The sequence below is a fragment of the Salvelinus alpinus genome, chromosome 9 (genome assembly GCF_045679555.1).
Source record: "Salvelinus alpinus chromosome 9, SLU_Salpinus.1, whole genome shotgun sequence".
Lineage (NCBI taxonomy): Eukaryota > Metazoa > Chordata > Actinopteri > Salmoniformes > Salmonidae > Salvelinus > Salvelinus alpinus.
This window is the reverse complement of record NC_092094.1, coordinates 67,241,557-67,385,735: the sequence shown is the minus strand read 5'-3', so window position 1 is coordinate 67,385,735 and position 144,179 is coordinate 67,241,557. Positions and strand designations below refer to the sequence as shown.

The following is a 144,179-nucleotide window of genomic DNA, read 5'->3' as shown; positions in this document are numbered from 1 at the left end:
CATTCCCCTGGCGCTCTCATTTATTGACTTCTGCAACCGTAAAAGCTTTGGGTTCATGCATGTTAACATCAGAAGCCTCCTCCCTAAGTTTGCTTTATTCACTGCTTTAGCACATTCCGCCAACCCTGATGACCTAGCCATGTCTGAATCGTGGCTTAGGAAGGCCACCAAAAATTCTGAAATTTCCATCCCCAATTACAACATTTTCCATCAAGAGAGAACTGCAATCTACTGTAGAGATAACCTGCATAGTTCTGTCATACTGTCCAGGTCTATGCCCAAAATGTTTGAGCTTCTACTTTTAAAGATCCATCTCTCCATAAATAAGTGCCTCACTGTTGCCGCTTGTTATAGACCCCCTTCAGCTCCCAGCTGTGCCCTGGACACCATATGTAAATTGATTGTCGCCCATCTATCGTCAGAGTTCGTACTGCTAGGTGACCTAAATTGGGATATGCTTAACACCCCGGCTGTCCAACAATCTAAGGTAGATGCACTCAATCTCACACAAATTATCACGGAACCGACCAGGTACAACCCCAAATCCGTAAACATGGGCACCCTCATAGATATCTTCCTTACCAACTTGCCCTCTAAATACACCTCTGCTGTTTTCAACCAGTATCTCAGCGATCACTGCCTCATTGCCTCCGTCTGTTATGGGTCCGTGGTCAAACGACCACCCTTCATCACTGTCAAATGCTCCATGAAACACTTCTGCGAGCAGGCCTTTCTAATTGACCTGGCCCGGATATCCTGGAAGGATATTGACCTCATCACATCAGTAGAGGATGCCTGGTTGTTCTTTAAAAGTGCTTTCCTCACCATCTTAAATAAGAATGTCCCTTTCAAAAAATGTAGAACTAAGAACAGATATAGCCATTGGTTCACTCCAGACTTGACTGCCCTTGACCAGCACAAAAACACGCTGTGGCGTACTGCACTAGCATCGAATAGTCCCTGCGATATGCAACTTTTCAGGGAAGTCAGGAACCAATACACACAGTCAGTTAGTAAAGCAAAGGCTAGCTTTTAAACAGAAATCGGCATCCCGCAGCACTAATTACAAAATCTTTTGGGACACTGTAAAGTCCATTGAGAATAAGAGTACCTTCTCCCAGCTGCCCACTGCACTGAGACAACACAATAATCGAGAATCTCAATAAGCATTTCTCTACGGCTGGCCATGCTTTCCACCTGGCTACCCCAAAGCCGGCCAACAGCTCTGCACCCCCCACAGCAACTGCCCTCCCCCCCCCCCCCTCCCCCCACTCTCAGCTGCAAAATCTGGATCCCTACAAATCAGCTGGGCTAGACAATCTGGACCCGCTCTTCCTAAAATGATCCGCAGCCATTGCTGCAACCCATATTACTAGTCTGTTCAACCTCTCTTTCGTATCATCTGAGATTCCTAAAGATTGGAAAGCGGCCGCGGTCATCCCACTCTTCAAAGGGGGAGACACTTTAGACCCAAACTGTTAGAGACCTATATCCATCCTGTATCAATGGCAGGCGATGCTGAATTATTTGACACAATTCTCAATAATATATGCAAAAGACAATCATCAACACAATAAAAACTACAACTTTATAATACATATATTATGGAAAACCGTCAGAGCTAAGGGTAAGACAGAAGTGGTCAAACAGGGAAATGGTTCCAATAATTTTTCCACCATTCGTTTTTCCCATAGGGGATGTTTACCTTCGGGGTGATGTTTTGATAATCATGTAAATCTCTCGGACACAGTGACTTTTATCAATGTATTCGGCTCTATTTACTCTCAGATTCGATAATACTAATTAGCATCTAAGTAGACATCATGCAGACTACAAATCTCTGCAAGCTCCTGCACTTAATCTCTTGCTGACACCTTTGCTAACAGGTATTGTGTCAATTTAAAACTTGCACAAGACAGTTCACATAATTGTCCATTTAAAGAAATGTTGCCAATTTATTCATTACTACATTTAGCTAATATGTAGTTAAATCAGAGATTCTTACCTTTGCCTCGTTTCGGCAGTCTTGTTTTTTTTTTTTTTTAATTACCTTTATTTAACTAGGCAAGTCAGTTAAGAACAAATTCTTATTTTCAATGACGGTGACGGTGGGTTAATTGCCTTGTTCAGAGGCAGAACGACAGATTTTTACCTTGTCAGCTCTAACCACTAGGCTACCTGCCACCACAGATCATCATGGCATTTCTAGTTCTTCATGATAGCTTCATGATTGTTTCAACAAGTAATGTATTTTTTTCTCAAAAAGGTAGGGGTCAAAATTATTGACGCCCCTAAAGATTCTTATAAATAAAGTAGTCAAAAGTTTAGTATTTGGTCCATTATTCCTAGCACGCAATAATCTCGGTTATCCAAGAGTAAAATTCTCCTCTAAAAGTTGATTTACTGTTTGACTTCTGGGGGCAACCTGGTCTCATTTTTGCCAATAGGTTACGAATTCTAGTTAGGTGACTAACTTTAGCTAGCTAGCTAACGTTAGCTAGTTTAGAGGTTAGGGTAATGGGTTAGGGTTAAGTTTAGGAATTAGATTAATTAACGGCTTAATGTTAGGGGAAAGGTTAGCTGAAACGGTTAAGGTTAGGCTTGGTGGAAGTGTTAGCTAATATGCTAAGTTGTTGCAAAATAGCTAAAACGTAATAAGTAGTTGAAAAAGCTGTCCTTTGGGTTGCGAGACGTTCGTGTTATACGCCCACCCCGACCAACCACCCTACTTTCATTTTTGCCTTAAAGCATCCGAGCGAGCGAAACAGCGCCCCTCTGTCTCCATATGTGTAGACCATGTAGCTGATGCTGTCTGGACCGAAAGAGTGTGACATGTCATACTAATTCTGTCTAGACAGCATCAGATACATGCACTAAATATAGAGGAGTACTGTTTCGCTCGCTCTGATGTTTTCTCCTGTGATAGTTAACCAGAGAGGAAGAGGTGAAGCGAGAGGGCTCAATCAACAAAATCGGTCCAGAATAAACCCAATGCGTTTCTATGGGAATAACATGCAGACCGAAGCTTGTTTCCTGCCTTCCCGCCTTTGGGACGAAGACTCCCATTGTTAGGGCATATCGTCATAACATACAGATCTCTGGTTTCAGCCTCTTGTGATTTGGAAAGGAAAGTTGGCGTGGTGCACAGTGCACTGTTAGGATGCTGGATTGCCCAAAAGTAAATTGATGTTTTGCCAGAATTATATAATTACTCCTGTCTCAATGAAAGAAATAAAAGTAACAATTAAAGAGCAGCAGTAAAATGACAATAGCGAGGCTATATACAGGGGGTACCGGTACAGAGTCAATGTGCGGGGGGGGCACCGATTGGTCGAGGTAATTGAGGTAATATGTGACTGACCAGCTCAAATCGGTCTTATGTAGCAACATTTAAATATATATTTTTTTTTACATTGGATAAAAGTAGAGACTCAGAGCTACAAAATTGTATAAAATACAGTGCATTTTTTCAGGAAGAATGGGAAAGTAATTCTGCTTTGAAAGTTGAACTTGAAATTCACTTTTGAGAAAAGGCCCTTTGAAAGTTTTGGTACCTACTGGAGAGCTCTCCTTTGTCTACACCCATTCAGCATTGTTCATTAAGCCAGCCCACTCATCTCTTTAAGGATGTGAGGTCATGTGCCAAACTGTGAGTCATGTAGTAAAGATTAAGACTAAAAGTGGTAGTAGCCTACAATAAGAAACAATTCCAGGTAAACAGAAAGTGTCCAGATAAAAATGTGTTATAAATATTAGATGACACTTACCCAGACACACTTGTCTAAATTGATGGGTAATGTGAAAGAAATGCTTTAACCCCCAGCCACATCCAGTGGTGGAAAAAGTACTACATTTTCATACTTGAGTAAAAGTATAAATCCTTTTCAATTCCTTATATTAAAACTTCTTGTCAATAGGGGGGCGCTGTTTTCACTTTGGAAAAAATCGTAACCAAATGAAACGGCCTCGTACTCTTTTCTAGATCATACAATATACATAGTATTATTACTATTGGATAGAAAACACTCTCAAGTTTCTAAAACTGTTTGAATTATATCTGTGAGTAAAACAGAACTCATTTTGCAGCAAACTTCCATACAGGAAGTGAAAAATCTGAAAACGAGGCTCTGTTTCAGGGCCTGCCTATTCAACTGGCTTTTATTTATCGATATGCATGCACTTCATACGCCTTCCACTAGATGTCAACAGGCAGTGGAAGGTGGAATGGGGTGTCTAGCTTGATCTGAGGCTGAACAAGAGCTTTTGGAGAGACAGGTCCGGAATATTCTTTGTTTTAGAAGGCGCGCGGCGGAGCTCGACACTGTCTTCTGAAAAGCGTTCGGTTTACACGGCGAATATCTCCGGCTCTGATTTTATTTGATACATATGATAATAACATCATAAAGTAGGTTTTTTCAAACAAGTTTTATCAGTTTATTCAACGTTTATTGGGACTTTTGGAGTTTTCCGTTCTTTGCGTCAAGAGAGGATGGGAATGTTAGCAACCTTGGCTAGCATTGTGGCGCGAATTCGACAGAAGAAATGGACATTCTAAAACCAAACTATGATTTATTCTGGACCAAGGACTCCTTGTACAACATTCTGATGGAAGCTCAGCAAAAGTAAGAAAACATTTATGATGTTATTTCGTATTTCTGTGTAAAATGTTGACTCCTATTCTCCGCCGTTTTGGTGAGCGCTGTCTCACAATAACGCAAGCTGTATGTTATGGTAAAGTTATTTTAAAAAATCTAACACAGCGGTTGCATTAAGAACCAGTGTATCTTTCATTTGCCATACAACAAGTATTTTTATGTAAAGTTTATGATGAGTTCTTTGGTCAGATTAGGTGAGTGTCCAAAATATCTCCGGAGATTCTGGTGAATCGATGCTACGTATTCACAATGTATAATCAGGATTTGTAGCTCTAAATATGTAAATTTTCGAACAAAACATAATTGTATTGTATAACATGATGTTATAAGACTGTCATTGTCAGGACCCGGTGCGAGAAACAGTCACTAAATCGGCAGAACCCAGAAGATGAGGCAGACACAGCAGTACTAGAGATGGTGGTTTAATAAAAAATAGATATCTTCCAAAATACAAAGAAATCCACAAAGTGGTAAAAACAGCAAGGGAAAAACAAACCTTAAAAGACTAATCCAAAATACAAAAGAACAAAACCAGAGAACCTCTGGAAAATCCAACAAGAGAAAAATATATGTTCACAACAAGGCTTGGGCTGGGGCTGGGTGCTAACATACAAACACTGAGCAAGGAACTGAGGAACACACAGGGATTAAATACTAACAAGGGAACGACATACAGGTGCAAACAATAATTAGAGCAAGGGAAAAACAAAAGGTACAAAAAAGGTGCAATGGGGACATCTAGTGACAAAAAAACAGAACAGTCCTGGCCAAAACCTGACAGTCATCTGATGAATTTGTTCAAGGTTAGGGATTAATTTTATCTCTATTTTGTCGGTTTTGTGCAAGCTATTTTTGCGGGGAGTAAATTGCGTTGTGTGTTTGGCTACTGTAGTGAGCTAATAGAAATATATATTGTGTTTTCGCTGTAAAACACTTAAAAAATAGGAAATATTGGCTGGATTCACAAGATGTTTATCTTTCATTTGCTGTACACCATGTATTTTTCATAAATGTTTTATGATGAGTATTTATCGTTGCTCTCTGTAATTATTTTGGCTGCTTTGGTGCTATTTGTGATTGTGGCTGCAATGTAAAACTATGATTTATACCTCAAATATGCACATTTTCGAACAAAACATAAATGTATTGTATAACATGTTATAAGACTGTCATCTGATGAAGTTGTTTCTTGGTTAGTGACTAATTTTATCTCTGGATTCACAAGATGTTTATCTTTCATTTGCTGTATTGGACTTGTGATTTCATGAAAATTATATTATATGATATCCCTGTCCCGTTAGGCTAGGCTATGCTAGTCAGCTTTTTTGATGAGGAGGATCCCGGATCCGGGATGGGTATTAAGTAAAGGCGGCAAAATGTTTGTTATTGACGGATAGCCAGGGGGATAATGTACTTAAGTATCACAAGTTAAAATATAATCATTTCAAACTCCTTATATTAATACAAACCAGACGAAACTATTTTTATATTTTTTATTTCTATTGACGGATAGCCAGGGGCAGACTCCAACACACAATTTACAAAGGAAGCATTTGTGTTTAGTGAGTCTGCCAGATCAGAGGCAGTAGGGATTACCAGGGATGTTCTCTTGATGAGTGTGTGAATTGGACAATTGTCCTGTGAAAATGTAACGAGTACTTTTGGGTGTCAAGGGAAATGTATGGAGTAAACAGTACATTATTTTCTTTACGAATGTAGTGAAGTAAAAGTTGCCAAAAATATAAATAGTAAAGTAATGTGCAGATACCACAAAAAAAACTACTTAAGTAGTTGTCACATGAATTGACGCTGGAGAGACGAAGCAGGTACGGGGAGTAAAATATTTAATAAAGACGGACATAGAACGACCAGGCATGCCGGTTGGGGAGTGGAAGTCCGACGAACCGGCAGGAGCGTGTGAGCCTGGCGAGCCGGCTGAGGCATTGAAGCCCGAGGATCCGGCTGAGGCAAGACGCCTGTCGATCCCGCTGTAGAGAGGGAGCCCGAAGATCCGGTGGAGTGTGACGTGGGGATGGGAAGCCGCCGAGCCAACCGAGGCAAGGAAACCTCTCGAGCCAGCCAGGGCGTGAAAGCCAGACGAGCTGGCTTAGGTACCCCCGGTTCCATCAGCGGCGGAATCATCCCCGACGTCACTAACAAAACAAAAAACAAACAAAAAAACTCCTGGACCGACTGGGCGAACAAAAACTGATGATCCGGCTGAGGCCCGACGTGGGATGGGCGCCATCCGAGCCAACTGGGTCAAGGAAACCTCTCGAGCCAGCTAGGGCGTGGAAGCCCGACGAGCTGGCTAGGCACCCCCGGTTCCATCGGTGGCGACCCAGAGCCGAAACCACAATACCAAACGGAACGCCAGTACTCCCTGATGCTTCGTATGTTGGCTGCTGCAGTCTGTCACATGAATTGACGCTGGAGAGATGAAGCAGGTACGGGGAGTAAAACATGTAATAAAGACGGACATAGAACGAGACAGGAACAGCGTCAGCAAACTAATATTAAAGACAAAAACAATACAATGCAGCAGCGGGGAACAGAGCTGGGGAACTGACAAATATAGGGGAGGAAATGAACAGGTGATAAGTGAGTCCGGGCGAGTCCAATAACGCTGATGCATGTGACGAGGGAAGGCAGGTGTGCATGATGGATGGCAAGAGTGCGTGATGCAGGGCAACCTAGCACTCTCAAGCGCCAAAGGGAGAGAAGAGCGGGAGCAGACGTGACAGTAGTACTTTAAAGTGTTTTTACTTCAGTACTTTACACCACTGCCCAAATGCCTTCACACCAGTACATTAGCATAATGTATATACTGTTACACATGCACTTATCACATAGTATTCCATACATAAGTTAAGGCACTGAGCACACACCCCTGAAAGGCCCCCATGTTGAGGATCAGCGTGGCGGATGTGTTGTTACCTACCCTTACCACCTGGAGGCGGCCCGTCAGGAAGTCCTTGATCCAGTTGCAGAGGGAGGTGTTTAGTCCCAGGGTCCTTACTTTAGTGATGAGCTTTGAGGGCACTATGGTATTGATTGCTTAGCTGTAGTCAATGAATAGCATTCTCACATAGGTGTTTCTTTTGTCCAGGTGTGAAAGGGCAGTGTGGAGTGCAATATAGATTGCATCATCTGTGGATCTGTTGGGGCGGTATGCAAATTGGAGTGGGTCTAGAGTTTCTGGGATAATGGTGTTGATGTGAGCCATGACCAGCCTTTCAAAGCACTTCATGTCTACATACGTGAGTGCTACGCGTCTGTAGTCATTTAGGCAGGTTACCTTAGAGTTCTTGGGCACAGGGACTATGGTGGTCTGCTTGAAAGATTTTGGTATTACAGAGTCAGAGTCTCTAATCCAAGATGGCGTAGCAGTGTAGGCGTGTTTTGTTTCGTCCTCTCGTGTACTTTTGTATTTTTCGTATTTTTTGTATATATTTAAATTTTTTAATTAAATTATACCTTCCGGTAACCTACCTCACCCAATGTGATACGGAATCGCTATTATTTTTAAACTTTTTAAACTTTGGAACACATTCAAGAACCCCCAGTAGCTAACCAGCTAATCAGCTACAAGCTATTTAGTCATTTTTAGCCGCTGCTAGCAGCTTTTACCTTCTGCACAGACACCAGCCCTGTTATTAGCCTGGATATTACTCACCAATTTACCAGCATCGGACTGTCTCTCCACAATAACGCCGGATTCCTGCCGTAATCCCTGAGCCACTACTTCTGATCCTCACAGCTAGCTTGCAGCTAGCGCCACTGCCACGAAGCTAGCACCAGTTAGCAAACAAAATTCTACAATACCTCTTTCGCCATCTGGCTTGGATTCTCTGTCAACACGGCGCCACGCCGCACCACCAAGTCTGGTCTGCCGACGAATACCCCATCCGCTGTGCCCTCAACCGGCCTCCGTCTGAGCAGACCCCCTCCGTCTGAGCAGACCACCCCCGGGCTACTAACTTTAAACGCTGCGTGCTAGCGTAGTGGCGGCTTCCCTGCTCCATCTACGGCTGCCCCCCGGACACTATGATCACTTGGCTACATAGCTGATGCCTGCTGGACTGTCCATTAATTCACGGTACTCCATTCTGTTTATTTGTGTTTTATCTGTCGGCTCTGTGTTTTAACTCATGCTCTGTGTGTAGTTAATCCGACCCTCTCTGCCTACATTTTTACATTTTTAGTCATTTAGCAGACGCTCTTATCCAGAGCGACTTACAGTAGAGTGCATACATTTTTATTACATTTTTTTACATGCTGAGACAAGGATATCCCTACCGGCCAAACCCTCCCTAACCCGGACGACGCTATGCCAATTGTGCGTCGCCCCACGGACCTCCCGGTTGCGGCCGGCTGCGACAGAGCCTGGGCGTGAACCCAGAGACTCTGGTGGCGCAGCTAGCACTGCAATGCAGTGCCCTAGACCACTGCGCCACCCGGGAGACCTAGTCTAGTCATCGCCCTAGCCTAGTCATCGCCATTTTACCTGCTGTTGCTGTGTTAGCTGACTAGCTGCTGTTATCTCACCTGTTGTTTTAGCTAGCTCTCCCAATCAAGACCTGCAATTACTTTATGCCTTACTGTATGTCTCTCAAATATCAATATGCCTTGTATACTGTTGTTCAGGCTAGTTATCATTGTTTTGGTTTGTAATGGAGCCCGTAGTTCCACTCCCCGTACCTCTGATACCTCCTTTGTCCCACCTCCCACACATGCGGTGACCTCACCCATTGAGACCAGCATGTCCAGAGATACAACCTCTCTTATCATCACCCAGTGCCTGGGCTTGCCTCCACTGTACCTGTGCCCCACCATACCCCTGTCTGCACATTATGCCCAGAATCTATTCTACCACGCCCATAAATCTGCTCCTTTCATTCCTTGTCCCCAACGCTCTAGGCGACCAGTTTTGATAGCCTTTAGCTGCACCCTCATCCTACTACTCCTCTGTTCCTCGGGTGATGTGGAGGTAAACCCAAACATATTCCAGTATGTGCTTGCAAAACAGTCCTGTAGCTTAGCATCTGCTTCATCTGACCACTTTTTATTTACCGAGTCACTAGTGCCTTCTGCTTTCATTTTTGCTTGTAGGCAGGAATCAGAAGGATATAATTATGGTCAGATTTGCCAAATGGCGTGCGAGGGAGAGCTTTGTATGCGTCTATGTGTGTGCAGTAAAGGTGCTCTTGAGTTTTTTTCCTTCTCGTTTAACATGCTGGTAGAAATGAGATAAAATGGATTTAAGTTCACCTGCATTAAAGTCCCTGGCCACAGGAGCGCCACCTCCTGGATGAGCGTTTTCCTGTTTGCTTATGGTATTGGAGTGGCCATCACAAAGCCCTGACCTCAGTCCCATAGAAAATTTGTGGGCAGAACTGGAAAAGCGTGTGCGAGCAAGGAGGCCTACAAACCTGACTCATTTACACCAGCTCTGCCAGGAGGAATGGGCCACAACCCAATTTATTGTGGGAAGCTTGTGGAAGGCTACCCAAAACGTTTGACCCAAGTTTAAAAAAATGTAAAGGCAATGCTACCAAATACTAATTGAGTGTGTACACTTCTGACCCACTGGGAATGTGATGAAAGAAATAAAAGCTGAAATAAATCATTCTCTCTTCTATTATTCTGACATTTCACATTCTTAAAATAAATTGGTGATCCTAACTGACCTAAAACAGGGAATTCTTACTTGGATTAAATGTCAGGAATTGTGAAAAACAGAGCTTACATGTATTTGGTTAAGGTGTATGTAAACTTCCGACTTCAACTGTACTTGCTTGTAGTTCGTCCACTGTATTATTGAGCGATTGTACATTGGCCAATTGTACCAATGGCAAAGGCAAATTAGCCACTCGTCGCCGGATCCTCACAAGGTACCCGATCTACGTCTGCGAAACCTCCGTCTCTTTCTCCTGGGAATGACTGGGATGACGGCCTGTTCGGGTGTCTGGAGTAAATCCCTCTCGTCCAACTCATTAAAGAAACATTCTTCATCCAATTCAAGGTCAGTAATCGCTGTCCTGATGTCCAGAAGCTCTTTTCGATCATAAGAGACGGTAGCAGCAACATTATGTACAAAATAAGTTACAAAAACTGCGTAAAAACAAACAATTGTAAGCTTCCCCAAACTTGAAACTCACAAGCTGCCTATGACCTTTACTATTACACCCATGAAACAATGGTGAACAAGCAAGTGCATGCACACAAGGGAGGTCCCATGAAAAAACTTGCCCATCTATGGAAATCAAAGGCCCATCCAACTGATTTGTTCTGGCGCCGGGCCTGGGTTGATGAGTACTAAACAAGTTGCATTGGCGCTACCGAGGTGCAACAGCTACCCACTGGGCACAGAGCTCAATTTAAAGTATATTCCACATTGGGTCAATATAATTTAATTGAATTGACGTTGAAACAACGTTGATTCAACCTATGTGTACCCTTTCCCTTCTAAATAAGAAATACGTACTTATTAAATGAACGGAGAAAAGAATAAAGACCAACATTACAGATTATTACAAATACATAATAACAGCCATAGTGATGTGGGCATTTCAACATGTTGATCATATGCACTGGAATAGAGACAGGTTGGTGATTCGATTCGATTTTTTGAGGCCACACCACTTTATCCGCATAATGACTTAAGCACGATTGATGATTCATAATGTAATGTTAAGAAGCCAAAGTAATTGGTTTCCCTACCGGTGTTCAGTCTCTGTGATCGTACAATGTTACGGAAACCACTAGTTAAACTCAGTCCATAAAAGTCACGGAAAAACCTTTCCCCTTTCCAATGCATCTTTCTTTCTCTCACTTCCTTATTTTTCTCTTGGGCCCCTCGACAGCCTGAAATTGTCTTCTTGGGGGGTAAGTAATTAGCTTTCTCATCGTCTGGCCTGTGAAACTCAACCATCTAAGAGATATCTATTCAAGTCGTTGAAAATCCAATTCGCTGGCTTCTCAGAGTAAGCCGTCACAGCATAGGTTGGTAACCTAAACTGATAAAGGAGTGATGGAATATTCAGCTCAGCCTTCCCCCTGTGGGCAGGGCTGGATTAATGTAGGTGCTCAGCGGGGCTGAAGCCCCTGTGCCCAGGCCCGTGGGGGGCCCTAGAGGAAAGCAATTATTATTATTTTTTAAGTATATATTTGTATTTATTATGAAACCTCATTAGCTGGTGCCAAGGCAGCATCTACTCTTCTTGGGGTCCAACCAAAATTAAGGCTGTAATACACTGTACATTATAATACAAATTTTAATAATTAAAACACATTTTACAACAGATTTCACAATAGATTTTGTGTGCCCTCCGGCCAAACCTCTACTACAACACACTTACCAGGTGTGTATAGTGTATGTTCTTTTTGTACCTGTGTGCTGTTCCATCGGATGTATTTAAAAAAAATCAAACCTGATTTTACTGCTTGCGTGAGTTACTTCAATCAAATTTCAATCAAATGTATTTATAAAGCCCTTCTAACATCAGCTGATGTCACAAAGTGCTGTACAGACACCCAGCCTAAAACCCCAAACAGCAAGCAATGCAGGTGTAGAAGCACGGTGGCTAGGAAAAACTCCTTAGAAAGGCCGAAACCTAGAGAGGAACCAGGCTTCTGGCTGTGCCGGGTGGACATTATAACAGAACATGGCCAAGATGTTCAAATGTTCATAGACGACCATTAGGGTCTAATAATAATAATCACAGTGGCTGTAGAGGGTGCAACCTCAGGAGTGAATGTCAGTTGGCTTTTCATAGCCGATCATTCAGAGTATCTCTACTGCTCCTGCTGTTTCTAGAGAGTTGAAAACAGCAGGTCTGGGACAGGTAGCACGTCCGGTGAACAGGTCAGGGTTCCATAGCCGCAGGCAGAACAGTTGAAACTGGAGCAGCAGCACGGCCAGGTGGACTGGGGACAGCAAGGGGTCATCAGGCCAGGTAGTCCTGAGGCATGGTCCTAGGGCTCAGGTCCTCCGAGAGAGAGAGAAAGAAAGAAAGAAAGAAAGAAAGAAAGAAAGAAAGAAAGAAAGAAAGAAAGAAAGAAAATTAGAGAGAGCATACTTAAATTCACACAGGACACCGGATAAGACAGGAGAAATACTCCAGATATAACAGACTGACCCTAGCCCCCCGACACATAAACTACTGCAGCATAAATACTTGAGGCTGAGACAGGAGGGGTCGGGAGACACTGTGGCCCCATCCGACGATACCCCCGGATGGGGCCAAACAGGCAGGATATAACCCCACCCACTTTGCCAATGCACAGCCCCCACACCACTAGAGGGATATCTTCAACCACCAACTTATCATCCTGAGAAAAGGCAGAGTATAGTCCGAGTATAGCTAGGGGAATTAATGTTAATTAGGGATAGGCGTTCCGCTAGGGGGACACCTGTTGACAACATCCGGTGAAATTGGAGGGCGCGCAATTCAAATAAATAATCGGAATATTAAACATTTATAAACATACAAGTATCTTAAATCATTTAAAAGCTTAAATTGTTAATCTAACTGCGTTGTCCGATTTACACTAGGCTTTACAACGAAAGCATACCATGCAATTGTCTGAGGACTGCGCCCCACATCAACATATTTTTCAACCAGCACAGGCTTCACAAAATCACAAATAGCGATTAAATAAATCACTTCCTTTTGAAAATCTTCCTATGTTTGCAATCCCAAGGGTCCCAGCTACAACATGAATGGTTGTTTTGTTAGATAAAATCCTTCGTTATATCCCAAAAAGTCAGTTTAGTTGGCGCCATCGATTTCAGTAATCCACTCGTTCAACATGCAGACAAAGGAGTCCAAAAAGTTACCGCTAAACTTCGTCCAAACAAGTCAAACGACATTTCAATTTATTCCTCAGGTACCCTAAAATGTAAATAAACTATAATATTTCATACGGAAAGTAGTATGTTCAATAGGAAAGTAAAATTAGTAAGCGCGCTCCCTCTTCACCGTGCACCGAAAGACTGATATTGTTCCGGTGCTCTCTTCACTAAAACTCAAAATTCTTGCTAGTTTTTCAAGAAACAAGCCTGAAACCTTGAATAAAGACTGTTGACATCTAGTGGAATCCATAGGAATTGCAATCTGGGAGCCGGAATTACATAGGAACAATAGGTTTCCATTATAAGAGCCAGGGACCTCAAAAAAAAATCTGGTTGTTTTTTCTTCAGATTTTTGCCTGCCATTGTAACGACTGTTGGTGGAAGAAGGTGAGGACCAAGGTGCAGCATGGTACGTGTCCATGATTTTTATTATAACCGAATACTAGAACAAAAATTATCAAAACGGCACAAACGAAACAGTTCTATCTGGTGTAGATACACAAAACAGAAAACAACTACCCACAAACACAGGTGGGAACAGGCTACCTAAGTATGGTTCTCAATCAGAGACAACGATAGACAGCTGCCTCTGATTGAGAACCACACACGACCAAACACAAAGAAATAGACTACATAGAACACCAGACATAGAATGCCCTCCCCAACTCACGCCCTGACCAAACCAAAATAGAGACATAAAAAAGGAACTAAGGTCAGGGCGTGACAGCCATATGAATTCTGTTATAGTCTCAGACATTATTTGAACAGTTTTCGAAACTTGAAAGTGTTTTCTATCCAATGCTACCAATTATATGCATATATGCATATGCTTCTGGGCCTGAGTAACAGGCAGTTTACTTTGGGCACGTCAGTCAGGCGGAAATTCAGGAAAATAGACCCTATCCCCTAGCTAGCTAATGTTATCACAGCCAGAGATCTTAGCAGAGAAAGTGCACAAGCTAACCTTACCTAGCTACCTAATTATGTAACGTTTGTTACTTAGTTTTCAGTCAGCCAAAACACCCTTAGTCTGTCAAAATAACGTTAGCTGTTTTCCACTTGTCAGTCACTCAGTCGAACTAAAACTAGAGTACATGCAAGTATTCTGTTGGACCTGACTCGCTGTTGGCGGGAGAATTACCCCACTGGCTGGGTCAAATATCCAAAGCACAACTTTAATAACCCAGCACCAACAACCCTACCTTGCTGTATTTACAGAAAACAACCCAACAATTGACCCAATGCCTGCAACCCATCCAAACAACCCAAAATGTTTTAGAGTAATTTCTAAAAGTCATGCGTGCAAGAAACCTTGGCCTGTCTGGTGCTCACATATTTCTCTGTCCTCAGTTTATTTGAAGGCTTCTATCTGTATTTTTGCCTTGTAACTGATTGCTTCTAGAAAGAGAGAAGGAACAACACATGATCAAGATGAGCTAGCTACTAGTTTAAAGCAATGAAAGATCTAATTGTTACAAAGAATGAATGTATGGGCGACATGTATGAGAATAATACCAGCATTTGCTTACCTTAGCAATCTTGAAGACAATACACATATTATATCACTAAAAAAAAGCATTGTCAAGGAGTGTACCACAAATATATTTCCGGGGTGTTGATGCATCCTCCTCTCAATACAGCCTCCTCTCAATACAGCCTCTATTCCAACTACGGCAGGATGATCAGACCGCTGCCGAGTAGGTGCTCAACTTCCGGACAGTAGCAGCCTCCAGTGGGTGGAATGAGCCGGCATTTCGTATGCTATTCAGAAGAGGACTGCGCGAGGAGATCCAGACAACCTCTCCTTGGATGCACTCATTGCGATAGCCATCTGCCTGGATAACCTACATCGGGAGCGTCGGTACCCTCATCACTTCTCTACCTCCCTCAGTGAACGCTCTGTATCAGAGCCTGAACCCATGGAGGTTGGGGTCACACATCCCCATGGCTGAGCGACACAGCTTGAAACAACTGGGGCTCTGTCTCTATTGTGGTCAAGGGGGCACCAGCTTCAGCAGTGTCCACGAGAGCAGAGGAACAGTCACGTGATCTTCACCTCCTGGGGCAGGTGTGAGTATCCGATCTTCATAATTTTCTGCTAAACCCTTTTAAGTGTCAATCACACTAGCTGGCTGTCCCTCATGTACTGTTTCTACAGCGCTAGTAGATTCCGGTGCCGTGGGGAACTTTACTGACCAGACCCTTGCCTCCTCTCTGAACATCACCTCATACCCACTCTCCTCTCCGTTTCCAGTCCAAGACCTTGATAATCGGCCACTAGGATACGGAACCATCACACACATCACTCACCCTTAGCGTGGAGTCCATTCATCAGGAAAACATTCCCTTTTTTATCATTAGTGAACCAGTTCACAAGATCATCTTCGGCCTCCCATAGCTCCAACGCCATAATCCCACCATCTCATGGTCAAGGATGAGAATCAGACTGGGCACCCAAATTTCGGAGGACCTGCTGATCAATAAATTATGTCTTCATAATCTAGCATGGGTAGGATGGTCATCTGAATCAGGGTTAGTTTGGCAGCCGGGGTGAAAGAGGAGCCGGAAGGTGAACGAGGTGACGTATAGATTACAGCTCCGCAGTGACTACCGTATCTCCTTTCATGTCTCCCTTCTCAGGCCCGTTGTTCTTGGTCCCCTGGCTGAGGCTGTCCCCCACGACACCCCTCTGCCTCCCCTGGAAGTCGAGGGAGGTCTCGCCTATGCTGTCAGATCCCTACTGGACTCCCGTCGTAGGGGTCAGCTCCAGTAGCTGGTGGACTGGGAGGGGCAAGGTCCAGAGGAACGGTGTTGGGCTTCGGTGGAGGACATTCTGGATCCCAACATCATCCATGATTTCCACCTTCGCCGTTCCGACCGGCCTGCTCCTCGCCCTCGAGGCCGTCCCCCTGGCCGCCGGGTACTGTCACGTCTACTCTAGCTCCCCCTCTCCGGCACTCAACGTCGCCGGTTTAATAATCACTGGCTCTGACTACCATCATTACGCACACCTGGCACCATCATTATGCGCATCTGCGCCTCATCATGAGACACAACTGGACTTCATCACTTCACTGATTACCTCCTCTATATCTGTCACTCCCTTAGTTCCATTCCCCCGGCAGTATTGGTTATGTGTTTCGTGTCCAGACGCTACTCTTGTTTTGTATCAGTCTGTTTATTGTATTATTAAACTCACCCCCTGCACTTGCTTCTCAACTCCCAGTGTCTCCGTTACTGTATTAAAAGACAGGAACGTATTCTCCTAAAAATATAAGTGTTTAGGCAAATCATTAGTTAGCTAGCTACCTATCACATTAATTGTGCAAAAATATGAAGTCGGAAGTTTAGATACACCTTAGCCAAATACATTTAAACTCTGTTTTTCACAATTCCTGACATTTAAACTTCTTGTCACTACAGGGGGTGCTGTTTCAACTTCGACATTTTGTGTCTCCAAATTAAACTGCCTCGTACTCAATTCTTGCTCGTACAAAATGCATATTATTATTACTATTGGATAGAAAACAATCTCTAGTTTCTAAAACCGTTTGAATTATGTCTGTGGGTGAACCAGAACTCTTTCTACAGCGAAAATCATGACAGGACATGCGAAGGTCTGAAAACTAGGCTCTGATCTCGGATCAGTTTAAAACTCTGTGTGTGAGTTTTAAACTGAAAACCCTATGGATCGAAATGAACTGCACCCGCCTTCCCCTGGATGTCAGTAACCAATGAGAAGTGGAATGGTGTTTCTACGTATTTGTCAGAGCTTATAAAAGGGCAAGGAACGAGGTGCGCTCCCTTTTCGACTTCCGCCATTACTCAACGCAAGACCCCAGGATAGCATTTTGAAACGCTCAGTTATCGGCCTTAGATATGTCCGTCTGTAATTTAATTCGGTATAGGTGTTAGAAACATCATAACGAAGTTATTTGAAACCGATTTATATCAGTTTATGCGAGTATATTGCTATTTTCGGAATTTTCGTAGTATTGCGTTTGAGGATTTGGACATGTGTGTGCCAGGTAGCTACTGTTAGCTGCTAGTTCCGAAGTTGAAGTGGACGTTTTACAACAAAGCAACGATTATTTTGGACAAAAGGACACCTTGCCCAAGATTCTGATGGAAGCTCGTCCAAAAGTAAGAACTATTTATGATTTTATTCCGTATTTATGTGGAAAAATGTAAACGCATTTTTCGGCCAATATTGCGGCACTAGTCTGGCTGTAACGCACACTGTATGCCTAGTAAGGTTAATTTTAAAAATCTAAATCAGCGGTAATAACCAATGCATCTTTCATTAGCTGTCCAACCTGTATTTTTTTTGTCAATCTAATCGATAAATAATCGTAAACTTAGGTGCCCTTCCAAGATGGCGCCGGCCAGGATGCATGCCATGTTTTGACTGATTTCATAGCATAACCACGATTTGTGATGCTAAATATGCACATTTTCGAACAAACTCTATATGCATTGTGTAATATGATGTTACAGGACTGTCATCTGAAGAATTCTGAGAAGGTTAGTGAAAAAATTAATATATTTTGGTGGCGATAACGTTATCGCGCTTTTTGCCTCGAATCAATGCTGGGGTGATGTTAGCTCATGTGGTATGCTAATATAACGATATATTGTGTTTTCGCTGTAAAACACTTAGAAAATCTGAAATATTGTCTGGATTCACAAGATGTTGGGCTTTCATTTGCTGTACGCTGTGTATTTTTCAGAAATGTTTTAAGATGAGTAATTAGGTAATACACGTTGCTCTCTGTAGTTATTCTAGTCGCTTTGGGTGAGTTTTGTGATAGTGGCTGCAATGGTAAACTGTGATTTATACCTGAAAAATGCACATTTTTCTAAAAAAACATATGCTATACCATAAATATGTTATCAGACTGTCATCTTATGAAGTTGTTTCTTGGTTAGTGGCTATATATATCTTTATTTAGTCGAATTAGTGATAGCTACTGATGGAGTAAAAAAATTTTGGACAAAAAAAAGTTGTGTCTTTTGCTATGGTGGTTAGCTAATAGAAATACATATTTTGTCTTCCCTGTAAAACATTTTAAAAATCAGAAATGATGGCTGGATTCACAAGATGTTGGGCTTTCATTTGCTGTATGCTGTGTATTTTTCAGAAATGTTTTAGGATGAGTATTTTGGTAATTGACGTCGGTCTCTGTAATTATTCCGGCTGCTTCCAACGCTATTTCAGATTGCAGCTGCAATGTAGAACTGTGATTTATACCTGAAATATGCACATTTTTCTAAAAAAACATATGCTATACCATAAATATGTTATCAGACTGTCATCTTATGAAGTTGTTTCTTGGTTAGTGGCTATATATATCTTTATTTAGTCGAATTAGTGATAGCTACTGATGGAGTAAAAAAATGGTGGACAAAAAAAAGTTGTGTCTTTTGCTATGGTGGTTAGCTAATAGAAATACATATTTTGTCTTCCCTGTAAAACATTTAAAAAATCGGAAATGATGGCTGGATTCACAAGATCTGTATCTTTCATTTGGTGTCTTGGACTTGTGATTTCATGAACATTTGATTATATGATATCCCTGTGGCTTTAGGCTAGGCTATGCTAGTCAGCTTTTTGATGGGGGGGATCCCGGATCCGGGTTTGTGACTCGTTAGAGGTTAATCCTAGTAAAAATTCCCTTTCTTAGGTCAGTTAGGATCACCACTTTATTTTAAGAATGTGTAATGTCAGAATAATAGAAGAGAGAATGATTTATTTCAGCTTTTATTTCTTTCCTCACATTCCCAGTGGGTCAGACGTTTACATACACTGAATTAGTATTTGGTAGCATTGCCTTTAAATTATTTAACTTGGGTCAAATGTTTCAGGTAGCCTTCCACAAGCTTCCCACAATAATTTGGGTGAATTTTGGCCATTACTCCTGACAGAGCTGGTGTAACTGAGTCAGGTTTGTAGGCCTCCTTGCTCGCACACGCTTTTCCAGTTCTGCCCACAAATCTATGGGATTGAGGTCAGGGCTTTCTGATGGCCACTCTAATACCTTGACTTTTTTGTCCTTAAGGCATTTTGCCACAACTTTGGAAGTATGTTTGGGGTCATTGTCCATTTGGAAGACCCATTTGCAATGTCTTGAGATGTCTTGAACCAATTTGTGTAAGTTTGTGGTTTTAGCAGATGCATGAGGTTACGACTGTTCAGAATGATGATATGATAAGAGGTTATGATTTAATAAGTTGACTGTTTATGGATGTGATAGGTAAGGACCTTCAGAGTTTAATTCGGGAGATGGTAACTCTTTTTAAAGAACCGCTCTCGTGGTGCCCCATATTCCTAATGAGTTAATTGTTACATGATTAATTTAAATCGGGTAACAATTAAACATGGTTGATAAGATAAATGACAGTCATCAGATTAATGAAATTAAAGTCACGACAATCCTAACATGGCTGGTGCCGACGTGGATAACAATATCCCTATATGCTCTACGATCACCAGTTTTAGCCTTAGCCAGCACCCTCTACGGATTAGCCTTTACGTCGGTAGCCCTACCCCCTGGTAAACAGTGTATTATCGTTGGATGATTATTTTTAAGTCTAATATTGCACGTAATGGAGTCGCCAAAAACTAAGGTTTTCAATTTGTCAGAGCTAATGGTGGGAGACTTCACCGTAACGGGTGGAGGAGAGACCTGAGAAGGCTCGGCCTCTGAACCGGTTGAGCGTTTCTGTTGGCTGAATGAGCGACACCAGTTGAGCATACCTACAATTTTTTTTCCCAGAAGCCTTGGGGGGAGGGGGGATTTATACTACTATCTTTACTTACTGGTGGCACAGACATTGTTTAATCCTTTCCTACACTTAAATTGCCCTTGCCTAACGATTGTATCTGAAGTTGGGTTTGCAACACAGCTATCCTCACCATAAGCGGTAGTTCTCCTGTATATTTTGAGTACAGCAACTGCAATTAGATGGCTTAGTGTTAATGTTACTACTTCGCTTTTTCGGCTGGTGGAGGTCCGGTAGAACCCTGTGCAGATAATGCGTCCGGGGTTAAAAAGTTGAGGAAAAAACTTACATGCTGGTAAATGTGTTAATTTGATTAATCGGTTATTAAAAGTAAAAACTGAAAAGTTTGGCAGGTAGCCAAGTAGCAACAAACAGCAAAGCAGCATGTAGACACGTCCGGAGGTTTTCCATTTAGATTTTTTTTTTTTTTTACTTACCGTACTATATTGAAAGCTGGTTCAGCAGCAATGTGTCTAGTGTCTTTCTTATTAAAACCTCTCTGGGATAGGAGTCCCGCCAGCGGAACACCCTTCGACAACTTCCGGTGAAATTGGATGGTGCGAATTTCAAATAAATAATCATAAAAATTATGGATATTAAACATCTTGGTAAATACAAGTGTCATATATATGTTAAAAGCTTAAATTATTTTTAATCTAACTGCATTGTCCAATTTACAATAGGCTTTACAGCGGAAGCATGCCATGCGATTGTATGAGGATTGGCGGGATCCGGCCCAGATCCAAATATTTTTCAACCAGCACAGGCTTCGTAAAATCACAAATACCGATTAAATATTCACTTACTTTTTGAAAATCTTCCTCTGATTAGGAATCCAAAGGGTCACAGCTACAACATGCTGGGCGTTTTGTTGGATAAAATCTTTCTTTATATCCCAAAAAGTCTGGCACCAACTAAACATTGATTTGAGTAATCCACTCGTTCAACATGCAGAGAAAAGAATCCAAAAAGCTACCGCTAAACTTTGTTAAAACAAGTCAAAATATGTTTCTATTCAATCCTCAGGTACCCTAAAATGTAATTAAACTATAATATTTAATACAGAAAGAAGTATGTTCAATAGGAAAGTAAAATTAGCAGGTGCGTGTCCTCTTCGTCGCGCACGCACAGACTGATTTCCAACTCTGACTCCCAGTACCAAAACTCAAAATTCTTCCTCGTTTGGGAAGAAACAAGCCTGAAACCTTGAACAAAGAATGGTGACATCTGGTGGAAGCCATAGGAATTGCAATCTGGGAGCTGGAATTAAATATGACCCATAGCTTTCCATTGTAAGAGCATTGGCTCTCCCCAAAAAATTATTCTGGTTGGTTTTTCTTTGGATTTTCTCCTACCATATTAATTGTGTTATAGTCTCATACATTATTTTAACAGTTATACAAACTTCAAAGCGTTTTCTATCCAATGGTACCAATTATATGCATATCCTGGCTTCTGGGCCTGAGTAACAGGCAGTTTACTTTGGGCACGTCAGTCAGACAGGAAGTGGAGAAAAATAGACCCTAGCCTGAAGAAGATTTATCCTGGCCATGCACAAGTAGCCTATCCATAAATGGTTTCTCAATGGTCTACTGGTGACGCTTTTGCCTACATGCTGTAGGCCTACCTGCAGTGCTCTATTTTACTGTTCTTATTACTCATTACTAGTCTGTACCTAGTCATTACTAGTCTCATTACTAGTCTGTTATTTACTAAACTGTAGGATCAATCGACAATGGACTAGGAATAGAATATTCCATGCACCCAGCCAAGTTGGAGATGATGACAATGCAAAGACTTTCAATATCCTATAGAACGAGACAAAAAGTATTAAAGCCATGGAACGTCTTGATTGGCCATTGAGTGGCTAAGCCCTTGTCACACCTACAACTTGTTTATTCATCAAAACCCAGCCCTTTCGCTCCACCGCCAGCTATTTCGCTCATAATAACAGCTGTGAAATTAGCAAAAATATTTCTGACACACCCTCAGACCTATAGTGCTACCAACAGGGTTTAGATTTACAATTTTGCTAGGTTTGTTAAAATACAGCACTTAGTATTTACCCTATTTTAACATTATTGGTTAGTGTTTTCAAATCATTATATCAGGTATGATGTTGCCATATTTGTATCATCAATTGACAGCTACTAAAACCAAATTCAGAGATTATTAGAAAGTAACCTCACAAAAATGTTTGACTCAATATTTGGCTTTAAGGGTCAATACAACCCCAAACGTGTGCTTGGTAATAAAAAAAAAAAATTGAATCCAACAAAAGTAATACCTCTCAGAAAAGTTCTGGTGGTGATGTGGTTATTACTTCCTCATCCCCCGACACATCCATTTCAATCAGGCGGCAGACTATGCTCTATTGAATTCCCAGACAGAAATAGACTGGGGATTTCTCACACACGTAATCATAATGGCACAAGAGGAAGACATCAGTGAAAGCATTATGATTAACATGACGGGAATGGGAGGGCGAAGAGAGCCCCAGATTGATGTTGCACACATCGTATTGTTCATTACCAAGATCATCAGTCAGAGAAGAGACTTAGGGCTCTATTTTAATAAACCTAACGCAATTGTAAATCTTAGCGCCGGTGGTAGAGCTATAGTTTGGGGGTGTGTCAGAAATATTTTTGCTATTTTCACTGCGGGAATAATGAGTGCAATAACTGGCGGTGGCGTGAAAGAGCTGGGTTTTGATGAATAGATAAATTATAGGTGTGACGAGCGTTTCGTTTCATGGCTTAATACTGCATGCAGTTGTCTCAAATTCTGTAGGTTATTGATGGTCTTTGGATTGTCTTAAACTCCAATTCGGCTGGGGGAACGGAATATTCTCAACCTAGTCTATTGTGGAATGGTACAGTTTATTATATTGCATAGGCTACAGTAACGAGTAATAGCAACAGTAGAAAAAAACATCCAGTGTTTGCTCAATATGTTTGGAGTCTTGACAGTCAACATTGTTGTAATTGGCTTCAACAAATATAGGCCTTTACGCATCACATTTCTCCTGAAATAAAAAATACCTAGGCTCCCGTAAATTGTATTGTATGTGTGAGGTACGTTCTCAATTAGCAAATATAGCCTAGGCCTACTGTTGATATGGCATTATAGGACTGAATAATTTGAACATGTTTGGGGGGGGGGCGCGTCTTTGGTAACAGGCACTCTTTGGAAGTGGAGATGGATACAAACCAAATGGAGTAGCCTATCCACTGCAGGTAGGATTATGTGAATTGTGAATAATCCAGAAGCATGAGGGCAAAAGCCTCATGAGTAGACCATTTGTGACCGACCGGCTCGATTCGGTCTTATGTAGCAACATTTGAAATTGTGTTTTTTTACATTGGATAAAAGTAGAGACTAGAAAATAGTATATCATACTCTACAGTTGAGGAACAATGGGAAAGGAATTCTGCTTTGTAAGTTGATACATTTGTAACCCCACTTTTGAGAAAATGGCTTTTGAATGTGTTGGACCACCTACTGGAGGGCTCTTTTTTGTCTACACCCATTCAGCATCGTTCACACCCAATTAAGCCTTAGCCCCACTCTTCTTTTTAAGGATTCACGTGAGGCCAAGTGCTATACAGAGTGAATATAGTAGTGTACTAAACAACCAAAGATTTCAAGACTAAAGGCTGGTTTATACTACGTCTATCTACATGTCTGTAGACAGTTGTCATCCAACATCAAACTGTCACAGGTCAGGTTTTCTCCCTTGAGTCTACTACCTAAGGTTGCCACTCTAGAGCACCCTTGGGTTACTTCTAGTATCCAGGTGACCATGATTGGGCATATTTTGATCACCTGCTGGATGACTATTTAGGTTCCTCTGTGGACTTTGCCAGTTGCTCAGGTCTTATGTTTTGTTTAGTGTTCTCGTGTGCCCTTGCTTTGTTGTTTTGCTATGAAGACCTCAAGTAAGTATTTTGGATTTACCCTTACCTCTGCCTGCTGTGTTTCTCTGCGCCTGGTGGTCCAAAAAATCATACCTGGTGTACTTAACACCAATAAACCCATCTGTTTAAAAATGTATTAATTATATGTCAATCTAACTAGGCAACTAAAAACAAAATCTAGCTTTTTAGCTATCTATCTAGCTAACATTAAATTGGCTGGCTAGCCAGTTCAAATAATGATCATATCATAACTGACAACGTCTTAACTTTAGCTAATTTGTATTTGGTATTACAGGAAAATAAACTCACAACACGGTCATTATTTACAAGTTAATGGTGAGCTAAGTACAAATATAGCTTATGGTTGTGAGTGTGACGAAATAAAAGCAAGGCATTTTACCGGAGAATTTTAGAATTTGGACACTATCTCATTCCCCTAAAGTTATATCCTAATTTGACTTCGGTGCAGGTCATGTTTTTCTTCACATTACCATCTCTAGTAAACAAACACTATCAAAAAAAAAAAAAAGGTTTAATGAAATGAGCCAGCTAAACAATGAACCATAATCACAATTCATAATATTAGTACCCTGCAATAATATGCTGGTAGCTAATGCTAACCAACTAGCTAGGTTCAATGTTAGCTAACATTATGCTATAACTAGGAAAGCAAATGGCTCTGAGATGCAAATAATATTACTACACAGATCATACATGTAACGTTAGCTAGCTAGCTAACTACGCTTTAACTTGCAATGAAAACAACTTTCTGACTAAATTTGAAACTTATAATATCTGAAAATGTAGCTAGCTAGACTCTCTTACCCGTATACATGGATGAACGCTTCTCCCTCTCTGTCACGGACATTTTTATTTTTTATTTTAAAAATTAACTAGGCAAGTCAGTTCTTGTCAATATGGGGGCGCTGTTTCCACTTTGGAAAAAATCGTGCACAAATTAAACAGCCTCGTACTCTATTCTAGATCGTACAATATGCATATTATTATTACTATTGGATAGAAAACACTCTCAAGTTTCTAAAACTGTTTGAATTATATCTGTGAGTAAAACAGAACTCATTTTGCAGCAAACTTCCAGACAGGAAGTGAAAAATCTGAAAACGATGCTCTGTTCCAGGGCCTGCCTATTGAATTGCCTTTTATTTATGGATATGCATGCACTGCATACGCCTTCCACTAGATGTCAACAGGCAGTGGAAGGTGGAATGGGGTGTCTAGCTTGATCTGAGGTCGAACAAGAGCTCTTGGAATGACGTGTCCAGAATTATCTTTGTCTACCTAGGCGTGGGAAGTTACCTCCATATTGTCTTATGATAAGCGTTCGGTATAAACGGCTAATATCTCCGGCTTTGTTTTTATTTGATACATATTAGAAAAACATCATAAAGTAGGTTTTTTCAACCGAGTTTCATCAGTTTATTCAACGTTTAATGGGACTTTTGGAGTTTTCCGTTCTCTGCGTCGAGAGAAATTGGGAACGTCATCAACATTGGCTAGCCTTGTGGAGCGAATTCGACAGGAGAGAAGGACATTCTAAAACCAAACAACAATTTATTCTGGACAAAGGACTCCTTGTACAATATTCTGATGGAAGCTCAGCAAAAGTAAGAACAATTTATGATGTTATTTCGTATTTCTGTGGAAAATGTTGAGTCCTATTATTTGCCCTTTTTGCGGGCGCTGTCTCGCTATAACGTAAGCTGTTTGTTATGGTAAAGTTATTTTTTAAAATCTAACACGGCGGTTGCATTAAGAACTAGTGTATCTTTCATTTGCTGTCCAACATGTATTTTTTAGTAAAGTTTATGATGAGTTCTTTGGTCAGATTAGGTGAGTGTCCAAACTAGCTCCGGACAATTTGGTGAATCGATGCTACATATTCACAATGTATAACCACGGTTTGCAGCTCTAAATATGCACATTTTCGAACAAAACATAAGTGTATTGTATAACCTGATGCTATAAGACTGTCATCTGATGAAGTTGGTCAAGGTTAGTGATTCATTTTATATCTTTTGCTGGTTTTTGCGATCGCTACCTTTTGCTGCTAATAAATGCATTTGTGTGTTTGGCTATTGTGGTAAGCTAATATAATCATATATTGTGTTTTTGCTGTAAAACACTTAAAAAATCGGAAATATTGGCTGGATTCACAAGATGTTTATCTTTCATTTGCTGTACACCATGTATTTTTCATAAATGTTTTATGATGAGTATTTATGTATTTCACATTGCTCTCTGTAATTATTCTGGCTGCTTTGGTGATATTTTTGATGGTAGTTGCAATGTAAAACTATGATTTATACCTCAAATATGCACATTTTCGAACAAAACATAAATTTATTGTATAACATGTTATAAGACTGTCATCTGATGAAGTTGTTTCTTGGTTAGTGACTAATTATATCTCTATTTGGTCGGTTTTATGATAGCTACCTATGCGGTAGAAAAATTGTGAAAATATGCGGTTGAGTCTTTTGCTATTGTGGTTAGCTAATAGAAATACATATTGTGTTTTCGCTGTAAAACATTTTAAAAATCGGAAATGATGGCTGGATTCACAAGATGTTTATCTTTCATTTGCTGTATTGGACTTGTGATTTCATGAAAATTATATTATATGATATCCCTGTCGCGTTAGGCTAGGCTATGCTAGTCAGCTTTTTTGATGAGGATGCTCCCGGATCCGGGATGGGTAGCAATGAAAGGTTTAAAACCTCTTGTCACTATAGGGGGTGCTGTTTCAACTTGGACATTTATCGTTCCCAAATTAAACTGCCTCGTACTCAATTCTTGCTCGTACAATATGCATATTATTATTACTATTGGATAGAAAACAATCTCTAGTTTCTAAAACCGTTTGAATTATGTCTGTGGGTGAAACAGAACTCTTTCTGCAGCGAAATTCATGACAGGAACTGCGAAGGTCTGAAAACGAGGCTCTGTTCTCAGATCAGTTTAAAGCTCTGTATGTATCCTATGGGTCGACATGAACTGCACCCGCCTTCCCCTGGATGTCAGTAACCAATGAGAATTGGAATGGAGTTTCTACGCAGATCTCAGACCTTATAAAGCCCCAAGGAACGAAGGGAGCTCTCTTTTTGACGTTCGTCATGACGCAAAGCAAGACCTCAGGATGGCATTTTGAAACGCTCAGTTATCGGCCTTAGATATATCCGTCTGTAATTTAATTCGATATAGGTGTTAGAAACATCATAACGAAGTTATTTTAAACCGAGTTATATCAGTTTATACGAGTATATTGTGATTTTCGGAATTTCCTTAGTATTGCGTTTTGAACATTTGGGCATGTCTGCGCCACATAGCTATTGTTAGCTGCTAGTTCCAAAGTTGAAGAGGACGTTTTACAACCGAGCAACGATTCTTTTGGACAAAGGACAACTTGCCCAAGATTCTGATGGAAGCTCGTCCAAAAGTAAGAGCTATTTATGATGTTATTCCGTATTTATGTGGAAAAATGAAAAAGGATTTGTCCGCCATTATTGCGGCACTGGTCTGGCTGTAACGCACACTGTATGTCTAGTAACGTTAATTTTAAAAATCTAACACAGCGGTTGCATTAATAACTAATGCATCTTTCATTTGCTGTCCAACCTGTATTTTTTTGTCAAGTTTACGATTATTTATCGATTAGATTAGGTGCCTCTCCAAGATGGCGCCGGCCAGAATGCATGAAATGCTGCTACTGATCACATTGTATAACCACGATTTGTGCTGCTAAATATGCACATTTTCGAACAAAACCTATATGCATTGTGTAATATGATGTTACAGGACTGTCATCTGATGAAGTATATAAAATTATATATCTTTTGCTGGATTGTTACGATCGCTAACCTTTGCTACTGGTAAACGGCTTGTGTTTCCGGCTATTGTGGTAAGCTAATATAATGCTAAATTGTGTTTTCGCTGTAAAACACTTAAAAAATCTGACATATTGGCTGGATTCACAAGATGTTGGGCTTTCATTTGCTGTACGCTGTGTATTTTTCAGAAATGATTTATGATGAGTAATTAGGTATTTGACGTTGGTCTCTGTAATTATTCTGGCTGCATCGACGCTATTTCAGATTGCAGCTGCAATGTAGAACTGTGATTTATACCTGAAATATGCACATTTTTCTAACAAAACATATGCTATACAATAAATATGTTATCAGACTGTCATTTGCTGAAGTTGTTTCTTGGTTAGTGGCTATTTATATCTTTATTTGGTCGAATTTGTGATAGCTACTGATGGAGTAAAAAACTGGTGGAGTAAAAAAAGTGGTGTCTTTTGCTAACGTGGTTAGCTAATAGATTTACATATTGTGTCTTCCCTGTAAAACATTTAAAAAAAATCAGAAACGATGGCTGGATTCACAAGATGTGTATCTTTCATCTGGTGTCTTGGACTTGTGATTTAATGATATTTAGATGCTAGTATTTACTTGTGACGCTATGCTAGGCTATGCTAGTCAGCTTTTTTACTGATGGGGGTGCTCCCGGATCCGGGTTTGGGAGGAATTAGAGGTTAACCCACTGTTCCTAGTATAGAATAAATAGGAATTTGTTCTTAACTGCCTTGTTCAGGGGCAACAGATTTTTACCTTGATTTTACCTTGTCAGCTCAGGGATTCGATCTAGCAGCCTTTCGGTTACTAGTCCAACGCTCTAACCACTAGGCTACCTGCCATGGTTGCCCTTAGATTGAAGATATAATCCAGAGACAGGTGTTTAATACAACAGCCTTCTTCTGCATGTCCTCTTTTCGACTCCATCCACATTATTTGCAATCAAATGCAATAATTTCCTTAGCTATCGTACTCTGCTTCCACTGGGCATTTCACTGATGTCAAAACTTGGTCCTCCAGAAAGTGGAGAGCATTAGCTACAGTTCTTCGGGATATAAAAAAAAAAGCTGTGTTACAAAAATGATTACCTACAGATACTGAGCAGCTCATGTTATAGATAGAAGCGTGCTACATTGAAGACCAATCTGAACTCATCTCTCGGCATGTCCAGCCCATCCATTATCTCAGCCAATCATGGCTAGTGGGAAGGTTCCTGGCTTTTTCCGTGGCTAAACCAACTAGGCTCGTAATTTAACAATTTTATTCATATTTACAGATGGCATACGAGTTTTTTATTAAGGCACATGAAAGTTCACATGTTACAGATGGGATTTTTGCCCAAAAACACATTTTGATAAAACATAAATGTTTATGTTCAAATGCCTCTGAGAAGTAGTAACATGCGACATACGCCTAGTTTCCTGAAATTAGTCATATTTAGAAAACTTTTATGGATAGGCTACTTGGATAATGCATGGCAAGGATAAGAAAAATACAAGACTAGTGTTGCAAAGAGAATGTGTATTACTGTAAACTTCTAGCTTTACTTGTAGACCACCAGAATGTTGGTATCGTTCAATGATTTAATGTAATCTATCACAAGACATCTAGTGGCCCTTTTGGGTACTTCAGATTTTTACAGGTGTCTAATGATCTCTGGCCCTCTGTGTGGCCTTAACATATGTAGAATATGTGACAATTAAATAAAAATAGAATGACAAAGCTGTAAAACATTTATACAACGGGTGGGTCTAATCCTGAATGCTGATTGGTTAAAACCGCATTCCAGCTGGTGTCTAATCCACAAGTTACCACCGGCTAAATCTATGACGGTGGAATGCCTGTTCCATCTGACTGTGCAATCCACTGTCTCATCAGCCTAGCCAGGCACTTTATAAACTTGATCTCCACTATAAAAAGCATCAAGACATTATCTTTACATTTCTTTTAGACTAACATTTCGTTTTCAACAGCGGATTTGTATAAATCTTGGTGTCTGTCTCTCCGACATTTGCAACATTGTTTCAATATTCAAATTCGATCTCCTGCTGTCCCATAGTAATGAGCGTGTTGGGAGTCAGGACGAGAGAGAAAGGCAGGCAGCGTTTCTCAGCCAGTCGAAATCATGAATCAGCTGGTATCCTTTTTATGGATATATACAAATAAATGTAAATTGAAAAAAGGTCAAAAGAAATAAAGTGCAACTAGTTTGCAGTCTTTCCAGCTTCACATTGAAGTTATTGTGTTAGCAGTGTTGTTGGCTAGCTCCTTTGAACCACAGTGTCCTGAGTGAGCACGTTATCTATGCCAGGCGAAATCACATCTCATTCGCTCAACTTAGTAAATAACATTGGTTTTTAATATGAGGGTTTATATTTATTTTCACACAATTTTATTTATTTTACTCTGTCAGTATGTATTTGCTGTCAATGTTTTGGTGTCAAACTGGTAAAAGTTGTGAAAAATGTCTGGAGTTGGAAGTGTTGATTAGATTTCTTTTTCATTAATTTGGCTATTTTCTCTTGAACCATATGGTCTATCTACTAGACATTCATGTACAATATTGACACAGATATAAAAAATGAATACTATATATGAATACATTTTAAATGTTTTTAAAGTATAAATTACAATAGATTGCCACATTTTCTGTTAATTACCAAAACTTATGAAGATTCCGGTAACTTTGGTAAACTTAGCTTTGCAACCCTACACCAGACGCATTTCTGTTGAACCAGCTTTCATTATAGTAGGGTAAGGGTAGCCTAAAAGTTTTTACCAACCTTTTTTCATTTCCTTTATTTTTTTGGGGGGGGGTTCAAATCACAGACAGTCAATAGTCTTTGTAGTCTTTGTAGCAATGCATGTGTTGGGCTTTATAGATTGTTTATTTGTATGTGGGCTTTAGCTGAGCTTATTCTTTACAGAGTCAATTATATTTATCCAGGCCTCAATTGTTCCTTGACTAACACCATTATATCTCTTTGTTGATCATTCTAATGTTGTAACTTCTGTAAGAGTAATTTAAGTTAATCAATTATTTGCCAGGACAGGATAATACAACGCAGAACAAGAGGTCAATAGGGAATTAACGATCAGTGGAAATAGTTTCAGTTCAACATCTGATTAGAATCTGTGTAGGGGTTTCAGTCCTAGACTCTAAGCTACATGTGGCACGTTCTCATTGGTTCGATTGGTCTATACATTGAGCCTGAAATGGGATACTTGTTATTTAGCCATTGGCCCAATTTTACTTCAAGGAATTCTAATTGGTCAACCACAGGCTAGGGTTGGTTTATAAATTACATCCTGTTACTTTGTTCTGTGGAGAATCACTGAGGACAGGAAATAAGGAACATCTGTCGTCTATTTCTGAGCATAACATCTTTGATTTGTTCTCTTTGAGTAAACCTATTTTTCTCCCCCTGATTTGCCTTGAGTCTGTGTTATTGAAGAATAACATCAGCTGCTAACACTTCTAATAGTAACTGTATCCACTGCCGGATTGGGAGAGAGTGGGGTGATTGCCATCTAAAATGCTGACCACACCGCCTGTGTTGCGTGCGCGAGCGTTGGAAAATAAATGTACACATACATATTGTTCAATAATTTCATCTAAAATGCTCACATTAGCCAACGAGCGTCTGCGGAGTCAGGTGCTAAAATAGAACTTGGTTCAAAGTCCCGCCTCTCCCATATCCTCATAGATTTTTAGGAGCATATACCCATGTGGGTGATTGAAAGATGAACTGAGGTCCACACTCCAGTCCAGTTGGTTGTAAAAATGCACCTTAAAGTTGGTTGCCAACTGACATATAAAGCCCACAGAAGAAGAAGACTACTGAAGAAGGAGAGATTACTAGAAACTAACTAGATTTCCCCTTTTATCTGTGGATTAATTGTCAGAGTAGAGAACACACAATTTTGTGTGACTCAAAATTCTACACAGATCCAGAAAAAAGGACCTTATCCATTTTAGATAACATAACAACCCCAATGTTTATATCCCAGGACAAATTAGGACAAATTAGCTAGCAACAGCAGCTAGCTAAATGTCCATAAATGTTTAATGCTTTTCGACCTGTCCCCAAATTAATATAGTTGGTTCAGAGTTAATTTTGATATTTCAACCTGCGTGTTCGGATCGCGTCTGGTGTGGATATACAAAATCAACATGTGCGCACACATGTGCCTGGTCTAGTCAGCATGTTTTTTAATCAAACAAAATGGGGAAAAAAAGCGATTGTTACAGGAAAATAACTTGTTTCTAAATACAAGTGTCACCTGATCATTTCACCTCTCGTTCCATGATGGGCATAGCCTACATTGAGGGTGTTTTACACACATGAAAATAATAACAGGAGCTGGCTAAAATAATGTACAATAGCCTACATATTAAAAAGGGGATGCTCCCAATAATGATGCTCCTTTAATAATAAAGCATTGGTGATTAGGATTTATTTTAAAGTAGTCTCTCTACATAGCAAATGCATTGTGCAAGGACAAAAAACAGCCTTCATTGAGAGGAGGGGAGGCTATGCTTGGTTTCTAATCACATGTAGCAAAATTGTGATTTTTTTGTGTGTGTTTCTTAATACGAGGTATACAGGCATCAAAAAGCACATCTCTCTTGTTCCATGTGCATATGGGCACTGTGCGTCAAGGCTGGATAGGCTGTGATTCTGCTTTTAAAATCCATACCATAATCAACCACAATACTGCTAAGACCAGCGTTTGGTTGGTCTTAAATATCCCCACCAGTGCTGCCTGAAAATGGCACTTTGGCACACATTGCAAGTTTTTAACGATGCACCTTAGATATTGCCGCCCCTCCCACCTTCGCTCAAGCAAGCTCATTGAACACAGAAGAGGGCTGGCTTTAACAGGTCGAAATTGCAAACTAGCGTGCGACAATTGAGCTGGCTTAACACTAGAACTTCTCTATTTGTTTTTTAGTCAGTATCACATAAACATGTCAAGTAATAATGACTTTTCATTGTCTTTGAGTTCAACTTGTTAAAAGTATTTGAGTAAAAAATGTCTTGGGCTTTACAGTGCAGGTTCAGCAAGATGTGTGGTCTAAATTATGAAAACATCATTAGCCTAAACATCATTATCAGCGCCAAGTGTGCTTGATAAACCGGAAAAATCAGCACAAAAGCAATAATGGCATTATGATAGCAGTCAAAAATAGTCAGTTATTTAAACGTTGGATACCATAGTGAATGTCTGTTTCCAGGCGTCGTGTTCTTGTTTCTTTGTAATCAAAACAGAGGTAACGCATGATCTCTCTGAAGCGATCACGTGACATGGTTTCTCCAAAGAAAACATGTCTGACCAGAAGCTCTCCATATACACGTTCTTCCCACCAAATGCTCCATAGACACACAGGATTGAAATGAACGCTTCCAACACATCAACAGACAGATTTAGGTAATTAACAGAAAATCCAAGGCAATCTATCGTATTTTAGGTAATTTACACTTGAATTACTTTGTAAAGAATTATTCATATTTAGTATACATTTGCAACCCTAGTAGGGCCTGCTCTCTCAGTGATGACATTTTGTGCTGATAATCGGCCCGTCGCATTGTCACCAGCTTGGTCTATCCAAACGGTGCCATCCCTTTCTGTCTCACCGTTTCAGTTGGTGGTGTGGTCAGTGCTTACTGTCTGGCTTTTTTGCTCTTAGGCCTCAGAGGTATAGGTTCAGGCTGAGGCTCAGAATCAGAAGAATAATCAGAGATGTCATGATTATTTTCTTCCCCGCCATCTGAGTTGTTCTTGTATCTTGTAGCAGTGCTAACGCAGCATGTGCATCCAATCGTCTTGGTCTTCCTGCCGTTTTGTAAACGATGTGCACGCTCTAATTGTGTACTCCAAGTAGGACAGAGTCGACTGATAAGACTGCTTTAATTTTGGAGACTGATATAGGGTCATTGCATTTTGAGATTATAATTAAAATGTACTGTACCAATACAATAGAATGGCCCGCCCTGTTCTTCACTCACAATTGGTGATTTCATGATTATGCATTGTTCACTTCCCTTCGCTCATCAACTCACCCATTCTCCCACTTTCTCCCCATCATACTTTACTTAATTTATTTAATCTGTTGTTATATGGGTGAAATTAGTTACGGTAAAGTTTAGGTTCAGTTTCGAGGCAATTATCTGGGTGATTATCAACTGGGCGTGGCAGCTGTCGGGAGAAGGAGGGGCAATGGAAAAGAACATAAAAGATGCCATCCTTAAAATGGTTACAACTCCAGTTCTGTTTGTGATATTAAGATTCTAACAATGGCAGTGTGTTATATAGACTTATTTAGTCAATTTAAATTCCTGAGCAGTCGAAATTATTTACTTTTTTTCAATGGTAAACGGCCTGAGTGAACCATCTTCATTTATCCACCATCTTTGGTGAACATGTGTCCATACCCCAACCTCCCACTGAACTGTCCAATCCGACATAAGCAGAGCACCCACGCAAGGCCGAGGTGGTGACTGCAGCTTCTTATTGGCTCATTTGATGCAGAAAAGACTCATGGGAACTAAATAAAAACAAGTCCGGTGAAATCTCACCATATCTAATCGCTTCCCCCGGGTATTGTTGTCTGTGAATTAAAGGGAAAGAAAGAGAGATAGAAAGAGAGAAGACCTACAAAAGCCCTTCATCTATCAAGGAATGTTTGTGTAACAAAAACGGACTGCCCCCATGAAGTGTATGGACTACAGATTTGGCACCAGCTGGATTTTAGTAGTACAGACAAGCTTGTTAGGATTTAAGAAACCTGTTGTATTATGTGTGGCAGAATATCACTAGAACTCTTTGGGTTATAATGTAGGTCTTGTGATTATTTATCCTTTTCGGGGGAATACTGTGCATGTGATACCTTGGTTGCAAAAATATGGAAATCTCCACCTCAAAAATAATTTGCAACAAGCCCTACCACCTAACTCTTGGCCAATGGGTGCATTCGTTTTATCTCCAGTGGTGGCCTGGGTAGGTGTACATTTCACTTCAGGACCAATGGCAAACATGTGCACATTTTGACCACCCGGTGCCCTGATCGAGATACAATGAATGCACCCAATGACAACTACCAGCAACCAATCAATATCATAACTTGTTTCTAATGTGGAAATTATGACACTATGATAACTTATGATTTCTGACTTCCATATGGCCTATTCCACTCATTATGATACTAATACTGCATTAAACGTATGTTTTTTTAATCATTCAATACCATGTCTCATAATCTTTCCGTTTGTCAGTTTTATTGGTAATAAACAGAGGTTCCTGTTTCATACTCTGCACCCAGTAAACCATTGTAGCTTCATTGGGATGTTAAGACTCGATATGAGAAATGGCTTAATGATTGCTTTCTAATTACTGTAAATTGCAATTGTTTGGATTTGATCTTGTCTGTAAGATCTCCTTTATCCCAAATTGCCTGCAGATGTTTTGAATAAATTCTACGGTTTATATATTTAACTGTATGATACACTTATCTGAACACACCAATAAGATCTCAGATGCTAAGTAAGGCATTATCACGATCTATGTTAAGCAAACTTGGCCAAATAGTAAATTGTTGAATATTATTATTTACTTAGTTGGTATAGTTATTACCATAGTATTTAGTATAGTTAAGTTATTACTAGCATTTTTTTGGCACTCTAGTAGACATAACATTCGGGTGTGGGTTGCAAGCATGTTGTTACAGAAGAATATGCGGTTTCATGATTACTATATGTAATATGGTTATGCACATCAGTGGAGTGTGAAAACGGCATGATGTTCAGTTCTGTAGACAACTTGCCTTACCTCAAGAAGAGATAAAAATGGTATTTCCCAGCAAACATGCAGGTAAAAATATTGCCCCCATTTGAGCTGCCCACATTGGGTTGATGCGACTTTGCTCATGGCCCCAAGGTATTGGCCCTGTGTAGACAGCCCATTTCTGGTGAGGGCAGCCCTCACTTCGCCTGAAAAAATCCCACCCTTTGGATCGGCTGCCCTTATTGGTCTTATTTGTGCCCCAATATGAGCTCATGGTATTAGCCCTACGTGTATTGCCCACCCTATACAAAGTCATCACACTAGGCCAATGGGGTCATGCTTGCCGGGTTCTTTGTCAGTTTCACATGCCCGTTGCTAGCATCTGCCATTTTCATCTCAGCAGTGCCACGATTCTGGCCAAGTTTATGCTTAACAATTTCAGAGAAATACTGCACATTGGCTTATAAAACATTTGACAAAGGTGATTTGTATAATAAAGGTGAATGTTTTCAACTAACAATCACTGTTAAACCAACTCAACGCCCAGCTGTTAGCCCACTTGCCAATGTCCCAGGGATCAAAAGTTGCATTTAATTCAAAGAAAGTCTATTGGAGGTCCAGGTTAGCAGATGGGCCCCAATCTGAATTAATAATGTGCAGTTCGCATGACAGCTCCAATAAGCCCCCTATGGTGGACGAGAGGCTTGTAGAATCATGATTGTTTCGAGTTTTTAGTTCGTTGGGGTCCTGCATGCTTTGGTCATAACTGAATCAAATGAACAAAATTAGTATAAATATTTTTTATGAGTTGAACGAGTCGAAAAGAGTTTCAATACATCATTTCAATACAATTTTGATTCCACTTTTCCATATCCAGGAATGAGATGAATATTTCTAAGAACACGGGCTGTGTCCCACAACCTTTGACCAGGGCACTTTGTAGGAAAAAGGGTACCATTTGGGATGCAGCCCATGGTACTTCTCAGTAGTCCTTTTACAGACTCCAGTGGTACCCTGGAGGGCTCAGTCTTGGATTAAGTTGCAGGCTCACTATAGAACAGCAGTACTGCACTGACCCTTTCCTTAGCCCAGGCAAAAATCCCCTGGCTGTATGCTTTAACAAGAAAACGGGACAGAATTGCATATAGAGAGTTCAGGTGTGTGTGAGAGAGCTGGAAATTGAGTGTGTGTGTCTAGGGGATGTTTAAATTGTGATCAAAAGCTCCGTGCATGCATAATGCCAGGGCAATATTTTCATTATCATGATTCTTTGCTCTCATGAAACAAGTGTAAACATTGTAGAATATTACCGGGAGAACATTCATTACTCTGTGTACTGCGAGATCAGTGCCAGTATAGGAAATTATTGCTCTGTTTGTCTTCTCAAGACAAATTAACACAGCAATCCACCCTTCTCTGGTCCCTGCTCTCTGTCTCCCCCAGAATAATGGAAAGGATTTCTTACTGTTGCAAGGTCTGATGACAATACCAAACATTTGATTCAGTGGCGAACCTCCCGGGAAAATATGTTAACTGGTAGGAGAAATGCTGCCGCAAAAGCTTTTGTGTAAGTCATGTGGCCACAGCTAGCTACAGTATCTTGCCACTCGATATTATGCGGTGTTATGCACTTATGCACAAGTTAAAGCTAACGGTAGCCTACATTCCTATTTTCCACATTGGTGCTGGTCCCAGTATTTCTATTTCTTCTAGTTCCTCTGAGTATATGTGGGGGTCCACCCTATGAACCCTCAGCCATATGTACCCTCAACCTCAGCCCTATGTCAAAATCAAATCACATCAAAATGTATTTGTCACATGCTTCGTAAACAACAGGTGCCTGACATCTGACCGCAAGGCGCTACAGAGGGTAGTGCGTATGGCCCAGTATATCACTGGAGCCAAGCTCCCTGCCATCCAGGAACTCTAAACCAGGAAAGTGTCAGAAGAAGGCCCATACAATCGTGAAAGACTCCAGCCACCCAAGTTATCGACTGTTCTCTTTACTACCGCATGGCAAGCAGTACTGATTCAACAATCTGGAACCAACAGGACCTTGAACAGCGTCTAACCCAAAGCCATAAGACTGATAAATAGTTAGTCCAGATAGCTATTGGTTAACTATTTAACTATCCGGATTGACCCTTTTTGCACAAACTATTTTGACTCATCACATACACTGCTGCTACTGTTAATTATCCCAAACTACACTACCAATCAAAAGTTTGGACACACCTACTCATTCAAGAGTTTTTCTTTATTTTTACTATTTTCTACATTGTAGAATAGTAGTGAAGACCTCAACACTATGATTAACACATATGGAATCATGTAGTAACCCAAAAGGTTTTAAACGTATCAAATAAAATTTTATTAGTCACATGTGCCGAATACAACAGGTGTAGTAGACCTTACAGTGAAATGCTTACTTACGAGCCCCTAACCAACAATGCAGTTTAAAAAAATATGGATAAGAATAAGAAATAAAAGTACCAAGTAATTTAAGAGAAGCAGTAAAATAACAATAGCGAGACTATATACAGGAGATACCGGTACAGAGTCAATGTGCGGGGCCACTGGTTATTTGAGGTAATATGTACATGTAGGAAGAGTTAGTAAAGTGACTGTGCATAGATGATAACAACAGAGAGTAGCAGCGGTGTAAAATAGGGGGAAGGGGGGGGGGGGGCAATGCAAATAGTCTGGGTAGCCATTTGATTAGATGTTCAGGAGTCTTATGGCTTGGGGGTAGAAGCTGTTAAGAAGCCTCTTGGACGTAGACTTGGCGCTCCGGTACCGCTTGCCGTGCGGTAGCAGATAGAACAGTCTATGACTAGGGTGGCTGGAGTCTTTGAAAATTTTAGGGCCTTCCTCTGACACCGCCTGGTATAGAGGTCCTGGATGGCAGGAAGCTTGGCCCCAGTGATGTACTGGGCTGTTCGCACTACCCTCTGTAATGCCTTGCGGTCGGAGGCCGAGCAGTTGCCATACCAGGCAGCGATGCATCCAGTCAGGATGCTCTCAATGGTGCAGCTGTAGAATCTTTTGAGGATCTGAGGACCCATGCCATATCTTTTCAGTCTCCTCGGGGGAAAATTGGTTTTGTCGTGCGCTCTTTATGACTGTCTTGGTGTGCTTGGACCATGTTAATTTGTTGGTGATGTGGACACCAAGGAACTTGAAGCTCTCAACCTGCTCCACTGCAGCCCCATCGATTAGAATAGGGGCATGCTCGGTCCTCTTTTTCCTGTAGTCCACAATCATCTACTTTTTCTTGATCACGTTGAGGGAGAGGTTGTTGTCCTGGCAACACACGGCCAAGTTTCTGACCTCCTCCCTATAGGCTGTCTCGTCGTTGTCGGTGATCAGGCCTACCACTGTTGTGTCATCTGCAAACTTAATGATGGTGTTGGAGTCGTTCCTGGCCATGCAATCATGAGTGAACAGGGAGTACAGGAGGGGACTGAGCACTCATCCCTAAGGGGCCCCTGTGTCGAGGATCAATATGGCGGATGTGTTGTTACCTACCCTTAGCACCTGGGTGCGGCCCCTCAGGAAGTCCAGGATCCAGTTGCAGAGGGAGGTGTTTAGTCCCAGGGTCCTTAGCTTAGTGATGAGCTTTGAGGGCACTATTGAACGCTGAGGTGTAGTCAATAAATAGCATTCTCACATAGGTGTTCCTTTTGTCCAGGTGGGAAAGGGCAGTGTGGAGTGCAATAGAGATTGCGTCATCTGTGGATCTGTTGGGGCGGTAATTCAAATTGGAGTGGGTTTAGGGTATCTGGAATAATGGTGTTGATGCCATGACCAGCCTTTCAAAGCACTTCATGGCTTCAGACGTGAGTGCTACAGGTCGGTAGTCATTTAGGCAGGTTATCTTAGTGTTCTTGGGCACAGGCACTATGGTGGTCTGCTTAAAACATGTTGGTATTACAGACTCAGACAGGGTTTGGTTGAAAATGTCAGTGAAGACACTTGCCAGTTGGTCAGCGCATGCTCGCAGTACACGTCCTGGTAATCGTCTGGCCCTGCTGCCTTGTGAATGTTGACCTGTTTTAAGGTACTCACATTGGCTGCGGAGAGCGTGATCACACAGTCTACCGGAACAGCTGATGCTCTCGTGCATGTTTCAGTGTTATTTTCATCGAAGCGAGCATAGAACTAGTTTAGTTCGTCTGGTAGGCTTGTGTCACTGGGCAGCTCTCGGCTGTGCTTCCCTTTTGTAGTCTGTAATGGTTTGCAAGCCCTGCCACATCCGACGAGCGTCAGAGCTGGTGTAGTACGATTCGATCTTCATCCGGTATTGACAGTTTGCCTGTTTGATGGTTCGTCTGAGGACATAGCAGGAAAATCTTATAAGCTTCCGGGTTACAGTCCCGTTCCTTGAAAACGGCAGCTCTACCATGTAGCTCAGTGTGGATGTTGCCTGTAATCTATGGCTTCTGGTTGGGGTATGTACATAAAGCCACTGTGGTGATGACGTTATCAATGCACTTATTGATGAAGCCAGTGACTTTTGGGGTGTACTCCTCAATGCCATCGGAGGAATCCCGGAACATATTCCAGTCTGTGCTTGCAAAACAGTCCTGTAGCTTAGCATCTGCTTCATCTGACCACTTTTTATTGTTCTAGTCACTGGTGCTTCCTGCTTTAGCTTTTGCATGTAAGCAGGAATCAGGAGGATAGAATTATGGTCAGATTTGCCAAATGGAGGGTGAGGGAGAGCTTTGTATGCATCTCTGTGTATGGAGTAAATGTGGTCCAGAGTTTTTTTCCCTCTGGTTGCACATTTAATATGCTGATAGAAATTTGGTAAAGCGATTTAAGTTTCCCTGCATTAAGTTTCCCCGGCTACTAGGCGCGCCGCCACTGGGTGAACGTTTGCTTGTTTGCTTAAGGAAAAATACAGCTCATTCAATGCTGTCTTAGTGCCAGCCTCTGACTGTGGTGGTAGCTACAAAAAACACATATGCATATGAAAAGTCTCTAGGTAGATAGTGTGGTCTACAGCTTATCATGAGATACTCTTCCTCAGGCGAGCAATAGCTCGAGACTTCCTTGGATATCTTGTACCAGCTGTTATTTACAAAAATACGTAGTCCGTCGCCCCTTGTCTTAACAGTAGCCACCCTTTGACTTCATAATAATTTTGCACACTCTTGGCATTCTCTCAACCAGCTTCACCTGGAATGCTATTCCAACAGTCTTGAAGGAGTTCCCACATATGCTGTGTTGGCTGCTTTTCCATCACTCTGTGGTCCAACTCATCCCAAACCATTTCAATTGGGTTGAGGTCGGGTGATTGTGGAGGCCAGGTCATCTGCTGAAGTACTTCATCACTCTCCTTGGTCAAATAGCCCTTACACAGCTTGGAGGTGTGTTTTGGGTCATTGTTCTGTTGAAAAACAAATGGATAGTCCCACTAAGCGCAAACCAGATGGGATGGCATATCGCTTCAGAATGCTGTGGTAGTCATGCTGGTTAAGTGTGCCTTGAATTATAAATAAATCACAGACAGTGTCACCAGCAAAGCACCCCTACACCATCACACCTCCTCCTCCATGCTTCATGGTGGGAACCAAACATGCGGAGATCAGCCGTTCAAATTAGTTCCAGTGAAGGGAAATCTTAACGCTCAGCATACAATGACATTCTACGATTCTGTGCTTCCAACTCTGTGGGGGGAAGGCCCTATGGGGAAGGCCCTTTCCTGTTTCAGCATGACAATACCCCCGTGCACAAAGCAAGGTCCATACAGAAATGGTTTGTCGAGGTCGTGTGGAAGAACTTGACTGGCCTGCACAGAGCCCTGACCTCAACCCCATCAAACACATTTGGGATGATCCTGGTTCGATCCCAGGCTGTGTCGCAGCTTTTTGAATAATTTAATCAAAGTACCCATTTGTAAACTTCTGTCACTACCACAATTTTATTTTAAAGAGCTTTAGCAAGCCCCACAACTGTACTTCTAAAGTTACCATCTAGTTCTTATATAATATTGTGTAACAACCAGAAGAGTATTGACCCTGGAACGCATTGACCCCGAACCCCCCAATATTCAACACAAACTTATAGTTTGTGGCTAGCATGTGCCACTATATCGCTATAACGGTCAGCTTAAGGCAATATACTGAGTGTACAAAACATTAGGAACTCTTTACATGACATAAACTAACCTGGTGCATCCAGGTGAAAGCTATGATCCCTTATTGATGTCTCCTGTTAAATCCACTTCAAATCCACTGAAGGGGATAAGACAGGTTAAATAAAGATTTTTAAGCCTTGAGACCATTGAGACATGGATTGTGTATGTGTGTCATTCAGAGGGTGAATAGCCAAGACAAAATAATGAAGTGCCTTTGAAAGGGGTATAGTAGTAGGTGCCAGGCGCACTGGTTTGAGTGTGTCAAGAACTGCATCGCTGCTGGGTTTTTCACGCTCAACTGTTTCCCGTGTGTATCAAGAATGGTCCACCACCTAAAGGACATCCAGCAAACATGACACAACTGTGGTAAGCATTGGAGGCAACACGGGCCAGTATCCCTGTGGAAAGCTTTCGACACCTTGTAGTCCATGCCCCGACAAATTGAGGCTGTTCTGAGGGCAAAACGGGGTGCAGCTCAATATTAGGAAGGTGTCCCTAATGTTTGGTACACTCAGTGTATGTTGCACATATTTGGATATGAGATGGTTGTTGGAGATATGATTCAAGTTATCCTGATTAAATCTATCCAATGATAATAATCCAGGACAATATATTCCATGATGTGACACGTTTGTTGAAGTGGCCAGTGTTGCTAGTTAGCAGTGAAGATTCATGTTTAGTTGCACACTGTACTGTAATAAGTTACCAATGTAATAAGGGAAACAATAATCATAGACCGGAGTTGTCTGCTGTATCTGCAATACATTAATTATTTCCTACATTTCAATTTAGCAATTGCTACAATCTCTTGCACACAAAAACGTTCACTTGTCACAGTTATAGCACTGAACACACCACAATGTTTACTTGCAAACAATTTCCCTGTGGCTAAATTGCTAGCCTTCACAACTAACATGACTGACAGTTTGTTGCCCAGCCTAAAGCATCGAGAGCTATGTTAGAAAAATGTCTTACCACGTTAATTGTTTACGCACAATATAATGTAGTTCCAGGAAAGTCATTGCATGACTCGATGAGACTTGTGAGGAAAAAACAACTCTCAAACTGTACCGGATGCAATGCAGACACAAGAATATACACCATTTGGTTATTAGGAATTCTTCATATTTTATCTTCTTTTGTAGCAAAAATGTTTAAACACATATTCATTTTTTTCTTTTTCTCTACCACCTCAGGTCAGAATCATGACTTTCTCACGTCATGTACACACTTATAGGGTTGCTGTTGATTAGCAAAATGGAAGGTGACCGCGCAAAATTGAATGTAGAATTGTAATATCTATAACAGACACAGGTTTATTCCAGATTTCTATTTGCTCCGTTATACAGCGTCACCTTCCATTGCGCCAACTAAACACAGTCCATGTTATAAAACCACAGTAAAGCACCTTCTCATTTTTACTGAACCACAAAATAAAAGTACTACTGCACAGTTTCCCTTTTACATTCTCACCCATAGTTATTGTACAAAAAATGTCAATATACGGAACAAATACACCAAGAGAAGTAACAAATAAAAAAATATGGGAAAAAAACGATATTGTAATGCAGCAGAGAGTCAAAGAGAACATTAAAAGGCATCAGAATCTGCACACGATCCTAGAGAGGACTCATCGTTATGAGTTGATCACATAGGCAGTAGTTCAGATAGAAACTCACTTTATAATTCATCACGTTCCTATGCAACTTCATACATATCCAGTCACAGTCCGTTACAATAGACTAATATTAGAGAATGAAATGAGAAAATAAACCAAACTCCAAATTAATACAATAAATTCAGACATTTGATATTTTAACTTAAACAAACCAACATGGTTCTGTGTATTCAGACAGACACTGTATAATGATTTATACATTTGTAGATGAATATCGTTCTCTTTCCCTTTTGTATTAAATACATTTTTCATAATTTGGATTATAGCAGCATGATGACATTCATTTAAATTTTTGAGGGTTCTCAATAAGTCTCTACTGTGTAACACATGACTCTAGTATCATCCTGGGGCAACTCATATCAATAGCCTATACACCAAAAGGGATTTTGATTGATAATTGTATTGAGTGATTCGCCAGAAAATTGACACCAGGAAGATTATTTTCATATGATATGCTATTTCTGAAATAATCCACTGCATTCAGACTATGCATTTCATATCATTTAGAACCTGAGGTAGAAAATGTGACTAGTTTGAAAGTCAACCTCTACATATTTTATGATCACAACACCCCTAATGAATCAACCATTGATGTGTTGAAATAAATGACCAGGGTTATCAGATAGTGTACATCTAAGATTTCCTCTATGTTTGTGCCAAAATAGAAACTAGGCTGTTATGAAATGTTGTCTTTCTGAGGGGACTGGGTAACGATATAGTATATTATTCTTGATTGACCATAATTTATAGTGTTTTGTTTCTTTCCTCATAAGGTTGAACTCTCAATGGTGACCTCTAAAATAAATAGTACAAATTATATAAACAACAAAAGGAAACATGAAAAATGCTTCATGTTGTTACACATTTGCTCTCCCATTGCTTCTACTGAAGAAGTCCCATTTTCATGCTGAGAGTCTCAAAAGCAGGGCTCGCCAACGCTGTTCCCGGAGAGCTACCGTCCTGTAGGTTTTCAATCCAACCCTAATCACCTTATTAATAATTAGCTAGTTGATAAACTGAATCAGGTTAGTTACAACTGGGGTGGGATTGAAAACCAACAGAGGGTATCTCTCCAGGAACAGGGTTGGAGAGCCCTGGTCTAAAGCATTGTGATGCACATCTACTTTGCCAGTCTCAGGAAAATCCCCCTGGCAAAGACCTCGAAAGATAAAGACACAGGATATCCACTTTGAATTCCTCGCCTTTATTTCCCCTGTTTCTCAAAGATGCTCCCACATTAATTCCCAGGGTTCGGGCATAATTCCATATACTGTATCTGCACAATTCCATAGGGGCTTTGTTCCGTAATGCATACATTTTTTCAAATGCGGTTAAGGACAGTCTTCCCTGCCAGCGAATTGAGAGCGTGGCCAACCCTGTCGATTGATTTGTACGGTCTTAGGAACAACCAACCTGGGTGTTTGTTTCAGTAGAATTACACGGACAGAAGGACAATAAATAGTATTCACATGGATGAACTTCATGCAGTACAGTGCTGTGAATGACCCATAGGTATTATTCCAAATAATTCTTCGGTCCCTTGGTTTTTTCTGTAAAGTCTGTTTCTCTTTTGACCTCATGATCCGACATAAACCCGTGCTCAAACAGTGCTCTCCATCACCCACTCTGAGCTCTCGAATGGCGCCTTTTCGCCCTCACCGTCTTCGCTGTCGTCATACTGCAGTAGCATCCCGTTTACCGACAGGCTCCTCTTAGTCCAGATGTTGCTGATGTGACGGGGGTAGTTGCTGAGGCTCTGTGCGCCACCGCTGCTACCCACGTGGCCGTAGTCGAATGAGTGGCTCCTCTTGGGCTTCCCTTCCTGGGGCAGGCCTAGAAAACGCCCCAGCATGGTGGTGGAATCGGCTCGGCCCAGCAAGGGTTCCTTGTCAGACGGAGGGGCCATGGTCACAGCCACCAATGCACTGGAGGTGGTGGTGGAGGAACAAGATGCCCCTTGGTCCCTAGTCGTAGCCGAGCTCCGGAGCTCCAGTGAGGCAAAGGCCCCTAAAAGGTTGTCCAAGTTGGGCCTAGCCTTGGCTGATGATGGCCCCCTGTGCCTCCTCCAATTACTGGTGCTGGGGAGTGTGCTGAACTCGATGTCTCGAAGACTGTACTGGTCCTCGTTTCCTAATCTGCCTCTAGTGTTGCGACTGTCCAACGAGTCAGATGAAGACGAGGAGAGGCTGCCCTGGAGCGAGCCACATTTGAATTCCACCATCTCATCCCGCATTACCACCACTGTGGTTGTGATCTGAGGTTTGACCTGCGTACTCCCACTGTTGGTCTGGGAGTACGTGTTGCTAACCACTGGCAGCTTGCTGGACTGGGGGCTGCTGCACACTTTGTACCGAACCATGAGGATGATGATGAAGATGAGGAGCGTGACCACGATGATGCCACCTATCACCAGGATCATAGTGCCGCCCAGGAACTGGCTTTGGAGGGACTGGCACTGCGGGTAGTTGTTACGGGTGATGAACTGCACACAGCCCACTACGTTGGTGGCAGTTAGGGTGGTGGCGGTGTCGTCCCAGATAGCCAGGACACATAGGTCGTACTGCATGTCTTGGACCAGGTTGGTGACTAAGAAGGTTTTGCTGGCCACGGGAATCATCCTATATAGGAAAGACAAAAACAGAAACAAGAGTGTGGAGTTAGATTAGCATAATTTAGCGTTAATAATTTGTCCCACTGCAAGGGGAGTTCAAGAAGAGGCTAAAGCACTTTTGAGTAGTAAATATCAATTAGTCGTTCTACTGAAACACGATAGATCATTTTAACAGTCAAAATGAGGCAAAGTAGCTATTTAAATGCACAGAGTCATTTAGAAAGATTACTCACACTATGAGTGATAAGATGCAAAGGCCCATACTTTTTAAAGTGAACTATTCAATGGTCCTTGTGCTTCGCTTTACAATTGAGTCGGACTTTATCCTATTTCAAGATTAAAGAGGTAACTGATTATTTCCCCCAGAAATATTCACTGCCCCCCCCAAAAAAATCACACAAATATTTGAGTCTTTTTAGACCAAACACTAGTCAATGCCTGTGTTCATTCCACCAGACTCACTACCAATCAATCAAACCATAAAAATAATCACTGTTTGTGTTGTGTTGACAGCCTGTAATATAAGCTTTCATTCCGCAAAAAACATCTGTACCTAGAATATAGATCACACAGTCAGATTGTATTTGTAAGCACTTGCTGAAAATATATAAAGCCATGTTGATATTCAAATGTGTCTGACAATATCAATACGCTTCCCTCTCCTAATTAAATCACAAAGGTTAGGGAGAGATTGGAAAGCCGTGGTGGAGCAATCTTTATTTGGTTTGACCTTGTACTAATGCCCAAAGGACAAGACCATGTAACGCTAGTTTGGAAATCGGTAATGAAACATGGTGGCTGAATAAACCATTGTAATTACAGCAGGCAATTCATCAACTCGCACAACATCACAAACAAGCCATTTGTATCTACAGTATATCTGCATGGTATTGCAGACGGAAAAATGCAGTCGTACTTAAAGCAACCGACTAACCTACAATACACCTGCATTGTATTGCAGACGGAAAAACACTCAAATAAGCAGCAAGTGTCTAGCAACACATGGTCCAATCCATGGTCACTGATGCTCCGTTGTCTTCCCCAAACCTTCCCCAGTTGGATTCGTAATTATGCGAGACTTGCTAAATGTTTATCAAAGCCAAAGGAAAGCTAGGGGCTCCAATTGTTCCAGATTAAATCTCTTTCTGGATGGTATTCTGTCTAATTGTATCCTTTAAATATACAGTGCATTCGGAAAGTATTCAGACCCCCTGATTTATTCCAATTTTTGTTACGTTACAGCCTTATTCAAAAATGGATTACATTTTTATTTATTTTTTATGACAAAGCAAAAACAGGTTTTTAGAATTTTTTGCCAATGTATTAGAAATAAAATGCTTAAATAGCCCATTAACATAAGTATTCAGACCCTTTACTCAGTACTTTGTTGCAGCACCTTTGGCAGCAATTACAGCCTTGAGTCTTCTTGGGTATGACGCTTCAAGCTTGGCACACCTGTATTTTGGGTAGTTCTCGCAAGCTCTGTCACGTTGGACGCTTGGCATTCAGGCCAAAGAGTTCAATCTTGGTTTCATCAGACCAGAGAATCTTATTTCTCATGGTCTGAGAGTCCTTTAAGTGCCTTTTGGCAAACTCCAAGCGGGCTGTCATGTGACTTTTACTGAGGAGTGGCTTCCGTCTGGCCCCTCTACCATAAAGGCCTGATTAGTGGAGTGCTGCAGAGATTGTTGTCCTTCTGGAAGGTTTTCCCCATCTCTGGAGCCCTGTCAGAGTGACCAGCGGGTCCTCTATTTAACTAGGCAAGTCAGTTAAGAACAAATTCTTATTTATAATGACGGCCTTCACCGGCCAATCCCGGACGACGCTGGGCCAATTGTGCACCCGCCCTAAGGGACTCCAGATCACGGCCGGTTGTGATACAGCCTGAATTAGCCTGAATCTGTAGTGATGTCACTGCCTCTCGCAGTGAGATGCAGTGCCTTAGAACACTGCGCCACTCGTGAGCCCCAAATACTTAGGTAAGTAATGTATTTCTGTTTTGAATTTTTTATACATTTGCAAACATTTCAAAAACCTGTTTTCACATTGTCATTATGGGGTATAGTGTGTAGATTGATGAGGATGTTTTATTTATTTAATACATTTTTGAATACGGCTGTATTGTAACACAATGTGGAAAAAGGGAAGGAGTCTGAATACTTTCTGAATGAACTGTATACACAAAAGTATGTGGACAATCTGATTTCACGCTTCAAGACTGCTTCGATCACGTGGATTGGGATATGTTCCGCATTGCGTCCAACAACAACATTGACGAATACGCTGATTCGGTGAGCGAGTTCATTAGAAAGTGCATTGGCGATTTCGTACCCACAACAACTATTAAAACATTCCCAAACCAGAAAAAGTGGATTGATGCCAGCATTCGCGCGAAACTGAAAGCGCGAACCACTGCTTTTAACCAGGGCAAGGTGACCGGAAACATGACCGAATACAAACAGTGTAGCTATTCCCTCCGCAAGACAATCAAACAAGCTAAGCGTCAGTATAGAGACAAAGTAGAGTTGCAATTCAACGGCTCAGACACAAGAGGTATGTGGCAGGGTCTACAGTCAATCACGGATTACAAAAAGAAAACCAGCCCCGTTGCGGACCAGGATGTCTTGCTCCCAGACAGACTAAATAACTTCTTTGCTCGCTTTGAGGACAATACAATGCCACTGACACGGCCCGCTACCAAAACCTGCGGACTATCCTTCACTGCAGCCAAAGTGAGTAAAACATTTAAATGGGTTAACCCTCGCAAGGCTGCAGGCCCAGACGGCATCCCCAGCCGCGTCCTCAGAGCATGCGCAGACCCGCTGGCTGGTGTGTTTACGGACATATTCAATCAATCCTTATCCCAGTCTGCTGTTCCCACATGCTTCAAGAGGGCCACCATTGTTCCTGTTCCCAAGAAAGCTAAGGTAACTGACCTAAACGACTGGCACTCACTTCCGTCATCATGAAGTGCTTTGAGAGACTAGTCAAGGACCATATCACCTCCACCCTACCTGACACCCTAGACCCACTCCAATTTGCTTACCGCTCCAATAGATCGACGCAATCGCAACCACACTGCACACTGCCCTAACCCATCTGGACAAGAGGAATACCTATGTGAGAATGCTGTTCATCGACTACAGCTCAGCATTTAACACCATAGTACCCTCAACTCGGCATCAAGCTCGAGACCCTGGGTCTCGACCCCGCCCTGTGCAACTGGGTACTGGACTTCCTGTTGGGCCGCCCCCAGGTGGTGAGGGTAGGTAACAACATCTCCACCCCGCTGATCCTCAAAACTGGGGCTCCACAAGGGTGCGTTCTGAGCCCTCTCCTGTACTCCCTGTTCACCCACGACTGCGTGGCCATGCACGCCTCCAACTCAATCATCAAGTTTGCGGATGACACTACAGTGGTAGGCTTGATTACCAACAACGACGAGACGGCCTACAGGGAGGAGGTGAGGGCCCTCGGAGTGTGGTGTCAGGAAAATAACCTCACACTCAACGTCAACAAAACAAAGGAGATGATTGTGGACTTCAGGAAACAGCAGAGGGAGCACCCCCCTATCCACATCGACGGGACAGTAGTGGAGAGGGTAGTAAGTTTTAAGTTCCTCGGCGTACACATCACGGACAAACTGAATTGGTCCACCCACACAGACAGCGTTGTGAAGAAGGCGGCTGAAGAAGGCTGAAGAAATTCGGCTTGTCACCAAAAGCACTCACAAACTTCTACAGATGCACAATCGAGAGCATCCTGTCGGGCTGTATCACCGCCTGGTACGGCAACTGCTCCGCCCACAACCGTAAAGCTCTCCTGAGGGTAGTGAGGTCTGCACGACGCATCACTGGGGGCAAACTACCTGCCCTCCAGGACACCTACACCACCCGATGTCACAGGAAGGCCATAAAGATCATCAAGGACAACAACCACCCGAGCCACTGCCTGTTCACCCCGCTATCATCCAGAAGGCGAGGTCAGTACAGGTGCATCAAAGCAGGGACCGAGAGACTGAAAAACAGCTTCTATCTCAAGGCCATCAGACTGTTAAACAGCCACCACTAACATCGAGTGGCTGCTGCCAACATACTGACTCAACTCCAGCTCACTTTAATAATGGAATTGGTGAAAATTGATCAAAAATGTATCACTAGCCACTTTAAACAATGCCACTTAATATAATGTATATGTATATACTGTACTCTATATCATCTACTGCATCTTGCCATCTTTATGTAATACATGTATCACTAGCCAATTTAAACTATGCACTTTTATGTTTACATACCCTACATTACTCATCTCATATGTATATACTGTACTCTATACCATCTACTGCATCTTGCCTATGCCGTTCTGTACCATCACTCATTCATATATCTTTATGTACATATTCTTTATCCTTTTACACTTGTGTATATAAGGTAGTAGTTGTGGAATTGTTAGGTTAGATTACTTGTTGGTTATTACTGCATTGTCGGAACTAGCAGCACAAGCATTTCGCTACACTCGCATTAACATCTGCTAACCATGTGTATGTGACAAATAAAAGTTGATTTGATTTGATTTGAAACAAGATTGCTTCGAGGCCTCAATGCTCTTTGAGTTAATGCACATTTTCTGTGATTAAAGGTCAAAAAGGTAATACAGCGCTAATTTGGCCACTCCACGTTAATAAAGTACATAAACCTATGGTGTGAGGAAAAATAGAACCAGCCATTTATCTATCGTAATTTACGAGAAATCGTACAAATTCTGTTTGATGATGGTTAATGAGGGATTTACCATCACCAAATGGACAGGCTGAAATCAACACCAACGAGTGATGAAGAGGAACCACTATCACTGCTCGGCCATCCCGAGTTCAACGAGCCAGTCAATTGGACATTTCTGTAGTACATTAGAGCATGTCAAATCTGTGATGGGAAATGCCCATTGTAAGACATTGAAAATGGACAGTTTGCATTTGTCCATTTCCAATGTATTTAATGAGAGATTTTCCCTCATCAAATAGACCGTCTGAAATCAACACCAACGAGCGATGGAGGAGAAGCACTATCACTGCTCGGCCATCCCGAGTTCAACGAGCCAGTCAATTGGGCATTTCTGCAGTATACTAGAGCATGTCCAATTCGTGATGGTAAATGCCCATTGTAAGACATTGCAAATGGACAGTGTACAATTGTACATTTCCAATGTATTTAACGAGGGATTTAACATCACCAAATGGACAGGCTGAAATCAACACCAACGAGCGATTGGACAGTGTCCATTACACATATGCAATATTGTCAGTGTAAACATGCTCTTCTGCATTTTGACTGTGTCCATTGCCAATTTATATCCATAAGGACTTCCCATTACGAAATTGACATGGTGAATCAACATCAAAGAGAACTTCTTACTGTCACGCCCTGGCCTTAGTTAGCTTTGTTTTCTTTATTATTTTAGTTAGGTCAGGGTGTGACATGGGGGATGTAGGTGGTTTTGTCATGTCTAGGGGTTTTTTATGTTTATGGGGCGTTGTCTAGTCTAGGTGTTTGTATGTCTATGGCTGCCTAGATTGGTTCTCAATTAGAGGCAGCTGTTTATCATTGTCTCTGATTGGGAACCATATTTAGGCAGCCATATTCATTCGGTATGTCGTGGGTGATTGTCTATGTGTAAGTTGCCTGTGTCTGCACTTGTTGATTATATAGCGTTACGTTAGTTTGTTATTTTGATAGTGTGTTTAGTGTTTTTCGTTTCGTTAAATAAATAAGAAGAATGTATTTATATCACGCTGCGCCTTGGTCCTCCTCTCTTCCACCATACGACGAACGTGACAGAATAACCCACCATCAAAGGACCAAGCAGCATGAAAGAGAGGAACAGCGCTTTGTGGAGCAATGGACTTGGGAGGAGATATTAGACGGAAAGGGACCCGGGGTACAGGCTGGGGAATATTTCCGCCCCAAGGCAGAGCTGGAGGCAGCGAAAGCCGAGAGGCGGCGTTATGAGGAGGCTGCACGAAAGCGCGGCTGGAAGCCAGAGAGGCACCCCCAAAAATTTATTGGGGGGGGAGGCACACGGGGACTGTGGCTGAGCCAGGTAGGAGACCTGAGCCAACTCCCCGTGCCGTGAGGAGCCGAGGATGGAAACAGAGCCAGTTGGGGTGGAATTGGAGGTGAACAAGGGGAGTGAAGCAGAGACTGTGAATGAATTAATATGGAAATTGGAGGAGAGTGAAATGAGGGATTTGCTGTTGGTGCATAAAGCACGGCATCCGCTTGAAGGAGCGTGTGCGGGATTTGATGTCACCTGAGTCAGCTCTCCATACTTGTCCTGAGGTGCGTGCTAGCCGTCTGGTGAAGACTGTGCCAGTCCCACGCACCAGGCCTTCTGTGCGCCTCCCTAGCCCTGCACCTCCTGTGGAAGCCCCACGCACCAGCTCTCCTGTGGCAGCCCCACGTACTAGCTCTCCTGTGGCAGCCCCACGTACTAGCTCTCCTGTGGCAGCCCCATGCACCAGCTCTCCTGTGGCAGCCCCTCGCACCAGTTCTCCGGTGCCGGCGCCACGAACCAGGCCTCCAGTTCCAGCACCCTGCACTCGCCTTGAGGTGCGTGTCCCCAGCCCAGTACCACCAGTGCCAACAACACGCACCAGGCTTCCTGTGCGTCTCCAGAGCCCTGTACACCCTGTTTCTCCTCCCCGCACTAGCCCTGAGGTGCGTGTTCCCAGCCCGGTACCACCAGTTCCGGCACCACACACCAGGCCTACTGTGCGCCTCCAGGGTCCATTATGCCCTGTTCCTGCTCCCCGCACTAGCCCTGAGGTGCGTGTTCCCAGCCCGGTACCACCAGTTCCGGCACCACGCACCAGGCCTACAGTGCGCCTCAGTCATGAGCTACCTCTCAGTCATGAGCTACCTCTCAGTCATGAGCTACCCCTCAGTCATGAGCTACCCCTCAGTCATGAGCTGCCCCTCAGTCATGAGCTGCCCCTCAGTCATGAGCTGCCCCTCAGTCATGAGCTGCCCCTCAGTCATGAGCTGCCCTCAGTCCAGAGCTGCCCCTCAGTCCAGAGCTGCCCCTCATTCCAGAGCTGCCCCTCAGTCCAGAGCTGCCCCTCAGTCCAAAGGCGCCCCTCAGTCCAGTGGGGTCATTTAGGAGGGTCGCCGTTCCTAGGAGGCCACCAAAGCGGGTAATGACTATGGTGGAGTGGGGTCCACGTCCCCTACCCTACTGTGCGCCTCCAGGGTCCAGTATGCCCTGTTCCTGCTCCCCGCACTCGCCTTGAGGTGCGTGTTCCCAGCCCGGTACCACCAGTTCCGGCACCACGCACCAGGCCTACAGTGCGCCTCAGTCATGAGCTACCTCTCAGTCATGAGCTGCCCCTCAGTCATGAGCTACCCCTCAGTCATGAGCTGCCCCTCAGTCATGAGCTGCCCCTCAGTCATGAGCTGCCCCTCAGTCCGGAGCTGCCCCTCAGTCCAGAGCTGCCCCTCATTCCAGAATCAACATCAAAGAGAACTTCTTACTGTCACGCCCTGGCCTTAGTTATCTTTGTTTTCTTTATTACTTTAGTTAGGTCAGGGTGTGACATGGGGGATGTATGTGGTTTTGTCATGTCTAGGGTTTTTTATGTTTATGGGGCGTTGTCTAGTCTAGGTGTTTGTATGTCTATGGCTGCCTAGATTGGTTCTCAATTAGAGGCAGCTGTTTATCATTGTCTCTGATTGGGAACCATATTTAGGCAGCCATATTCATTGGGTATGTCTTGGGTGATTGTCTATGTGTAAGTTGCCTGTGTCTGCACTTGTTGATTATATAGCGTTACGTTCGTTTGTTATTTTGATAGTGTGTTTAGTGTTCTTCGTTTCGTTAAATAAATAAGAAGAATGTATTTATATCACGCTGCGCCTTGGTCCTCCTCTCTTCCACCATACGACGAACGTGACACTTACTTCCTATGACTTCTTATGATCAAACATGACAAATAGACCTTCTAGGTTGATTCAGGGCTTAACATAGTGGTATATATAATTTGGTCAGTATATATGCCATTTTGACATTTCTTATGCCATTTGGACATGGTTCACTGATCTCATAGGGTTCGGAAGCCGACTTCCTATGATCATATATGGCAAAATGGACAAACTCAATAAAATAAGACAAATGTTTGTCCATACGGTTACTCCATATATATAATTGACCAATTATTTATTTTTTTATTCACCCTTGGGACCTGAGTTTGTGACCATTTCCAATATAAAAATCTACGGTGGAGCGCTATGAGATTTTTGGTTTATTTCACTTGGCATTTGTAATGTTCCGGTTGCAATATGGTTTTGAATGCCATCCATTTGAGTGCTATTTGCGATTGTGTATATGGTTCGCCCAATGCCAATAAGTTGCCATTCAATTTTGTCAATTTCATTTCCTTACTGAAGAGCTCAGTGACTTCCAATGTTGCACCGTCATAGGATGCCACCTTTCCAACTAGTCAGTTCGTCAAATATCTGCCCTGTTAGAGCTGCCCTGGTCAACTGTAAGTGCTTTTATTGTGAGGTGGAAACCTCTAGGATCAACAACGGCTCAGCCCGAAGTGGTAGGCCACACAGGCTCACAGAACGGGACCGTTGAGTGCTGAAGCGCGTAGAGTTAAAAGATTGTCTGTCCTCGGTACTCTCACTACCGAGTTACAAACTTCCTCTGGAAACAACGTCAGTACAAGAACTGTTCATCGGGAGCTTCATGAAATTGTTTTTCATGGCCGAGCAGCATCACAAAAGCCTAAGATCACTATGCGCAAAGCCTAACATCGGCTGGAGTGGTGTAAAGCTCGCCGTAATTGGAATCTGGAGCAGTGGAAATGCGTTCTCTGGAGTGATGAATCTAGCTTCACCATCTGGCAGTCTGACGGACGAATCTGGGTTTGGCAGATGCCAGGAGAACACTACCTGCCCAAATACATAGTGCCAACTGTAAAGTTTGGTGGAGGAGGAATAATGGTCTGGGGATTTTTTCATGGTTTGGGCTAGGCCTCTTAGTTCCAGTGAAGGGAAATCTTAATGCTACAGCATACAATGACTTTCTATCCGAATCTGTGCTTTCAACTTTGTGGCAACAGTTTGGGGAAGCGCCTTTTCTGTTTCAGCGTGACAATGCCCCTGTGCACAAAGCGACGTCCATACAGAAATGGTTTGTCGAGATCGGTGTGGAAGAACTTCACTGGCCTCCATAGAGCCCTGACCTTAACCCCATTGAACACCTTTGGGATGAATTGGAACGCCGACTGCGAGCCAAGCCTAATCTCCCAACATCAGTGTCCGACCTCACTAATGCGCTTGTGGCTGAATGGAAGCAAGTCCCCGCAGCAATGTTTCAACATCTAGTGGAAAGCCTTCCTAGAAGAGTGGAGGCTGTCATAGCAGCAAAGGGGGGACCAACTCCATAATAATAACCATGATTTTGGAATGAGATGTTCGACGAGCAGGTGTCCACATACCATACTTTTGGTCATGTAGTGTATCTACAGTAAATGATGACCTTCATTACCCAATATCCATATTGAAGTCTAATAGTCAATCAGTATTGCTCCGTGTACAGTAGGTTGGAGTACTTTGAAATCCCTCAATTTGATGTGTTCATTGATGACATTGATTATTGATTGTTTCAACCTCATTGCATTAGTTAGCTAGGAGGATCTATGTGTTCATGGAATGACAATCATGACTCAAGGAACACAAAGCAAGCACAACTGATATTTGTTTTGAATATTCACCAATGGCACAGAAGTGCCTGGAAATTTAACATCACGGCTTGCTAGTGTTAAACGGATTTCCTGACTCTCTGTGATCATTTAGGATCCCATGGCACTTATCGTAACAGTAGGGTTGTCCTTGCTGTGTTCCCAACCTGGCCTCGTTCCATCATGGCCACCTAATCATCCCTTTGGTTCACCCAGGTGGGTGCTACACATTGGTCGTGGATGAAGTGACTTCTCTCTTACTATGCAACGAGCGTTGAGCTACTGGACTAAATAACCCAATCAAATATTATTAAATTATTATAACATAGCAGAAAAAGGTCCATCTTTACACGAGAGAGAGAAAACACATACTAAAAGTGTTGAAGCAGCTTTAATAATCAAACATTGTTATTATTTGTCCTTTTTCTAAGACCCCAATCATCAATAACTTCAATACTTCCCCGCTGTGACAGTACATACATGAATCATATAGTGCAGAGAGTTTACCTCCGCATCAGAAGGCTTGCGTTTTCACTCGGCACTACTGGTGGTGTACTTCATTATTCATTCTTAATTGCCTTTTCCATAACCGGGAGGACAGCACGTTGCCTCGTGAGATCTATACGAGGGGCTTTCAACACACAAATCAAATGTTTAATCATGCGCTACCTTGGGAAAACACAGCACTTTGGATATTCTCAGAGAAATTGAACCCTCTAGAAATGTCACTTAACTAAGAGACTCCATTCCGAGACTACTGGGGTGTTTTTTCCTGTAAAGTTCCACAAAAGTTCGTAAGAGTTGAATGTTGGTCAGTTTTCACAAAGCATTCTACATGCCGCAAACTAATGAAGTGTCAAATGTATGTAATCAAATGAAATTGTATTTCTCACATACACATGTTTAGCAGATGTTATTGCGGGTGTAGCAAAATGCTTGTGTTTCTAGCTCCAACAGTAAAGTAATATCTAACAATTCACAACAACACACACAACCTAAAAGTAAAAGAATGGAATATAAAATGATATAATATATAAATATTAAGATGAGCAATGTCGGAGTGGCATAGACTAAAATACAGTAGAATAGAATACAGTATATACATATGAGATGAGTAAAGCAATTTTTTAAAACATTATCAGAGTGACTAGTGTTCCATTATTAACTTCTCACGAGTCACCAACCCTGATCCGGTAGCACCCCCCACCCCCCCCCCCCACTGAGTAGCATAGCTAGCATAGCGTCACAAGTAACTTGTAGCATCTAAATATCATTAAATCACAAGTCCAAGACACCAGATGAAAGATACAGGTCTTGTGAATAAAGCCACCATTTCAGATTTTTAAAATGTTTTACAGGGAAGACACAATATGTAAATCTATTAGCTAACCACGTTAGCAAAGGACACGATTTTTTTACTCCCAACAGTTTTTTCCTGCATCAGTAGCTATCACTAATTCGACTAAATAAAAAAATATATAGCCACTAACCAAGAAACAACTTCATAAGATGACAGTCTGATAACATATTTATGGTATAGCATAGTTTTTTTGGGGAAAAATGTGCATTTTTCAGGTATAAATCACAGTTCTACATTGCAGCTGCAATCTGAAATAGTGCTGACCCAGCCAGAACAATTACAGAGACCAACGTCATATAACGAATTACTCATCTTAAAACATTTCAGAAAAATACACAGCGTACAGATATTGAAAGCCCAACATCTGGTGAATCCAAACAATATTTCAGATTTATTAAATGTTTTATAACGAAAACAAAATGTAGCGCTAAATTAGCATAGCTATACCAGGCAGATTCGGCTAGGCGCCCACGGCCAGTTCACATGCACAACAGATATGATATAACATCGTAAATTGGGTCTTACTATGGCTGATCTTTCATCAGAATGTTGATCAAAGTGTCCTTTGTCAAGATGAGTCGTTGGTTCCGTTCAGAATTGTTCCTTTCCCACTCCATTTAGCACAGGTACTGGTCGAGTGGCACGGATCTCTCAAACGTAAATAAAATCAGACAACGGAACACCACAAAACTCCCGAAAAAATTCAAATAATCTGATTAAACTATATTGAAAAAACATACATTACGAATGATATGGTCACATGTATCAAACAAACTTCGAGACGGAGATAGTTTTCATCCATAATGGCCGCACAACAGAAGACAATCGCAGCTACAAGTCGCACGATTTAGAGAACCGGAAGTTGTCGGTCACGCCAAAGAATTAGCTCTCATTTCACGTCAGTCCCAGATAAACAAGATATTTTTCCTCCGACGTCCTCTTGACACCCAGAGGAAGGCCAATGAGGTGTGTTTCGGGTCATAGGGGGCACGACCATATATAGGCAGAGCGTTGAAGCTGGCATACACATCTTGCTTTTTTCTTCTTGGTCATGGAAAGTGCTGTCAAATGACTTCTGTATCACTCAGAGACAAAATTGAAACGGTTTTAGAAACTAGAGATTGTTTTCTTTCCAATGGTATTATTTATATGCATATAGTAAGAGCAATAATTGAATAAGAGGCAGTTTAATCTGTAGAGCAAATTATGCTAATGGGAAAATAGCACCCCCTGTATTCTCAAGAAGTTAAAGTGACCAGTGATTTCAGACTCTGTATATGGGGCAGCAGCCTCTAAGATGCAGAGTTACGTAACCGGGTGGAAGCCGCCTAGTGATAGCTATTTAACAGTCTGATGGCCTTGAGATAGAAGCTGTTTTTCAGTCTCTCGGTCCCAGCTTTGATGAACCTGTACTGACCTTGCCTTCTGGATGAAAGTGGGGTGAACAGGCAGTGGCTCGGGTGTTTGTTGTCCTTGATTATCTTTTTGGCCTTCCTGTGACATCGGTTGCTGTAGGTGTACTAGAGGGCAGGTAGTTTTCCCCTGGTGATGCGTTGGGCAGACCGCACCACCCTCTGGAGAACCCTGCATGTCTTATGTCTTACTCACATCGGCCACGGAGAAGGAGAGCCCACAGTCCTTGGGAGCGAGCCACATCAGTGGCAATGTGTTATCCTCAAAGTGGGTGAAGAAGGTGTTTAGCTTGTCCGGAAGTAAGACGTCGGTGTCCGCGACATGGCTGGTTTTCCCTTTGTAGTCTGATTGTCTGTAGATCCTGCCACATACGTCTCGTTTCTGAGCCGTTGAATTGCGACTCCACTTTGTCTTTATACTGATGTTTTGCTTGGTTGATTGCCTTACGGAGGGAATAACTACACTGTTTCTATTTGGCCATATTCCCAGTCACCTTTCCATGGTTAAATGCAGTGGTTCGCGCTTTCAGTTTTGCGCGAATGCTGCCATCTTTCCACGTTTTTGGTTAGGGTAGGTTTTAATAGTCACGGTGGGTACAACATCTCCTATATACTTCCTGATAAACTCAGTCACCATTTCCGTTTATTCGTCAGTGTTATTTTCAGAGGCTACCCGGAACATATCCCAGTCCGCGTGATCAAAACAATCTTGAAGCGTGGTTTCCGATGGGTCAGACCAGCGTTGATAAGTCCTTAGCATGGGTACTTCCTGTTTGACTTTCTGCCTATAGGGAGGGAGGAGCAAAATGGAGTCGTGATCAGATCTGGTAGAGTTTCCCTCAAATTTGCTTTGTTAAAATCCCCAGCTACAATAAATGAGCAAGTCAGTTAAGAACAAATTCTTATTTACAATGACGGCCTACCCCAGCCAAACCCGGTCGACACTGGGCCAATTGTGAGCTTCCCTATGGGACTCCCAATGACGGCCGGATGTAATTCAGCCTCGATTTGCACCAGTGACTGTAGTGACGCCTCTTACACTGAGCTGCAGTGCCTTAGACCTCTGCGCCACTCGAAAGCCCTAAAAGGTATTGGGATCAGAAACAGTGGTTGATTGCTAACTTTTCTAATAAATAGTCATTGGCTATTTCCCAATTATATCTCCTTCTTCCCAAAGTGTGCACTTGTTCACTTTCCTTCACTGATCTGAAAGGAAATAAATTGTATAAGAAATATGGTGGAAGCTCCCACTAGCCCATGCCTCCACCAATCTTATACCTTTAGATTTGTGGGAAGTAGTGAACAAGTGTACAATTCAAAAAATAGATATTATTGGGATACACCCCAATATAAATCAGGGCTTGTATCTCCTGTAGTAATGAAAGATCAACTTTTATTTGTCAAATGCGCCGTGTAGACCTACGTGATATGCTTACTTACAAGCCCTTAACCAACAATGCAGTTTTAAGAGAAATACATGTTAATTAAAAAATAAATATGTAAAAAATAAGAAATAAAATAATAATTAAAGAGCATCAGTAAAATAACAATAGCGAGGCTATATACAGGGGTACTGGTACAGAGTCAATGTGTGAGCGCACCGGTTACTCGAGGTAATTGAGGTAATATGTACATGTAGGTAGAGTTAAAGTGACTATGCATAAAGAGTAAACAGAATAGCAGCAGCGTAACAGGGGGTGGGGGCAATGCAAATAGTCTTGGTAGCCATTTGATTAGCTGTTCAGCAGTCATATGGCTTAGGGGTAGAACCTGTTGAGAAGCCTTTTGGGCCTAGAATTGGCGCTCCGGTACTGATTGCCGTGCGGTAGCAGAGAGAGCAGTCTATGACTTGGTTGGCTGGAGTCTTTGACAATTTTTAGGACCATCCTCTGACAACACCTGGTATAGAGGTCCTGGATGGCTGGGCCGTACGCACTACTCTCTGTAGTGCCTTGCGGTCGGCGGCCGAGCAGTTGCCATACCAGGAAGTCATGCAACCAGTTAGCATGCTCTCAATGGTGCAGCTGTAGAACTTTCAGGGGGAATAGGTTTTGTCGTGCTCTCTTCACAACTGTCTTGGTGTTCTAGGACCATGAGAATTAGTTGGTGATGTGGACACCAAGGAACTTGAAGCTCTCAACCTGCTCCACTATAGCCCCATCAATGAGAAAAGGGGCGTGCTCGGTCCTCCTTTTCCTGTAGTCCACAATCATCTACTTTTTCTTGATCACGTTGAGGGAGAGGTTGTTGTCCTGGCACCACACGGCCAGGTCTCTGACCTCCTCCCTATAGGCTGTCTCATATTTGTCAGTGATCAGGCCTACCACTGTTGTGTTAACGGCAAACTTAATGATGGTGTTGAAGTCGTGCCTGGCCATGCAGTCATGAGTGAACAGGGAGTACAGGAGGGGACTGAGCACGCACCCCTGAGGTGCCCCCGTGCTGAGGATCAGCGTGGCGGATGTGTTGTTACCTACCCTTACCAGGGTCCTTGCCAGGGTCCTTAGCTTAGTGATGAGCTTTGAGGGCACTATGTTGTTGAACACTGAGCTGTAGTCAATGAATAGCATTCTCACACAGGTGTTCCTTTTGTCCAGGTGGGAAAGGGCAGTGTGTAGTGCAATAGAGATTGCATCATCTGAGGATCTGTTGGGGCAGTATGCAAATTTGAGTGGGTCTAGGGTTTGATGTGGGTGGGTTGATGTGGGCCATGACCAGCCTTTCAAAGCACTTCATGGCTATAGACATGAGTGCTACGGGTCGGTAGTCATTTAGGCAGGTTCCCTTAGTGTTCTTGGGCACAGGGACTATGGTGGTCTGCTTGAAACATGTTGGTATTACAGACTCAGATAGGGAGAGGTTGAAAATGTCAGTGAAGACACTTGCCAGTTGGTCAGCGCATGCTCGGAGTACACGTCCTCGTAATCCGTCTGGCCTAGCAGCCTTGTGAATGTTGACCTGTTTAAAGGTCTTACTCACATCGGCTATGGAGAGTGTGATCACACAGTCGTCCGGGAACAGCTGTTGCTCTCATGCAGTGTTTCAGTGTTACTTGCCTTAAAGCAAGCATATACAGTTGAAGTTGGAAGTTTACATACACCTCAGCCAATTACATTTAAACTCAGGTTTTTCACAATTCCTGACATTTAATTCTAGTAAGAATTCGCTGTCTTAAGTCAGTTAGGATCACCACTTTATTTTAAGAATGTGAAATGTCAGAATAATAGAAGAGAATGATTTATTTCAGCTTTTATTTCTTTCATCACATTCCCAGTAGGTCAGAAGTTTACCCACACTCAATTAGTATTTGGTGGCATTTCCTTTAAATTGTACTTGGGTCAAATGTTTCGGGTAGCCTTCCACAAGCTTCCACAATAAGTTGGGTAAATTTTGGCCCATTCCGCCTGACAGAGCTGGTGTAACTGAGTCAGGTTTGTAGGCCTCCTTGCCCACACATGCTTTTTCAGATCTGCCCACAAATTGTCTATAGGATTGAGGTCAGGGTTTGTGATGGCCACTCCAATACCTTGACTATGCTGTCCTTAAGCCATTTTGCCACAACTTTGGAAGTATCCTTGGGGTCATTGTCCATTTGGAAGACCCATTTGCGATCAAGCTTTAACTTTATGACTGATGTTGCTTCAATATATCCACATAATTTTTGTTCCTCATGATGCCATCTATTTTGTGAAGTGTACCAGTCCCTCCTGCAGCAAAGCACCCCCACAACATGATGCTGTCAACCCCGTGCTTCACGGTTAGGATGGTGTTCTTCGGCTTGCAAGCCGCCCCCTTTTTCCTCCAAACATAACAATGGTCATTTTGGCCAAACAGTTATATTTTTGTTTCATCAGAACAAAGGACATTTCTACAAAAAGTACAATCTTTGTCCCCATGTGCAGTTGAAAACCGTAGTCTGGCTTTTTTATGGCAGTTTTGGAGCAGTGGCTTCTTCCTTGCTGAGCGGCCTTTCAGGTTATGTCGATATAGGATTAGTTTTACTGTGGACATAGATGCTTTTTTACCTGTTTCCTCCAGCATCTTCACAAGGTCCTTTGCTGTTGTTCTGGGACTGATTTGCACTTTTCGCACCAAAGTACGTTCATCTCTAGTAGACAGAACGCTTCTCCTTCCTGGGCGGTATGACAACTGCATGGTCCCATGGTGTTTATACTTGCGTACTATTGTTTGTACAGATGAACGTGGTACCTTCAGGCATTTGGAAATTGCTCCCAAGGATGAACTAGACTTGTGGAGGTCTACAATTATTTTTCTGAGATATTAGCTGATTTTCCCATGTCAAGCAAAGAGGCACTGAGTTTGAAGGTAGGCCTTGAAATACATCCACAGGTACACCTCCAATTGACTCAAATTATGTCAATTAGCCTATCAGAAGTTTCTAAAGCTATTACATAATTTTCTGGAATTTTCCAAGCTGTTTAAAGGCACAGTCAACTTAGTGTATGTAAACTTCTGACCCACTGGAATTGTGATACAGTGAATTATAAGTGAAATAATCTGTCTGTAAACAATTGTTGGAAAAATTACTTGTGTCATGCACAAAGTAGATGTCCTAACCGACTTGCCAAAACTATAGTTTGTTAACAAGAAATTTGTGGAGTGGTTGAAAAACGAGTTTTAATGACTCCAACCTAAGTGAATGTAAACTTCCGACTTCAACTGTAAGTAATTTAGCTCATCTGGCAGGCTTGTGTCACTGGGCAGCTCACAGCTGTGCTTCCCTTTGTAGTCTGTAATAGTTTGCAAGTCCTCCCACATCCGACGAGCGTTGGAGCCGGTGTAGTACGATTAGTCCTGTATTGACACTTTGCCTGTTTGATGCTTCGTCGGAGGGCATAGCAGGATTTCTTATAAGCTTCCGGGTTAAAGTCCCACTCCTTGAAAGCGGCAGCTCTACCCTTTAGCTCAGTGCGGATGTTGCCTTTAATCCATGGTGCTGGTTGGGGTATGTACATACAGTCACTGTGGGGACGACGTCATCGATGCACTTATTGATTAAGCCAGTGACTGATGTGGTGTACTCCTCAAGGCCATTGGAAGAATCCCGGAACATATTCCAGTCTGTGCTAGTAAAACAGTCCTGCAGCTTAGCATCTGCTTCATCTGACCACTTTTTTATTGTCCGAGTCACTGGTGCTTCCAACCTCTTGACCTTAGGGGTCAGATTATTATTATTTTTTTTTTTAAATAACGTTCCCAAGGTAAACGGACTATTTCTCAGGTCCAGATCGTAGAATATGCATATAATTTACAGATTAGGATAGAAAACACTCCAAAGTTTCCAAAACTGTCAACATATTGTCTGTGAGTATAACAAAACTGATTCTGCAGGCGAAAACCTGAGAAAATCTAACCCGGAAGTTATTATTTTTATCTGTGTGTCCTGGCCCGTCTTTCTTCCATTTAAAGGGGTATCAACCAGATTCCTTTTCCAATGGCTTCCTCAGGCTGTGACCAGGCTTTAGACATAGTTTCAGGCTTTTATTTTGAAAAATTAGCGAGATTTCAGTTGTTCAGTCAGTTGTCCTCTGATTAGTTCCTGCGCGCGAGAGGTAGCTCTCCATTTTCTTTTTCTCTCTGATTGAATAGGTTACGGTCCAGTTGAAATATTATCGATTATGTTTGTTAAAAACAACCTGAGGATTGATTATAAAAAACATTTGACATGTTTCTACGACCATTACGGATACTTTTTGGAATTTTCGTCGAACGGAACGAGGCTTTGGTTTTCTGAACATAACGCGCAACCCAAATGGCGTTTTTTTGTTATAAAAGTCATATTTATCGAACAAAAAGAACATTTGTTGTGTAACTGGGAGTCTCGTGAGTGCAAACATCCGAAGATTATCAAAGGTAAGCGATTCATTTTATTGCTTTTCTGACTTTCGTGACCAAGCTAATTTGGGGCTAGCTGTTTTAGCATTGATTGATACACTCTCAAAAGCTTGGAATTCTTCAAAATATGACACGATAGGTGGATTAACAACAAGCTAAGCTGTGTTTTGGTATATTTCACTTGTGATTGCATGATTATAAATATTTTTAGTAATATTTTGCGCCCTGCAATTCAGCGGTTGTTTAGGAAAATGATCCCGTAAAAGGGATCCGTAGCGCATAGAAGTTACGTTTTTACTTGTAAGCAGGAATCAGGAGGATAGAATTATGGTCTGATTTATTTTACAATAGACGCAGCATGCTCATATAACACAATACACGTATTACCTACTTATGTGTAACAAAGTGAATCACTGAACAGTACTAAAGCTATTGTTTCCTTATCCAAGTAATTATTGGATATCCACATGAAAAGCTACTATAGATTTTCATATGCTCTTATTTCATGCGCTGATTAAGGCTCTTTAGCTGAGACATTAGTCACATACATCCACATCAACACATTGTAGTCTGATAGAAAAATAAAGATATTATAGTTCAGAATATCATGGAGATACTCTAAATGGCTCATGCTACAAAATGCACCCATTAATATAATAACATTGTGTGGGCTGCTTGTTTGAGCTGGGGTACCTCCTGAGACAGACCGACACACCGCGTAATTAAGCATGGGGTCTTGTCTATTTGGCTGTGTATTTCTTCCTCTATGGGATTAATAGCGTCCGATGAAAACCGTAGGGTTGAGCGCTCTACACCACATGCTGAGGGCTCATGTGCGTTGGAAAATAAAGTAATTTTCACTATGACAGTTGTGGCTCAGATGATGCGGTTCCTAGAAGCATGTTACTGGTGATAACACTACACTGGTGGGCACAATGTCATACTGGAATCACCTAAAATGAATTTTTGAAAACACTGGCCATCGGAAAGTGACATGAAGTCAGAAACAACAAAGCAGAACATATCTTACAATCAAGTCCAATGGACATTAAATCATTGATTTTGTATTTCATGATTATTTAATGCATGTCGATAAACATATTTTAACACAGAAAAGTAATTCAGACGATTCCTTAATAATACTCAATGTTATTCATTTACCCTCCCTGGGTAATTGCTTTGCTGTTGCAAATTAATGAGCAATGGAAATGTAAGCTGTCCGACTGAGATCTGGAAGAAACCAGTCATTTTACAACAACACTGCTCCAGATGAAAAAACCCAGAGCTTTATACAGTGCCTTCAGAAAGTATTCACACCCCTTTACTTTTTTCCAAATTGTGTTGTGTTACAGCCTGAATTTAAAATGAATTACATGTAGATGTTGTGTCATTGATCTACATACAATACCTCATATTGTCAAAGTGGAATTTTGTTTGTAGAACATTTTCGAAATTAATAAAACATGAAAAGCTGAAATGTCTTGAGTCAAGTTCAGGAGTAAAAATGTGCGTAACAAATCACATAGTTGTTGCATGGACTCATTCTATATTCAGTAATAGTGGATCACATGATTTCTGTGGCTCAGCATTCAACACCATAGTACCCTCCGAGCTCATCATTAAGCTCAAGGCCCTGGGTCTGAACCCCAACCTGTGCGACTGGGTCCTGGACTTCCTGAAGGGCCGCCCCTTCAGGAGAGTACAGGGAGTACAGAAGGTAGGAAACATCACCTCCACTCCGCTGATCCTCAACACTGGGGCCCCACAAGGGTGTGTGCTCAGCCCCCTCCTGTACTCCCTGTTCACCCATGACTACGTGGCCAAGCACGCCTCCAACTCAATCATCACGTTTGCAGACGACACAACAGTAGTAGGCTTGATTACCAACAATGACGAGACAGCCTACAGGGAGGAGGTGAGGGCTCTGGGAGTGTGGTGCCTGGAAAACAACCACTCACTCAACGTCAACTAAAAACAAAAGAGATGATTGTTGACTTCAGGAAACAGCAGAGGGATCACCCCCCTATCTACATCAACGACACCGCTTGGAGAAGGTTGAAAGTTCCTTGGCGTACACATCATTGACTAACTGAAATGGGCCACCCACACAGCAAGTGTGGTGAAGGCGCAACAGCGCCTCTTCAACCTCAGGAGGCTAAAGAAATGTTGCTTGTCACATAAAACCTTCACAAACTTTTACAGTTGCACAATTGAAAGCATCGGGCTGTATCACCGCCTAGTACGGCAACTACACTGCCCGCAACCGCAAGGATCTTGCGGTTTGCCCAATGCATTACCGGGGGCAATAAATTATTCTCTCTACTATTATTCAGACATTTTACATATTTAAAATAAAGTGGTGATCCTAACTGATCTAAAACAGGGAATTTTTACTGGGATTAAATGTCACGAATTGTGAAAAACTGAGTTTAATTGTATTTGGCTAAGGTGTATGTAAACTTCCAACTTCAACTGTACGCTGCTGCTCCTCTCTGTTTATTATCTCTGCATAGTCACTTTACCCCTACCTACATGAGCATATTACCTCAATTACCTTGACTAACCCGTACCCCTGCACATTGACTCTGTACCGATACAGATAAAATAATATGCAATAAAATGCAAATTAATTATTTAAAAATCATACAATATGATTTTCTGGATTTTTGTTTTAGATTCCGTCTCTCACAGTTGAAGTGTACCTATGATAAAAATTACAGACCTCTACATGCTTTGTAAGTAGGAAAACCTGCAAAATCGGCAGTGTATCAAATACTTGTTCTCCCCACTGTATATATATATATGCATGTATGTATGTATGTATGTATATATATATTTAACTAGGCAAGTCGGTTAAGAGCAAATTCTTATTTACAATGACGGCTTAAGGTCCCATAGTTGACAGAGCATGTCAGAGCAAAAACCAAGCAATGAGGTTGAAGGAATTATCCGTAGAGCTCCGAGACAGGATTGTGTCGAGGCACAGATCTAGTTTTGATTAGAGCCAGTTTGCGCTGTTCAGTGAAGGGAGTAGTACACAGCGTTGTATGAGATCTTCAGTTTCTTGGCAATTTCTTGCATGGAATAGCCTTCATTTCTCAGAACATTTCTCTTGTGTTTCAGAAGAAAGTTCTTAGTTTTTTGGCCATTTTGAGCATGTCATCGAACCCACAAATGCTGATGCTCCAGAAACTCAACTAGTCTAAGGCCAGTTTTATTGCAGAACAACAGTTTTCAGCTGTGCTAACATAATTGCAAAATGATTTACTAATGATCAATTAGCCTTTTAAAATGATAAACTTGGATTAGCTAACACAATGTGCCATTAGAACACAGGAGTGATGGTTGCTGATAAATGGGCCTCTGTACGCCTATGTAGATATTCCATAAAGAATCTGCCATTTCTAGCTACAATAGTCATTTACAACACTAACAATGTCTACACTCTATTGCTGATCAATTTGATGTTGTTTTAATGGACAAAAAAAATTGCTTTTCTTTCAAAAACAAGGACATTTCTAAGTGGCCCCAAACTTTTGAACGGTAGTGTAGATGGGTGAGAAAAAATAATTATTTAATCCATTTTGAATTTAGGCTGTAACAAAATAAAATGTGGAATAAGTCAAGGGATATGAACACTTTCTGAAGGCACTGTATACAGCATTCATAACTTGGAACTCCAATATGTTCAGCGCCAGTCTATTTAAACACATTTGTAGAAATGCCGGGATAAGAATTAATTCATATAAACTGTGGGTGGGTGGAAAACGGTTGAGCCACCCGTCCGCCACATTCATTGGACAGAGAAAAGCTGTAGCTATACTGAGGAAATTATATTACTTCTTGGTCTGTACAGGAGCAGGTTGAAAAAACTAGCACTGAATGTGCCTGGTGAGCAAATCAGATAAACATATCCTATTATTGTATTCTTAAGAGGTGATGAGTTCTATTCAGTCCTTTGAGCAAAATAATATCTCAACCCAACTCTGAGCATGATTTCAATATCGCATTCCCCCAGTAAACCAATAAGCAACAGCAGATCTCCATAGTGTCCGCTCTCGGTTATTAAACAATTCAGAATCCGGTACTTGCATAAGAGGTAAATCTCAAAGGGCTATGACACGTTGGCCATTAAAAGGTAAAGTATTGCTGGGGGGGGTTCATTGGTATTCAATTTCATGTGTTTACGAAGGTTTACGATTGAACACATAACTTACTGTAACTGCATTCAGCAATTACAGGCCCGCTTTTCCAATTCATGCACAATTATTTTATTAAACAAAGTAAGGGTAGTAAATATCCAGGGACAGTCCCTCAGCATTCTTAACCACATTACGCTCTTGGGAGGCAGGGGAGATATATGGTTTATTCCCAGGCCTGCTAGTCTAGATCTGCCCATGTCTTTCCCTTTCCTTCTTATAGCAATGGAGTCAAATACAGGGTGGGGTAACTGTTCCTAATGCCATTCTAATGCTATTAGGTTTGCACATGCTGTTACTAGTGTAATTACACTGTTACTACACAGGCAACCCACATGTAAAGTGTTGTATTGCCAGGCTAATTATCATTATACTAATTCTTCTTTGTGTGTTTTCTGTTAATTTGTTGTAGTGGGAACATTTGTGGTTGCTTGGACATCTTCCATCACTAAAGGAAGTGCTTATTTTTTTAAGCTAGAAAATGTGTGGATGGCAGGGAGCCTACAGATTTATTTCCCAAAAGTATTATATGTATTCCTAATTGTCTAGAGCATTGGGATTGAGATAAATAGTTGAAAGAACATTTAGAAAAATCCTCTTTGTTAGGACTGCAGGAATAAACGATTAAAAAGTTGGATTATTTTTGTGGCTGGTTTCACTATGATAAAAAGTGCCTGGCTCAGTGCTTGTTAATTGCATGTGTAGGTATTGCTATTATCTGAAGAATCTCTTGTGTGCATTGAGGAAAGTGTCAAGAGGACATGCTATCAATACTCTTTGGATAACACATAAGAGCAGTAGGCTACATGTCGGATGTAGTTAGCAATTAATTGGCGACAGACTGGCTACGTACAACTGAAGTGTTGTAAAGTTCTACAGACAAATGGGGACCCTAGGGACTTGTTAAACTGTATTGTGATCTTGCAACCCACCTCTCATCAAACCCTCAAGTCTATAAAAAAAAAATCACACAATGTTAATTACCTGTAAATCAGGACTTCATCTTCGGAGCAGTTGTACTGGAGCTGGTACATCTTGACCTTGGGTGCTGTTTTGCTAACAGTCCACTTGACCAGAGCAGAGGACGCAGACACCTCCGATACAGATACCACCTTTTCCGGAACAGGTTTGGACTCCCCCTTACTGGTCTTGGTAGAGCTGGTGATGTCCGAGAGCCGGGACTTGGGCTGTGCGGTGTGGTTGGTACCATTGCTGAGGTGTGGCAGTTGAATGATGGACAGTTCTATAGAGGCGGTCGATTCCCCTGCTGCGTTGGCTGCGATGCAAGTGAAGGTGCCGTAATCCTTGGACGTGGTGATGGTAATATCCAGGGTGCCGTTATCGTACACGGTCGCTCGGGACGAATTGCTAATCAAACGGTCATCTGGGGCGACCCAGTGTATGATCGGCATTGGGTCGCCGATAGCTTTGCAGCGCAGGCTAGCTGTTTGGCCCTCCAGGACTAACAACTTGTGCGTGTGTTGGGTGATCAGGGGCGGTTCACAGACAAACTCTTCTTCCCGCACGTACCAAAAGTAGCGTCCCTTTAGACTGGTAGGGGAAGCGCACGTCTCCATATCGTCCTCTCGGTCCAGCCTCCGGAGCCAAAGCACTTCACAGTTGCAATGCAGGGGGTTTCCCCCAAAGCTCAGGGAAAGCTGAGGGGCGTAGGGAGTGGTCAGTATTAAGTTAGTCTGGGAACGGGCGAAGATGGGGTCTGGCGGGAGCTTCTGGAGCCGGTTGGACGTGAGGTCCAGGCGCGCCAGCTTGTCCAGGTCCGTAAATGTCCCCTCTGTGATGTGCGAGATGAGGTTATGATCAAGACTCAACTGGTGGAGGTTGACCATCTTGCGGATGGACTCCCAAGGTACGCCCCGCAAGTTGTTGTAGGAAAGGTCCAGGTCTTCCAGTGTCAGCATCAGATCGTCAAAAGCCACCTTGGAGATGCGGTTGAGCTGGTTGTTGTTGAGGATGAGGTGCTGCAGGTTGACAAGGCCACGCAGGTCGTCCGGTCCCAGCTCGGTCAGGCGGTTGCTGTCCAGGTGCAGGGAGCGCAAGGTCTCCAGGTCGAGGAAGGAGAAAGGCAGGATGGCACTGATGGTGTTGCGGGACAAGGTGAGGTCCACCAGGCCCGTCATGTTGGCAAAGTCCTGCGGTGTGACCTTGAGGATGAAGTTGCCGCCCAAGCGGAGCTCTACGGTCCGCCGGTCTATGTCCAGAGGCACGAAGAGCAGGCCTTTGGATGGGCAGAGGGTACCCAGGGACTCAGACAGGTTCTGGCAGACACAGTACTTGGGGCATGCGTGAGCCATCATCACTGCGGTTCCCAGAAGCAGGAGGCTGCTGAGCACTTTGTCCATGGTAGATCATATGCAGGGACCTACGAAAGACAGAGGAGAGAAGGGAAGAGCATGGTAAGATAATTTCGTCCAAGTAATGATGAAAGACCTTACAAATAAAGATGGCACAGATAATTAAATTACAGTGGTCTAAAGTTCATCACACTCAGCCCTTTTTTCAGTAAAATAAAGACACATTAGGACCACCAATATGAGAGGAACCATGTGCAGTTGGTTACTATTTGCAATAGCATTATGTTAGTAAGCAGGTTTACAGGCAATTTGCTCTATCTGTGTCCATCATAGCTATTAATTTACAGTATGTACCCTGCATGAGTCCCAGTCACATCATACCTAGGGAATATTCAAAACAAATCAGTAACCAGGACATACAAATGCATATTCTTTCTACATGTTTGAAAGCATGTTTAAATAAATACACTGTCACTGTAAGTCTCGTTTTGTTTCACAATTATAGCATTTCATAATGTAGTCCATTCTTGCAGTGCAAAGATAACTGCATTTTTAATTCACTTTGTTAATGACCTGGTAACCAACCGTGTCTCTAGTCACAAAATGCTCTCCACCGGTTGCGTTGCGAATTGCTTTTTCAAAGTAGTTTTTAGTTCTGCTTATACATTTACAATGACCCAATTGCTAATAAGATGTTGTTTAGGCACTTAAAATGAATCTAAACATTTTAACTTACAGTTGTTGAGCAGGAGCAACTACAGTAGTTCTAGCTTTAACTGCACTGGTCACACTAGCCCAACATGCTAGAAATGATAAGTCAAAAATTGAGGAGCATAATATTTGAATATTATTCCACCCAGCAGGAGTCAAATAGCAAATCTCTCTCAAACTCTCTCTCTACACTAACACTGTTCCTCACTTTGATCTCTTTCTCTCTCCCTCACCCAGAGAAGATGCTACAGTATGAAATATGGTCAGGTGTCGGGCCGTGTAGACACCCTTCATACTCGTGTGAATATCAAAGCAGCCCTCCCAGCAAACCAAAATTGGTTCTATGAAGGTTCTCAGTGCAAATGTTCTCATATCACAAAACAACTGTCCAGTCGTGGTGATGAATATAGAATGTTTGTAAAAAACATTCACCTGATGTTTCAAGAACTTTCCCAGAGCAGCTGATTATTTAATTTTTTCCTTTTACCCCTTTTTTTCTCCCCAATTTCTTGGTATCCAATTGGTAGTTACAGTCTCTTCTTGTCGCCGCAACTCCCGTACGGAGGTCGAGAGTCATGCGTCCTCCGAAACACGACCCAATTAAGCCGCACTGCTTCTTGACACAATAACCGCTTAACCCGGAAGCCAGCCACACCAATGTGTTGGAGGAAACACCGTACACCTGGCGACCGTGTCAGCGTGCCACCCGGCCCGCCACAGGAATCGCTAGAGAGCAATGGGACAAGAACATCCCTGCCCGGGCCTAACCCTCTCCTAACCCGGACGACGCTGGGCCAATTGTGCGCCGTCCCATGGGTCTCCCAGTCGCGACCGGCTGCGACAAAGCCTGGACTTGAACCAGGATCTCTAGTGGCACAGCTAGAAACTTCAATGCAGTGCCTTAGACCACTGCGCCACTCAGGAGGCCAACAGCTGATTATTACACAAAAAAATATATAAACGCAACACGTAAAGTGCAGGTCCCATGTTTCATGAGCTGGAAAAAAATATCACAAGAAAATGTCCATACGCACAAAAAGCTTGCTTCTCTCATTCTGGGCATAGATTTGTTTACATCCCTGTTAGTGAGCATTTAATAATTTGTCAAGATAATCCATCCACCTGACAGGTGTGGCATATCAAATTAGCTGATTACACAGCATTGTCATTACTGGCCTGTGAGGATCCGGTTACAGTGGATCACAGTTCTACAGAGATACAGTTGAAGTCAGAAGTTTACATACACCTTAGCCAACTCAGTTTTTCACAATTCCTGACATCTAATCCCAGTAATAATTCCCTGTTTTAGGTCAGTTAGGATCACCACTTTATTTTAAGAATGTGAAATGTCAGAATAATAGTAGAGAGAATTATTTATTTCAGCTTTGATTTCTTTCATCACAAAGCTGGTGTACCGGGGTCTGGTTAGTAGGCCTCCTTGCTCGCACATGCTTTTTCAGTTCTGCCCACAAATGTTCTTTAGGTTTGAGGTCAGGGCATTGTGATGGCCACTCCAATACCTTGACTTTGTTGTCCATTTTGCCACAACTTTGGAAGTATGCTTGGGGTCATTGTCCATTTGGAAGACCCATTTGCGACCGAGCTTTATCTTCCCGACTGATGTCTTGCTTCAATATATCCACATAATTTTCCTACCTCATGATTCCATCTATTTTGTGAAGCGCACCAGTCCCCCCTGCAGTAAAGCACCTACACAACATGATGCTGCCACCCCCGTGCTTCACGGTTGGGATGGTGTTCTTCGGTTTGCAAGTCTCCCCGTTTTTCCTCCAAACACAACGATGGTCATCGTGGCCAAACAGTTCTATTTTTGTTTCATCAGAACAGAGGACATTTATCCAAAAAGTATGATATTTTGTCCCCGTGTGCAGTTGCAAACCGTAGTCTGGCTTTCAGATTATGTCGATATAGGACTCGTTTTACTGTGGATATTGATAATTTTGTACCTGTTTCCTCCAGCATCTTCACAAGGTCCTTTGCTGTTGTTCTGGGATTATTTTGCACTTTTTGCCCAAAAATACGTTCATCTCTTGGAACGCGTCTCCTTCCTGACCGGTATGACGGCTGCGTGGTCCAATGGTGTTTATACTTGCATACTATTGTTTGTACAGATGAACGTGGTACCTTCAGGCATTTGGAAATTTCTCCCAAGGATGAACCAGACTTGTGGAGGTCTACAATTATTTTTCTGAGATCTAGGCTGATTTCTTTGATTTTCCCATGATGTCAAGCAAAGAGGCACTGAGTTTGAAGGTAGGCCTTGAAATACATCCACAGGTACACCTCCAATTGACTCAAATTATGTCAATTAGCCTATCAGAAGTTTCTAAAGCCATTACATAATTTTCTGGAATTTTCCAAGCTGTTTAAAGGCACAGTCAACTTAGTGTATGTAAACTTCTGACCCACTGGAATTGAGCTACAGTGAATTATAAGTGATTTCATCTGTCTGTAAACAACTGCTGGAAAAATTACTTGTGTCATGCACAAAGTAGATGTCCTAACCGACTTCCCAAAACTATAGTTTGTTAACAAGACATTTGTGAAGTGGTTGAAAAACGAGTTTTAATGACTCCAACCTAAGTGTATGTAAACTTCCGATGCCAAAGATGTCTCATGTTTTGAGGGAACGTGCAATTAGCATGCTGACTGCAGGGATGTCCACCAGAGCTGTTGCCAGAAAATTGAATGTTCATTTCTTGACCATAAGCCGCCGTCAATGTCATTTCAGAGAAATTGTCAGTATGTCCAACAGGCCTAACAACCCCAGTCCATGTGTAACCATGCCAGCCCAGGACCTCTACATTTGGCTTCGTCACCTGCGGGATCATCAGAGGAGGTCGTGGGGCTTGTGGAGGAGTGTTTCTGTCTGTAATAAAACCCTTTTCTGGGGAAAAATCTATTCTGATTGGCTGAGCCTGGCTCCCCAGTGGGTTGGCCTCGCTACCAAGTGGGTGGGCCTATGCCCTTGCAGGCCCACCCATGGCTGCTCCCCTGACCAGTCATGTGGAATCCATTAGGGCCTAATTTATTTATTTAAATTGACTGATTTCCTTATATGAACTGTATGTTTTTATTAGGTTGCGAAAAACATTTACCTGTTTTTGCAAGAACATTCCCAGAACAAATGTATTATATTCTTTAAAAGTTCCTAAAACATTTATTTAGGTTGTGGGAACAGTGTGGGTACATTACAAGAGATAGGTTCCCAAAACACAAAAAATGATCAGTTGTGATGACATTCATATAATGTTAAAGTTAGGTTGCACATTACATGTTGTAACAATGAAATCAGTCAGTTTTTGAATTGAGTCAGCATAATTGTTTTAGATTTAACATACTATTCCATTGATGTAAAACGTATATTGTATGAACCTTGTCTTTGACGTCCTCAGAACATTTCAAGAACTTTCAGAATGTTATATTAACGTTTTAGCTAATATTACCACAACATTCTCATTATGCAAATGTGTATATCCTTCGAGCAAAATTGGATGTATCCCCATTATTTTTCTCTCCAGACGTAATGGTAAAAATTGTAGGTGATATAGAAACATTATATGGAATTCTAATTTCATTCAAATCAAATTTTACTGGTCACATACACATGGTTAGCAGATGTTATTGCGAGTGTAGCGAAATGCTTGTGCTTCAAGTTCTGACAGTGCAGCAATATCTAACAAGTAATCTAACAATTCCACAACAACTACTTAATACACACAAATCTAAGTAAAGGAATGGAATAAGAATATAACCTCAGCAAAAAAAGAAACATCCCTTTTTCAGGACCCTGTCTTTCAAAGATAATTCGAAAAAATCCAAATAACTTCACAGATCTTCATTGTAAAGGGTTTCAACATTGTTTTCCACAATCCCTCCATCATTGCTCAGACTGTCCACAATAGGCTGAGAGAAGCTGGACTGAGAGCTTGTAGGCCTGGTGTAACCAGACATCACCAGCAACAACGTCGCCTATGGGCACAAACCCACCGTCGCTGGACCAGACATGACTGGCAAAAAGTGCTCTTCACTGACGAGTTGCGGTTTTGTCTCACCAGGGGTGATGGTCAGATTCATGTTTATCGTCGAAGGAATGAGCGTTACACAGAGGCCTGTACTCTGGAGCAGGACCAATTTGGAGGTGGAGGGTCCGTCATGGTCTGGGACGGTGTGTCACAGCATCATCGGACTGAGCTTGTTGTCATTGCAGGCAACTCAACGCTGTGCATTACCGGGGAAGACAACCTCTTCCCTCATGTGGTACCTTTCCTGCAAGCTCATCCTGACATGACCCTCCAGCCAGACAATGCCACCAGCCATACTGCTCGTTCTGTGCGTGATTTCCTGCAAGACAGGAATGTCAGTGTTCTGCCAAGGCCAGCGAAGAGCCCGGATCTGGCAAATCTGGTGCAGTCCATGAGGAGGAGATGCACTGCAGTACTTAATGCCGCTGGTGGCCACTCCAGATACTGACTGTTACTTTTGATTTTGACCCCCACTTTGTTCAGGGACACATTATTCCATTTCTGTTAGTCACATGTCTGTGGAACTTGTTCAGTTTATGTCTCAGTTGATGAATCTTGTTATGTTCATACAAATATTTACAGATGTTAAGTTTGCTGAAAATAAACGCAGTTGACAGTGTGAGGAAGTTTCTTTTTTTGCTGAGTTTATAAATATAAATATATGGATGAGCAATGACAGAGCAGCATTGGCACAATGCAATAAATGGTATAAAATACAGTATATACAGTGGGGAGAACAAGTATTTGATACACTGCCGATTTTGCAGGTTTTCCTACTTACAAATCAAATACTTATGTCATGCAATAAAATGCAAATGAATTACTTAAAAATCATACAATGTGATTTTCTGGATTTTTGTTTTAGATTCCGTCTCTCACAGTTGAAGTGTACCTATGATAAAAATTACAGACCTCTACATGCTTTGTAAGTAGGAAAACCTGCAAAATCGGCAGTGTATCAAATACTTGTTCTCCCCACTGTACATAAGAGATGAGTAATGCAATATATGTAAACATTAAAGCGGCATTATTAAAGTAACTAGTGATCCACTTAATAAAGTGGCCAATGATTTTAAGTCTGTATGTAGGCAGCAGCCTCTCTGTGTTAGTAAAGGCTGTTTAACAGTCTGATGGCCTTGAGATAGAAGCTGTTTTTCAGTCTCTTGGTCCCAGCTTTGATGCACCTGTACTGACCTCGCCTTCTGAATGGTAGCAGGGTGAACAGGCAGTGGCTCGGGTGGTTGTTGTCCATGATCTTATTGGCCTTCCTGTGACATCGGGTTCTGTAGGTTTCCTGGAGGGCAGGTAGTTTGCCCCCGTTGATGCATTGTGCAGACCGCACAACCCTCTGGAGAGCCCTGTAGTTGAGGGTGGTGCAGCTCAAGCTTAATGATGAGCTTGGAGGGTACTATGGTGTTGAATGCTGAGCTATACTCAATGAACAGCATTCTTACACAGGTATTTCTCTTGTCCAGATGGGATTGTGCAGTGTGATGGTGATTGCATTGCCTGTTGACCTATTGGGATGGTAAGCAAATTGAAGTGGGTCTAGGTTGTCAGGTAAGGTGGAGGTGTTATGATCCTTGACTAGTCTCTCAAAGCACTTCATGATGACAGAAGTGCTCGTTTAGTTCAGTTACCTTTGCATTCTTGGGTACAGGAAAAATGGTGGCCATCTTGAAGCATGTGGGGACAGCAGACTGGGATAGGGAGAGATTGAATATGTCCGTCAACACACCAGCCATCTGGTCTGCGCATGCTCTGAGGACGCGGCTAGGGATGCCATCTGGGTCGGCAGCCTTGCAAGGGTTTACACATTTAAATGTCTTCCTCACGTCAGCCACTGAGAAGGAGAGCCCACAGTCCTTGTTAGCGCGCCGCATCGGTAGCACTGTATTATCCTCAAAAGCGGGAAAGAAGGTGTTTAGTTTGTCTGAATGCAAGACGTCGGTGTCAGTGACGTGGCCAGTTTTCCTTTTGTAGTCCGTGATTGTCTGTAGACCTTGCCATATACATCTCGTGTCTGAGCCGTTGAATTGCAACTCCACTTTGTCTTTATACTGACATTTTGCTTGTGTGATTGCCTTGCGGAGGGAATAACTACACTGTTTGTATCCGGCCATATTCCCAGTCACCTTTCCATGGTTAAATGCGGTGGTTCGCGCTTTCAGTTTTGGGTGAATGCCGCCCTCTATCCACGATTTCTGGTTAGGGTAGGTTTTAACTGTCACAGTGGGTACAACATCTCCTATACACTTCCGTATAAACTCAATCACCGAATCAGCGTACACGTCCATATTATTCTCTGAGGCTACCCGGAACATATCCCAGTCTGCGTGATCAAAATTGAAGCGTGGATTCGTTGAATAGTCCTTAGCACGTGGACTTCCTGCTTGAGTTTCTGCCTAAAGGAAGGGATGGAGCAAGATGGAGTCGTGGTAAGATTTGTCGAAAGAAAGGTGGGGGAGGGCCTTGTATGCACCGCGGAAGTTAGAGTAACAATGGTCCAGTGTTTTTCCAGTGCGAGTGCTACAGTTGATATGATGATAGAATTGAGGTAGTCTTGTTCTCAAATTTGCTTTGTTGAAATCCCCAGTTTCCTGTTTGCATAAAGTCCAGTGAATTTCCTTGAGGGCCATCGTGGTATCGGCTTGAGGGGGGGATAATAACCAAAGAGAATTGTCTTGAGAGATAATATGGTCGGAATTCTTCTTCCTGGAGAGATGTTTATTCCTGTCAGCGCGATGCACAAAGAATCCAGGTGGCTGTACCGACTCCGACAGCATATCCTGAGAGAGTCATGTTTTTGTGAAACAGAGTATGTTACAATCTGGAAAGCAACCCTTGCCCTAATTTCGTCGACCTTGTTATCTAGAGACTGGACATTAGCAAGTAATGTACTCGGAAGCAGTGGGTGGTGTGTGCGCCTCCAAAGTCTAACCAGAAGATCGCTCAGTCTTCCTCTTCTCCGGCGGTGTTGTTTTGGGTCAGCCTCTGGAATAATTTCAAATGCCCTGGGTGGTACGGACAAAGGATCTGATTTGGGAAAGTCGTATTCCTGGTAGTAGTGCTGGTAAGTTAACATCGCTCTGATATCCAATAGTTCTTCCCGGCTGTATGTAATAACACATTGTAAATAATTATACATAAAATACATAAGCGAGGCAGCGCTCTCTGTCGGGACATTTGAACTGCATTTATTCATACAAACATAAATCAAGAAGCTGTTGAGAAGCCTCTTGGACCTAGACTTGGTGCTCCGGTACTGCTTGCCATGCGGTAGCAGATAGAACAGTCTATGAATAAGGTGGATGTAGTCTTTTACAATTTTTGGGCCTTCCTCTGACACCGCCTGGTATAGAGGTCCTGGATGGCAGGACTCTTGGCCCCAGTGATGTACTGGGCCGTACGCATTACCCTGTGTAGTGCCTTGCGGTCGGAGGTCAAGCAGTTGCCATACCAGGCAGTGATGCAACCAGTCAGGATGCTCTCAATGGTGCAGCTGTAGAAGCTTTTGAAGATCTGAGCACCCATGCCAAATCTTTTCAGTCTCCTGAGGGGGAATAGGTTTTGTTGTGCCCTCTTCACAACTGTCTTGGTGTGCTTGGACCATGTTAGTTTGTTGGTGATGTGGACTCCAAGGAACTTGAAGCTCTCAACCTGCTCCACTACAGCCCCGTCGATGAGAATGGGCACGTGCTCGGTCCACCTTTTCCTGTATTGCACAATCATCTCATCGTCTGGCCCTGCGGCCTTGTGAATGTCGACCTGGTTAAAGCTCTTACATCGACTGCGGAGAGCGTAATCACACAGTCGTCTGGAACAGCTGATGCTCTCATGTTTCAGTTTTACTTGCCTCGAAGTGAGCATAGAAGTAATTTAGCTCGTTTGGTAGGCTCGTGTCACTGGGCAGCGCTCGGCTGTGCTTACCGTTGTAATCTGTAATAGTTTGCAAGCCCTGCCACATCCGACGAGCGTCGGAGCGGGTGTAGCACAAATTGATCTTAGTCTTGTATTGATGCTTTGCCTGTTTGATGTTTCGTCGGAGGGCATAGCGGGATTCCTTATAAGCTTCCGGGTTAGAGTCCCGCTCCTTGAAAGCGGCAGCTCTACCCTTTATGTCAGTGCGGATGTAGCCTGTAATCCATGGCTTCTGTTTGGGGTATGTACGTACAGTCACTGTGGGGACGATGTCATCCATGCACTAATTGATGAAGCCAATGACTGATGTGGTGTACTCCTCAATGCTATCAGAAGAATCCCGGAACATATTCCAGTCTGTGCTAGGAAAACAGTCCTGTAGCTTAGCATCTGCAGGTGCTTCCTGCTTCAATTTTTGCTTGTAAGCAGGAATTGGAAGGATAGAATTATGTTCATATTTGCCAAATGCAGGGTGAGGGAGAGCTGTGCACACGTCTCTGTGTGTGGAGTAAAGGTGGTCTCAAGTTTTTTTTTCCTCTGGTTGCACATTTCACATGCTGGTGGAAATTTGGTAAAACGGATTTAAGTTTCCCTGCATTAAAGTCCCTGGCCACTAGGAGCGCCGCCTCTGGATGAGCATTTTCCTGTTTTCTTATGGCGGTATACAGCTCATTGAGTGCGGTCTGATTGCCAGCCTTAGTCTGTGGTGGTATGTAGACAGCTACAGCTAGGTAGATAGTGTAGTCTACAGCTTATCATGAGATACTCTACCTCAGGTGAGCAAAACCTAGAGACTTCCTTAGATATCGTGTACCAGCTGTTGTTTACATAGACCGCCACCCCTTGTCTTACCAGAGGCTGATGTTCTATTCTACCGATAGAGTGTTTAACCCATGTTGTATGTTGTTCATGTCGTTGCTCAGCCACGACTATGTGAAACATAAGTTATTACAGTTTTTAATGTCCCGTTGGTAGTTTAGTCTTGCTCGTAGATCATTGATTTTATTTTCCAATGATTGCATGTTTGCCAATAGACCGGATGCCAGTGGGGGTTTACTCGCTCGGCCTACGAATTCTCAGAAGGCAGCCCGACCTCCGCCCCCTTTTTCTCCGTCTTCTCTTCACGCAAATGACGGGGATTTGGGCCTGTTCCCGGGAAAGTACTGTGTGTACAGTACCCACATCAAACCACACCCCCAACACAACTTTTGTTTGGCTTCAGTCATGGCCGCTGGCATTCTTAATGAGCAATATGAAAAATGAGGCCAAATCAGGAAGTTCACCACCCCTTTAAATGAGCATGACAAGTACCAGCATACCAAGGTTTCCAACATGACATACACAAGTAGACAGCTAGATTATATGAATGCGGCTTTCACAGGTCAACACAATCTCCATATGGCTCCTGCATGATTAAACTATACAGCTGATGATGACCTTAAAGGGGAGAAAGTGCATTTGAGATTCAATGAAACCAATTGGCAGCACATTTGAGATGTAACTTCATAAAACAAAATGTTAAACTTGCATAAACCAATGCATTTCAGACCTCATATTTCCTACTGCAGCTTACATTTCAGAACACTTTTCCAAATTGACATTGTAGAATATTTTGTCCCACACATCTCTGCAGACAGATGTAAGGTGCAGTACTCTCTCCATATTTAAAATGTCTTGTGTTATCCAGCATTAGGTTCAAAATGGCTTTTAGATACAGATGTTTAAGTCTATGGACATTCTGGTCTACAGTATGTGAACCTTCTGTAACAAGACTGTCAGTTGCAAGGAAAAATGTATGCAATCAAAGTGAACTCAATCCCTCCATTTACCCCTTTTCCTCTCCAGCCATCAATCACGTTCTCTATCAGGGTTTTCGCTTCGCACTCATTTCAAATTCTAGTGGTACTACATTAATCTGGAGAAATATTAGCAGAACTCCGTGCTACGTGACCCTCTCAGAACACCATAGTTCACCCCCGACTGGTTCCCGCTGTGAGAGCTGTCAGTTGTGATGACAGACACCGCTTCTCACCTGGAGTAGTCAGTTTAATGCGTGCAATATCTTCCTGCAATTTGATCATATGAGAAAGACAGATTATATAAAACGGAGAATCTTTTGACTTTGATTTTTAGAGCTTTAGAGCGGGACTCTAACCCCGAAGGTTATAAGAAATCCCGCTATGCCCTCCGACGAACCATCAAACAGGTAAAGCGTGAATACAGGACGAAGATCGAATCATACTAAATCGTCTCTGACGCTCGTCGGATGTGGCAGAGCTTGCATTTCATTACAGATTACAAAGGGAAGCACAGCCGAGAGCTGCCTAGTGACATGAGCCTACTAGACGAGCTAAACTACTTCTATGCTCGCTTCGATGTAAATAACACTGAAACATGCATGAGAGCACCAGTTTTTCCGGAAGACTGTGTGATCACGCTCTCCGCAGCCGATGTGAGTAAGACCTTTAAACAGGTCAACATTCACTTGGCCGCGGGGCCAGACGGATTACCAGGACGTGTACTGCGAGCACGCGCTGACCAACTTGCAAGTGTTTTCACTGACATTTTCATACTCTCCCTGTCCGAGTCTGTAATACCAACATGTTTAAAGTAGACCACCATTATGCCTGTGCCCAAGAACACTAAGGTAGCCTGCCTAAATGACTACTGACCCATAGCACTCACGTCTGTAGCCATGAAGTGCTTTGAAAGGCTGGTCATGGCTCACATTAACACCATTATCCCAGAAACCCTAGACCCACTCCAGAGGCGAAGGTCGAGAGCCGTGCGTCCTCCGAAATACGATACCGCCAAGCAGCACTGCTTCTTGACACAATGCTCACTTAACCTGGAAGCCAGCCGCACCCATGTGTCGGAGGAAACACCGTACACAGGAGTCGCTAGAGCGCGATGGGACAAGGACAACCCGGCCGGCCATCCTCTAACCCGGACGACGCTGGCCTCAGCTCTCCCAGTCACGGCCGGCTGCAACACAGCCTGGGATCGAACCAGGATCTGTAGTGACACAGCTAGCACTGCGATGCAGTGCCTTAGACCACTGCACTACTCGGGAGGCCCCTTCTTGGTGGGGTTTGCACTTTTGGGACTATTCCAATGTGCTGGGTGAGCTAAATCAAGTGCACCTTCAGTATGTGAAAGAAAAAAATACTATTTTGACCCAGGTTTGCTTGCAAGTACAGAAGGTGGAAGGAGGTGAGGAAGATGGAGGATGGAGAGGGCTGGCTTGGTGTAAAGTGATGTAAGTACAAAAAAATGTAATGCTGTGGCCCTGATGAACTAAGGAATGGAATAGTAGATTACCGTAAAAGTGTCCTTCACCTGTGGAGGTGAAGAAGACAGTAGGGGGTAAAATAAAGAGAAGAGGGAGAGAGGAAGAGAAAGACAGAGAAAAAGCCAGGCGAGAGAAATGGAGAGTGACTTTTCAGGAGAGAGGCAAAAGCCAGGGGGTACAATCATAGAGGCATTGAGACAGGATGAAGGTAGGTTAGAGCCCCTGGTATCAAAGAAAATTTACTGGAGACCTAGAGAGTCACCAGGCTCCCAATAGCGACCCCTTAATGGACATTCAGAACAAAGGGTCTAACGAAACGGAGTGGGAGAGAGCCAGACACGGGGCCTTAATTGAAACCATTGTTAATGTCTAGATTCAAGGTGAAATGAAAGTAGCCCTTAAATACAGTCAACTATTTTTAGCAGGCACATTTTTTTACTGTCTCATCCTCAGATGATAACAGGGTCTGAAATGTGAGAGGGCTGTGCTTCTTGGATCTTGTGTTATTATGAAGGACCCTGGGTCAGAACTTTAGAAGATCTAATCAGTGGGAATGATGAAATGTTATACACGAGGAGGATTACAGGTCACATACATTTCCTTTCTATCCATTTGATGAAATTATGAGTATGGTTTTATAGATCCCAATACTCTATCCATTAAATATGTTATTTCAAAGCCACATATTTACAGTATACATTGCTTACCCCATGTTGAAACACTGGTACAAATCTCTGAAAACATACATTGCAATCTCAACACACAAGCCACCAAATTGTAATAAATGTATGTGCGAAAAGTCCATTAACAAGGAAGTCATTGCTATTTTGGATGGAAGGTTGCCGCTTTTGGAAGCAAAATAGTAGACAAATACTCACAGTCACTAACAGACAGTATAGGAAAGGGAGACGAACAGAGAAAGACAATGAACGAGAGAGAAACTTAACAAGGAAGAGAGAGAGAACAATACTGCCAGAGAGGGAGTTTGTTCGACAAGCGTAACCTTCAGAAGAGCATTTGAGCACAGCTGTATTGCCATCTGTTAGATGAAGCTCAGGCAGCCCTTGAGGGAGAAGGGTCATTTTGACAGTTCCGTCCTCCCCTGGCACCACCCAATTAGCAGCACCCATCAATCAAGGCCAGAGCCATTGATTTTCAAACATATTAGTAAACCTAGATCAATGCCAAACACTGGTGAACCATTTGAGGTGCTATAATTCGTCAATCCCTCTTCCTTTATCTCTTTCCAACAGCCCTCAGGTTCTTCTGTTGTCTCTCCCATGAATCGTTTTGTTGGGTGTATTAGAGAAGGAAAACGTAATTTCGATATATGAAACCTTGATTGCATCAACGATCACATGGAGAACTTTTGGGTGGAACCATTGACCATGCAAATGTGGAAACAACAATTTCTGTATTGTTCAAGAAAATAACAGAGCTATCATCTCTTTCATTAACTTTTACTGCCTCAGAAACCCGGATCCGGGAGCACCCCCCACCCCCCACACACTGATTAGCATAGATAGCATAGCTTCAGAAGTAGATAGTAGCATCTAAATATCATTAAATCACAAGTCCAAGACACCAGATGAAAGATACAGATCTTGTGAATAAAGCCACCATTTCAGATTTTTAAAATGTTTTACAGGGAAGACAAAATATGTAAATCTATTAGCTAAACACGTTAGCAAAATACACCACTATTCTAACTCCATCAGTTTCTTACTCCTTCAGGTGCTATCACCAATTCGGCTCAACTAAGATATTGATAGCCAATAACCTATAAAAAAAACCATCAGATGACAGTCTGATAACATATTCATGGTATAGGATAGTTTTTGTTAGAAAAAAGTGCATATTTCAGGTAGAAATCACAGTTTACAATTGCACCGACCATCACAAATCCACTAGAATTACTAGATAGAGCAACGTGTATGACCAATTTACTCATCATAAAACATTTCATAAAAATAGACAAAGCATAGCAATGGAAAGACCCAGTTCTTGTGATTTCAGACCATATTTCAGATTTTCTAAGCGTTTTTCAGCGAAAACACAATAAATCGATAAGTTAGCATACTACATGTTCCAACGTTACCAGAGCATCGATTCCAGCCAAAGAGCGCTATAACGTAACCACCGCCAAAAGATATTAATTTTTTCACTAACCTTCTCAGAATTCTTCCGATGACACTCCTGTAACATCATTTTACAACATACATATACAGTTTGTTCGAAAAGGTGCATATTTAGCCATACAAAACCGTGGTTACACAATGAAAATACTAGGAAATCAAGCCTCAATATGTCTGACGTCATCTATCAGAGTGATCTAGTTTAATTAAAAGCTAATCATATACTTGACTAAAAAATACAGGGTTGACAGGAATCGAAAGACAAATTAGTTCTTAATGCAACCGCTGATTTACATTTTTAAAATTATCCTTACTTTTCAATACAGGGTTGGCCAAGTGAAGCTATACCAAACAAAATGGCGATGTATGCGTTTAAAATATTTCGACAGAAACACGGTTTATCATATTAAATATTGCTTACTTTGAGCTGATCTTCCATCATATTCTTGGGCAATGTATCCTTTCTATGTTATAAACGTCTTTTGGTCGATAGATGTCCTCTGTCCTTCGAAATGTCCATCACCAACGACCGACACCCTAAAGCGTGTCCAAACTTTCAGAGTGCACGACAAAGAAATTCCTCAAAATCGCACTAAACGGATATAAATTGATATAAAACGGTTAAAATTCACTACATTATGATGTTTTTAACAACTATAACGACTGAAAACATGACCGGAGAAATACTGCTGGTTAGAAAACGATTTGGAACGAGGCAGGTCCGATGGCCTTCACGCTTGAGGCGCACGTTGAGAAAGAGGGGTCTCTGTACATTTTTGTCATTTATAATGGCTGTGAACGTCCCATAGACTTCATTGAAAACGTGATGACGTACAGACACCCAGAGGAAGACGTAGGTAGTGTCGGTTTCTTCATAGCATTCACTGTGGCCTTATAAACAGACCCCAGATCAGAGGTAAAAATTTCTGAAATCTGAACCCTGTCATGAAAAGTGCTGTAGAAATTGTTCTGTACCACTCAGAGACAAAATTTCAACTCCTATAGAAACTATAGACTGTTTTCTATCCAATAATAACAATAATATGCATATTGTACGATCAAGAATTGAGTACGAGGCAGTTTAATTTGGAAATGTAAAAAAAAAAATAATGCTAACAGCTCCCCCTATTGACAAAAGGTTAACTTTCGCACGCAAACACACACAAGGTCTGCGCTGAATCCTCTGTATCTGAAGAAAAGAAAATGTCTGCATTTTGCATCGGCGGGGACAAGCTCAGTCTGAGCCATGTAGATACTGGATTGCCATCTAGCGTGATATGAGGCAGGCGATCAACTCCCAGACACATTCTCAGATAAGCGATTTAAATGTGATGTTTCTGACAAGCATTTGTTGGAGAAATACAGGATCAGGTTCAATCGCAGCTAAGACTATCTTATTCCTAGGGGGGTAACAGAGATAATGCATCTCTACTTTTGGAGGTTTAGCAAAGCACAGTATGTCGCTTACCGTTGACAGCCAAGACTTTTCAGCCATTCAGTGCTCAAAACTTCTATCATTTTCCTTTTTACCCTTTCTTTGAGATGGTAACAAATCCCATTCATTAATTTCATGGAGGGCCTAGTGCCGGCTGGTTTTTGGTTTATACATTATTTTAAGACCTAAACAACCAGGTAAAGGGAGTTCCTTACTAATGAATGACCTTAATTCATCAATCAAGTACAACATGTTTGCTCAGGATTCTTTTGTTTAAGATTTACAAAATGTATGTTCATCTGATGTGTATGAGGAAGTGAATCCAGATGCAGCACTGGAGGTATTTGTAAAATGATTCATGCCAATTGCATGTACCTGTTAAGAAAATGTGAGAACTGTTAGAGCCCACTGGATTGAGGGTTGACAAGAGATTAACTGCTCCTCTTCTAGTTTAAATGAGAATATTAGTGTGACAAATTTCAGATTTTCTTCATAATGAAATAGCATTCAGCTCAGACACCCATGCATACCCCACAAGACATGCCACCAGGAGACTCTTCACAGTCCCTAAGTCCAAAACGAATACACAACAATACACCGTTTTATACAGAGTGTCACACCCTGACCTTAGAGAGCCGTTTTATTTCTCTATTTGGTTAGCTCAGGGTGTGATTTGGGGTGGGCATTCTATGTTGTCTATTTCTTTGTTTTTGGCCGAGTATGGTTCCCAATCAGAGGCAGCTGTCTATCGTTGTCTCTGATTGGGAATCATACTTAGGCAGCCCTTTTTTCCTCTTTCTGTTGTGGGATCTTGTCTTTTTGTGTTGCATGTGTTTGCACTACTAGCTTTACGTTCGTTGAGTTGTTTATTGTTTTTTTGGTGGAACATTTCAAATTAAAGGAAAATGTACGCCTACCACGCTGCACCTTGGTCTCATTCGAACGACGAACGTAACACAGAGCCATGATCGAGTGTAACTCCCATCTCCAATTACTCAAGCAAACAGCAAAATTACCTTTAAAAAACGGATTTAAAAAAACAACTCATGGAACGGCGGGGACTGTGAGGGGAGGGGAACAAACACACGCACACACAGACACACTCTTAACACACACTATTTGTATTATTTTTTAGTTGCATTGTTTTTTTGGGTGGGGGGGTAAGATCATCTTTAATATTGCAGATTGTGGCTTCTAGCAATGATCTGCATAATTTCCAATCATTTGCATTTGCACACTGCATTCGGAAAGTATTCAGACCCCTTGACTTTTTCCACATTTTGTTACGTTACAGCCTTACTCTAAAATTGATTAAATAATTTTTTTGCTTCAGCAATCTACACACAATAGCCTATATTGACAAAGTGAAAATGTATTTTTTTACATTTTTGCAAATATGTGTGTGTGGATATATATAAACTCAGCAAAAAAAAGAAACGTCCCTTTTTCAGCACCCTGTCTTTCAAAGATAATTTGTAAAAAATCCAAATAACGTCACAGATCTTCATTGTAAAGGATTTAAACACTGTTTCCCATAAATGAACCATAAACAATTAATGAACATGCACCTGTGGAACGGTCGTTAAGACACTAACAGCTTACAGACGGTAGGCAATTAAGGTCACAGTTATGAAAACTTAGGACACTAAAGAGGCCTTTCTACTGACTCTGAAAAACACAAAGAAAGATGCCCAGGGTCCCAGCTCATCTGCGTGAACGTGCCTTAGGCATGAGGACTGCAGATGTGGCCATGGCAATACATTGCAATGTCTGTACTGTGAGACAGGACGGAAAGCTGATTGTCCTCGCAGTGGCAGACCACGTGTAACAACACCTGCACAGGATCGGTACATCCGAACATCACACCTGCGGGGCAGGTACAGGATGGCAACAACAACTGCCCGAGTTACACCAGGAACGCAAAATCCCTCCATCAGTGCTCAGACTGTCCATAATAGGCTGAGAGAGGCAGGACTGAAGGCTTGTAGGCCTGTTGTAAGGTAGGTCCTCATCAGACATCACCGGCAACAATGTCGCCTATGGGCACAAACCCACCATCGCTGGACCAGAAAGGACTGGCAAAAAGTGCTCTTCACTGACGAGTCACGTTTTTTTCTCACCAGGGGTGATGGTTGGATTTGCGTTTATCGTCAAAGGAATGAGCGTTACACCGAGCCCTGTACTCTGGAGCGGGATCGATTTGGACGTGGAAGGTCCGTCATGGTCTGGGGCGGTGTGTCACAGCATCATCGGACTGAGCTTGTTGTCATTGCAGGCAATCTCAACGCTGTGCATTACAGGGAAGACAGCCACCAGCCATACTGCTCGTTCTGTGCGTGATTTCCTGCAAGACAGGAATGTCAGTGTTCTGCCATGGCCAGCGAAGAGCCCGGATCTCAATCCCATTGAGCACGTCTGGGACCTGTTGGATCGGAGGGTGAGGGCTAGGGCCATTCCCCCCAGAAATGTCTGGGAACTTGCAGGTGCCTTGGTGGGAGAGTGGGGTAACATGTCATTGGACTGAACATGTCAACATCATACTTTCAAAATCTTTGCTAGCAGTCATCGTCATGAATCAAGTCGCCATTCTATTGGCAAATCCATTTTAATCCTTGTCATATGAAGATAAACAATGAGGAGAAACGTATAGGTGCTCATTGGCCATTGGACATAAACATTACACAAGTTGGAAATCGCAAATTCAACAATGAGTGGTTTGGAAGGAATCAATGGCTAACTGCAAGCATTGCAAATAAATCACTAGCCTGCTATTCAGTGGAGTGGCTGTGTGGTCCCAAGTCTAGGATTAAGGGTGTCTTTTCAATCTTAAAATTATAAACATTCAACATTGGCCATGCTGTCAATGAAGCATGATTTGTGACGCACTCAAAACAACTCGGAACTGCAAAATCTGACTTCAGTGAGTTCAAGACAACTGGGAACTCGGGAAAAAACGAGCTACGACTTCGGGAAAATATGTTTTGATCGGGTCATCCAACTAAATCTGGAACTTGGGCCCCTTTCTAGAGCTACGACCTGAAGATCACCGATGTCACCGATGATTCGACCTTGTTTTTTTCCGACTTCCCAGTTGTCTTGAAAGCACCATAAATCCAGAGAATGCCAGACTTTGATGACAAAATATTCCCACGAAGGACCGCCGCGCCACCTTCCTGCCTCTTTGGGCTAGGGGGCAGTATTTTCACGTCTGGATGAAAAGCATGCACAAAGTAAACTGCCTGTTTCTCAGCCCCAGAAGCTATGCATTTTTGCATATAATTTGTATATTTATATAGAAAACACACTAAAGTCTTTAAAACTGTTAAAATCATGTCTGTGAGTATAACAGAACTTATTTGGCAGGCGAAACCCCGAGGACAAACCATCCAGGAAAAAAACAATTTGAGATCACTGTGTTTTCAATTAGTTTTCTAAGGGGAACTAGGTTTTTGAGGCACTTGCTTGCAGTTCCTATCGCTTCCACTAGATGTCAACAGTCTTTAGAAATTGGTTGATGTTTTTCCTTTGAGAAATGAAGAAGTAGCCCTTTCCTTTCTGAGTGTCAAGCCAACTGTACTTTTTTGTTTGGTGCGCACAATCTGGAACTCGCTCCACTGTAATTTTATCCGCTATTGAACACAATATATTCCGTCTTAAATTTTATCAATTATTTACATTTTAAAATACCTAAAGTTGGATTAGGAAAGTTGTTTGAAATGTTTGGACCAAGTTTACAGGTAACTTATTAGATACTTTGTAGTCATGTTGGGCGAGTTGGAACCCGTGTTTTCCTGAATCAAACGCGCCAAATAGATTGACATTTTGGGGATATAACGACGGAATTTATCAAACAAAAGGACCATTTGTGATGTTTCTGGGATATATTGGAGTGCCAACCTAAGAAGATCTTCAAAGGTAAGGCATGAATTAAATCGTTATTTCTGACTTTCGTGTCGCACCTCCCTGGTTGAAAAATGTTTGTCATGCATTTGTATGATGGGGCACTGTCCAGATAATCGCATGGTTTGCTTTCACCGTAAAGCCTTTTTGACATGGTGGCTGACATGGTGGCTGGATGAACAAGAAATAAAGCTTTATTTTTATGTATTACACTTTTGATTTCATGAAAGTTAAATATTTAAAGTAATTTAATTTGAATTTGCTCTGCCATTTCACCGGATGTTGTCAAATCGATCCTGCTAAAGGGATTTGATCCCTATATAAGTGAGCACAGCACAACAACAATGTATTTCATGCTGCTGCATAAATTAAATGCTAGGGAGATATGTATAATGTAGCTAAGAAAGTAATACTAAGTGTACGTTGTGTAGTAAGCTGTTAGTAGCCCTTGTGCCTCACCCTAATAATTTAGTCTATTTTCACCTTTTAATTGCGCCTTCTGTTCTGACTTGGTGGTGCACATGAAGCCTATAACCTGTTTTTGAGAAATGTAGTCATTGAATATAGTAAGAGCATTCACAGGGAAAGCACTGTAAGAACGGCCCATGTTCTGAATTCTGTCGCACTACATTTCAAAAGTGCTGAACAAATAGTTATATTGACTACTTCCGTCCTAGCTCGCTCATTAAACTTCTCACGAGTCACCAACCCTGATCCGGTAGCACCCCCCACCCCCCACCCCACTGAGTAGCATAGCTAGCATAGCGTCACAAGTAACTTGTAGCATCTAAATATCATTAAATCACAAGTCTAAGACACCAGATGAAAGATACAGGTCTTGTGAATAAAGCCACCATTTCAGATTTTTAAAATGTTTTACAGGGAAGACACAATATGTAAATCTATTAGCTAACCACGTTAGCAAAGGACACGATATTTTTACTCCCAACAGCTTTTTCCTGCGTCAGTAGCTATCACTAATTCGACGAAATAAAAATATATATAGCCACTAACCAAGAAACAACTTCATAAGATGACAGTCTGATAACATATTTATGGTATAGCATAGTTTCTTTTTGGAAAAATGTGCATTTTTCAGGTATAAATCACAGTTCTACATTGCAGCTGCAATCTGAAATAGTGCTGACCCAGCCAGAACAATTACAGAGACCAACGTCATATAACGAATTACTCATCTTAAAACATTTCAGAAAAATACACAGCGTACAGATATTGAAAGCCCAACATCTGGTGAATCCAAACAATATTTCAGATTTATGAAATGTTTTATAACGAAAACAAAATGTAGCGCTAAATTAGCATAGCTATACCAGGCAGATTCGGCTAGGCGCCCACGGCCAGTTCACATGCACAACAGATATGATATAACATCGTAAATTGGGTCTTACTATGGCTGATCTTTCATCAGAATGTTGATCAAAGTGTCCTTTGTCAAGATGAGTCGTTGGTTCCGTTCAGAATTGTTCCTTTCCCACTCCATTTAGCACAGGTACCGGTCGAGTGGCACGGATCTCTCAAACGTAAATAAATTCAGACAACGGAACACCACAAAACTCCCGAAAAAATTCAAATAATCTGATTAAACTATATTGAAAAAACATACATTACGATGATCTGGTCACATGTATCAAACAAACTTCGAGACGGAGATAGTTTTCATCCATAACGCCAGCAAAACAGTACACAATCGCAGCTCCAACTCGTGCGAATCAGAAAACAGGAAGTTGTCGGTCACGCCAAAGAAATAGGTCTTATTTCACGTCAGTACCAGATAAACAAAGAATTTCTCCTCTGACGTCCTCTTGACACCCAGAGGAAGGCCAATGAGGTGTGTTTCGGGTCATAGGGGGCACGACCATATATAGGCAGAGCGTTGAAGCTGGCATACACATCTTGCTTTTTTCTTCTTGGTCATGGAAAGTGCTGTCAAATGACTTCTGTATCACTCAGAGACAAAATTGAAACGGTTTTAGAAACTAGAGATTGTTTTCTTTCCAATGGTATTATTTATATGCATATAGTAAGAGTAATAATTGAATAAGAGGCAGTTTAATCTGTAGAGCAAATTATGCTAATGGAAAAATAGCACCCCCTGTATTCTCAAGAAGTTAATGTATTGCTTCTTATACAAACTATGGCATATGGGGACGACAACCGGATATCTCAATTGTCAGCAGAAACCACATTTGTTTAAGCTAGTCAGTCATATCAGCTATGTTGTTTTTTTAAAGGCAGTAAAAGAGGCTGAAGGAACTGTTTCGCTGCCAGACAAAGCTCCGCTGATACCCAAGTGTAGCAGTGGTAAGGTGTTGGGACTGCTGTTGGAACTCTGCTGTTGGGACAGCTTTATGTAGGCCCTAAGTTTGTGGGCACCATTTGTCACCGTTGTAGTGCAATTCATGTATTGTTTAGTGTTGTGTTGTGTAGTGTGGCTATGCTGGCATGCATCCCACATGTTTGTTTTGTTTGCCCCACAAAGATTTACATGCTAAAATCGTCACTGCATTGATGTATTATACTTTTTTAAATGTAGATGTTCTAAAGGATTCCATACTAATGTATACACTAGCTTTTCATTCTAAATCTAATATTGCTGAGTAGGTCTAAGGCCAACACACACTAGAGGTCGACCGATTATGATTTTTCAATGCCGATACCGATTTTTGGGGGGACAAAAAAGACCGATACCGATTAATCGGACGATTTTTATTTATTTATTTGTAATAATGACAATTACAACAATACTGAATGAACTGTTATTTTAACTTAATATAATACATAAATAAAATCAATTTAGCCTCAAATAAATAATGAAACATGTGCCATGTAAGAAAGCTAACGTTTAAGTTCCTTGCTCAGAACATGAGAACATATGAAAGCAGGTGGTTCCATTTAACATGAGTCTTCAATATTCCCAGGTAAGAAGTTTTAGGTTGTAGTTACTATAGGAATTATAGGACTATTTCTCTCTAAACGATTTGTATTTCATATACCTTTGACTATTGGATGTTCTTATAGGCACTTTAGTATTGCCAGTGTAACAGTATAGCTTCCATCCCTCTCCTCGCCGCTACCTGGGCTTGAACCAGGAACACATCGACAACAGCCACCCTCGAAGCAGCGTTACCCATGCAGAGCAAGGGGAACAACTTCTCCAAGTCTCAGAGCAAGTGACGTTTGAAACGCTATTAGCGTGCACCCCGCTAACTAGCTAGCCATTTCACATCGGTTACACCAGCCTAATCTCGGGAGTTGATAGGCTTGTTTGAATGTGCTGTTTGAATGAATGCTTACGAGCCTGCTGGTGCCTACTATTGCTCAGTCAGACTGCTCTATCAAATCATTGACTTAATTATAACATAATAACACACAGAAATACGAGCCTTAGGTTATTAATATGGTCGAATCCGGAAACTATCATCTCGAAAAAACAACATTTATTCTTTCAGTGAAATACGGAACCGTTCCGTATTTTATCTAACGGGTGGCATCCATAAGTTTAAATATTCCTGTTACATTGCACAACCTTCAATGTTATGTAATAATTACGTAAAAGTCTGGCAAATTAGTTTGCAACGAGCCAGGCGGCCCAAACTGTTGCATATACCCTGACTCTGCGTGCAATGAACGCAAGAGAAGTGATACAATTTCACCTGGTTAATATTGCCTGCTAACCTGGATTTCTTTTAGCTAAATATGCAGGTTTAAAAATATATACTTATGTGTATTGATTTTAAGAAAGGCATTGATGTTTATGGTTAGGTACAGTCATGCAACGATTGTGGGTTTTTTCCGCAAATGCGCTTTTGTTAAATCATCCCCCGTTTGGCGAAGATGGCTGTCTTTGTTAGGAAGAAATAGTCTTCACACAGTTCGCAACGAGCCAGGTGGCCCAAACTGCTGCATATACCCAGACTCTGTTGCAAGAGAAGTGACACAAAGAAATTCATGTTAGCAGGCAATATTAACTAAATATGCAGGTTTAAAAATATATACTTGTGTATTGATTTTAAGAAAGGCATTGATGTTTATGGTTAGGTACCTTTATCGCGAATGCGCACCGCATCGATTATATGCAACGCAGGACACGCTAGATACACTAGTAATATCATCAACCATGTATAGTTAACTAGTGATTATGATTGATTGTTTTTTATAAGATACGTTTAATGCTAGCTAGCAACTTACCTTGGCTTCTTACTGCATTCGCGTAACAGGCAGGCTCCTCGTGGAGTGCAATGAGAGGCAGGTAGTTAGAGCGTTGGACTAGTTAACCGTAAGGTTGCAATATTGAATCCCCGAGCTGACAAGGTAAAAATCTGTCGTTCTGCCCCTGAACAAGGCAGTTAACCCACCGTTCCTAGGCCGTCATTGAAAATAAGAATGTGTTCTTAATTAACTGACGTGCCTAGTTAAATAAAGGTGTGTAAAAATACTGATTTCCGATTGTTATGAAAACTTGAAATCGGCCCTAATTAATCGCCCATTCCGATTAATCGATCGACCTCTAACACACACTCAAAATTAAAAATATTTGAAATACAGCCCTAAGACACAACAAAATATTAACCATCACCTAGGTTTGCTGTTCAATGAAGTCATGAGATGACTTCAAATAAGGCTGGAGACTAACCTGTACCCCCGCACATTGACTCGGTACCGGTATCCTTTGTATATAGCCTCGTTATTGTTATATAATTTCCTTATGTTACTTAGTTTTTTATTTTTGTTTATTTAGTAAATATATTTGTTAACTCTATTTCAACCAATTTGTTATGGCAAGCCTAAATACGTTCAGGAGTAAAAATGTACTTCACAAATCACATAATAAGTTGCATGGACTCATTATGTGTTAAATTATAGTGGTTAACATGATTTTGGAATGACAACCCCATCCCTGTACACCACACATACAATTATCTGTACGGTCCAAGCAAAGATTCAACAACAAATAGCAGGGATTTTTTTCAATGCCTTGCAAAGAAGGGCAATGATTTGTTGATGTGTTTCAAAAAAGCAGACGCTGAATATCTCTTTGAGCATGCTGAAGTTATAGAGATATAACGAGATATACCGTCTGACTCGGTAAAGCCAGTTGGGTTCTCAGTACATCCGCCGACAGGAACAAGCATCTCTCCGGGGAAGCAGAAGGGTGGAGGTATATGTTTTATGATTAACGACTTATGGTGTAACTGTGATAACATACAGGAACTCAAGTCCTTCTGTTCACCCGACCTAGAATATCTCACAATCAAATGCCGACCATACTATCTCCTGAGATAATTTTTTTGTCAATAAAAGCCACAGCTGTCTAGATCCCCCCCTCAAGCCGACACCACGACGGCCCTCAAAGAACTTCACTGGACTTTATGCAAACAGGAAACCACATATCCTGAGGGAACTGAGGCATTTATTGTAGCTGGGGATTTTAATAAAGCAAATTTGAGGAAAAGGCTCCCGAAATTCTATCAAGATATTGATTGTTGTACTTGCGCTGCTAAAACTCCGCGACCATTGTTATACTACCTTCCAGAATGCATATAAGGCCCTCCATCGCCCTCCATTCGGCAAATCGGACCACAATTCCATCTTGCTCCTCCCCTCCTATAGGCAGAAACTCAAACAGGAAGCACCCGTGGTAAGGACTATTCAACGCTGGTCTGAACAATCGGAATGCACGCTTTAAGATTATTTTGATCACACAGACTGGAATATGTTCAGAGTAGCTTCAGAAAATAATATTGACACATATACCGATACGGTGAATGAGTATCAGGAAGTGCATAGGAGATGTTGTACCCACTGTGACTATTAAAACCTACCCCAACCAGAAACCGTGGATATATGGGAGCATTCGCACAAAACTGAAAGCGCAAACCACCGCATTTGACCAGGGAAAGAAGACTGGGAATATGGAAGAATGCAAGTCTGGTTATTCCCTCCGCAAAGCAATCAAGCAGGCTAAACGTTGGTATAGGGACAAAGTGGAGTCCCAGTTCAACGGCTCAGACATGAGACGTATGTGGCAGGGTCTATAGATAATCACGGATTATAAAAGGAAAACCAGCTATGTTGTGGAAACCGTCATCTTGCTTCTGGACAGCCTGAACACTCGATTTGAGTATAATACAATGCCACCGACGCGGCCCACTATCAAGGACTGTGGGCTCTCCTTCTCCATGGCCGACGTGAGTGAGACATTTAAGCGTGTTAACCCTCGCAAGGCTGCCGGCCCAGATGGTATCCCTAGCTGCGTCCTCAAAGCATGCACAGATCTGGCTGGTGTGTTTACAAATATATTCAATCTCTCTCTCTATCCCAGTCTGTTGTCCCCACATGCTTCATGATGGCCACCATTGTCCCTGTACCTAAGAAAGCAAAGGTAGCACTCACCTCTGTCATCATGAATGGGCTTTGAGAGACTAGTCAAGGATCATATCACCTCCACCTTACCTGCCACCCTAGCCCCAGTTCAATTTGCTTACCGCCCCAATAGATCCACAGACGATGCAATCGCCACCACACTGTACACTGCCCTGTCCCGTCTGGACAAGAGGCATGCGTATGTAAGAATGATGTTCATTGACTATAGCTCAGCATTCAACACCATAGTACCCTCCAAGCTCAAACTCGAAGCCCTGGGTCTGAACCCCGCCCTGTGCAACTGGGTCCTGGACTTCCTGACGGGTTGCCAGAAATGGGGAATTGTGGCCCATTCCTCCTGACAGAGCTGGTGTAACTGGGTCAGGTTTGTATGCCTCCCTGCTCCTTGCTTTTTTCAGTTCTGCCCACACATTTTCTATAGGATTGAGGTCAGGGTTTGGGATGGACACTCCAATACCTTGACTTTGTTGTCCTTAAGCCATTTTGCCACAACTTTGGAAGTATGCTTGGCGTCATTGTCCATTTGGAAGACCCATTTGCGACCAAGCTTAACTTTCTGACTGATGTCTTGAGATGTTGCTTCAATATATCCACCAAATGTTCCGACCTCATGATGCCATCTATTTTGTGAAGTGCACCAGTCCCTCCTGCAGCAAAGCACCCCCACAACATGATGCTGCCACCCGTGCTTCAGGGTTGGGATGGTGTTCTTCGAATTGCAAGCCTCCCCCTTTTTCCTCCAAACATAACGATGGTCATTATGGACAAACAGTTCTATTTTTGTTTCATCAGACCAGAGGACATTTTTCCAAAAAGTACACTCTTTGTCCCCATGTGCAATTGCAAACCGTAGGCTGTCTTTGTTATGGCTGTTTTGGAGCAGTGGCTTCTTCCTTGCTGAGCGGCCTTTCAGGTTATTTCCATATAGAACTCGTTTTACTGTGGATAAAAATACTTTTGTATCTGTTTTCTCCAGCATCTTCACAAGGTCCTTTGCTGTTGTTCTGGGATTGATGTGCACTTTTCGCACCACAGTACATTCATCTCTAGGAGACAGAATGAGTCTCCTTCCTGAGGCATTTGGAAATTGCTCTCAAGGATGTGCCAGACTTGTGGAGGTCTACAATTGTTATTTTCTTGGCTGATTTCTTTTGATTTTCCCATGATGTCAAGCAAAGAGGCACTGAGTTTGAAGGTAGGCCTTGAAATACATACACAGGTACACCTCCAATTGACTCAGGCTAATTTACATAGTTTATCAGAACTTCTAAAGCCATGACATTATTTTCTGGAATTTTCCAAGCTGTTTAAAGGCACAGTCAACTTAGTGTATGTAAACCTCTGACCCACTGGAATTGTGGTACAGTGAATTATAAGTGAAATAATCTGACTGTAAACAATTGTGCCATGCACAAAGTAGATGTCCTAACCGACTTGCCAAAACTATAGTTTGTTAACAAGAAATGTGTTGAGTGGTTGAAAAACGAGTTTCAATGACTCCAACCTAAGTGTATGTAAACTTCCAACTTCAACTGTATATAGTGTATTCTATACTATTCCACTGTATCTTAGTCCAATTGTAACGATTGTCCTGGGAAGAAGGAGTGGACCAAAACGCAGCGTGGGAAGTGTTCATGATAATTTAATAAATAAACTGAACAGTGAAATAACAAAAACACCAAAGAGAGAGAACGAAACAGTCCTGTAAGGTGCAGCAACACAAAACAGAAAACAACTACCCACAGGTGGAAAAAGGCTACCTAAGTATGGTTCTCAATAAGAGACAACGATAGACAGCTGACTCTGATTGAGAACCACACACGGCCAAACACAAAGAAATAGAAAGCATAGAAAAATGAACATAGAAAATCCACCCCAACTCACGCCCTGACCAAACCAAAATAGAGACATAAAAAGGATCTCTAAGGTCAGCGTGACACCAATGCCGCTCTGACATATGTATATATTCTTAATCCATTCCTTACTTAGATTTACATATTTTTTTGGTATATGTTGTGAAACTGTTAGATATTACTTGTTACATATTACTGCACTGTCGGAGCTAGAAGTACAATAATTTCGCTACACCCACAATAACATCTGCTAAACATGTGTATGTGACCAATACATTTGATTTGATTTGAGTTATTCGGTTTTGTATGGTGTATTAATACACAGTCACTACAAAAATAGGGATTTCACCATGAGGCCAATGATGATTTTTAAAACAGCTACAGAGTTTAATGGTTGTGATATGAGAAACTGAGGTTAGATCAACAACATAACTAAACTAAATGACAGAGAGTGAAAAGGAAGCCTGTAGAGAATAAAAATATTCCAAAACATCAATCCTGTTTGAAACAAGACACTTAAGTAATACTGCAAAAAATGTAGAAAATAAATTAAGTATTTGTCCTGAATACAAAGCGTTATGTTTGGGCAAATCCAACATAATACATGACTAGGTACCACTATTCATATTTTCAAGCATGGTGGTGGCTGCATCATGTTTTGGTATGCTTGTCATCGGCAAGGACTAGGGAGTTTTTGGGGGATAAAAATAAATGGAATACAGCTAACCACAGGCAAAATCCTAGAGAAAAACCTGGTTCAGTCTTCTTCCAACAGACACTGGGAGACGAATTCACCTTTCAGCAGGACAATACCCTAAAACACAAGGCCAGACCTACAATGTAGTTGCTTACCAAAATGACATTGAATGTGACCTAGTTATAGTTTTGACTTAAATCGGCCTCAAAATCTATGGCAAGACTTTTAAATGGCTTTCTAGCAATGATCAACAACCAACTTGACAGAGATTTACATTTTTTTTTAAGAATAATGGGCAAATGTACAATCCAGGTGTGCAAAGACTTACCCAAATAGATTGACCAAAAATGAAAATTAATCCCACTTTGTACTAACAAAATGTGGAAAAAGTCAGCAGCATGGCAGAATCACATAACAACAACACGGTGGCAGCAGCACAAAATGGTAGCAGCATATAACATGGTTCAAATATTATTGGGCACAGACAACAGAACAAAGGGCAAGAAGGTAGAGAAAACAATACATCACGCGAAGCAGCCACAAGTGTCAGTAAGAGTGTCCATGATTGAGCCTTTGAATGAAGAGATTGAGATAAAACTGTCCAGTTTGAGTGTTTGTTGCAGCTCGTTCCAGTCGCTAGCTGCAGCGAACTGAAAAGAGGAACCGACCCTGGGATGTGTGTGCTTTGGGGACCTTTAACAGAATGTAACTGGCAGAACTGGTGTTGTATGTGGAGGATGAGGGCTGGAGAATTTATCTCAGATAGGGGGGAGTGAGACCTAAGAGGGTTTTATAAATAAGCATCAACCACTGGGTCTTGCAACGGGTATACAGAGATGACCAGTTTACAGAGGAGTATAGAGTGCAGTGAAGTGTACTATTAGGAGCATTGGTGGTAAATCTGATGGCTGAATGGTAAAGAACATCTAGCCGCTCGAGAGCACCCTTAACTGCCGATCTATGAATTAAGTATGTAATCTAGCATGGGCAGGATGGTAATCTGAATCAAGGTTCTTTTGGCAACTGGGTGAAAGAGGAAAAATTACCATAGAGGAAAGCAAGTCCAGATTTAACCTTAGCCTGCATCTTCGATATGTGCTGAGAGAATGACAGTGTACCGTCTAGCCACACTCCCAAGTACTTATATGTGGTAAGGTCCAAACCCTCAGAGGTAGTAATCACACATTCTTCTTACCAAACCACATGACATTTGTTTTGGAGGTGTTCAGAACAAGCTTAAGGGCGGAGAATGCTTTTTGGAGACTAAGAAAGCTTTGTTGTAAAGCGTATAACACATATTCAGGGAGGGGCCAGCTGAGTATAAGACTGTATCATCTGCATATAAATTGATGAGAGCTTTCTAATGCCCGAGCTATGTTGTTGATGTAAATTGAGAAGAATGTGGTGCCTAGGATCAAGCCTTGGGGTACTCCCTTGGTGACAGGCAGTGGCTGAGACAGCAGATGTTCTGACTTTATACACTGCACTATTTTAGAAAGGTAGTTAGCCAAACATGCCAATGACCCTCAGAGACACCAATACTCCTTAGCCGGCCCACAAGAATGGAATGGTCAACCGTATCAAAAGCTTTGGCCAAGTCAATAAAAATAGCAGAACAACATTGCTTGGAATCAAGGGCAATGGTGACATCATGTAGGACCTTTAAGGTTGCAGTGACACATCCATCACCTGAGCAGAAACCAGATTGCATACCATACTATAGACATCAAGAAAGCCAGTCAGTTGTTTATTGACAAGTTTTTCCAACAATTATGATATAATTGGCCTATAACAGTTAGGATTAGCTTGATCTCCCCTTTTAAATAAAGGACGCACCGTGGCTGCTTTCCAAACAATGGGAACCTCCCCAGAGAGGAGAGACAGGTTAAAAGGCCAGAGATAGGCTTGGCGATGATAGGGGCTGCAACCTTAAAGAAGAAAGGATCTAAACCATCTGACCCAGATGTTTTTTTTGGGTCAAGTTTAAGGATCTCCTTTAGCACCTCAGACTCAGAGAAACTGTGTAGCGGGGCAGGGGCGAAAGAGGGATGAGGATTAAGGCTAGTCGTATTAGAAGGGCTGGGAGATGAGGAAATGTTTGATGAGAAAGGAGGCATGGCTGAATCAAAAAGGAATCCTGACTTAATGAACTGGTGATTAAAGAGCTCAGCCACACACGCCTTGTCAGTAACAACCACATCATCAGCATTAAGGGACATGGACAGCTGTGAGGAGGAAGGTTTATTCTCCAGGTCTTTCACCCTTTTCCAGAACTTAGACCTCCAGAGTAACTAACTTTAGCCTTCCGGATAGCCTGAGTGCACATATTTCTCATGTGCCTGAACGAGAGTCAGTCAGCCTGAGTATGCATGTGCCGAGCCTTTTGACAAATGGAATTCTTGAGGTGGAGTAACTCTGCCAGATCATGGTCAAACAAGGAGCTGAACCTGTTATTTATTCTCAATTATTTTGGGGGAGTGTTTGTTAAGAATATCACCGAAAATATCAAAAAAGAAGGTCCAAGCGTCTTCGACAGAGGGGAACAAGCTGATTCTATACCAATTTACAGAGGCCAGGTCATGAAGGAAGGCTTTCTCATTAAAGATTTTTAGCAAGCGTCTATGACAAATCAGGACAGGTCGTTTAACTGAGCAGCCATTACGAACACAGGCTGTAAAACAGTGATCACTAAGACTGATACCTATCAGAGGTATTTGTGAGGATAACATCGAGGAGAGTAGCCTTTTCTGGGTGTTCGGAGTCATATCTTGTGGGATTGGTAATCATCTGAGAAAGATTTAGAGACTCCCATTGCTTTAGGACTTGGTCAGGTGGTCTAAGCAATTACCAGTTTCGGTCAGCTAGCAGGACAAATTCAGACTTAGTATAAGGGGCCAGGAGAGCACTTAGGGCAGGTAGGGTACAAGCTGGTGCTGGTGGAGGACGATAGCATCCAGCAACAGTCAACAAAGAGCTATTTGATAGTTTAATGCGTAAAACCTGCAAATTGAATTCTTTGGGGACAGACTTGGTGGAGACAACCGAGCACTGAAGATGTTCCTTGGTAAAGATTGGTACTCCACCACCTTTGGAAGATCTGTCTTGCCGAAAAAGGTTATAACCAGAAAGGTTAACATCAGTGTTCAAAACACTGTGTCTTAACCACGTCTCAGTAATGACCAACACATCTGGATTGGAGTTGTGAACCCACACTTTCAATTGACACATTTTAAGTAATAAGCTTCTAGTGAGAATGTGCAGAAAACCCAGGCTTTTAAGAGAGCAGAAATCAGAGCACAAGTCAGAATTGAGGTTAGCAACAGTAGATGGGCCAGGGTATACATGCACATTTCTAGATGTCATCAGCTGTAATACAGTCAGGGCACGGCGTTGGACAGGGAGAGCTCTGCAACGTGGATTTTTTTTAAATGACATTTGAACGTGCATCAGATGGTAGCAAGATAATATGAGTAGGAGAGGAGGTTTTCAACCTTACCAGACAGGTGCATGGTAGAGCTGATAAAAACATCCAAAGCGAGTTAGGGTTAGGGGAAGGGTTAGCTAACAGGCTAAGTAGTTGCAAAGTAGCTAAAAAGTAGTAAGTAGTTGAAAAGTTGCTAATTAGCTAAAATGCTAAAGTTGTCCATGATGAGATTTGAGATCGCAACTAGCCCACTCATCCACACCGACCAACCACCCTACTTTTGTTTTTTGCCTTAATTTTTGCCTTAAGTAACCATCTGTCTTATGCAACCATACCAAACGTAACATTTCATACTAATTTAAGTGTCCCGGATTAACATTTACTATGTTATATCTAGTCTATGAGATCAGGCTGTTGTGTCTGTATGTGTGAGAGTGTGTGTGTGCATGCTGAGCGGGGTTTTTAGGTTGACAACCCATTGAAAATTGACAAAACAAGCTTACGATTCCTTGTACGACACATCCCAACAATACAACATACTGTCAATCTGAGAGCGGTTCACCAACCCACAAACAGAGATGTCTGTCACTCACTACAGACTCTTGTTGCCTTTACATTTCATTTGCATATTGCACTGGGAGGCGATGGAGAGCACTAAAAAGCTCTGCCGATTAGCCTCACAACAGGTGGTAAACCACGGGTCACACCAGATAACAGCGCCACTCAACATCACCCTCTTCCGTCACCCCTCTGGAGGATGTGTCAGAGGGCCAGTTGATGACCCTGGATGCCTCGTCCCATGTGGTGCCCATCGTGGGGACGATTACCCATAATTAGGTTCGTCTGGCTGGGTTCTGTGTCGGCACCTTCCCTTGGGTCACCCTGGGGGGAAATTATTGATGAATAAGTACAGTAAGGGCCCCCGGAGTCCAAAAACCAAATTGGGCCTTAAAAAATTGGTAATGTAAAGCTTTTTTTTTTTTTTTACAAAAAAACACGTTGGCTAAGGTAATGCCTCAAACGGGTTATAATTTAAGACAGAGGAGCTGTAGTTAGCTAGCTGCCCCTGGAACTCGAGATAAGCAGCTCCTTTAAAATGGAGATCACATCACTCCAAATCTAAGGGGAGATGCTTCTTTGATTAGTACGGCTCAGTCAGAGCTTGTCACTGAAGCTCTCGCTGGAACTTTATAACCATCAGTTGCCTCAAGCTTTGTATCACCACTGGCTTATTTGGGATCACTAGGGGGCAGCTGTTCAAAATGATGACCCGAATCAAGTCTTTCATCTCCTCTTCCTGGTAATCTTAAAAGTATGGCCCGACTAAGTAGACATTTCAAATGACAAGTTGTTCCCAATGGGATTTGGGGTTATCCTCAAACTAGCTCCAGACCTATGGAATTGGTCTTTGAGACTCTGACTTCGTCGGATTCTTAACGGGGCCTTAAGGCAAAAAAACACTGCCCAGCAGTGTCCCCGACGCCCCTGATGTAAAAACGAGAAGCAGCGAGCGGCTCCTCTCTCCCTCGTCTTATCAGAGGCTGCCAGACTCCAGCCCACAACAGCATCCCACGCAAAGCCTGGAGGTGCACCTCCACATGAAGGCATCTCACATCAGAGGGAGAGAGAAAGAGATCGAGGAGAGAGAAAGGGAGAGAGAAAGAGAGACACCTAGCCCAGGAACATTTGAGGGGAAAATGGAGAAGGGTTGATGTTAAGCAGCAGAAGGCCAGGAAAGCGGATTTGTAGTCCAACAACTCACTCCTCTTCCCATGAGCTCTGAGAGCTGATGCAAACCAACACAAATATACAAAAAACACACACACACACACAAATACACAAACAAACATCTACCCTCATAAAACACACAGAGACAAACAAACATAAAAAAACACATAAAACACTTGATGTATATGACTGTCGCTCTTTCAGTTCTGTGTCAGACCGTCAGTGTGATAGTGGTAAAGATGCAGATCAGTAACAGACTACAGGTCCAATCGATCAAATTTTAAACATACTGTATAGGCTAGGCATAGCCACACCATGTGAAATGGGAAGAGCTAGGAGAAATCTCACAAAGTAGGCATGCACTTTATTTATTTTGAATAAAAGCATAAAGATATAAATATCCTTTCACCTGAGGAGGATACATTGTTTAATGTAGCTGTCTGACATTTATATTTTGACGAGTCACTGAAACTGTGGATGTTGACACCCACAAAATGTGATTCCGTCTCCCTCTCCGATCTGACGAGGCCAGAAGTACACACACACACACAGACACACACACATGCTCTCTCGCTCTCTCTTTGTCTGTCTTTCCCTCTCTCTCTCTAACACACATTGTGGCTGGCAGCTATGAAGCGCAGAGACGAAGAGAAAGTGTCTCTTCAAAGTGCCCCCCCCACACACACACACAAAAAAAAGCTTTAACTTTAAGAATAATAAATTTTTTAGGCCTTGCAAATGCATTGATATGAAAAGTATTATTATATTCTAAAATATGTAAGACTAATGTGAACTTCCCTACCTAAATGCATCTGAATACAGTGCCTTGCAAAAGTATTCACCCCCTTGGCGTTTTCCTATTTTGTTGCATTACAACCTGTAATTTAAAAAGGATACACTCCACATAGCTGGGCTTTACGGAAGAGTGGCCAGAAAAAAGTCATTGCTTAAAGAAAAAAATAAGCAAACACGTTTGGTGTTCGCCAAAAGAAATGTGGGAGACTCCTCAAACATATGGAAGAAGGTACTCTGGTCAGATGAGATGTCCATCAAGGAAAACACTATGTCTGGCGAAAACTCAACACCTCTCATCACTCCGAGAATACCATCCAGTGAAGCATGGTGGTGGCAGCATCATGCTGTGGGGATGTTTTCATCGGCAGGGACTGGGAAACTGGTCAGAATTGAAGAAATGATGGATGGTGCTAAATACAGGGAGATTCTTGAGGGAAACCTGTTAAAGTCTTCAGGAGATTTGAGACTGGGACGGAGGTTCACCTTCCAGCAGGACAATGACCCTAAGCATACTGCTAAAGCAACACTCAAGTGGTTTATAGGGAAACATTTAAATCTCTTGGAATGGCCTAGTCAAAGCCCAGACCTCAATCCAATTGAGAATATGTGGTATGACTTAAAGATTGTTGTACACCAGCGGAATCCAAACAACTTGAAAGAGCTGTAGCAGTTTTGCCTTGAAGAATGGGCAAAAATCCAAAGTGGCTAGATGTGCCAAGCTTATAGAGACATACCCCAAGAGACTTGCTGCTGTAATTGCTGCAAAAGGTGGCTCTACAAAGTATTGACTTTGGGGGTGGAATAGTTATGCACGCTCAAGTTTTCTGTTTCTTTGTCTTATTTCTAATTTGTTTCACCAAAAAATATATTTTGCATCTTCAAAGTGGTAGGCATGTTCTGTAAATCAAATGATACAAACCCCCCAAAAATCACTTTCATTTCCAAGTTGTAAGGAAAAAAAAAGAAAAATGCCACTATTTTACTAAAATCAAAGCATTAACACAAAATATTCTAAGCACAAACAATTGAGGACTCTCAAACCCCCAAAAATGTTTCCATGAGGTGAAGATACAAAATCACATGCAATGTAATGTCTTCACGGATGAGTGCTAGACCCTAACGATACTTAAACTAAGGATAATTAACCTAAAAAGCTTTTTTTCCTTGACACAAACAGGAAAATGAAAACAGCAAGTCTAAAACAGCAAGTCTAATTCAAGAGGGAGAAATTAATAAATGATCATCCACGAGTTAACGGTATAAAGCTGTGGAAGGGCTAAGGAGAAGACCGCTTTACACCTGTGAAAAATGTGAGAAAATGCAGCACTAGTTCATAAGCTGACTCCTATTTGATGAGGTGGAGAACTTCGGGTTTTGACTCCGCTCCACATGTACTTATGGGTATCTGGCATGGTGTAAGGTGTCAGGGAGTGAACAAAAGATCCGACCCAAATAATGTTGGGAGCTGGTGCAGTGTTTTCACAGCATTAGTTAGGCTCCAATGGTTTTGTCACACTGAATTGGGTGGGTTATAAAACTTATGCCGCTTTACCGCAGATCAATGCGGTGCCTTCCTAGGGAATTTAGCATTATGTGAAACACGGCAAAACATCAGAGGTGGCCTAGTTTTCGATGTTTTCGCTAAGCTTGTTCAGCTGATGGGGCCTATACAAGAGGAATTTCAATTGTTGAGTCAAATGGATTAATTATCATGTGAAATAATGATCACCAAAACGCAGAGCAATCTCAAGGTAATGAGCAATTAAGACAAGCTGAGATATGAAAAAGCGTTTTATTATTGCTTCGGTATCCTGCCTAGTCAGTGCCGGGATATAAAAGCAGCGGTTTGTTGAATTCAGGTCTGGCTTTAGGATTTAGGGGTTGGATGAAGCAGACTTAAAAAGACTGAGTTATAACGTCTAAAAAAATCTGCTAATGACAATGACGCTGAGGAAGGCTCTGCAGCTGAAATACTTCCACTTTGAAAAACGAATTGAAATCCACTTTCCATGCATATTAGCAACTAAGCTTCCAGACTGTACTTATAAGATAATGTGCCATGCACATCGTGCCACAAGGGAAACTCTATGACAATAACAGGAGGGAAAGTGTTGCCCAAGTCCAAGCTGCATTGGCAACGTCCCCCGGCCAGGATATGAGTTGCAAGTCACGCAGTATAAACTGACAGGTGTCGAACAGCCTAGCAGCAACACCTCCAACCCTTAGCACTACGTCTGTCAGCAACAAGATAGAAGTCAGAATGGAAAGACTGGTGATTGGCAGGCTAGAATATTATTCTGTCCTGACCTACATACCAGAAGTTAAAGACCAAGTGCAGTCAAAAACATGACTTCCTGTGTTTCATATATATTTCCACACTATGAGGTTGGAGTAATACTGTGAAAATGATGATAGTGCCCTTTTAGTGTAAAACCTGTTTGAAAAGACTGCCTGAAAGGTCAGCCTGTTTTGGTGGAATGGAGTTTTGGCCTGCCTGTTGACATCACCAGGTGGTAAATTAGTTAATAGACCAATAAGAAAAACAAAATCTAACCTCTGCCAAAAATAGCTAGTTTTTAGTTCTCCCCTTTCCACTCCCAGACCGTCCTAGCAAAATGTTTGCTTGAGAAGCTGCTAACATGATACTGATTATCATAATCCGAATTGCATTTCAAATCAATTTCATCAGCTTTATGCTTCCATAATAATTGTGCTCAACACTGAACAATAGGCATTTAGCTATTTTCCCCTGCCTTCCACATACCGGAATACTGGCCATAGAGTACAGTGTTTATGGTACATTGTGCGTACACAGCATCATTGAATAAATACAGATTTATAGAAGTAATTATGAGACCAATAAGATTTTTTTTTATAGAAGTAATTATCAAGCAGTTATTATGACATTTACATTATAGCATGTGATCTTTGGGTAAATAAAGTGTAACCCATTACTCAATAACGTTTTCTGTTGAATTTAAATACATATTCAAGCATATAATTCTAATCAACACTGGGTAATTATTAAATGAGGCTTCAAAATGAAAGTTAACAGATATAGGCTTATCTACTAAATAAGATGGGGGATGGATCTGCTGAAAACAGTCCATTGAACTGAACACGTCTCTTCTGGGAAACTAAGTGGAACTCGGGGGGGTTGTATGACTGAGCATTTCTCTGTTTGCTATAGGCTCATTTCCACAGCTGACGTCTATCTCCAGGGTTCGCGGCCAATACAGCTAATTGGATGACCTTTTGAGTGTAATAAGACCTGCAAGGGCTAGGGTTAGATTCATTTAAATTATTCTATATTCTCCTTTACAAGAGGGTTTGGGTATTTCTTCAGTCTACCAGGCCATATTAATCTTTCTTGTTTTGTGAGGACCTGGGTCACTGCACATTGTTATTAATAGTTAAGACCATGGTTAAAAGTGCAGCAGGGGCACTACCTCAGAGCTACGTTTCAGTACAGAACAACCCCTCCCTAGTGAGTGCAGTCTAATTGTTTCTGTTCCTGCATATTGAAAGTGCACTCTGGGTAATTCGATGCAGCTAGTCCAAGGACCTTGTCTTGTTTACTTGCCGAATGACAAGGGAAAACATTAGCACCATTCCAAGACCCCTGTTTATTTATGAATATTTGTATGTAGGCTTTATCGTAGAGTATATGGTGTATATGTACTGTATAGTTGTTTTGGAGAGAGTGTGACAAAGAACGTTAGGCTAACTCTAGTTTATTTTGATTGATCTGCCCTCTCTGTGTTTCTCAGATGCTCGGTGCCATAGCTCAAGCAAAATACAAACAATGACAGAACCCGCGATGACTCAACACGTCATATTGTTTTCAGAGGAAGCTGCTACTGACTGCTTCTCTGGAAGCTGACTTCTCCCTGTATCTTTGATCACTTTTCTTTGATCTTTTCTCGAGTCGGGGACCAGCGCGAAATTGCTATATGGCATGATATATGGTATTCTATCTCGGAAGAGTATGAAAAATACATTTGATCTCCCTACACCATTTTCTGATTCCTCAACCCCCCACCTCTCCCTCCCCCTCGTCCTGCCCTTGCCAAGTAGAATGGAAGTCTCAGTGAACAGAAAAGCTACGAGGGGTCCTGTCAACAAATAGATAAGAGAACATGCACTCAGTTAATGAGATAATTAACTTCTGTGTGCAAAATGCATCAATTAAGATACTCTCCCCACAGATTAGAAATGATAAAAGTGGAACCAATTCAAAAACTACATGATAGCTTCCAGATATTAAAGAGAAGTCACGGTTTTCCAACTTGTTGGGCTTGATTGAGATCTAAAATGTAAATTCTCATTACGTGGCGCAGTGCTGTTCTCTTCATAGCAGTCAACAATCCCTTTTCCTATTATAATTCTAACAGTGGCTAATTCTCACTGTGCTGCATTGTACTGGAAGGGATGAGAGAGAGCCAAGCCTATGGGTTCGTAGCTTCAACCGCGCTGCGCACACACACACTTACACACACCAGATGATTAATTGACTGCTGAATGTATAAATATTATTTCTCTTGCCATGTTTGCTCCTTTCCATATTATGTCGATCTCTGATAAGATACCCAGGAAAGGGCTGAAAATAGCCCATATTAATATATGTAGCCTTAGAAATAACGTTAATGAAATCAGTAACTTCATCTGATAACATTCATATATTAGCTATTTCTGAGGCTCACTGAGAAGATTAATTTGATGATGCAGCAGTAGCAATACAAGGATATCAAATCTATAGAAGAGACAGAAATGCTTATGGGGTTGCTGTATATATTCTGAGCCATGCCGTGAAGCTTAGAGAAGACCTTATTTGAAGTGTTGTGGTTGCAGGTTTACTTGGCACGTCTAAAACCTTTTCTTTTGGGGTGTTGCTATAGGCCACCAAGTGCTAACAGTCAGTATCTAAATAATATGTGTTTTCATCCAGCTGTCCGCTCAAGAGGAAGCTTCTCACTGTAACCAGTCCCTGTAATCTGGTTCAGGTTATTAATCAACCTACCAGGATGTTTACAAACACTACAGGAACAATACCCATTGGATGCAGTGATCACAATATAGTGGCTAGAAAAACTGGGCCTAAAATAGTGTATAAGAGATCATACAAAATATTTTTGCTGCGACTTATGTGGATGATGTTGAAAATATTTGTTGGTCTGATGTGATTACAAAGGAGCATCCAGGCACTGCACGAGATGAATTTATGAAATTGCTTCTTCTAATTATTGTTAAACATGCACCTGTTGCGAAACTGTCTGTAAAAGGCTCGATGGATTGGAATTGAAAAACGGAAATGGTTGAAAGAGACGAGGCAAAAGGAGTGGCTAATAAGTCTGGCTGCACATCTGACTGGCTGGCTTACTGCAAATCGAGAAATGATGTGACTAAACTGAACAAAAAGAAGAAGAAACTGTATTATGAAGCCAAGATCAATGATGATGATGGAGAAAAAAAAGCTTTGGCGTACTTTAAATGAAATTATGGGCACCAAGACAAATTCAACTCCGTCTTTCAATCGATATTCATCAAATCGAATCACATTTTATTGGTCACATAATAAAATCACATGGTTAGCAGATGTCATTGCGAGTGTAGCGAAATGCTTGTGCTTCTAGTTCCCAAGAGTGCAACAATATCTAACAAGTAATATTTAACAATTCCACAACAAATACCTAATACACACAAATCTAAGTAAAGGAATGGAATAAGAATATAGAAATATGAATATACGGATGAGCAATGTCAGAGCGGCATAGGCTAAGATGCAATAGATAGTATAAGATACAGTATGTACATATGAGATGAGTAATGCAAGATATGTAAACATTATTAAAGGGGCATTATTAAAGTGACTAGTTTTCCATCTATTAAAGTGGGCAATGATTCCAAGTCTGTATGTAGGCCTCTCTGTGCTAGTGATGGCTGTTTAACAGTCTAAAGGCCTGGTCTGCACATGCTCTGAGGACACTCCTAGGTATGCCGTCTGGGCCGGTAGCCTTGCAAGGGTTAACACGTTTAAATGTCTTACTCACGTTGGAGCCCACAGTCCTTGGTAGCGGGCCTCGTCGGTGGCACTGTATTATCCTCAAAGCGGGCAAAGAAGGTGTTTAGTTTGTCTGGAAGCAAGACGTTGGTGTACGTGATTTTTTAGTATGTGATTGTCTGTAGACCGTGCCACATATGTCTCGTGTATGAGCTGTTGAATTGCGACTCCACTTTGTCTCTATACTGACATGTTGCTTGTTTGATTGCCTTGAGGAGGGAATGACTGTGTTTGTATTCTGCCATATTCCCAGTCGCCATGCCATGGTTAAATGCGATGATACGCCCTTTCAGTTTTGCACGAATGCTGCCATCTATCCATGGTTTCTGGTTAGGGTAGGTTTTAATAGTCACCGTGGGTAGAACATCTCCTATACACCTCTTTATAAACTCACTCACCGAATCAGCGTATATGTCGATATTATTCTCTGAGGCTACCCGTACCATATCCCAATCCGCGTGATCAAAACAATCTTGAAGCGTGGATTCCGATTGGTCAGACCAGCGTTGAATAGTCCTTAGCATGGGTTCTTCCTATTTGAGTTTCTGCCTATAGGAAGGGAGGAGCAGAATGGAGTCATGGTCAGATTTGTCGAAAGTAGAGCGGGGGAGGGCCTTGTATGCATCGCGGAAGTTAGAGTAACAATGGTCCAGTGTTTTTCCAGCGTGAGTGCTACAGTCGACATGCTGATAGAATTTAATCCCCAGCTACAATAAATGCATCCTCACGATATATGGTTTCCAGTTTGCATAAAGTTCAGTGAAGTTCCTTGAGGGCCGTCGTGGTATCGGCTTGAGGGGGGATATACACTGCTGTGACAATAACCGAAGAAATTTCTCGGTTTTGGGATTTGGGAGAATAAGGTCGGCATTTGATTGTGAGGAATTCTAGGTCAGGTGAACAAAAGGACTTGAGGTCCTGTATGTTGTTACAATTACACCATGAGTCGTTTATCATGAAACTATTCTTCTTCTTCCCGGAGAGATGTTTATTCCTGTCGGCACGACGCACTGAGAATCCAGGTATGTTACAATGATATCCAGTAGTTCTTCCCGGCTGTATGTAATAACACTTAAGATTTTCTGGGCTAACAATGTAAGAAATAATACATAATAAAACAAAATACTGCAAAGTTTCCAAAGGACTAGAAGCAAGGCAGCCCTCTGTCGGCGCCATTTCATCACAAAATCATTTGATGTTGCCAATTATTTCACTTATTACTTCATTGGAAAAGTGGGCAAACATAGGCAGGAAATGTCAACAACGATCAGTGAGCCGTCGTAGTCAAATATTTAAAAAAACGAATAATGAAAGAAAAGCATTGCAAGTTTTAATATTGTAAAGTTAGTGAGGGAGAGGTGGAAAAAGGATTGTTATCGATCAATAATGACAAACCTCCTGGCATTGGCAAGTTAGACGGAAAGCTACTGAGGATGGTAGCTGACTCTATAGCCACTCCTATCTGTCATATCTTTATTCTGAGCCTAGATGAAAGCTTTTGTCCTCAGGCCTGGAGGGAAGCCAAACGTATTCAGCTACCCAAGAGTGGAAAATCGGCCTTTACTGGTTCTAACAGCTTGCTGCCAGCTCTTAGCAAATTGTTAGAAAAAAAATTGTTTGACCAAATACAATGTAATTTCTCTGTAAACAAATTAGCAACAGACTTTCAGCATGCTTATATAGAAGGGCACTCAAGATGTACTGCACTGACACAAATGACTGATTATTGGTTGAAATAAATAGATAATAAGATTGTGGGAGTGGTACTGTTAGATTTCAATGCAGCCTTTGATATTATTGAGCACAACCTGTTGTTGAGAAAATGTATGTGTTATGGCTTTTCAACTTCTGCCATATCTTGGATTTAGAGCTATATATCTAATAGAACTCAGAGGGTTTTCTTTAATGGAAGCTTCTCTAATGTCAAACATGTCAAGTGTGGTATACCGCAGGGCAGCTCTCTAAGCCCTCTACTCTTTTCTATTTTTACCAATGACGTGCCACTGGCATTAAATGTATGCTGATGATTCAACTATATATGCATCAGCAACCACAGCTAATGAAGTCACTGAAAGCCTTAACAAAGAGTTGCAGTCTGTTTTTGAATGGATGGCCAGTAATAAACTGGTCCTGAACATCTCTAAAACTAAGAGCATTGTATTTGGTACAATCATTCCATAAGTTCTAGACTTCAGCTCAATCTAGTAGTGAATGGTGTGGCTGTTGAACAAATTGAGGAGAATAAATTACTTGTGTTGCCTTAGATTGAAAACTGTCATGGTCCAAACATATACATTCAATGGTTGTAAAGATGGGGGAGGTCTGTCCGTAATAAAGAGATGCTCTGCTTTTTTGAAACCACACTCCAAAAAGCAAGTCCTGCAGGCTCTAGTTTTGTCTTATTGTGATTTGATTATTGTCCGGTTGTGTCGTCGAGTGCTGCAAGGAGACATAGTTAAGCTGCAGCTGGCCCAGAACAGATCGGCACCTCTTGCTCTTCATTGTAATCAGAGGGCTAATATAAATACTACACATGCCAGTCTCTCTTGGCTAAGAGTTTAGGAGAGACTGACTGCATCACTTCTTTTTTTAAATGAGAAACATTCATGTGTTAAATATCCTAAATTGTTTACATACTCAACTTACACATAGCTTTGACACACACACTTACCCCACCAGGGCTAGTGGTCTTTTCACAGTCCCCAAATCCAGAATAAATTCAAGAAAGCATACAGTATTATATAGAGCCATTATTGCCTGAACTCCATTCAATCTCATATTGCTCAAATGAACAGCAACACTGGTTTCAAAAAACAAATAAAGCAACACCTCACGGCACAACGCCTCTGCCCTATTTGACCTAGTTTGTGTGTATGCATTCATATGTAGGCTACGTGTGCCTTTTTTTAAATTGATGTAGTTCTGTCCTTGAGCTGTTCTTGTCTATTAATGTTCTGTATTATGTCATGTTTCAGGTTTTGTTTGGAGCCCAAGAAGAGTAGCTGCTGCTTTCGCAACAGTTAATTGGGATCCTAATAAAATACAAAATAATGGGATCTGCTTTACACAAGCACACAAACACAATCTCTCAAAATACTAATGCATTCCCTTCAAAACGGAAAATGTTGCTTAAACAAACTGATATACTGTACTTGTAATGAAGTTGTTTTCTGGTCATTTTCCAGTTAAAGATGTCTGTTTCACAATGGCATTAGGTTGTGTTGGAAAGACGTCATATTTTGGTTGTTGAAGCAACTACATATCAGATTACACCGATTTTTCAGGTTGCTAAAAATATATATAAAACAATACTATTAGTTTAACGTAACTAAATTAATCAGCCTGACATCATTGCAACATTGGGTTTCCTTCAGTAGCTAGGCACCAAAAACATCCAATACGGTGTCCATATTACAACAGCCTCATTCTCAGCAGGACTTTTTTGTCAATCTGTCCTAATACGGACACTGTAATCCAGAAACCACAGACTCATTCCAGAATATTTTCCCCTCTCTCCTTTCAACTAGTCCCTCAGCTAGAAGTGCTGTGGATAGGGTCAAAGGTAAATACCATTTCCAATTTCCTCAGACCACTGGCCTTACATCTCTACCTCCAACAGTGAGCCAAGCCTAGCTACAGCTCTGAAGTACACTCTTAGAAAAAAGGGTTCTATGTGGAGGGATAGGGTTCTACCAAGAACCGTTTTGATTTGAAGAATCCTTTTTTGTAAGACAAGAGTTCTTTGTAAGGCAAAGGGTTCTACCTAAGAATTTTTTACATCCTAAGAACCGTTTTTGGAAGAAAGGGTTCTTTGATGATTCTTTGGAAGCAAGAATGGTTTATTAGGAAGGCAAGAAGGGTTCTACATAGAGTCATATATCATATTTCCCAGCATACTCTATTGCAGTGTGGTTTTCATAATTGTTTGTTTTAATATGTTTTTTTTGCATGTACATTGGTTGGTTGATACATTTTATGCACACAAATAAAAATAAAGAAAACTAAACAAATCCAATCAGTTAGTTGTTGGAATTATTGCACTTGTTACTGGGATGGTTGTTCTAGCTTAGACAATTGAGGTAGTCTCACTATTCAATCTTCCCTACCCTGGCAGTCATTCTCAATGAAGGTTGCGGGTGATAACAAATACTTCTTGCTAGATATCCTAAATCTGGCTGGATTCTAATAGGAATGACACCAGCATAATGCGATTTGCAGCCCTGATGTGGCCTGTAAACCAGGAGTTTCCTAACACCTGTGTTAGGGTTTAATTACGTACTCAAAGAAAGGCCTTATGACATACCGTATATATAATTATTGTCACAAGTTATTTAATTTTAAAGGCTAATAAGGCTGGTGGAACCGTTCATAGACTGTTCTAGGTAGAACCCTCCAAAGATAAAATGTTTCTTGTTATAACCTTTCACAGAGGGTTCTAGGCACAACCCTTCATAGAGAGTTCTAGGTAGAACCTTCAGATTATGAAAAGCTTCTTTGTAGAACCATTCATAGGATTTTCTACTCTATAGGCTACTCAGTATGAGAAGAGTGCCATCCTCCTGCATCTATCTGCCTGTAGTTATTGAACTCTGCCTGCTGGACCCATGCGGTCAACTCTGTCATATCGAGGATGGAGTATCATGCACTCCACCCCTCCTGCCACCTGACTGCACATGTACATAACCTGTAATACATGATATACTGTCAATGAAAGGGACTTCATCACCCACTGGAGACTTGAAGACAGAATCTCACTCAGAGAGCTGTGCATGTCAATGTGTTAGACAGCCAAATCCTTAGATTTGGGCAAATAGATAGAAATGCCACTCTAGTTCTGGTTAGACAGCTGAAGTTGTACTCTACACACAACGGATTTTGATTTGTGAGGTAAGGTGTAAGCAAACTGTCTTTATAAGCACATCAATATGATTTTTACAGCAGAAACTGTTTTGTCTTTGTTACATGAACACATCCATCGATTTTGTTGTTGTTGATATCTACACTCAAGCTGGTCGATGTTTGCGCAATGTCCATATTTAGCACTTGTTTGTATGTTAGTTCTGAGATTTGTCTCCTGGGAAAGATCTAACAGTGGACATAAGGAGAGACGAGACGAGACAAAACTAGCCAGTTATAGAATATTGTGTTGTAGGACAGCTGAGCTGACTGAAGACCGCGGGCATTCAACTCACAGTAGTTGATACCGTTTCCACTGTAACATGTACAGTATTTACATGACGTGATACTACTGCACTGTTGGAGCTAGGAACACAAGCATTTCGCTACGCCCGCAATAACGTCAGCTAAATATGTGTACAGTTGAAGTCGGAAGTTTACATACACCTTAGCCAAATACATTTAAACTTAGTTTTTCACAATTCCTGACATTTAATCCTAGTAAGAATTCCCTGTCTTAGGTCAGTTAGGATCACCACTTTACTTTAAGATTGTGAAATGTCAGAATAATAGTAGAGAGAATGATTTATTTCAGCTTTTATTTCTTTCATCACATTCCCAGTGGGTCAGAAGTTTACATACACTCAATTAGTATTTGGTAGCATTGCCTTTAAATTGTTTAACTTGAGTCAAACGTGTCAGGTAGCCTTCCACAAGCTTCCCACAATAAATTGGGAGAATTTTGTCCCATTCCTCCTGACAGAGCTAGTGTAACTGAGTCAGGTTTGTAGGCCTCCTTGCTCGCACGCGCTTTTCCAGTTCTGCCCACACATTTTCTATAGGATTGAGGTCAGGGTTTGGGATGGCCATTCCAATAACTTGACTTTGTTGTCCTTTAGCCAATTATCCACAACTTTGGAGGTATGCTTGGGGTCATTGTCCATTTGGTAGACCCATTTGCGTCCAAACTTTAACTTCCTGACTGATGTCTTGAGACGTTGCTTCAATATATCCACATACTTTTCGTTCCTCATGATGCATTCTATTTTGTGAAGTGCACCAGTCCCTCCTGTAGCAAAGCACCCCCACAGCATGATGCTGCCACCCCTGTTCTTCACGGTTGGGTTGGTGTTCTTCGGCTTGCAAGCCTCCCCCTTTTTCCTCCAAACATAACGATGGTCATTTTGGCCAACAGTTCTATTTTAGTTTCATCAGACCAGAGGACATTTCTCCAAAAAGTACAATCTTTGTCCCCATGTGCAGTTGCAAACCCTAGTCTGGCTTTTTTATGGCGGTTTTGGAGCAGTGCGTTCATCTTTAGGAGACAGAACGCGTCTCCTTCCTGAGCGGTATGACGGCTGTGTGGTCCTATGGTGTTTATACTTGAGTACTATTGTTTGTACAGATGAACTTCAGGCATTTGGAAATTGCTCAGACTTGTGGGGGTCTACAATTTTATTTCTGAGGTTTTGGCTGATTTCTTTTGATTTTCCCATGATGTCAAGCAAAGAGGCTTGAAGGTAAGCCTTGAAATACATCCACAGGTACACCCCCAATTAACTCAAAATATGTAAATTAGCCTATCAGCTTCTATAGCCATGACATAAACAGCTTGGAAAATTCCAGAAAATTAAAGGCACAGTCAACTTAGTGTATGTAAACTTCTGGCCCACTGGAATTGTGATAGTGAATTATAAGTGAAATAATCTGCCTGTAAACAATTGTTGGAAAAATTACTTGTGTCATGCACAAAGTAGATGTCTTAACTGACTTGCCAAAACTATAGTTTAACAATAAATTTGTGGAGTGGATGAAAAACCAGTTTTAATCACTCCAACCTAAGCGTTTGTAAACTTCCGACTTCAACTGTATGTGACCAATAAAATTTGATTTTATGAAATGTTGAAACTAAGTTGCAGGCTATATTTGTAGCAAAGTGTTATAGAACAAGTGTCTTATGAAGCACATTCCAGACACTGGCTCTTGCTATCTTGCCATAACTGATTTGACAGAGAAATATCAGCTAGATAGGACAGCCAGCTGCAGCTATCACCAAGCTATTCTACCTAGCTGCTGTCAGCTTGGCTAAACAAGGTCAGCACAGGCTTTAGCCTACATATAGACCTGAATTAGCTGACCTTCTTGAGATGGTGAGGCAGTCACGAAGGGAGAGGTCCTCAACTTCAAAACTTTGTTCTCTCCATAGCAAAGCTAGCTTATCTTACTCGCTGTACTCACTACTGCACTTGTTTGTTGTGATTGAATGGCAGACACATCCAAGAAACGCCCACATCAAATCCCAACCACAAGATAACTTGTTTGCCTTCAGTTAAGGCCGCTAGCATTTCTTAATGAGCATTGATGAAAAATTATGCCAAATCAAGTGCAGTCACCCTTTAATCTTGAGCACCATTAAAGGGGGTATCCACTCACTGTGATAAAATGTGCAATAAAATGGACAGATTTAGTGTTAATTTGGCAACTAGTGTTGAGTGCTGAGAATATACATTTTACTCCTACTCTTAGGGGTAAAAATAAAAGCTACTGAATGCATGATGGCTCTTTAGTCATAAGAGTCACACCTAGTCAACAGATATTTAGGAGACGACAAGAAATGCTGGCAGCCATGACAGAAGCCAAGCGTGAGTTGGCTTGATGTGGGTGTTTCTTGGGTGTGTCCTTGCCACCACCAAGACACACCATCTGTCAGGCCTTGCCCGCAGCGGTTTCCCCCCACTCAATCACAACAAACAAACCTCCTGCAGGTTGAGTTTATAATAACTACAGGCAGATGTATTGTGAAATGCCGAAGAAAGGTTTGAATAGGTCCTTAGCCGACAGAGTAATATGAGGAGAATATAATATCTACATAAATTCAGCAATTGCAAACTAAGTGATAACTTTCAAATGGAATAACGCTCGTGTAGAATAAACAACCCTTAACATAATACCATAGAAGCAGTGTTCTGCTAATATAACAATGTGCACCTTTCATCTTTCATTGTCATTCCCTGCCGATACAGATACTGTGCCTATCTGCATTTTGCCTGGTGGTAATGGGGCTACCTTGGCAAACATGTCAGAGTGGTCATACCTTCCTGTGTGGTGTCTCGCATACAACTAGAGTTATCTGATCCTGGTGCAGAATAGGTTTCTCCCCATATTGACTGATACCATTCAATTCAATAATAAAAAGACAACACAAGTAAAAATGATCTCGCAAAATGTTTATGTTGAGTGCCTTTTAATGCTCTCCATTCAGAGACATCAGTATCACGCCTGTCAGTCAGTCAGGACTTCAGCACATCATCTTGCAAGTCTCCATGTGCTGGCGCCATACATGTTTCTGTGAACATATACAGTTACTGTTCTATTACCAATGGCAGTTAGGATAGGTAATATCTGACACACAAACAGGTACAACGTTGAAGTTTGAACAGGTCAGACTAAATCTACCTAATTATTGTCTCCCCATCGACGGCTGTTGGTGAGCAGGCGAGAGGTGAGGTCTTTGCCAGAGACCCGTTACATTTTACATTTGCATGCCATTGATGAGCATAGCAGCGTAGATCAGATCCTGGCCCCTCATCAAAGATACTGGTTGGTCACATACAAATACACACACACAGAGCACTGATTACAATGGTGGTTATGATTAACCTGGTGGAACCAACCTGATCTCTGCGTTCACCTTTCTATTTCACTTCAGGAAGGGAAGTAGAATGGTGAACTCAGCGATCAGGCTGGTTCCACCAGGTTAGGTTTACGCCCTGGACATTATATACATCTAAGAAGTACAAAATAAGCAACAAATCATGTCAGTTTACATACATTACGTTATCAAATGTATCAAAGTAATGAAGTGGGTTACCTTCTCTATTTGTACAAATGATGAGCCTGTGAAAGCTGTTGCCACTGACAGGTGAAGGTTGCAGGCCAGAAACTTGCCAACATGTGGCTGACTGTCCCATTCATAGTAATGCTCACAGCGAGGGCATGATGCCCCCTTGCTGGTCTTCTCGATGCTGCATATTCGGCTGCAGACGGGACATCTCTCAAACAAGTGCAGCAGGAAATCGTATGAAGGGGTGTTGACTGGGAGGGCCTGTGACAGGGTGATATAATAGACAGACAAGTGGTTCATTTTGTTTTGAAGAAAGGACAACGTTTTTTGCTCATGGACTGCACAACCAAAACTACTCTACTTGTTGTATCTGCTTGGCTGGGGAATTAGCCTACTATTTTATCAAGCTGGGTATTTTTTTTATACAACTTGTTAAATAACACACATTACCTGTCACTGTTGATGAAGCCGTCTGTGTCATCAGGGCAGTAACTCTGGTCACTAGAGTCCTCATGATGGCGTGTCCTTTTTACAGAGGGAGACTGAGGTCTTGCCTGACAAGCTGTGAAAATAGCAAGTGAACAGTGAATTCAATTGTTTTTGGAGGTTGCTAAACCATTGCAATCACATTGCTGGAGATCATATGATACCTACCTTTTCTCCTTCTGGTAGGTCCCATGCATCCATTCATGACCAGGGGTTCAGTCTGACACCCAACTGTGCACTTTGTATAACAGAAAAACATGTTCAACGATTGTCACCATCCCTTAATCATAAACATAGCTCGAGAAATAAAGTAATCTCGTTTGGAAGCTAATTCCATTAAAAACAAAAAACCCAAAAAGGAAATGCATACAGTAGATGCTCTCACAATAATGTGATTTGTAATGCATACAAGGTGAAGTATTGGATTCTTCACACAACACACTAAAACATTGTCCCATTCCACTGCATTTTCATGCAAATGTTATGCTTTACAGATGTAGACTGACTGGAACCAGATTGGATTAGATTCAGGCCAGTGACGCAACCAACTGTGTAGTATGTTTTGCTATGGCCCTGGGTTGGGTTGAGTTTGTTGCTGCTAATTAATAAACTGTTGTAGTCAGACATGAGTTAGCTAGTACCACCATAGCTGCATCCAATATGTATCTGTGCCCTAGACATGGGTTGCAGGTTAGAGGCTAGTGATTGTTTCGTCTAAATTACACTAAATAAGACTGGCATGGAAATACGATGGCATTCCTAAAGTAGGCAAATAATTCGTAGGAAACAACTTTGCCATATTATTTCGTCAAATTTACTTTAGAGAGATGGCAATGTTGCTATTACCGTTACCGGCAAAGTTCGTCAAAAATAGCTAGCATTGCTGATGTTATCTAGCTAAAATAAGGTGGTCCCCTCAATCTTAGTTAGCTGGCTAACGTCCCACTGCATCTAAAATCAATCTGGCAACATCACAATCATGACAAAAGGTTTTCCTACTAATTAGTTGCCTTTTGAAATGTTAGTGTTTCCAAGCCAAATCTGAGTTATATTGAGGTAGTTAGGTAGCTAGCTAGTTGTTTGCTAGCTAACTAACCATATCTATGCTAGTGATGATGGTAATAATGATTATCAAAATATACTGTAACGACCCAGGGTCGAAGTGTAGCTACCGGTATACTCACCAACACTGGGGACCAACGAACTCCAACCACTTATTCCGCATGATGATCGGCTCCTTCGGCAGGGCATGCAAACCATAGTTGTTGGCTGTGCATCCTGCTGGAAGCATGCATTACATGGTCAATCCGAATAGGGCTTTTCAGTCTCAAATGGCCGTGATCTCTTGAACGCATTGGTTGGGGGTGGGCGATGACACACAAGGCCCCATTCAATGAAGTGGATTTGCACGTGGAGCTTGGCAAAAGGGGGCATGATTTGTTGACATAATTGTAAAATCAAACCCAACCTTAATTGACTCTTTGTGACGCACCGAGGTTTTGAACTCAATTTTAGACGAGACTCACAAAAAGTATCCTATTTACACTTCGTCAAATTTGAGACTATAATAAATGTTTCTGATTCATATAGACATAGGCCGTTTTCAAAGGTATTCCTTGGTTTTTATGGGTAGTCGCTCTTTAAGATTAACCAGCAGGTGTCTTGATAATAGAAAAATGCAGCGAGTCAGTGATTCCTGTGCCACATGCAATTGCTTTGGATATGTTCAAATACTGTTTTGATATTTCCACGTGATCAAACCATAAATAATCTAGGCCTACATGCAACAGTATCTCTTGCACTTTTGAAAATGGTTTCACATGAGGCCTATTTCACACTAGGATAATAAATAAACTACAGTGAAAGTATTCACATCCCCTGATTTTTTTTTATGATACAGCCTGATTTTTAAATGGATTAAATGAAGATTTTTTTGTCATTGGTCTACACACAATACCCCATAATGCCATAACGAAAAATGTAGCATACGGGCCATAGTTCTGTATTTTGAAATGTACATACATTAACTTGATTGCTGACATACAAACCATTTTGGGACTGTATCAACAATGGACTAATGAAACAAATACCAAAAGATCGTTGTCTTGTCTTAAGGGTAAAAAATGACCCGCCACTATGTTTAACAGCAGAGAAAACCTCCTAAATGATATTTTTTTCAACTTGAAATTCAATGTATTTTCCTAGAGTGACCCCAACATTAGACAAAGTGAAACATCACCTTTGTTCATATTTCCATGAAAGCTGTACACCACCAGGGTACAAAGGTTGTCTTGGGGTCATTTTTGACCTGGCTGTTATAAAATAATTTACACACCACAAAAACCACAAAGACACACACACACACACAATGAGAAATTGAGATTAAAAACTTTCTTGTGCATGTGCAGCATCACCCCTCCACGACCCCACACACGACTCAAGTTCACAGACAAAATAAAAACAATTTCAGACAAAATAAACATTTCTTGAAAGCATTGTTTACTAATGGGGAATGCAGTCAGAGGCTATATACTGTAGGTGCTGCATATGACAGTCCCCCCAGTTCTCTCTTTGCTGAAGCCATGAGTGCACATTTCAGTGGCCAACAGGTCATAGATAAAAACAAAATCAGATGTCCAGTAGAAACAAGAATGTGGTCCTCCTGAGCACACTGCAAAATGGCTGTGATCAGTGATCGTGAGGACAGGAAACCAGCCATCATCCTGGACTTCAACCACAGCAAAGGAGGCTTGGACAACCTGGACAAGGCGATTGGAACTTACAGCTGCAGGAGGATGACTGGTCATCTTCCATAACATAATTGATGTGTCCTCATACAATGCCTCCGTGATATGCAACAAGATCAACCCTACCTGGATGCCTGATAAGCGTTACAAGAGGGTGTTCCTGGAGCAGCTGGGAAAGGCACTAGTAACCACACACATTCAAAGAACGGAGCGCCTCCCCTTGCACAGCAGCCTCAGCAGCGCTTGTGAAAGCTGTTCAGGGGGCTGAATCTTGTCCTGATCCACCTGAGGCTGCAGCTGGGGCAGGCAAAAGGAGGAGATGCCAATTCTACCTTCCAAAGGAGGACTGTAAAACATGTTCTTCACATTTTTATTTTGTATCAATTATCTTATTTTATTCTTATTTATTGTTGTTGTTTATACATCTCTTTGGGTGGGGACAATGGTTAAAAAAATGGGAGAACACTACTATTTTTGAGTTGAATTCCTCATTGTACAGTATATAAGAATATATCACTATGTTGCCAAAAAAGTTCAAGACTTATTGTTTCCCTTCAATAAAATGCATTCAAAACTACTTTCTGCACATGTTTAATATTTTCTTAGGCTATACAAGTGCTATCTCTTGCAAAAAAAAAAAATGTTTACACCTATGCAGTACCTTTAGCAATAATAAAAAAAACTCTACTTTAGTAAAGAAAACAATTATGACAGGTGTGTTGTAAGAAAAAGGAGTGGTGTCCACTGATTAAATGCAGTCTTTCTGCATTGTGAAGAGGGAAAAACCAGATACTCACAAAGTTTGTTATGAATGACAGGTCGTTTCTTCATGCAAAATAGAATTAGGATTTCAAATTCAATTATGCTGCTTTATTTTAGGGGTGAAGGCGGGTCATTTTTTACCCTTAGGACATGGGGAGTATACAGAATGTTAAGACTACACAAGGGTTAACATATTTTATGGGCTAAATCATGGTCACACAGTGTTTCTTGGTAGTCTTGCACAAATCTCTTTGTAACAAAAGTATACACCTCACACACATGGTTATGGGCTTTAAAAAAAGAAAGGGAAAGGGGGATACCTAGTCAGTTGTCCAACTGAATGTATTCAACTGAAATGTGTCTTCCGCATTTATCCCAACCTCTGTGAATCAGAAAAACACTTGTACCATATAAGATATAGATTTAAAAATCTATTCAATTTTCAGTTTGCATCCAAATATTTAGATATAAATACAGGATTTTAGGCCTTAAAAAATATATGATGAAATTATGAAAAATATTAATAACAGTTCCACCCATGAGGCCACTAGAGGGCGATTTGGTCATTTGACTTTTCTGGGATGCATTGTTAATATGGGCCCAGAATTGTCAGGTCAATGATGATTAGCAGTTGGTCAGGGTCTTGAGTTGAGAGATTATGTAAATTATCCCAGCAACAAAAGGGTTTAGTTGATATTATACAGTCTCTTTCTTACCTATATCGTGTGGTTTTCTGCCATAGGGTCCACTATACTCCCAAGGCCAAGCATTCACGGTCTGTCAGTTCACACCTTGAGCTCTGAACAAAGAGCCAGCCTAGAGAGAAGAAGAAAAAATAACAAACAAGAACTGTAGGATAATTAGAAAAACTGAAATTACTGCATATTAACTGTCTGAAGGAGTGTTCCTAACAGCCATTACAACTTAAAAGTTCGGTCCAAGTACAAACCCGGTGGAGTATAGTACAACCACTCCAACTCAAACATTTGATTGAGGATCAGGTTGAAATGAAATACATATATGTTTGCGTTGAGCCATCTTTGCCATTTTGGGTTCCAGTGATTATAATTCATAGCAGTAAGGTTTCATCTGCTTCTCAAACAAATATACTACAACCCCCTTAAACCAGGGTGTAGGAGGAAGGACAGATTACTATGGTTTATGGAAAATTATTGAAATAGCACACAGCAGGGGTATTTATGCAATGCCACAGTTCCCTAATGACATTATGATCTCAGAAATTCATTTTTTCTCAATCCAAATCTTCTTAAAGCCTGTTTCACAGAAGCTGTGTTGTAATAAATGCATATTACGATGACTGTAATGAAGAGTATTTTTTGTTTCTTTGTTTGCATGTGTGTCTTCATCCCTCTTTTAGGATTAAGTAGGACAGGAAAGGTGGTACAACAGGTATAATTCATTATTAAATGCCCACAACAGCAGAAATCCACTTTTTCGAGCTGGCCAGTGATGTTGAACAAGAATTTACACCAATAGATCATAATTTTAGTAAAAGTATGATATATTTGGCCTTGAAGTGGGAAATTTGTGGAAATCCGTGTCTATGCCGTGTCTTTTCCTATGCGATGACGTGCAAATTGTTTTCAGCCTAGGTTTCGTTTCAGGGCTGGGTTTTATTGTAATGTTACCACCCACAAGCATGGCATTGTTTATTAATCAGAAGCAGCTGCAAAGTTCTTCCTCTTCGCAATTTAGCTGAGACAAACAGCCTTGCATTTCATTGGCTGCCTGAGCCATGGAGCAAATGAAAATAAAGTGTGCAAACGTATGTTTTTGCAACTCCACTTTTTTACCAGAAAATTATCATAATCCACTGGCTCATTTGTCTATTTTCACTTTTTTTTTTAGGTAGTCTGTATTATATACACTACATGACCAAAAGTATGTGGACACATCCTCGTCGAACATCTCATTCCAAAATCATGGGCATTAATATGGAGTTGGTACCCCTTTGCTGCTATAACAGCCTCCACTCTTCTGGGAAGGCTTTCCACTAGATGTTGGAACATTGCCGTGGGGACTTGCTTCCATTCAGCCACAAGAGCATTAGTGAGGTTGGGCACTGATGTTGGGCGATTAGGACTGGCTCGCAGTCTGCGTTCCAATTAATCCCAAAGGTGTTCGATGGGGTTGAGGTCGGGGCTCTGGTGCAAGCCAGTCAAGTCATTCCACAACAATCTCAACAAACCATTTTTGTCACTTCATGAGGTTGGAGTAATAACATGTTCAACTAGGACATTGGCTCAAATCTAGGTTGTGCCTTTTGATTTTCGAGGAAATTAACAACTAAGGAATTATTTTTCACTTCTCTCATTGACTTCTCAAACACCAAACCCCAGCCTTGTCTGCTTGGCCTGTTTCTCAAGCGTTCTCTCGCTATGTTGCACCTCTGGGTTTAAAAACTCTGTGGTAACGGTATTGAATTCTGGGTAATCCACAGCAGATCTATGGAGAATTGTTGTGGGTGAGTCGAAAGTTGAATGGTCCTGGGATAGAAACGGTCATCAAATGGTCACAAAATCCATATTTTGTGTCATACATTAGCGATGTATGTTATTAGTAACTACTGTTGTTTATTTGCCGTCAAATAAGCCAGTCTTTATATGTTAATTACCAAATCTAAGAATCTCGTTTCCATGTGGGTTTTATGCTGGCTAAGGTTGCCCCTTTATAACTAAAAAATGTATCTTCTTTAGGCGTGCTGTTAATATCCTTTCGACGACTGAACATAGGAGGCATATGTACTGTGCCAGACAATATTACAGTACATGAGATATGAGCAAATTAAGCCCTATTATAGAGTTAGGAAGCAAGCCTGATGAACCAAACCACTGATCTTTCTGATCATAACAACAGATTTCATCACTGCTGCAGACAAATTGAATATGATCTTTCCAAAATTACTTTTCATCAGTTAGAACTCAGACAAATTTAGTCGATGTGATTTGTTCCATTTCATTCCCACCAATTGAGATTCTGCCCCTTTTTAAAAATTATACACTACAGTTCAAATTGTTTGGGGTCAGTTTTGAAAGAAAAGCACATTTGTTTGTCCATTCAAATAACATCAAATTGACCAGAAATACAGTGTAGACATTGTTAACTTCTCTAGGATAGGGGGCAGCATTTTCACGTTTGGATGAAAAGCGTGCCCAGAGTAAACTGCCTCCTACTCAGTCGCAGATGCTAATATATGCATATTATTATTGATATTGGATAGAAATCTCTCTGAAGTTCCTAAAACTGTTTGAATCATGTCTGTGACTATAACATAACTTATTTGGCAGGTGAAACCCCGAGGACAAACCATTCAGATATTATTTATTTTGAGGTCACTCTCTTTTCAATGAGTTTTCATTGGGAATCCAGATTTCTAAGGGACCTTCCGGCAGTTCCTATCGCTTCCACTGGATGTCAACAGTCTTTAGAAATTGGTTGAGGTTTTTCCTTTGAGAAATGAAGAAGTAGCCATGTTCAGAATGAGGCTCCAGTGAAGTGTACTGTTTGTTAGAGGCGCGTGACCAGAAAGCATGCTACACATTGTTTTCCTCCGGTATTGAGCACAGATCATCCCGTCTTCAATTTGATCCATTATTTACGTAAAAAATTACCTAAAGTTGTATTACAAAAGTAGTTTGAAATGTTTGGACAAAGCTTACAGGTAACTTTTGAGATATTTTGTAGTCACGTTGTGCAAGTTGGAACCGGTGTTTTTCTGGATCAAACGCGCCAAATAAATGGACATTTTGGATATATATATCAACGGAATTAATTGAACAAAAGGACCATTTGTGATGTTTATGGGACATATTGGAGTGCCAACAGAAGAAGCTCGTCAAAGGTAAGGCATGAATTATATCTTTATTTCTGCATTTTGTGTCGTGCCGGGAGGGTTGAAATATGATGGTCTGTGATTGTTAGCTGGGATGCTATCCTCAGATAATAGCATTGTTTTTTAAAACTGACATGTTGGCTGGATTCACAACAAGTGTAGCTTTAATTTGGTATATTGAATGTGTGATTTCATGAAAGTTAAATTTTTATAGTAATTTATTTGAATTTGTCACTCCGCATTTTCACTGGATGTTGGCCACGTGGGACGCTACCGTCCCACATATCCCAGAGAGGTTGATGTTGTAAATTACTATTATAGCTGGAAACGGCTATGGAATATCTACATAGGTGTACAGAGGCCCATCATCAGCAACCATCACTCCTGTGTTCCAATGGCACGTTGTGTTAGCTAATCCAAGTTAATAATACCTTAATAACTAATTGATCATTAAAAATCCCTTTTGAAATTATGTTAGCACAGCTGAAAACTGTTGTTCTGATTAAAGAAGCAATACAACTGTCCTTCTTTAGACTAGTTGAGTATCTGGAGCATCAGCATTTATGGGTTCGATTACAGGCTCAAAATGGCCAGAAACAAAATAACTTTCTTCTGAAACTCGTCAGTCTATTCTTGTTCTGAAGAAATTAAGGCTATTCCATGCGAGAAATTGCCAAGAAACTGAAGATCTCGTACAACGCTGTGTACTACTCCCTTCACAGAACATCGCAAACTGGCTCTAACCAGAATAGAAAGAGGAGTGGGAGGCCCCCGGTGCACAACTGAGCAAGATGACAAGTACATTAGAGTGTCTAGTTTGAGAAACAGACGCCTCACAAGTCCTCAACTGGCAGCTTCATTAAATAGTACCGGCAAAACACCAGTCTCAATGTCAACAGTGACGAGGCGACTCCGGGACGCTGGCCTTCTTGGAACACAGGAGGGATGGTTGCTGATAATGGGCCTCTGTATGTCTATGTAGATATTCCATTAAAAATCAGCCGTTTCCAGCTACAATAGTCATTTACAACATTAACAATGTCTACACTGTATTTCTGATCAATTTGATGTTATTTTAATGGACAAAGCAAGGACATTCTAAGTGGCCACAAACTTTTGAACGGTAGTGTAGATGTGGACATTCGCCAGGCTCTGGAGAGGGAACCCTCTCCTGCTACCTGCCCTGAAGAATGCATCTACGTCCCCACGGGGGTAAAATATTGACTGTTGACCTGGGCACACACATACAGTGAGATATATTTTGTTCGAGGCATGGTTCACATCAGGCAATGCTTCTTGTGAATAGCAAACTCACATTTTGTGAGTGTTTTCTATGGGGCAGGGCAGCTCTAACCAAAATCTCCAATCTCGTTTCATTGATTCGACTCCAGGTTAGTTGACTCTTGACTCAAATTAGCTTTTGGAGAAGCCATTAGCCTAGGGGTTCACATACCTTTTTCAACCTATACTGTGAATGTTTAAATTATGTATTCAATATAGACAAGAAAAATACAATAATTTGTGTGTTATTAGTTGAAGCACACTCTGTCTGTTGTGACTTAGATGAAGATCCAGGTAATTCTAAAGGGTTCACATACTTTTTTTCCCACTGTACATCGCCGCTGGACACCTAGGTATCAACCAGACTATCCAATCCCTCTCCGATAAGTACTGGTGGCCAACCTTGGCACAGGACGTCGCCCATTGTCAACTCTTGCTCAGTATGTGCCCAAACCAAATCTCCCCAGCACTTTACAGCAGGGAACCTACTTCCCCTTCCCGTGCCTCAGCTGCCTTGGTCCCATCTGTCCATAGACTTTGTTAAGGATCTCTCCCGTCTGATGGTTTCACCACTGTTATGGTTGTTGTGGACAGATTCTCCAGATCCTGCCATTTTATCCCTCGCTCTCATCCCCCTACCGCTTTCCAGGTTTCTGAGGCACTGGTATAGCAGGTCTTCCGGCACTATGGCCTTCCAGAGGACACTGTCTCCGACTGTGGCCCCCAATACATGTCGCGGGTATGGAGAGCCTTCACGGAGAAGCTGGGGGTCACGGCCAGCCTCACATCCGGGTACCGGCCTTAGTCCAACGGGCAGGTGGAGAGGACCAACCAGGAGCTGGGGAGGTTCCTAAAGAGTCACTGCCAGGACCGATAGGGGGAGTGGGCCCGGTTCCAGTCTGGGCGGATTACACCAAGAACTCACTTCATCACTCCTCCACCGCGCTGACTCCCTTCCAGTGCGTCCTGGGATATCAGCCAGCCCTGGCTCCGTGGACTCCAAGCCAGACCAGGGCCCTGCAGTCGACAAGCCGTCCGCTGTCAGAAGGATCAGGTGGACCGCCACCGCAGTGAGGCTTCCGTGTTCCATCCTGGTGATCCCATCTGGCTCTCCACTAGGAATCTCCTGCTTGCCCTGCCAGAAGCTGAGCCCCCGTTTTGTGAGGCCCTTCATGGTCTTCCGGAGGGTCAATGAGGTAACTTACTGTTTACAACTCCCCACAAACGACCATATCTCACCCTCTTTTCATGTTTCCCTTCTCAGGCCGGTGGTTCCTGATCCCCTGGCTGATGCCATCCTCCGCGACACCCCTCCGCCTCCCCTGGACATCGATAGGACCCCTGCCTATGCTGTCAGGTTCCTACTGGACCATCCCTACTGCAACCATTATTACACACATCAGCCCCCCATTATTACGCACACCTCATCATAGCCTTGATTACTTTCCCTTTATTTAGCCCTCAGTAGCCTCACTCAACAGGCAGTATTGGTTTGTTTTCCAGTTCAGTATGCATCTCCTGTTTTATTAATTTGCCTTGCATCATTGTTATTAAAATCTCCTTCTGCACCTGCTTCCTGACTCCCTGCGTATGCGATACATTTGTCATAAGCATATAAGACTCCCTTATAACGTCTTAATATCATCCTGACTGAAAATATATATATTTTTTTTACATCCGGCGAATTCAAATGTGGACGTCGAAGCCAGTTCCACTGCCCCCCCCCCCCATTCTTCCCCTTTAGATTTAGACCTTGAACACCAGGTGGGTGTGTTTAATCTTCAGGTAAAACTAAACCAGCAGTATACCGGACCTCTTAGGGTAAGATTTGAATAGTCCTGTCCTACATGATAATGATTTTAAGAAACGAATAATAACACATTACAAAGGCTCTTACATGGTTATAACAAATAATAATGCATTATACCTTTCTGCATGAAGTGTTACCAAAAAGGTATTGGGTGTCCACATTAATTACTACATTGGCTATTGAAAGTAGTTAGCTTTACTCAATCGACCCTGATATAAAACACATAGCCTACTTTATTACTCCCTTTGCGTAGATTCATTATCATGGTTTGCACTCTCCCTCTCTTTCTTATTAGTTTCTCAAGTGTTAATGCACAAATACAGTGAAATGCCTTTCTTACAAGCTCCAAACCCAACAATGCAATAATCATTATCAAAGTAGCACTAAAAATAACATAAGGGCGATCAAAAACACACAAGAATTAAAAACAAGAACACGAGAAAGTAAGAAGCGCTCTCTTTGTCTCCTTGTTATACATGAAATCAATCGCGCTATCCTCGCTTTACTCACATACACACAAGAGACTCGTGATCCATCTCACTCTCTCAGTTCAGATCCACCCATCTCTGACTCTGTGACACATGAAGCGGGAAAGATTAATTGGTTATTCTCTTTCTCCCCCTCCATCTGTCTTAGACTCCCTCTCTCCCTCTCTCCCTGCAGAGTAGGCTGACTTGAGGATGATCGTTGGCAGCACATTCCCATTGGTGCTATGAATTCTGTTGCAGATCTTTCTCCGCATTGTTTTCCTATCGACCAAGGGACCTACAGAAGACAGATCTAAGGCTCTATTCATGGGAGCCCCCTCCTAATCGGCTTGCTGTCAATCACACACCTTCACAACATCAACACCGAAGACAGTCAGAGAGACCCAACGTATGTCGAGTAAACACTCATTGCGTTGAATACTTAATGCCTTCGTGAAAGCTAAAATGTGACAAGTTAAAATTGATGAACATGATACAATTCGGATCATTGTCTAAATCCAGACTAGATGTTGTAGTTTCTGGAAAAAACACAATAATCTGGATGCTCTCCGATTGCAATAAGAGTTCATAATACAATCTTCGCTTATTGGAATGTGAAGGGATATCGACTCATAACAAAAGAGTCAATAAACGTCTCACTTTCATTAACCACCTTCATTAGGCTAATTCAATTTCCATTTGCAATCACATTCTATCAAAGGAACCAATCCACTATGTACATTTTTGTGGAATATTAAGATCAATATTTTTGTGTAAACGGTATATATAACAGAGCTTTCTGACACTGCAATGGAGATCACAGCCAAGCACACCTAGTTTACAGACTCAGTGTGCTCACCATGTTGATGGAGATTTTCATTGTGGAAACTGAGTCTGAGGAACACCCTGCACTGAGATTCAAAAAACAAATACAAGTTGCTCAGCTATCTGGTCATAGCAAAAACACTCTCATAATAGTCTGGTAGCCCTCCGTAACCTTGCCCAAGGTATTCAATAACCTTACAAAGACCAGACTTTCAAGATGACGTTTCTTCTATTATTGAGCAGAAATGGCACAGAGGTAGAGCTTTTTGACATGTCTTTTTTATTTGAAAGTTGAAAGTTCTCTAAATGTTTTCTGTACTGTCCAACTTCGTCTACACTGTGCAACTTTATACCTTTTAAGTTTAGAACGTTGTCCAACTTCATCTACACGGTGCTGACTTCTCTACAAGTCGTTGTTCCATTACTACAGATGGACGGTGACATTAGATAACTTCCCTTCAAGAAGACAAGTGCAGGCTTGTCATTTACTACAGAGCAAGAAGTCCAAAGTCCTGCCTTCCAAAAAACATTGAAGTTTATACACTGAGTGTACAAAACATTAGGAACACCTTCCTAATATTGAGTTGCAACCGTTTTGCCCTGAGAACAGTCTTAATTCGTCTGGGCATGGCCCATGTTGACTCCAATGCTTCCCACAGTTGTGTCAGATTGGCTGGATGTCCTTTTGGGTGGTGGACCATTTTTGATACACACGGGAAACTGTTGGGCGTGAAAAACCCAGCAGCGTTGCAGTTCTTGACACAGACCAGTGCGCCTGGCACCTACTACCATACCCCGTTCAAAGTCAGTTAAATCTTTTGTCTTCCCCAATTACCCTCTGAATGGCACAAACACAATCCATGTCTCAAGGCTTGAAAATCCTTCTTTAACCTGTCTTCTACCCTTCATCTACACTAATTGAATTGGATTTAAAAAGTGATCATAGCTGTCACGGCCATTTAAAGGAGTGGACCAAGGTGCAGCGCGATTGGAATACATCTTTTAATTCAACGAAGAACACTTAACAAACTAACAAAATAACTAACTAACAAACGAACGAAACGCGAAGCCAACGTAGTGCTCACAGGCAACTAAACATGGACAACTACCCACCAAACCAACATGGAAAATGGCAACCTAAATAGGCTCCCCAATCAGAGACAACGATACACAGCTGTCTCTGATTGGGAACCCACTCAGGCCACCATAAACCTACTACCACTAGACAATACAAAATCCCCCTAGACAAGACAAAACCCCCTAGACAATACAAAAACTAAACAAACCACCCCTTGTCAAACCCTGACCTAACCAAATAAAACAGAAAGCAAATATAACTAAAGTCAGGGCGTGACAGTACCCCCCCCCCCCCCCCCCCCAAAGGCGCGGACTCCCGGCCGCAAATCTCAACCTATATGGGAGGGTCTGGGTGGGCATCTCCCCGCGGTGGCGGCTCTGGTGAGGGACGCAGACCCCGCTCCACCTCTGGCTTGGCCAACTTTGGTGGCGCCTCTAGAGCGGGGACCCTCGCCGCCGACCCCGGTCTGGGGACCCTCGCAGCAGGCCCCGGACAGGAGGGCGACCAAATAAAACAGAAAGCTGCTTCGGACAGGAGGGAGACTCTGGCTGCTCCGGACAGGAGGGAGACTCTGGCTGCTCCGGACAGGAGGGAGACTCTGGCTGCTCCGGACAGGAGGGAGACTCTGGCTGCTCCGGACAGGAGGGAGACTCTGGCTGCTCCGGACTGGAGGGAGACTCTGGCTGCTCGCTCAAAAGGCACCTAAAGGACTCTGACCATGAGAAATAAGATTCTCTGGTCTGATGAAACAAAGATTCAACTCTTTGGCCTGAATGCCAAGCGTCACATCTGTAGGAAACCTGGCACCATCCTTACGGTGAAGCATGGTGGTGGCAGCATCATGCTGTGGGGATGTTTTTCAGCGGCTGGGACTGAGAGACAGGATCGAGGGAAAGACGAATGGAGCAAAGTACAGAGAGAAACCTGCTCCAAAGCACTCAGAACCTCAGACTGGGGCTAAGGTTCACCTTCCAACAGGACAACGTCATACCCAAGAAGACTCAAGGCTATAATCGCTGCCAAAGGTGCTTCAATAAAGTACTGCGTAAAGGGTGAGAATGCTTATGTAAATGTGATATTTCATTATTATATATATTTTTTTTAAATTCTAAAAAACAGTTTTTGCTCTGTTATTATGGGGTATTGTGTGTAGATTGATGAGGGGGAAGAAATCATCATTTTTAAAATAAGGCTGCAATGTAACAAAATGTGAAAAAAGTCAAGGGGTCTGAATACTTTCCGAATGCACTGTAGATCATGTACTCTAAGGCTCTAAAAGAAACTTCTTTCTATTGCTCTCGATCACACTTTCTATCTTCTCTCAGTATCCATGTCTGCTCCGCACAGACCGGCGCTCAATGCTATATGGTTACTGTAGTTTGTTTAGCGCAGAAAATGGTAATTAGGTAGAATATTGCTATGTTGGAAACAATGACTCCCTACTACATCATACAATTAAGGCTTGATATTTTTTATCTCTCCAGAAACTGCACATCGAGCTGACAAAAGAAAAGAAAACAAACCGAAATCAGTGAATTAGTTGTTTAAAAAACAAATACCCAACATTTTGGTTAATCGCGCCGCACTACACATACACAATCTCCACAAACACACACAGCTCATCCTCAGTCGTGGTGGGTATAACAGCTTACTTTCCACATGCTGCCCCTCTACATGCATTACAAAGCCTTGAACTTTAGCAGGCATGAGACATCAGACGGGGGCCGGATGGGTCTCAATGACATCCAGTCCTCCCTACGACCACCTCGCACACGGCAGCCTCCCGCCGAGATGTCTAATCACACTTTTCACAAGGGTAGTTCAAGTGTCCGCAGGCATGGGCTTATCGAATCCGCACACGTTGTCATTACTCGCTCCTTGTGGTTTCCCTCCGTGTCCACTTATCTTATGGCCGTGCACTTCACAGAGCTGGGCTGTGAAATACTTCCCTGTCCCTTTACCCGTTAGTAATGCACTTCATACAGCGAGAGTGGAATTGCAGGGTGTGTGTTTGGAGTGTAATGTCCGGGCCTTCAAACTATTCTGTCAATGTTAGTCCTACAGAAACGTTTCTAGTTGTTGTACTTCTGTATGTTGATGTGAAGGACAATTACTTATATCACCATTTGATGAGTCTGCCTGGAGTGCCAGAAGGAAAGGTTTAAACTTTTGGGACTATTCCATTGGTTCCATTGCAACAATTGTCACGTTCCTGACCTATTTTCTGTTGTTTTGTATGTGTTAGTCGGTCAGGGCGTGGGTGTGGGTGGGCATTTCTATGTTTTGTGTTTCTATGTTTAGGTCTTGTAATCAGCCTTATATGGTTCTCAATCAGAGACAGGTGTTTGACGTTTTCCTCTGATTGAGAACCATATATAGGTTGGCTGTTCACACTGTTTGTTTGTGGGTGATTGTCTCCTGTGTCTTTCGTGTCTGTGTATGTGCACCACACGGGACTGTTTTGGCTGTTCATTCGTTTGATGTAGTCTGTTCCTGTCCGTGAGTTCTGCGTGTAGTTATGTAAGTTCCATGTTCAGGTTTTCGTCTACGTCGTTTTCTTATTTTGTAATTTTCCAAGTGTTTTCGTGTTCGTCTTTGTATTTCAAATAAATTCATTTATGTCTACATACCTCGCTGCGTATTGGTCCACCGATCCTTCTCTCCTCTCCTCGTCCGAGGAGGAGGAAGACGACAGCCGTTACAACAATCTCATTTAAGTGCCACTTAAGTATTTGCAAAAAATAAATAAATCCTATTTGGACCCAGGTCTGCTCAAAAACTTTGATAATTTATCCCCTGAGGCACAGGTGTCAACCTCCTTCCACAGAGGGCCGAGTGCGCCATCGACACTCGGCCCACCATGGAATGATTTTGACATCCCTGCCTTGAGGAGACAATTCTATACAGATAAACACTCATTATAAAAATGATCATAATGTGCTTTGAAGCACAATACAACTTTCAAAACACTTCTGCAAACCAATTCCCATTCAAATGGAGCGTCTGGGTGAAGTAGGCCACCCTGAACATGAAATGACATCTTCACCTGCTGTGATGATCATACCTAGTTCAACACAGCCCTATAGTGATCGGTCGCTAACTAACACCAGCTAGCGGCTTAGCCGTGCCAAGGGAATGAGTAGACCGCTCACAATGGCGGATGCTTCCCTCCATCCACTGACCCGTGCAGTGCTGACTCTGCTCTTTCCCGGTTGATGTGTCACAGAGAAAGCTAGAGGCACTGCCAGTGGACGGCAAGAAAGGACGCCATTATAAAGCCATTGGGAATGGGAATGCTGCCTGGAGACCTTATTAATCCTGCTGTGCTGAAACGTGATGATCTTATAACGAAAGCCTGTGTCAGGGGAGTATTGAGCAACACTATCTATTCCCAAAGACCACGGACTCTGGCATGACACCGCATTAGTTTTGGATTTGGCCCAGTCAATTTGAATGGAATAGCGTGGCCTGCATGGTGTTATTGAAATTGGATGCATTACAACAGGCAACGTCGGAGTCATTTTTCATACGAGTGGTTGAATACGTATTATCTTAAGCACCAGTAATAAATTCAGTGTTTTAAGTCCGATAGAGAGGGGTAAGTTTCAGACTTCACATTCACTACTCTCAAATCAAATGGTATTGGTCACATACACATGGTTAGCAGATGTTAATGCGAGTGTAGCGAAATGCTTGTGCTTCTAGTTCCGACAGTGCAGTAATATCAAACAAGTAATCAAAAAATTCCACAACAACTACCCAAAACACACAAATCTAAAGGGATGGAATATGTACATATAAATATATGGATGAGCGATGGCCCGAGCGGCATAGACAAGATGCAATAGATGGTATAAGAAACAGTATAAACATATGAGATGAGCAATGTAAGATATGTAAACATTATTAAAGTGGCATTATTAAAGTGACTAGGGGTCATGATTTGGGGCTGTACACATTTTGATATATTAGAATAATTGATTATGCTTATGTTATATTATTAGAAGGGGAGGGGTTATAAGACCCCTCCCTCCTTACATTTATAGGGTTTTAGACTACGTATTAACAATATATATATTCATTGTAGAAGTTTAGTATTGTTCTACAGTTGTATTTTAGTTCTCTCTCTCTCTCTCTACCTCATTATAAAAAGGCTCTCTTTGAAATGTGTGACTTAGACAGAACTCTGCAGGAGAGTGAAGGAGATAAGACTAGGCAAACATTCCACAATGAATCAACTTTGGGGGGAGGGGACATTTACTGCTAACAATAAAGGCCCTGTTTATACAGCTTTGTAGGCATGGTTTTGGTCCTAGGAGTAGAGGATTATGACGTAAGCAGTGACATCACCAGGGTGCGACTTAGGGTTTAATAAAACAACTGGAGACCTTTTGTTTGATGCAGAACTTACTCAGCAACATTCGTGCTATGTTCCAGTTTGTCCATGTCTGCAATTGCATTAACAAAGGTTTTTGAATTATTTAATAAAAAATATTGTCATAATGCTAATTTCACCAATGAGTAACTGATTGATAAGGAAACGAGGAAACGAACCCTAACAAGACCCTGGGCCTCGAGCTTGATGATGAGCTCGGAGGGTACTTTGGGGTTGAAAGCTGAGCTGTAGTCAATGAACAGCATTCTTACATAGGTATTCCTCTTTTCCAGATGGGAGAGGGCAGTGTGCAGTGTGATGGTGATTGCGTCGTCTGTGGACCTATTGGGGCGGTATGTAAACTGAAGTGGGTCTAGGGTGGTAGGTAAGGTGGAGGTGATATGATTCTTGACTAGTCTTTCAAAGCACTTCATGATGACAGAAGTGAGTGCTACGAGGCGATAGTCATGAAGTTCAGTTATCTTTGCCTTCTTGGGTACAGGTACAATGGTGGCCATCTTGAAGCATGTGGGGACAGCAGACTGGGATAGGGAGCGATTGAATATGTCCGTAAACAGCCAGCTGGTCTGTACATTCTCTGAGGACGCGGCTAGGGATGCTGTCTGGGCCAGCAGCCTTGCGAGGGTTAACTTGTTTAAATGTCTTACTCACGTCGGCCCCGGAGAAGGAGAGGAGGGGCCGCAGTCCTTGGTAGCGGACCTTGGTGGCACTGTATTATTCTCAAAGCGGGCAAAGAAGGTGTTTAGCTTGTCTGGAAGCAAGATGTCGGTGTCTGTGACGTGGCTGATTTTTTATTTGTAGTCCGTAATTGCCTGTAGATCCTCCCACATAGGTCTCGTGTCTGAGCTGTTGAATTGCGACTCCACTCTGTCCCTATACCGACATTTCGCTTGTTTGATTGCCTTGCGGAGGGAATAACTACACTGTTTATATTCGGCCATATTCCCAGTCATCTTTCCATGGTTAAATGCAGTGGTTTGCGCTTTCAGTTTTGTGGGAATGCGGTCCTGTTTTATGAAAAAAAGGTGTTTTAGCCTAAATGTGAATTTTGGAGTCTTTCTGTATGTTATAAAGATATTACACTGGAATGATTCTTAGGAATACATCTCTACCCATTATTGTTCGCTCTATTATTTGTAATTTACTCTACTATTATAACATGCACCACTGGTAGCTTTGTGCGATTGTGCTTTACATTAGAAAACAGAGCATTCTGTAAAAAAATACTTTTTTCTCATTCATAGGTTGTGGACAAACAAACAAAGCAAGATTGAGGAGGCAGAGTAAGACGATGTGTCATCCCGTAAAAAGTCCAGCTTCCCCTCCAAGGCCATACTCTTCCTACACTGAGGGGACTTCTTCCTTGCCTCAGTAGCTCAAGTCTTAGCTTAGCATTCGATGCTATCAATAAGAAAATAGCATTGTTGTCCCAATATTTATGAATCCCTCAGGATGCTACATATTTACTGCAGTCACAGTTAATAAAAATTATTTGGATGCCCCAAACAGGCACAGGTCAATCAGTTACAATAGATAGGAATATGATTTTGGAGTGCAATTTTGTCACGGATTCTATTCATGCATTTGTAATGCACTGGCGCGACACGACGGGAATTCAACCTACAACGCAAAGCCAAAACATAACCATTACTCTGTTTACATCTTCAGCGAGCAAGGTGAGTGTGCTCGATCCAATAAGAAGGATGGGAGGGAGGAAGGAAGGGAAGGAGGAATATGTTGACAGGAAGTGTTTATCACTTAAAACCCCTTCTGCTCACGCAGTTGAATTCTTTGTCAGACGTTGGTGTTAATCCTCCCTTTGAGAAGCCCCGAGCATTACATCAGAGTTCATACTCCCTTCCTTTGGTGGGTAAACCCAAGCTGTGTGACTTAAATAGCAAATCTCATCTCTCTTTGCATATTTCCGATACACCGTCTAAGCTCCACAACTTTCTGATCCATAGACATGCTGGATCATCTGAATCCTTCAAACTTGGCTTATCCTGTCACTTGATGTTCCAGGGTATTATAAAATAAAATGTATGAGACGAGCATAGTGCCTAGATACACATTTGTGTTAATAATGTGCCTTCCAATTAAGTCTAGGCATACAGGGATCGATCAAACAAATCTTGGAGAGTATCTTGGCCAAGAGTGAAAGATTAAGAAGGAAAGAAAACGGAACAGGGAAAGAAGTATGTTCCCAGAGCACATGTTTATTTTCTCTGATGATGCTGGTTGGAAATGGCAACGAGAGTTGGCAATACACAACAAAGGGTGAGAAACAACGTATTAGGAAACGTTTAAAACACCAGTAAAAAAATGCAAAGGGACATGCTTCTTCTCCTCCTCCGATTAGAGATACTGTATTTGAGAGTGGGGAAAGCAATTTCTCAACGGAACGTCTGTGATGTGATGTGTGAGCAGGTGCCGCTCGATTTGTCTGATTGCAGACATCATCCAGAGAAATTGTAATTACTTTCACATATGATTTTTGGCACTCAGATATATGAAATCAAATATATTAGAGAGAGGCATCTGTGCATTTGTGTGTGTGTGTGTGATAAAAACCTGCTCTAGAGTGCTCAGGACCTCAGACTGGGGCGAAGTTTCACCTTCCAACAGGACAACAACCCTAAGCACACAGCCAAGACAACGCAGGAGTGACTTGTGGCGAAGCCAGAGCCTGGACTTGAACCCGATCGAACATCTCTGGAGAGACCTGAAAATAGCTGTGCAACAACGCTCCCCATCCAAACTGACAGAGCTTGAGAGGATCTGCAGAGAATGGGAGAAACTCCCCAAATACAGGTGTGCCAAACTTGTAGCGTCATACCCAAGAAGACTCAAGGCTTTAATTGCTGCCAAAGGTGCTTCAACAAAGTACTGAGTCAAGAGTCTGAATACTATGTACATTTCTTGTTTCACTTTTTTATTTTTAACAAATTTGCAAAACATTCTGAAAACCTGTTTTTGCTTTGTCATTATGGGGTATTTTGTGTAGATTGATTATGGGGAAAAAACGATTTAATACATTTTAGATTAAGGCTGTGACAAAACAAAATGTAGAAAAAGTCAAGGGGTCTGAAAACGTATTTATTTGTATTGTTTTTTTACATTTGGGGGGTAGATCAGCTATAATATTACAGATAGATTGTAGCTTCCATCAATGTAAGTTCAATAAAGGTTAAATAAATAAAAATTAAAGTGTATGCATCATTTCCAATTCCCTATATACAGTGGGGAGAACAAGTATTTGATACACTGCCGATTTTGCAGGTTTTCCTACTTACAAAGCATGTAGAGGTCTGTAATTTTTATCATAGGTACACTTCAACTGTGAGAGACGGAATCTAAAACAAAAATCCAGAAAATCACATTGTATGATTTTTAAATAATTAATTTGCATTTTATTGCATGACATAAGTATTTGATCACCTACCAACCAGTAAGAATTCCGGCTCTCACAGACCTGTTAGTTTTTCTTTAAGAAGCCCTCCTGTTCTCCAATCATTACCTGTATTAACTGCACCTGTTTGAACTCGTTACCTGTATAAAAGACACCTGTCCACACACTCAATCAAACAGACTCCAACCTCTCCACAATGGCCAAGACCAGAGAGCTGTGTAAGGACATCAGGGATAAATTGTAGACCTGTACAAGGCTGGGATGGGCTACAGGACAATAGGCAAGCAGCTTGGTGAGAAGGAAACAACTGTTGGCGCAATTATTAGAAAATGGAAGAAGTTCAAGATGACGGTCAATCACCCTCGGTCTGGGGCTCCATGCAAGATTTCACCTCGTGGGGCATCAATGATCATGAGGAAGGTGAGGGATCAGCCCAGAACTACACGGCAGGACCTGGTCAATGACCTGAAGAGAGCTGGGACCACAGTCTCAAAGAAAACCATTAGTAACACACTACGCCGTCATGGATTAAAATCCTGCAGCGCACGCAAGGTCCCCCTGCTTAAGCCAGTGCATGTCCAGGCCTGTCTGAAGTTTGCCAATGACCATCTGGATGATCCAGAGGAGGAATGGGAGAAGGTCATGTGGTCTGATGAGACAAAAATAGAGCTTTTTGGTCTAACTCCACTCGCCGTGTTTGGAGGAAGAAGAAGTATGAGTACAACCCCAAGAACACCATCCCAACCGTGAAGCATGGAGGTGGAAACATCATTCTTTGGGGATGCTTTTCTGCAAAGGGGACAGGACGACTGCACCGTATTGAGGGGAGGATGGATGGGGCCATGTATCGCGAGATCTTGGCCAACAACCTCCTTCCCTCAGTAAGAGCATTGAAGATGGGTCGTGGCTGGGTCTTCCAGCATGACAACGACACGAAGCACACAGCCATGGCAACTAAGGAGTGGCTCCGTAAGAAGCATCTCAAGGTCCTGGAGTGGCCTAGCCAGTCTCCAGACCTGAACCCAATAGAAAATCTTTGGAGGGAGCTGAAAGTCCGTATTGCCCAGCGACAGCCCCGAAACCTGAAGGATCTGGAGAAGATCTGTAGGGAGGAGTGGGCCAAAATCCCTGCTGCAGTGTGTGCAAACCTAGTCAAGAACTACAGGAAACGTATGATCTCTGTAATTGCAAACAAAGGTTTCTGTACCAAATATTAAGTACTGCTTTTCTGATGTATCAAATACTTATGTCATGCAATAAAATGCAAATGAATTACTTAAAAATCATACAATGTGATTTTCTGGATTTTTGTTTTAGATTCCGTCTCTCATAGTTGAAGTGTACCTATGATAAAAATTACAGACCTCTACATGCTTTGTAAGTAGGAAAACCTGCAAAATCGGCAGTGTATCAAATACTTGTTCTCCCCACTGTATACACATACATACATACGTACAATTGAAGTCGGAAGTTTACATACACCTTAACCAAATACATTTAATCTCAGTTTTTCACAATTCCTGACTTTTAATCCTAGTAAAAATTCCCTGTCTTAGGTCAGTTAGGATCACCACTTTATGTTAAGAATGTGAAATGTCAGAATAATAGTCAAGAGAATGATTTATTTCAGCTTTTATTTCTTTCATCACATTCCCAGTGGGTCAGAAGTTAACATACACTCAATTAGTATTTGGTAGCATTGCCTAAAAACAATTTAAACGTGGGTCAAACGTTTCGGGCCCATTCCTCCTGACAGAGCTGGTGTAACTGAGTCAGGTTTGTAGGCCTCCTTGCCCACACATGCTTTTTCAGTTCTTCCCACAAATTGTCTATAGGATTGAGGTCAGGGTTTGTGATGGCCACTCCAATACCTTGACTTCATTGTCCTTAAGTCATTTTTTCACAACTTTGGAAGAATGCTTGGGGTCACTGTCCATTTGGAAGACCCATTTGCGACCAAGCTTTAACTTCCTGACTGATGTCTTGAGATGTTGCTTCAATATATCCACATAATGCCATCTATTTTGTGAAGTGCACCAGTCCCTTCAGCAGCAAAGCACCCCCAAAACATGATGCTGCCACCCCCGTGCTTCACGGTTGGGATGGTGTTCTTCGGGTTGCAAGCCTCCCCCTTTATCCTCCAAATATAATGATGGTCATTATGGCCAAACAGTTCTATTTTTGTTTAACTTCTTATGGCTGCAAATCCGCTAACGGGCTCGATATGACAACAGCCAGTGAAAGTGCAGGGCGCCAAATTCAAACAACAGAAATTTCATAATTAAAATTCCTCAAACATACATGTGTCTTATATCATTTAAAAGGTAATCTTGTTGTTAATCCCAACAAAGTGTCCGATTTCAAATATGCTTTTCAGCGAAAGCACTACAAACGATTATGTTAGGTCACCACCAAACCACAATAAGCACAGCCATTTTTCCAGTGAAATATAGCAGTCACAAAAAGCAGAAATAGAGATAGGATTAATCACTAACCTTTGATGATCTTCATCAGATGACACTCATAGGACTTCATGTTACACAATACATGCATGTTTTGTTTGATAAAGTTCATATTTATATAAAAAAATCTGAGTTTACATTGACGCGTTACATTCACTAGTTCCAAAAACATCAAGTGATTTTGCATAGCCACATCGTTTCAACAGAAATACTCATCATAAATGTAGATGATAATACAACTGTTATAAACATGGAATTATAGATATACCTCTCCTT

The 144,179-nt window shown here is 41.9% G+C and overlaps 1 protein-coding gene across 5 annotated transcripts; it reads right to left on the bottom strand.

The window, feature by feature from the left end:
• Positions 1-38,245: 38,245 nt before the first annotated feature.
• LOC139530506 (leucine-rich repeat and fibronectin type-III domain-containing protein 2) lies at positions 38,246-125,243 on the bottom strand. 5 transcript variants are annotated; one of them, XM_071326995.1, is made up of 7 exons: positions 125,039-125,206; positions 121,998-122,091; positions 120,982-121,051; positions 120,778-120,889; positions 120,355-120,588; positions 69,857-71,252; positions 38,246-46,313 (listed from the first exon to the last, which is right to left on the bottom strand). In XM_071326995.1, the coding sequence occupies exons 6-7, from the start codon at positions 71,230-71,232 to the stop codon at positions 45,296-45,298; spliced, it is 2,394 nt and encodes a 797-aa protein (XP_071183096.1). In that variant the 5' UTR covers positions 71,233-71,252; positions 120,355-120,588; positions 120,778-120,889; positions 120,982-121,051; positions 121,998-122,091; positions 125,039-125,206; the 3' UTR covers positions 38,246-45,295. The 5 variants fall into 5 exon arrangements, 3 of the variants coding, with proteins under 3 accessions (XP_071183096.1, XP_071183095.1, XP_071183097.1); XM_071326994.1 differs by lacking the exon at positions 125,039-125,206 and having other exon boundaries at positions 121,998-125,012; XR_011666055.1 differs by lacking the exons at positions 38,246-46,313; positions 69,857-71,252; positions 125,039-125,206 and adding an exon at positions 119,696-119,829 and having other exon boundaries at positions 119,940-120,588; positions 121,998-122,828.
• Positions 125,244-144,179: the final 18,936 nt, after the last annotated feature.

Bases quoted from the DNA above. Each gene is read 5' to 3' on its own strand.
- LOC139530506 (XM_071326996.1), bottom strand. From the start codon at position 71,232: ATGGACAAAGTGCTCAGCAGCCTCCTGCTTCTGGGAACCGCAGTGATG. The intron at 46,314-69,856 runs GTAATTAACATT...TTTCCTATATAG, and splicing joins GATGAAGTCCTGATTTACAG to GATGATTCCCGTGGCCAGCA.